The sequence below is a fragment of the Ceratotherium simum genome, unplaced genomic scaffold, assembly GCF_057802395.1.
Source record: "Ceratotherium simum simum isolate JZ-2026a unplaced genomic scaffold, ASM5780239v1 HiC_scaffold_43, whole genome shotgun sequence".
Taxonomy (NCBI): domain Eukaryota; kingdom Metazoa; phylum Chordata; class Mammalia; order Perissodactyla; family Rhinocerotidae; genus Ceratotherium; species Ceratotherium simum.
This window is the reverse complement of record NW_028261259.1, coordinates 3,531,074-3,674,121: the sequence shown is the minus strand read 5'-3', so window position 1 is coordinate 3,674,121 and position 143,048 is coordinate 3,531,074. Positions and strand designations below refer to the sequence as shown.

The window sequence follows — 143,048 nt, the reverse complement described above, 5'->3', positions numbered from 1 at the left end:
ATTGTATATATATACCACATCTTCTTTATCCAGTCATCTGTCGACGGACACTTGGGTTGCTTCTACTTCTTAGCTATAGTGAATAATGCTGCGATGAACATAGGGGTGCATAAGCCTCTTTGGATTGTTGATTTGAGGTTTGTTGGGTAGATACTCAGTAGTGGGATAGCTGAATCATAAGGTATTCCTGTTTTTAATTTTTTCTGTGTGTGAGGAAGATCAGCCCTGAGCTAACATCCATGACTATCATCCTCCACTTTATGTGGGACGCCGCCACAGCATGGCCTGACAAACAGTGTGTCAGTGCGCGCCCGGGATCCAGACCTGGGCTGCCAGCGACAGAGTAAGCGCACTTAACTGCTACACCATGGGGCCAGCCCTGTTTATAATTTTTTGAGGAATCTCCATACTGTTTTCCATAGAGGCTGCACCAATTTGCATTCCCACCAGTAGTGGATTAGGGTTCCCATTTCTCCACAGCCCCTCCAAAATTTGTTGCTTTTTGTCTTGGTGATTATAGCCATTCTAACGGGTGTAAGATGATACCTTGGTGTGGTTTTAATTTGAATTTCCCTGATGATTAGTGATGTTGAACATCCTTTCATGTGCCTGTTGGTCATCTGTATATCTTCTTTGGTGAAGTGTCTGTTCATTTCCTGTGCCCATTTTTGGATTGGGTTGTTTGTTTTTTTGTTATTCAGTTGTGTGATTTCTTTATATATTATGGAGATTAATCCCTTGTCAGATTTATGGTTTGCAAGTATTTTTTCCCAGCTGGTGGTTTCCCTATTCATTTTGATCCTGGTTTCATTTGCCTTGTAGAAGCTCTTTAATCTGATGAAGTCCCACTTTTTAATTTTTTCTTTTGTTTCTCTTGTCTGAGTAGACATGGAATTCAAAAATATCCCTTTATGGCTGATGGCGAGTAGTGTACTACCTATATTTTCCTCCAGGAGTTTTATAAACATGTTTTAATAACATGTCTTGTTGAGGATGTGGAGAAAAGGGAACCCTTGTGCACCATTGGTGGAAATGTAAATTGGTGTGGCCACTGCGGAAACCAGTATGCAGGTTCCTCAAAAAATTAGCAATAGTATCAATAGAACACCTTGGTATGATTGATAGAACCAATCATTGTACATAAAACAGATCTGCAAATATATGATAAATAAAAGAACGTAAGGGAAAAAATTAACAGTAGAACTACCACGTGATCCAACAATCCCACTCCTGGGATATATCCAAAGGAAATGCAATCAGTATTTCCAAGAGATATCTGCACCCCCATGTTCACTGCAGCATTAATCACAGTAGCCGAGATATGGAAACAACCCAAGTGTCCGTTGACAGATGAATGGATAAAGAAGATGTGGTACATATACACAACAGAATATTATTCAATCAGGAGAAAGAAGGAAATCCCGCCATTTGTGACAACACGGACGAGCCTGGAGGACATTATGCTAAACGAAACAAGCCAGACAGAGAAAGACAAATATGGTATAATCTCACTTATACATGGAATCTTAAAAAACAAAAAAACACGTGGAACTCATAGAAGCAGAGATTAGAACCCCAGGGGCTGGGGTTGGGGGGGGAGATGGTGGTCAGGGGTACAAAGCTGCAGTGACGTGGGTTGAATAAGTCCAGAGATCTAACGTACAGCACGATGACCACAGTTAATACTACTGTGCTGGATACTTGAGATCCGCTAAAAGAGTAGCTGGGTGCTCTCATCACAAAAAAATGGTAACTGTGTGAGGAGATGAGGTGTCAATTAGCTTGATGGCAGTAGTTATTTCACTACGTATATGTACATCAAATCAGCATTGGATACTTTAAAATATATAATTTTTATTAAAAATATATAAAATTAAAAATAAATAGCTATTGGCATAGTTTTGGGTCTGTAATTTTATTTCTTTTTTCTATTCGTTTCCTCCAGTTTTTTCCCCTTTATTTGTCTTTTTAAAACTTTCCTACTGGTTTTTTCAAAGGAAGTAATGGAGGCATGATTCACATGCCATAAAAGTCAAGTTTTTTTATTTTACAGTACTATTTGTTATGAACACATACATTCATAAACCACCACAGAAATCAAGACAGAAAACAGCTCTGCTGCTCCCAAAATTCCCTGTCTGCCCCTTGTGGCAGCCCCTCCTCCCCACTAGCCAACACTGATCTGCTCCCTGTCAGTAGTTCTGCTTCTTCCTGAATCTCACAGGGATGGGATCACACACTGTGTAACAACTTTTTGAGCTTTACCTTCTTTACTTAGCAGATTGTATTTGATATTCATCCATTTCGTCTCACATATAAAATGCTTATTCCTTTTCATTACTGAATAATATTCCATTGGGTGGATGTGCCACTTATTTAGTAGCTGAAGAACGTTTATAACTACAGTTTGTCTGTTTGGGTTGTTTCCAGTTTTTGGAAATTGTGAATAAGTCTGCTATAAACATCAACATACAGATTTTTGTGTGAACGTAACTTTTTGATTCTCTTTGACATATATCCAAGAATAAGATTACTGGATCAGAAAGATTACATGGTCAACATTTCTTTAACTTTACAAGCAACTCTCAAAATGTTTTCCAATATGGCTGAAACATTCTGCTTTCCCAGCAGGTGTGTATGAGCATTCTGGTTGCTCTGCATCCTTGCCAGCACTTGATATTGTTGCTAATTTTTTAAGCCATTCTGAAAGGTGCACACATGTATCTCATTGTGGTTTTAATTTGAATTTCTCTGAGGACTGATGATGTTGAGCATTTTTTCCTGTACTTTCATTCCATTTGTGTATCATTTTTGCTGAAGTATCTCTTCAAATCTTTTGCCAATATTTTACGAGGTTGTTTGTTTTGTTATTCAGATTGAAGAGTTCTTCATATACACCGAATAAAAAGCCTTCACAGATACGTGTTGCAGAAATGGTTTCTCCCAGTTTTTGACTTGTTTTCCTTCTCTCCACAGTGTCTTTTGAAGAGAAGAAGTTCTTAGTTTTGATAAAGTTTAACTAAACACAATTGGTTATGGGTGTGCTTTTGGTTTCACACCTGAGAGATCTTTGCCTAATCCAAGGTCATGAGTATTTTCTCCTGGAAGATTTATAGTTTTAGATTTTACACTTACTGCTATGATTCACTTTGAGTTAATTTTTGTATGTGGTGTGAGACATGGGTCCAAGGATTCGGGGGTTTTGTTTTCTTTTGAGTTATACTTTATGGTGGATATTTTTGCATATGAATATTCAGTTTTTCCAGTGCCTCTTTTTGAAAATACCATTCTTTCTCCATTAAGTTATTTTTCCAACTAAGTCAAATATCAATTGCTCATACATGTGTGGTTCTGTTTCTGGATTCTCTCCTGTGTTCCACTGATCTGTGTGTTTATTCGTTCACCAGCACACTATTGATTATCGTAATGTTATAATACGCCGGAAAGCAGGTAGTTTAAGGCCTCCAACTTTGTTCTTCTTTTTCAAAATTGTTTTGGCTATTCTAATTACTTTGCCTACTCAAATAAATTGTAGAATCAACTTCATAGTTTCTACCAAAAATATGCTGGAATTGTAATTGGTATAGATCAACTTAAGGAGAATTAATATTTAAAATACTGAGTCTTGCAATCCACAAACACTGTATATTTCTGCTGGGGTCTGAATGCTTATGTCCTCCCAAAATTCACATGTTGAAATCCTAACCCCCAAGGTTGAGAGTGTTAGAAGGTGGGGCCTCTGGGAGGTGCTTGTGTCATGTGGGTCCAGCCCTCATGAACAAGATTAGTGCCTTTATAACAAAAGAGGCTTCAGAGAGAGCCCTTGTCCCCTCCACCATGTGAGGACACAGCAAGAAGGCACCAGCTATGAACCAGGAAGCGGGCTGTCACCAGAACGTGACCATGCTGGCGCCTTGGTCTTGGACTCTCAGCCTCCAGAACTGTGGGAAATAAATGTCTGTTGTTTATAAGCTATCCAGTCTGTGGGTTTTGTTATAGCAGCCCGAATAGACTGAGACCATTTCCCTGCTTATTGAAGTTTTCTTTTACTTCTTCCATCAGTGTTTTGTAGTTTTCAGCATAGAGATTCTACAGGCATATTATAGGATTTATTCCTAAATATGTTATGATTTTTGTTGCTATTGTAAGTTGCACTTTAAAAATGTCAATTTCTGGGGGCCGGCCTGGTAGCGCAGTTGTTAAGCTCGCATACTTCACTTCCACGGCCCTGGGTTCTTGGGTTCAGATCCTGGGCATGGATCTACACACTGCTCATCAAGCCATGCTGTGGCAGCATCCCATACAAAGTAGAAGAAGATTGGCACAGGTGTGAGCTCAGGGACCATCTTCCTCAAGCAAAAGAAAAAACATGTCAATTTCCAATCATTTATTGCCACTGTATAGAAATACAAATGATTTTCGTATGTTGACTTTGTATCCTATGACCTTGTTACACTCATTTATGAATTCCAGTAGCCTTTTTGTTTTTGTTATATTCTTAAGGATTTTTTATGTAGACAGTCATGTCATCTGTGAAAAAAGACAGTTTTAATTCTTCCTTTCCAATCTGTATGCCTTTTATTTGATTTTCTTGCTATTTCACACCAACTAAGAATCCAGTGTGGTGTTGACTGGGGACAATGAGAGTGGATGTCTCTGCCTTGATCCTGACTTACAGGGGAAGCCTTTAGTCTTACTGTCTGTGATAACTGCAGGTTCTCATGGATGCCTTGTATCAAGTTAGAGAAGTTCCCTCTACTTCTACTTTCCTGGACTTTTATAAATGGATGTAGAATTTCTTCAAATGCATTTTCTGCATGTCACATGATTTTCTTCTTTGATCTGGTCATGTGGTGGATTACATTGTTTTAATTTTGTCCTATTGGCTATTTTTTTTCAGTCATTTATCCAGGGTTCACAATCTCCATCTCTAACTTTTCCTGTTCCACTTACAATGAACATTTTAGTACTTCAGGTAAAATATGGAAATATTGCAGCCATATTAGGCCACCCCGCCCATCCTTTATGCTGTAGTAACTGTATGTACTGCATCTACATATCTTATGAACCTCAGAAGAAAATATTATCATTTTTTAAAGACTTTATTTTTTTAGAGCAGTTTTTGTTTCACAACAAAATTGAGTGTTTGGTACATATCTGCCCTGCTCCCATATGCACAGCCCCCCCACTATCAACATTGCCCATCTGATGGTGTATTTGTTACAGATGACGAACCTGCACTGACATGTCATCATCACCCAAAGTCCACAGTTTACACCAGGTTCACTCTCGCTGTTGTGCATTCTGTGGGTTTGGACAGATGTCTAATGACATGTACCCACCATTACTGTGTCATACAGAATAGTTTCACTGCCCTAAAATCCCTCTATGCTCACCTATTCATCCTTCTACCCTCCCCATAATATTCCAGTTTTTACTTTAAGTTGTGTGTATTATACAAAAGTTAGAAGGAGAAAGCAGAAAAAATGAGTAGCCTTTGACATTTACCTAGATATTTACCATTTCTGAAGCTACTTATTCCATTCTGAGGATCTGAGATTCCTTTTCTGGTATAATTTCCCTTCTCCTAAAGAATTTCCTTTAGCATCTTCTATTGTAGAGATTTGCTGGTAATAATTTCTCTTAGTTTCTCTAAATCTGAAAATGCTGTCTGTCAACAGTGATTTTCGAAGGATATTTTTGCTGGATATACGATTCTGGATTGACAGGTCTTTTTTTCTCTCTCCCTCAACACTTTAAATCTCTCTTCTCATCCTCTTCTGGTCCCCATAGTTTCTGATGAGAAGTCAGCTATTAGTCAAATCATTATTCCCCTCTGTGTGAAGTGTCATTTTTCTCTGTTGCTTCCAACATTTGCTTTTTGGCCTTGGTATCCAGCTGCTTGATCTGATGTGTCTCTATGTGGGACTGTCTTCATTCTGCTTGGTGTTAGTTGAGCATCATATTTGCAAATGTCTATCTTCCATCACTTGGATAATTCCAGCCACTATTTCTTCAAGTATTTTTGTCTGCACATTCTCTCTCTCCATTCCTTCTTTGAAGCTGACCACATGTATATTAAAGTTTGATCTTACCTAAGAGTGACTGAGGCTCTGTTATTTTTCCACCCTTTTTTCTTTCTATTTTCCATGTTAATTTCTATTGCTCTACTTAAATTCCATGTAAAGAATTTGTTATTTCTAATATTGTATTTTTCAATTCTAAAATTTTCTTTTTTAAATTTTGCTGCTGAGATTTCCTACTCTTTCATTTGCTACAAGTATGTTTGTTTACCTTCACGGAGGATAGTTATGACAATCACTTTAAAATCTTTGTTTAATACTTATGCTTTCAGCCAAGATGAAATAACAGGGAACTAATTTACCCTTCTTCCCACAACAACTGAAAATTTGGGGAACATATATGAAACAGTAGTTTTCACACTGTGGGTCTCAGGCAGTAGAGTTCAGTGAACCCTGAGAGACCTGGAACTGACAAGGTGGGCCCTGTGATGGCCCTGCTGCCTGGAGAGAGAATTCCAGGCTCCAGCACAGGGATGGAGAACACAGGTGGACCCCTGAGCTCTCCCTGAGTTGAAGAGGTGGCACTGGGTGTCCTGGGAGGCTGAGGTGACTAGAGCACATACGGAAGACCACCCAAGAAGTGAGAACTGCAGCAAGAGAGAACTTCACAGATTCTCCGTGGGCCCACTGCATCTTCCACTGAGTAATGACCAGTGCACCCATGTAAGGAAACTACCCAACACTACAGAATCAAACACCAAAAAATTAGAGGAAATAATTCTTGGAGCTCACACAGACAGGAATGGTTTTGGTTCAACCAGTCCACACATGGCTTAGGAAAGCCCCATAACTCACAGGAGATTGTGTCCAGTATTCAGAGTGGCCTCAGTGGTGGAACACAGTCAGCCTTGGACTAAAGGTTACTCAGATCCCACCTAACAAAGCTTAGAATCAGCCTGAATGTTTCCAATTGTTTCAAAGTAACACAACTCTGTCCCAGGAAACAGCTCAAGAATATTTTTAGGAGTACAAACTATCCAGGTTCCAACAAGGAAAAATACTCAATGTCTACCAGCCAACCAAAAATTACCTGGTATGCAAAAAAGCAGGAAAACACATCGTGCAATGAGGAGACAAATCACTCAATTGATACTGACCACAAATAGCACAGATGACGTAATTCATAGACAAAGATGGGATGTTATTACTGTCATCATATTCCACATGTTCAAGAAGTTAGAGACAAGACTGACAATGTAGGGGGTCGGGGGTGGGTGAAATAGGTGAGGGGATAAGAGGTACAAACTTCCAGTCATAAAATGAATAAGTCATGGGGATGGGATTACGTCATGGGGAACAAAGTCAACAATATTGTCATAACTTTGTATGGTGACAGATGGAACTAGATTTATCATGGTGATCACTTTATAATGTATATAAATGTCAAATCACTATGTTGTGCACCTGAAACTATCATAAAATTGTATGTCAATACTTCATTAAAAAAAAGAAAAGGCTGATGATGTTAAGTAGAAATATGGAAGATATGAAAAAGACCCAAAAACTTTTAGAGATGAAATGTCTGCAATTAAACATGTGTAATGAAAAACTTACTAGATGAGATTAAGAACAAATCAGTCAAAAGATTAATGAACTTGAAGACATATCATAGAAACCATTCAAAATAAAATACAGAGAGAAAATAGACCAAAGAAAATGAACAGAAAGTTAACTGCAGGACAACTTCAAATGGCCTAAAATATATGTAATCAGAGTCCCAGAAAGAGAAAGAGAATAAAACAGAAAAAACAATTTGAGGAAATAATGACTGAAAATTTTCCATATTTTATTAAAAAAAAAAACTATAAACCCACATATCCAAGATACTTAATGAACCCCAAGTCTAAGAAGTATGAAGAAGGCACGTCATAATTAAATTGCTTAAATAGGCTGATAACAAGATAACCATGAAATCAGACAGGAGATAAAAAGACCTGCTGAGTGCAGAGGAACAAAGGTTAGAATGAAGGCAGATCTCTTACTGGAACTGAGGCCAGAGCAGAGTGGAGCAAGGTCTTCAGAGTATTGAGGAAAAAAGCTGCTAATTTATGATTCTATGCCTGGCAGCAAAGGGTACAAATAAGATAAAATATCAACTTTCTCAGACACACAAGAGCTGAGATAATTCACGGTCACCAGCGGATCAGCGCTGAGAGATGCTGAAGGAAAATGACACAATATGGAAACCTTATGTGAAGAAAGGGATACAGAGCTCTTTCTGTGGGGTATGTAACATGTCGAATAAAACGTGTGACAACATGGACACGGAGGCTGCAGTGTGGGTGGGAGAGTACTGTTGTGAGGTTGCGCAGGCGTCATGAAGTGGTCTGATATTATTGGAAGATAAACTGTGATAAGTTAAAGATGTGTACTGTAAACCCTAAGGCATGCACACACACGCACACACACAGCAAAGACTTATCCAGAATAAGCCAAAAAAGCTGATTAAATGGAATCATAAAAAATACTTAAATTATCCAAAAAAAAGCAGTCTAAGAGGAAAAAGCAAACAAAAAACAGATTGGTCAAATAAGAAACAAATCGCAGGTTAGATTGAAATCTAACTATTATCAGCAGTAACATTAGATGACAGTGGTCTAAAAACCCCATTTAAAAGGCATAATTTGTCAGATTGAATAAGAAAGCAAACTCAACTATATGCTGCCTACCCCAAACCCACTTTAAATATAAAAACACAAATAAATTAAAAATAAAGAGATTGAAAAAACATGCCATGCTAACACTAGTTGAAAGAAAGCTGGAGAAGATATACTAATACTAGACAAAGCAGATTTCAGGCGCAGTGAATATGACCGGGAATAAAGGAGGTCGTTGTGAAATCCAAAAGGATCCATTATCAAGAAGACATAATATAGACGGTTTATGCTCCTAATAACCGAGCTTTATGGCACATGAAGAAAAATCCTTATCTGCCAGTTCCAACACCTGGGTCATCTTGGGATCTATCTCAGTTGATCCTCTTTTCTCTTCATAATGTGTCCCATTTACTTGATTTTTGGATGTTGGGTGATTTTGCACTGTGTCCTGGACATTATGAATGTGGTGTGGTGGAAATTCTGGATTCTGTTATTTTCCACCAATGACTGTGTCTCTTGGTTCAGCAGGTAGTGATCTCAGCTGGTCTTGAACCGCAAACTGGCTCCTGGCTGCAGCTCCAGCCTCAGTTCAGATCTTCTGTTGTTAGCGGGTGGCTTGCGCACGGGTGGTTCAGTCCGTCAGAAAGGTGGGGGCAGAGTCTGAAGTTTCCCCTGCACATTTCTTCCCCTCCTGCAATCCCCCTCCCTCTTCAGTGACTATGTCCGGGACTAGGTGCCAGGAGAAACTCAAAGGTGGGTTTGGAAGCAATTAACTGTTTTTCCAAGTTGTAGGTTAAGGAGATGTAACCACCAGCCATCCTGAAACTGACCAAATGAGGCACTCAAGGGAGATGTAACCACCAGCCATCCTGAAACTGAACAAGCCACATCACAAGAGCTATGCCCATGACCTTTGCTTTATTTTTAATGCAAAGATCTCTCCAGGAGGAGCTTAGGCCTCATTATGTGGAAGCATGTTCTCCAACTGAGCCTGTGCAAGTGAATACCCACCTCTCCCTTTTGAATATTATTCCCCAACTGAAATAAAAGTTCCTGCTTCCCTTAGTTCTGGGACGCCATGACTTTGGAAATGATTCCTCACGGCCTCCTATTTGCTGCAAATACAGTTTACTTTGTGAGACAACTTCCACTGGTATAGTCTTATTTAACTCACCAGGAGGCGAGCCCACTTGGTTCGGTAACAAGCCCACATGGTTCGGTAACAACCACAGCCCCCCAGTTTCATTTTTCTTGTTCTTGGGCTGTGAAGACTGTGGTTTTCCAAGAGCCACTGCCTCTCATGCCCTGCTCTGACTGCACATGGCCCCAGACTGGAAGCCACAGGAATTCACTTCAAACCACTCCCCCGCAATCTGTCTGCTGCTGTTCACTCCCCAATGCCGTCAAGCGGCTCCTGGTTGCGTTATGTACAGATTTTCTAGTTGTTCTCCGTGGGGGAGGCAGTGTGGCGTGATCTTACAAAATCATTACAGGAAGCAGAACCAGCAATTACCTGTCCACTTTTAGAACTGCCTTGTGCGCGAACCTCACATCCTTTGAGTCACATTTGGAAAAAGTGTACGTTTCATCTGTTTCAAAGGTCGAGATAGCTTCACTGCAGGGGACTTGAATAGATTACCATCTTCCAGAGGACATGAGGGCAGCATAGTGAATGGAACCCCTAAATAGCCACTGGTGCACTAGACGAGGGTTGGGGCCGGCTACCACAGGAGAGCGGAGGAGAGGACAGCTGGAGCCTATTCTGTTTTCAGAGTCCCGTCTCAGCACAGCTGTCTGCTCCTGCCCAGAAGCCACCTCCCCTCCTTCTTTCTATGTCCTTAGGGAAAAACAAAGCCAACCTCCTTTTCTTCCCCCTCATCCCCACCAACCCGCCAGTCGTTCAGTGTCAGCCTGACACCACGCCCACCAGTCATTCAGTGTCAGCCTGACACCATGCCCACTGGTCAGAGTGGGCCCAGGATCCAAGGACACACCACTGAGCAGTCTGGTCTCTGCCTCACAGCTCAGCAGAGATAGTCATGCTAACAGATGCCAGGTGACAGGGAGATGGCTGAGGGTCAGGACAGAGGAGGTTACCCCTGAGGGAAGTTGGGGGGCCCCCTTGTGCCACGGAAGGAGGGTGGTCCTCACTCTGCAGGCAGCAGGAGCTGGGGCACCGAGGAGTGTTGTGCTAGGAGCGTTGTGATCCGACTGCGTTTCACTCAGCATTAACAAGCTCCCCTCCAGCCTCCGCCCCTGGCACGCCCAGTGCGTCTCCAGAGAGGGGCAGACAGGAGCCAGAAGGATCCTGGCAGCAGTATTTCCCCACCAAGTGCAGGGGGAAGGGCTGTGGTCCTGGGTTTGGAGCTGAGAGGAGGTGGAGAGCTCCAGCACGGGAGGGCGGGGGTAAGCAGGGAATTGACGGGGAGCCCAGCCAGGGACATTGCCGGGACAGGAAAGCGGGTGCAGGTCGGTCCTGGGGGGCTCAGTGTTCAGGTGACGGTCTAAGGGCTGGAGCTCTCACCTGCACACTCATTTCCTGTGGATGGGGCGGCAGGGCCCCAGAACCCGGACACACTGTTGTTAAGACAGTAAATCTTGTCACAGCAGCCACCGTGCATCGAGCACACGCTCCTGCCGTGCTTCACCTGCACCACCTCCCCTTCTGACCACCTCCCGGAAGTGGGGATTCCTCTCCGTTTTTGGTGTGGGGCAGCCATCAGGGTCCAGCTTGAAATGAACACATGGGGCCCACGGGAGGCCTGGATGCAGAGCCACCTCCGCCATCCCCGACCTCAGAGGGTCAGCTTCCCCGTCTCCAACAAAGGGTTGACAGTACTGTGACCTGTAGACCCCATGGGGTTGTCTGATGGTCCTGGTGAGCTGACAGGGTGACGCGGTGGGAGGAGATGAGGGGGATGCTGCTGGCTCTGCTGGCCACGCCACAGCCGGGACTCAGGGCCAGGACACGAGCTTCGTGGGGGTGCTTGCCCCCCATACAGACGCGATGCCGTGACTGGAGCCGCTCAAGGACTTGGTCCGGCCATGTGGCTCCTGAGTGGGGAGCAGCCAGGCTGGCCACACTCGGGCGCTCCTGGAACATGCGTGCGGAGCCTCTGCTCCAACTGCCTGCATCCTGGTCCCCTAAGGAGCAGCTATGGGACCCAAGCGCTCTCTTCTTCTTGACGGTTGACTGCACTTGTCTGAAGCTGGCAGACACAGTCAAGGCGGTGGGAAACGCTGGGCATAGTGAGGGGGACTGGGTCCACCCTCAGAATGAGCACGTGTGTGTGTTGTGTGCCACTGCTGGCTTAGGCATGCTTATAAGTGACATACATGTGCGCACATGCACACACACACACGCACGCACACTCACAGCTCCCTTTCACCGGAAGTGTTCCCCAGGGAATGCCAGCCCAGCCCTGGCCTGTGTCCAGATCTCTGACACCCAGGACATGCAGCTGGAGGGCGTGATCTGAGACAAGGAGAGAGAAGAGGACAGAACCAGGAGAGGAGAAACTGCCTGTTCCAGGAGGTGTCAAGGAGAACAGTGCCCCATCTCTGAGGCAGAAGATGGGGCACTCTTGGGTCCCCTGAGGGCTTGGCCAAGTCACTTTCTAACAGAGGACTTGGGGTCCCCACAGCCTGTCCAGGGCCCTCTCCCTGGCTCTACTGAGAAAATACAGACCACTCTGGATGGCACCCACAAGGACCATGGTAAGACATATCTGTGGGGCAACAGCCTGGAGCAGGCCCTGTTCAGAGGGGCCGGGAGACGTCACCAGGCTGGTAGGGGGGTGGTCTGGGAGGATCAGAGCAGGATGTCAGAGGCGGTCCATGCCGTGCTGACCGTGTGACTCACGGGGTGCTGGAAAAAAACGGAACTAACCAGAATGCTGAAGCAGCTCTCTCCTGGCCTGAACAGACTCCTCTGTGCTTCTCCCACCCAGACGAAGAGGACAGGAGTGTCCCCATAGCTTCATTCACCTGCCCACACCTGCTGGCCAGGACTCAGGGAAGAAGCCAGGCCTGCTGGTGCCCTGGGCACTGGCTTCCGTACAGGACACTGACTCACACCTGACAGACAGACGCAGCCCCACCCCCTGCCCCTCTGCCCCCCTGCCCCCTCACCCCCTCACCCCTGACCCCTCTGCACCCCTGACCCCTGACCCCCGACCCCTGCTCCCCTTGGGCCGGGCTCCAGCAGCACCACAGCAGCTGATGCCTGGCTAGATTTTCAGGCTGTGGCTTTGACTCATCGCATCTCTGCTCCTTGACTCATCGCCCTGTGACCCGCTCAGAAACCACCCTCTGGTCCTGGGTTGGCTCTCATCCCCGCCTTCTCCCTGGAGTCTCACCCTAAGAGCCCAGATGTCTCTGCCCATCTTTCCTTTAAACATTTTTTGAGCAGAGCAGAGCTGATCTTAAAAACATAAATCATGTCTGTTTTGGCCAAATGCAGTGATTTCTCCCAGATTGAGAAATAAATTTGTTTATTAAAAATAATTCTGTTGCAACGAAGCAGGACTGGGGCAGATTTGAGCCGTGATCAGCGTGAGCCGCAGAGAGCAGAACGTACAGCCTTCGTCCCTAAATGTCAGGCCCAGATTATGGGGCTGAGAAAAAACAAAAGATAAGAATGGACGAGGAGAATGGGATTTGGACAAGGATGTTCCTGCAGACGCCTGTGGAGACAGGAGGGAGGAGGGACGACCAGGGCCTGGGACAGATGCCCTTCCAGGTCCTGTTGAGGAACAGCCAATCTTGCAAGGCCGGCCTGTGTCAGGGCCACACCAGACACCAGGGGCCCCAGGGATGCTCTCGCTGCGGTGACTTGACAGCAGGAACATCAGAGGGAGGTACAAACTTCATGAGCACTGTCCAGGGATCCTCACTCCAGGCCAGACCCCAGGCTCTGCCTGTAGGTACCACCCGGGGCCACGTCCACAGGGGCTGCCACAGGCCTGTCACCAGAACGACAGTGCGGCGGGTGATGATAGCATCTGTCTTTCATTAAACATGACGCCGCCTTTCTGCAAAGCCGTCAGCCCTCCTGGGGCCCAGCTAAGAAATGGCCTATAAAACCCTGACTCATGACCTCAAAGCACATTTGCCAACATAAAGAGCCTTCTCGGCAACTGTGTCCAGGGTTTATCCGTGTGCAGTAATTTCACACCCCTGACCTTCAACACGTCCACGGTCTGACACCTCCCCCCAGAAGCTCTCCCCATCAGCAGCACTGAAGCGTCCAGAACATGCTCGACAGTCGTGGGAGCCCAGGGCCCTGTCCCTCTGGGTGACAAGTGGCAGCTCTCTGCCCTTTGCCAGTGGACATGTCGGCACACACGGGCCACTGCCTTCGTGGTGGTCTCCAAGCTGCCAGGGAGGAGGAGCTCAGCCCTGTCCCCTTTCTGTTTGTTTCCATGGTAACCTTGAGACTCGGGGGCAGGCCTCCTCACCGGCGAGAGCTGTCAGGCCCTCCTCTGGCCACGTCACCCGGGGCAGAGCGTGGGATGTGCAGAGGACAGACAGTTGCGGGTGGGGACCCTGTGCAGGGCTCACCTGGAGCTCACCTGGGGCTTCACCTGAAGGTCAAGAGGCCACAGGGATGGTGATGACTGAGCTTGAACTCCACCCCAGATGGTCTCATTCCCAGGCCAGTTGTCTTCCCAGAGAACCCAAGGCTTCCTGAGTAACTGTCAGCCCAGGAAGGGTGGTCCTACACCTCAGGCACCACTGTGAACCAGAAGGTGGTGGAGCCTGGTGGCCTGGTGCCTCATAAAGACCCAGGGAAGTGCTTTCTTCCCTCTCCCTCCTCCCACATCCTTCCTCCCTCCTTTCCTGCCTTCCAGAGGCACTAGGCCTGGACTGGGAACAAGCCCACACCTCACTGAGCCCCAGGTTGGATGAGGGACGCCCTCGGAGACGTCCCTTGAGTGAAGCTCTGTGACCCCGGCTGCCATTGGAACGCCCACCCGTTCTGGGAGCCGGCTCTGCCTCCGCCCTGGGGCCTGGAGGACTTTTCCAGAGCTTGATTAGAAGCTCCCAGGCCCCTGAGCACACTTTGCTCTCCAGCTCGCAAGAATCTCCCCCAGATTCCTGGGCCCTGTCCCAGCCAGACCCCTCGCGCCTGCCAGGCCTGGGAGCCAGGCCATCGGCTCCTCTCGGGTGAAAGTCAGCAATCCTGGGACGCTCCGGGTTGCAACTCAGAGAGATAGGTGCGTGCATCTGGGGAGAAGAGACTCGGGTTCCTGCCAGGTGAAGTGACCGACGATGCAGGGAGGCTCCTCCCAGTCACAGAATCGGCCTTCACAGCTCCCTCCACTCTTTACATTTCTGGAGGCCACCTGGGAAGTGACGGGTCACCAGGGACTGGTAACATGATGGACAGCAAGTAATTAGGGGTGGATTCTCCCTGTTTGCAGTGTCTGGGGCCGCTGTGTGCACAGCAGATCAGGTGAGGAGGGAAAGGGGTGCTCAGGGCTGTGGGGAATGGGTGGGCATGGAGATTGGACCTCTGCCCACCCTGCCCCATGGGCCCCCACCCGCCCAAGCCCAGCGGTCTCTCTGCACCTTCACTCCCTCCCAGCCAGGGCCCCTGGATGAAGGAGAGGAGATGGCTCTGCAGCCGTAAGTCCCGCACCCCCAAATCCAGACCCAGCACCAGGCCCTGCAGTCTGTCGGTCTGTTGAGGGCGTGACTCTGGGAAGGAGTGAGCGGGGTGCACGGGCCTGCAGCTTCACTCAGGGGGCAGAGAAACAGCGGTGAGCACAGTGGGAGACGCCCGAGAGCTGAAGGCGCATGGCTGCAGGAGTCAGCCCTGCACAGAGCCAGCGAGCCAGACCCGCAGCAGCAACACGTGCAACCCGGGCCACGTGGACTCATCTGAGGGTGTGGCCTGTGGGGTCCATGCTGGGTCAGGTGTCCCTGCCACTGGGGGACATTTTAGGGCAGTGTGCATGACCTTGGGGATCGAGGTGAATTCCAGTAGGTGAGGAGAGGCCACCTGTCTGCTCCTATTTTATATCCGTGTTTTCAGTAACTCCATCAGGTCGGTCTGGGCCACTTTAAGGAAGCCCCTGTCCCACTCCTGCCCCAAGTGGCCAGTCTGTAAGAAGAGCTGGGCAGGCCTGGAAGACACAGCACAGAGCCGCAGCAGAGGCAGGGGCAGCTCAGGGCCCGGGGGCATCAGCAAGCCGAGCCAGAGGTGACTGTCGCTGGACATCGCAAACTACACCAACTGTTATGGTCAAACCGACTGTTGGGGGACAGTTAGCTAAAGTTCCAGGTTTCTCTTTGTGGTGATGAAAATGCCCCGAGACTGACCGTGGTGATGGTTGCATGTATCTATGAATAAACCAAAACCATCAAAGGGCACCCTTTCAATGGTGAATGTGTGGTGTGTGAATTACAACTCAATAAAGCTGTTTAAAATGAATGAATGAACAAATAAATAAATACAATGAAAACGGAAAAAGAAAAGGATCTGTGAGCACCTCTAGGTGTTGGGTGTTGGAGATTTCGGGAGGTTCCAGGTCCCCTCTCTGAGGCCGAGCACCTCACCTCAGCCAGCAGGACCTCAGTTTACTCGTGTGTAATTAAGAGATTATCACACACACACGCACCCTGCCATGGGGCCGTTTGGAAGGTGAAGGAGATAACAGAGTCTTCAGCACAGCCTGACACACAGAGGACATTAAAAGCCATTGCTGCTTTCATTATCTGAGTGTTAATATATTACTGAGAGGGGTCCTGAACCATTGGCATAGCGAGTCTCTGCAGAGGTCAGAGGCTCCTCAAGGCCAGGGAGCTGCCCTAAGGGGATGGGACTGAGGGCGCAGATGTCCTGCAGGAGGGTCAGGTGGGGCAGCTAATGGGGCAGGTGGATGGCCTCACCCAAAAGCCACCCGCCCAGCAGTGGGGACTCACTTGGAGGCTCTGCTCCCACCCTGCTCCCTCCAGGTGGAGAAAGTGAGGTCAGCCCGGCAGAGCCCTGCCCCCTCCAGACAAGCTGAAGGAGGTGGGAAGGCCACTGAAGACTCTCTATGAGTCACCTGGCGATTTCCCAACCCTGAGTCATGCGGCTGAGGGTCCCGGGAGCCCCAAGGTCAAGGTCATTGTGATGGTGCCTGCAGACAGATGCTGAATCTTCTTCCAACTGCTCACTGGCCAGATGGAAGTGGACACAGGGTAGAAACGCTGCTGTGTACACACACACGAGCCCGAGAGGGTCTTGACCCTCCAAGGGAGCCCTGGCAAGAGCAGACCTTATTCCTGGGGGCGTCCCTCTGACACAGTTCCCCTCGCCTTGCACAAAACGAGGAAAATTGAAGGTTGAGATGATACTGACGAGAAGAGATTTCTGCAAGACTGGTGGTGTGGGAAGCTTCCCATGTGACCAGAGCGTGGAGGAAACCAGGCCACGCTGTTCTCCAGGTGTGACGCTCATTGTCTGTGCAGAACTGGCTTTCACGTTAACACCCTCAGGCCAGAGCCTGGAGGCCCCCGTCCCTGATGCCTGCCTCCCCGGCTCCTCCACCACGTACTGGCATCCACCAGGATCTCCCATTACCCAGGTGGGCTGTGGTCCCAGGTGAGGGGCGAAGAGGCCCTGCTCTTGCCAGTTTCCTGGGAGAGTGTGTGTTGATCGGTCATCTTACAGAAACACTGGTGAATGGGGGCCACCTCACTGCACCAGGTTAGACGGAAAAGTCTATGTGGCCTCCTCGGCAGCACCTAGCCCCTCACTTTGTAGTTGTGAAACCTGAGGCCCAGAGCGAGAAGGGGCCATTCAAGGTCGCACGGGGCCTGGAGCAGACGGGGACTGCAGCCCCTCTACAAGGGGCCTTGAGCAGACTGGGACTGCTGCCCTCTGTCAGCATGTTTCCATTTTCTTTTCTCTAAATGCACATTTTGGGTGACGTGTAGATCCATAGAGAAAAGTGCAGATACGATCGGTGTGGAAATTTATAAGCTGAAAGCGCCTGTGTAATCCACGCTCGGATACAGAAATAAAAAGATCCTAGCACCTTAGAAGGCCCTCAAACGCCTCTTTTAGTCACTGGTCCCCAAAGAAGGACAACCGTCCTCACTTCTGATGTCCTGGGCGTCATTTGCGAGTTTTTCAGGGAACGGCGCTGTTTGCAGTACGTGTCTGGCTCCTTCACTCAACGTTGAGTTACTGAGATGTGTTCATAGCGCTCGTGCCCCGTTGTGCGGGGCTGTGTGACCAGACGCAATTTGTCCATCGGATGCTGATGGACGTCTGTGTTCTGTCCTGTCGGGAGCTGTCACGACGTGTCACTCTGAGCGTCCCTGCATGTCTTCTGGTGAATGTGTGTATGGATTTCTTTCTTGGGTACACACCTTCGTGCTGGCCGTTGGGTAGGTGTACACTCTGCTTTAATAGATATGATAAACAGTCTCCCAAAACAGTTCCAGGAACTCACGAATGGCCACTCTCACCGACCGTGCTGAGTTCCAGGCGCCCCGCAGCCCTGTCAGTGCTTGGTGTTGTCGATCTTTGCATTTTAGCCATTTGGTTCGTTGTGTATTGGTGTTACATTAAAGCTTTAATTTTCATTTCCCTGACGCATTCCCACAGTTGGGTTTTCTCATGTTGGAGCCTCTGCACTGAAGGTTAAAGAGTCCCTGCAGCTACGGCCTTGCCATCCCAGACTCTGAGTGCTCGGCTCCACCCGGGAAAGCTGCCCGGGTGCACGGAGGGCCCGGTCCCGTGGAGCCTGGGTCTGAGATCTGATGAGGAAGCATGTCCATCCTGGGTCCCGCTTACACTGTGTCCACTCAGTGACACTCTTGTGGGGAGGAGCAGGGGCTCCCGGCCCTGGCTTTCTCGTGGGAGCCCAGAGATCCCTCACATTTGCCACCATCAAGGGACACAACCCAACTCCACTGCTCGAGTCCACGGAAGGGGAAACAATCGTGTTGTGAGGACCGTGGGTCCACCCTGTCCTCGTTCCCAGACTAGGGTTCAGGGACAGCCACTGAGGGGAGCTGCCGAGGGTCTGGGCCCCAGCTCTGCTCCTCAACTAGTCAGCCCTCCCTGGGCACGTCCATCGTCCACCCTCAGCCGCAGAAACTCGGTAACCTCCCAGCTCCCTTATCTCCCGGGGACGGGGTTGATTAGATCCAACAACAGGGCAGCTGGTGCACCAGGGCAGGTGGTGCCATCTGAGTCCACGGGGGCTGACCCCGGACACTGCTAACCGTCTGTCCTTTAGGAAGTGACCAGTCGAAGGGTGGCTGTGTCATTGATGGACAGTGACACACCTCCAGCCCCAAAGCCTTCACCTGCCTGCACTGAGTGCCTGGGGCCACACGCCTGGTCCTGCTTCTGTCATCAGAACAAAAGGCCGGTCTTTATAGCCAGCTGACGTTTTGGGTCTTGCCTTCATGCCACCCACTGTTCTAGGTGTTTCTACACATTTTAGTTGCTAAAGTCTCATAATAGGTCTATGAAGTAGGTACTGTTATTATATCCATTTTAGAGATGGGGAAACTGAGTCACAGAGAGCTTAAGTGACTGCCAGCCTCTGAACCCTGGCAGCCTGACCCCAGGCCCTCTGGGTGGCCCTGCTATGGCCCTGACACTTGGGGCTGTGGAAGGCCAGGTACTCCGTGGGGCTGTGTCTCTTGCACCTGAAATTGTCTGTCCAGTCCCCCCACACACTGAACCCAGAGACCCAAGAGGAAGCAGCACAGCCCCCAGAGCTTGGGTTGATTTCCAGATAAATTAGGTTTCGATTACAATCTGCGTCAAGAGATCCTGGTGTTAGAGCGTAACGGAGCTTGACAACTGCCTTCTCATTACAGTCTCCACATCTCCTGTTCCTGGCAAGTGACAGGCTGGGGCGCACAGGGCCCAAGACACACAGGGCTGTGACCCAAATATTAATCAGGGTGGACGTGCCCAGCGATGCGGACCTGTCCACGTGCTGTCAGCAGGGCCCTGCGCCGGCTGCTGGCTGGCCCTGGCTGTCCGTGTACGTTCCCTCTCAGACAGAGCCCTCTGCCGCCGGGGGGGCCCCGAGGCCCAGCCTGCCTGAGGCTGCTCTCCTGCAAGGACCTCCCTTCCGGGGCGGACGGGGTCCACTCTGAGGACAAGAGAGCAGTGGAGGGAGTCTGGGGAGAACAACTGTTCTTTCAAGAGTGGCTGCATGGGGGAGGAGCAGGTGCGGAGGGAGGGTGGGTGGAGCCTGTGGCCTGGCCTGGGTGATGTGCTCTGAGAGCCCCCTGCAGCCCGGCCCACCCCTGGGAAGGCTCACTTCCCTTCACTCTGCCCTGGAAGTCAGCCAAGCTGGGGCGGCTCATGGGGTCCAAAGGCTACTGGGCTCCTGAATTTGAACCAATCCTGGGCTGGTGTCCTGAGGGAAGAAGGCCCAGCCCCTGGACAATAAGGTCAGAAAAAAGTTGCAAAGGGTCCTCGAGGGTCCCTGTGGCCTTGCTTCCTGAATCTTCTCTCCTCACTGTGCTCTAGTCCCTCCTGCTCCCATTCCTTCTCCTCCTCTGCCTGCCCCACTTTCGACAGAGTCGGCCTGCTGTCCTGAACCCTGACGTCCAGGTTCACTGTGCTTCTTTTTGAACTGGAGTATTCTCGCTATACTCTTCCGTGCGCTTGTCCCCATGAACGTGGCCTTGGACGTATTCCACTGTCATTAAATATTCTTCACCATCACAACTCAAGGACAGAATGAGATCTCCCCAGACGGCCGTCTCCTGATCTGCCTCTTCACTGGCAGGTACTCGTGTTGTCTCGGATGTTTTGCTATAATGAGTTAAACATCTTTCTGCGTACGGCTTGGGCAGGGACTCTAGTTGTTTCCAGGATGGATTCCTCAAGTGGAATTGCTGGGCCACGGAGCATGAGTGTTTACCCCAAAGGCCGTGTGTGTCAGGAGGGGGACAATCTCAAACCGATGGAGAAGCAGACAGTGCAGAGCAAGGATTGTTTTCTGCCTGCTTTGAAAAGAAGCTGCTGACTGGAAGGCTCCATTTTCCCCTACAAACCAGGACACTGCGCTGTACGAGGACAGTCAACCACCAGCATTAAATCAGGGAACGGACGCTGATGTGTTGCAATCCTAACCCTCAGCTCCGCCCGGGGTTCTGCCGTGTGCCCCGACTCCGCCTGTGACGGCACAAGGATCCGGCTCAGAACCACGTGCCCACCGGTCTGTCGGCTGCTTTGCCTCCTGCTTCTGAGTCAGGAGCAGTTCTTAGTCTGGTCCTGAGGCTCACGATCCTGGTACATTTGGAGATTACAGGTCAGGCATTTTGAGGAAGACCCCTCCACGTGGGTTTATCTGATGCCCCCTCAGGGTTAGATGGCCCTTTGGCAGGAACGTTGCAGAAAGGACTGTGTCCTTATCCCTCCCCACCAGGTGGCAACTTGTCCCATTACGGATGGCGTCCCTTTGCATCACTCCATTAAGCTGGTGTCCACCAGCTTCTCGACTTATTTCCTTTGCAGGTAATAATTGTTTTGAGAGGAGGTATATTGAGCCCATTTAAATGTTCTATTTCTCATCGAACTTTGAATTTATTCACGTATTTCTTTCCATTGGTTCAATGCATGACTTCTATTACATTCAGCATGTTACTACTTTGACTTTTGTTGATGCTCAAATTGTCCTAGATTTGGCTAGTGGGATCCGTTTCATGCTGGCTTCTGTGACAATCTTCATGTGTCCATTTTTTGAGGAGTTCCTTGCTGTCTCGAACAGTCAGATGTGCCATACACATCTTTCCCTGATCCAGAACTCAAATAAGCTATTGGTCCAGAAAGTCCTGGTTTCTTTTAGTTAAAATGGTATTTATGCCAATCTTCAGGGGCAAGTGTGCTCATAGCTATGGGGCTGGTCCTGCCCGGAGGGCCCTCAGTGCACAGAGCCAGAGAGAGGGCGCCCGATTCACCCTCTGCAGCTCTGACCTCTGACTCAATGTGCGGGCCTAAGTTCCTATATGAGTGGCCCAGGCTTCCACGTGGGTGGCCCAGACTCCTCTGTGGGTGGTCCAGGCTCCCACATGAGTGGTCAAGGCTCGCACGTGCATGGCCCAGGCTCCCACGCAGACGCCCTCGTCCTGCTCAGGCTCTAACATCCAGCTCCTCTGGCCACTGCAGCTCCTGCTCTGGTTCCTGGGCAGGTACTGACCCTGCACGGCCCACCTAAGAGGTTGGCCCTGAATTGTTTAGGAGGAGAATGAAGTGACAGAGGAAGCAGAAGAGGAGCCATCTCGCCCTCTTTCATTAATCAGCACCTGGAGAAAATCTGGCCATGTGTCCACCACCCAAAGAACTTGGAAATGCCCATTACCAAGATCACATATAATCCTTAAAAACATCTGTAACGATTTCCTGTCTAAATTTGCTTTATTTGATCAATGATGACGTAAACATTTTCCATGTTTATTGACTATCTTTTTTGTGTTTATCCTCCCATGTCATGCCCATTTCTCAATTGATATGATGATCATTATTTCTAAGATATTCTCATATATAAGGGGAGTAGGTCTGTGGTAAATGTTTATAATACCCTCCTACTTGGTGTTTCATCTCTATTTTTGCGGTTATCTTAAATTATAACTTCCATGTCAACTCAAATCTATTTTTCTTACATATTTTTCTAAAAACGTCATTTTTACGTTAGAGCCAATGAACATTGTCCTGTTTTGTTTTGTCTTCTTGTTTTTTGTGGGTTTATTTTAAAATCAAATCTGCCTAGAATTTATCATATTCTAAGGGGGTATGGGAAGGTCTAATTTTATTGTATGTAGTTTATTTCTTGATCCCATATCATTGACTGAATAAGTCTGTCTTTATTAATTAATGATGATACTATTAGCATTTAATAAACTATTTTGTGAACACATACAGTTATTACATAACTTCTGATTCTCTCTGCAGTGATCTGTGCTTTTCTGCTGACACAGATGACAGTTCTGGCTGCACCAGATCTTTGCAGGATCACAGCTTCCCTCTGTGGTCGAATATCTGATAAAGAACCTCCATCCTCAATAGTCTTCTCTCAAAATGCTTGTGGTTCTTCACGTTCGCTTAGTCTTCCAGATAAGCTCTGAATCACATCAGCAGGTTTAAGAAGAGCCAGAAATGATTTTTCTTTGACTTGTATTAAATCTTTAAAACCCAAGAGTTCGTCTGTCTCTGTTCTGTCTCTGCCTCCAGAGTGAAGTGTCTCCATCCCTCAGTGATTGGCCTCTGCCATTCCAGGTAAGTTTGATACCAGGTCAACACAAGGCTGACATAAGGGAAGCCACATTGTAGAAAAGAAACCCTGTTGTAACTTTGAATGACCTCTGACTAACTAACCCAGCTGGATATGTACCCTCCAGGAGATCTAACTGCTCTGTAGATTTTATGACCCCTGCTTGTGCATGTACCTCCCAGCTGCAATAAGACGATACTTTGCTCTTTTGAGTTCCTTAGGAATGTGATGACCCCCAGACAGAGAGTCTATCTGGTCTGGCCACTCCCAGTCTGTAACACCAGAAGGTCAACATTCCTAACCTCCTCACCTGTAACCCACGGGCCTATGTAACTGCTTCGAGATTCTGTGCCCAGTTAAGATGGTTCTTTTGGACATTAGTCGGCCATCTTCCCTCTTGCTAGCAAGCTGTAATAAACTGCCCTTTCTCTGCCACTATCTTGCCTTTAGACAACTGGCTTTTGTCTCGTGGCAAGCAGATCGTGCCCTTTGTGCAGTAACAAGTTTATTCCTGGGTTGTTACTGTTGGGATCAGGTCTCGGTTTGTCCCTATGACATTTTCAAAATTACTGCTGATTTTCTACAGGAAACTCTCTCACTTCTACCACTTATTTCCCACCACTCTCTCTATGTCCCAGAACCTTTGTTCCCATCTGCCAACACCTGCCATGCCGCACGTGGGGGTGGATCCGGCAGGAGAGGTCTCAATGGGAAGGGCCACCAAGGCGCCCTTGGGAGAGAGCTCCCTGGATGATGTCCGGCAGCCCTGCCCCTGAGTTTCCCCGGGGGGCAGGAATCCTCTTCCTCGTCCTGCCCGCACCCATGCCCCCACCTACACTCCTGCTCTTTGCTCACCGGACATGCCCCTGTGGTCTCATGATTCCTCACCCACGTCCCAGCTTCCTGTGCTGTGGGTGATTTCTGTCTCTTTCTTTGGACTTTATTTGTTTGTTCTTTATATATTTTTTAACTTTCCAGTGTTTCTGTGAGAAGGAAGGGCAGGGAACAGCACTGAACACCACCAGCCCTGGTTGTCTCGCACAGGGGAGTCTTAAAAACAGCTGAGACCCCCATGCACTGTGTCTCGGTGGCGTTCGCTCCCTTAAGGAGCCAGTGAAGGCCAAGCCCAGTCCTTCCCTCCTTCCTTGGAGAACCAGCTCAGCAAAGGCTGAGCCTGACTTTGGCCTCTTGCTCATCTCTCAGGAGCACAGAGGCTGGGCTCTCTTACAGTCAGCCATAGCCGTGGGACAACGCCTCCCCCTGCACAGGGAATAGGCATGCAGAGACCCTGGGCAGGTCCCTTCTCCCCTGGCCTGGGCTGAGAAGTCCCGGGGCCCCTCGAGAGCTGGCTCTGCTCCTGCGTCCCCAGTGACGCGTATCTGGGCAGCCTTCCGCAAGTCCCTGCCTCGGCCATGTGTGCTGGGGAAGGTTTCTGTCTCTGTACACCACGTCTGATCCAGGAGTTATTTCCTGAAGATCTGGGTTACAAACTGAGCGACCTCCATGAAATCCACACTGTGCCTTTTCCTCCAAGGACATTTGTTAAATACATGTGGAAAAAATTCAAGTTTTCAAAAATAGTAAATGTTATGCAATAAATGGCACATTTCCTCTTTTCTGTATAAAACAGAAAACATGGTTATTTTTAGCTCCGGAGGTCCACAGGGAATGGGGTGGCTGTGTGTGCCAACGTGCACACAGAAAGGTCCTCTTTACATCACGTTCGAGCCCTCCAGGGGTGGAGCGCATGTTAAAGCACGGGGCTGGCACAGCGGTGCTGTCCACGACATGGATGCAGGTCTGAGCGGGAACCACCAGAGATGAGGAAGGAACACGCCGTCCTGGATGCCCCTTCTTCAGCCGAACCAACTCAGCTGAGGTCCCGGAACCCCCAGACCCAGTTCCCTCGCGTACAAAATCAGGACAGTGAAACTAAGACCTTAGGGTTATATAAAGCGAGATTTAATGAGAAACGTGCCCAATGTGCTTAGTGCACCACATGATAGACTCAGTAAATGGTAATCGTTGCTGTTACTATTATCATCGGTGTTTATCTTTCGATTTTGGCGTCTATGCCATAAACCACCTCTCCAGGGGCCAGAATCTGGATAATGCCCTCTTCCTTGTGGACACTGACCCCATGTCTCCCTCGCCCACGGGACGTCCAGGAAGAAGGGTGGCTCTGAGGATTTCACAGAGTAAATATCAAGGAGTCTGAAAGGGCTCCCAGTGGCCAAAGTTGGAGTGACTTGAGGAAACAATAAATAATGACACTTTTGGCTCATCACCCAGAGACCAGAATGTCTGAGTCCATATTGATATAAATAAATATTCAAATAAATAAATAAACGTGGGAGAAGGAACAGTGTTTTCTTACAGAAAAATTCTTATTCATAAACGTAGGAGTGAGGGAAACAATATCCCCACTGGGCAAACAGCATGGTAATAATTGTTTCTGGCAGCTGAGAAAATCGGAGGAGAAACAGGATATTGGCCTCTCCCCAGATTGTATTAATTACCCGGGGAGGTGGTAAGAAACCGTCCTCTGGATATATTTTTAGATCAGAGCTTCTCAAAAGCACTGTCCCTGCACCCCCAGCCCCCAACCTAGGTTTTCCTTTTGAGTCGGGCTGCCTATTAACGTCAGGGGAATTCTGATTTACAACTCACCTGAATTCTTGAAACAAATAATTGCAAAATCTATAGGCTTGAAATTAGGTGAAAGGAAAATATAAAGCGAACACATGCAATTAAACATTTTGACACGTTTATTTTGCACAGATGCCCTCAGTCTTTCTCACCCTTCTGACTCAGGCCCCACTGCTGCCCGGGGCCCAGGAAGAACTCAGATCTGGGCCCTTTCTCCTGATGAACCACCCGTGGTTGACTGGAGAAGGGGAAGAGGTCAGAGAGGCTGAACCCACAGCGAAAATGAGCCAGACACCTGAACTCACTGAGGAGCCAGGAGAAGAGGGAAGTGAGGGATAGCCTCCGTGCCTGCCGGACAGACACAGAAGGAGACAGGGACGGAGACTGCAGAGTGAAGGGCACAGAAGAAATGTAAGAAGTTCCGGGAATGGAGTTCCCCTCGGGCTGAAAGGCCGTAGCCAGGGCTAGAGTTGCTTTTCTCTTATTTTGGATGAGAGTTGATGTTCCTCTGCGTGACTCTGCAAGACAAGGGTCCAGACCCATGCAGGTGACGGCCTTTGAGGTCTGGTGCAGACAGGACGCTCACTCGTAAATCTTCCAGGCCCTCCTGCCAGCAGGGCGAGCATGATCCTTTTAATCTCTACCCCTCTGATGGGAGAAGAGGAACTTGTTTTAATTTGTATTTATTTGATGGCTTGTGCACTGAGCGTTCTTTCCCCAGGTCGAGAGGTCGTTTAATTTCCTCGTTTGTGACACTCACGTCCAAGCACTTTGGTCCATTTTGTTGTTTGTCTATTGACGCTCTGTACTCATTGAGGGTACTAGACTTCTTATGTGAATGTTGACTAGATGGTCCTATCAGTCATTACTCTGCGTTCTGCTCATTGCTCGTGCACTATTTTTACTGTGAGGTTAGATTTATGAATCCTTCCTGTTTTCTCCTTTGGGTCCCATTCTGAGGTGAAGGCCACATTCAGGGACCCGTGAGTGCGGGTGTGTTGAGAACCCAAACTGTGGACTGAATGACACAAACGAGCAGAACTGGCCCACGAGGAGAAGGGAAGACTCGCAGGCCCCCCGGGGTTGGGCTGACTAGGGGACAAGATGGAGCCGAGGGCACTGACTGTTCACTCAGCTGAGACACTCTGAGTCCCCGCCAGGTCCCAACTGTTCCGGGGCTGAGACAGCGGAAGGCAGGACAGACGGGATCCTGCTCTGGTCGGGCTCAGAACCTGGTGTAGGGGAGGAAAACCTTCATCTCCACCCTCTAGGGTCCTGGCTGGGCCTGAGAATTAAACTGACACAGAGAGTAACAGGACAAAAGTGTGCACATTCATTTAATGTAAGATTTAGTGTCGTGTGAGTCCTCATAAGGATAATGAAGACCTGGAGAAGTGGCAAAACCAAAACGCTTTCTACTGGCTGGATGAAGAGAGCAAATTGTGGGAAAGTAACCAAATCCCTGGGGAGGGAAAGGAGGATGAGAGTTATCCTAACAAGGGCTGTGTGCACAGAATTATGTCGGTCGACTTCTCTCTGGTGGTAGGAACGCCTCCTTCCTCCTTGCGCAGGGACGCACCTTCCACATGGGGTTCATCTCCTGCTCGCAGGAAGAAAGGGGAGGTCAGGACGCTCTTCTTGTACCTGCTGTTTTTCAAGTGCCTTTAGCTCAAGTAATCTTATGCCCAAGTGGCATTTTTGGGGTGGCACATCCTGCCACCCTTTGCCAGAGGACAAGTCAGAAGACGAGGCCACAGTTGAAATGTGCTGCCTTCTGGGTGAAAGAGGAATAAGCCAAGAGGAGCCTTCCAAACCTTCTCAGGAGCGACTCCAGGCACAGGTTGTGGGGCTGAAAAAGCATGATTTCTTTTCAAAGTAAAATCATGACTTACACAAATATAAAAAGAACACGCAACATATTTTGTTTAACTCACGACTTAATGAGGGAACCAGTAAGATGGTATGACCAGTTCAAAGCAGAATTCAGATACATTCACATATAGACAATCAGAAATGCTGAAATAAATTTACAAATAGATGCAAAATTGACCCATGCCTACAGGGCATCAATCAATTGCATTCCAACAGACAAAATTTATTTGCATTTCTATGGACAAGAATTATCTGCATAATTTTAAGTTTTCTACAACCTAAGAGTTGTAAAATAGCTCAAAGACAGTGAAAGGCACAGGCCCCAATAGAATCCCAAACCGGGGGCAGCTAGACACAGCGACAGTGGTTTTTTGTTTTCCCCATTTTCATCTTTCACAGTTTTTCTAACAGGTTGCTCACAGCAAACACTAAGTTATGTCTGAGTGTGGCCAGCACTCTGCACGAGGTGACCTGGGGTCCTGGCTGGGGTCCTTTAGAAAACTGAGCAGAGATCAATTATTGGGCGTGGGGTGGCGGTTGCAATCCAGGGGAGCAGGGGCGAGGGGGTTGACACCAAGAAGAAAGGAGAATAAATGCAAAGTGGTGCCTTTCATTTTGTTTTGAGCTGGCTACAGATTAGGAGGAAAGCAGGGGATGGCAGCTCAGGAAGGTCTCCAAGGAGGCCACAGGGAACCACTGCATCGAGATGTCTGTGGGTGGGAGGGAGGGATGGCACCCACTTTATCTGCCGGTCCTTTTCCGTTGGTCGAGACCCCTCCAAGCAGCCACTGGCCTTTGCCCAAAGCAGGGTAAAGGGTCTGACTCACTGGGGGAGTCAGACGATGGAAGCAGGCTTCTCAAACCAGAAATGAGAAAGGAGGAGGGAACCACCCAGATGAGGTGGAGCAGATGGGCAGGCATTCCTGCAGTCGGCAGTCATTTTGTCACTGTCCCCAGGCTCTGGGGGCAAGTCCGAGCTTGTGTGGCATCTGAGGAGAGGAAACACTTGCCCCATCCCTGCCCGGGTGGTGGTGACACCGAGTGAATGCAGTCCGGAGTGGGGGTGATGGCGGGGGGCTGCTGAGCCTCTGCTCCTGGTCTAGTGCTGACCCCATGGGACATGAGGTCAGGGAATTCCACCAGGATCCTTCACTTATTTGAGGAGAAGACCATTACGGCCCTTCTGGGTGCTGGGTCTGGGGACCATAACTGCAGCGGATGCCATCAGTGCTCTGCCAAGGCGTCCTTGTCTCCACCCACCATCCTCACGCCCTGAGCTCCAGGTCTCTCACTCCCAACATCGGGGATTATCTGACCCTCTGACAGACGGCTGCCCTCTGGCCACAGGAATCCCCTTTCCCTGAGCTCCTGGGCGGTTGGGACTGTTGGGACTTACAACACTTAACCAGGGACTGATGGGCAGGGGTACGAACACCCCAAGCCCCTCGCCTCCAGACAAGGACTCCTGTGAGCTGTGACCTGCAGCGTCCAGACTTCTTCCTGGGATGGAGCCCGGGTCACTTTCCACGGACCTGCACACAGCTTCCTCCCCGTCCTTGTCTATCTCCCCAATCCCAGGCCAGGTTTCCTGGGAGCACGTCCTTTATATGCCGTCTACACAAATCTTCATCTCAGAGTCTGCTTCTGGAACCCCAGATGGAGAACCAACCCCCATCCACATGCCAGTATCCGAGTTCCATCCCAGTGAGTTGCCTGTGGGGTGACCACACGTGGATGCCGGGAAGAAGGGGGGCTCCGCGTTTGGGGACTCGGACTCTGCCCAGATGCCTCTCCTGGGCTGGTTTTCATCTGCGTCCCTTCACTCTACTGAACCACAGCCCTGAGTATGTTGGCTCTGTGAGCTCTGAGGTCCTTCTAGAGAGCTGTCAAATGGAGGGTGGTCTTGAGGACCCCGAGCCTGCAGTTGGTGGTGTAACCATGGGCCCTCCAGGACCAGTTCAACTGACCCCATCTCTTCTCAACACAGTGATTAAGAATTGCATTTCAGGACATGTGCAAAGTCACGTAGCCAGAGCGTGCGCAGAAGAAATCTTGACCTGAAATGACCACAGAACCAAAGAACCTCCTTCCCGTGGAACCCAAGGATGGGGACACGACTGGAACTTGATAGTCGGACTCTTACCAGAAGTGAGGGGTCCCTCATTCAGCAAGATCCGATGTTAAAATTTCTTCCCTACCTCAAAAATGTTTAGAACCCCACCATAAATGTTTAGAACTTTACCATAAATGTTTAGAACTTTACCATAAACGCTTGAAGCCCACCAATCAAAACTTGTCCTGTCAGTGTTTCCGTGTGCCAGCCTGTTCTCCTTAACTTCTTAAATTTTGCTCCAAATCCTGAACTGGGGAGACAGATGAGGGCACACGTCCCATTCTCCCTGCAGATCGATGTTGCAGAGTAAAGCTGATCTCTTTTCCCAAAGGCTGATGCTGTATTTAATCAGCTGTTCATGAGCATCAGGCAGAGAACCCCAATTTTGTGCGGTAACAGCGTCAGAAGTGGGGGCAGTTCTGTGGACGTGCACTGCTCCCTCCAACCCTGCAGCGATGCTAACTTTATGTACATACGAGCATTTGTGAGACCAGAGAACTACGTGGCAAATGTCTTAAAGAGATGCCTCTGGGGTGTAGGACCATGTACGTGTGTGTTCTCATCTATTTTTATTTATTTGTGTGTGAGAACCTATCACACACCAACCTCTGCTCCACTAGCTCACGTGATTTTGGTCTCGGGGGCTCAGCGCCTCAGTAAAACGCAGGCTACTCTCCACCTCTGTGACTCCGTCAGCAGAGGTGACGCCAACCAGACAGTCAGGTGTGCTCCCACACCTGTCCACGCCACTCGCTCTTGTTCTCTTTACTGTGTAACTTAACTAAACCTTACCTAAACCAACTATTCATCAGTGTAAAATGAGAGAGTCGTTTCTGTGATAAATGGTTTGGGAAATCAAGATGAAGGCAAACTGAAGTCGCTTTAAAAATTGCTTCTGAATTAGGTGCAGACAAGAAACTTCAAAAAGCAGAAAGTAATTTGTGATTGTTTGGAAGAATGCTGGTCTTAGATTGCTTCACAAACGTATTCAAGTCTCAGTCTGCTTTAAAAAAATACTGAAAGTGGGTATCTTCAGAAGATGAATTAAGGGTGTGGTTTACACCAAAAATGAAGACTAAGAACTCCAGTCCCCGACCGGGGCTGACTAGTCTCCGTTCTACATGGAAATATCCAGAGTCAAGACTGGGTGTGCAGTGGCCCTGGGTGGGATATTGACCAGAGGGGTGAGGAGTCACGAAAACGTCATGCATCTTGATCGATTGTATACATTTGTCAAAATTTATCAACATGTACAGTTAGAACTTGAAGATTTCATTGTATGAAAAGTAGACCTGATAAACTTATTAAAAATTAATGCATATTTATATGTTTTAAGTTAAAAATATATGCAAACTATGTCTGCTTCCTTATTTTTTTATTATCATTTTCACCAGCTCTTAAAATTAACCAACAGATCATGTTGGCTTCAGAAATGTTTCTTCTATCTGTTACTTTCATAATGAAGGAATAAATGTATTTTAAATAAAATAAAATTTAATTATTTTCATCATCACCTGGGGGGCCCGGGATCCTGTATGAAAGGAAGACGCTGTCCATGTTAGAGTAAGAACTTTTCTGATTAGAAATTTAACTGCAGTTGACAGCCCATGAATGTCCTGGAGCCTAAGGCACAGAAAATGCCCCGTCCTTTGGAATTCTAACAGGGCAGAGAAAGCCAGGCCAGGAACCCACCGTCTCCAGCCCCTCCCTTCTCGGTGGGCGGTGGGTGCTGGGGACCCCAGGAGGAGGAGGAGCCTGCCCAGCTCCAGCTCTCCCACAGGACACCCAGGGCCATGCCCCTGGAAGGGGGTCGCCCAGGCGGGTCCCCTCGCTGGGCAGGGAGGTGGCTGCCATGCTAAATATACATGTGAAAATGTTATTAAACACTGTTCATTTGAGAGAGAAGTCCACCCCTGCACGTGCTCCCATCAGACGTGCGCCCTGATTACAGCATCTGCAGGCTGATCATCGATGCAAATGGGCAGACTGGGATCTCTGTTCCTCTCTCATCTGCCTCCTACTTCACTTCTCATCCTCCCCTGGGCTCAGAAACCACCTCCCGGGACCCCAGTGGGTCGGAGAGACCCAACCTGCGTTCCTTTTCTGAGACACGATACCAGCTGATGGAGGGGCTGCAGCTCTTACTGAGGGCGCCAGAGGCCCTGCTGTGCTTTCACGGCTTCCCTGGGATACAGTCAAGCTCAAGGGCGTGGTGCTGCGTTCTGGAAGGAGGCGTGTGCACACATGGAGATGGTCACTGTCTTCCCTGCACGCCCAGGTGCGACGCACAGGGTGAGACCAGCCGCAAGGGAAGCAACGAGGCGAGGGGCAGACGGCTGCTGCTCCGGGGGCGGGTTGGCCCTCCTGTCTGGAACCTTGTTCATCTCAGGCCGGACGCTGGCCTGCAGCTGGGCCTGCAGTCCCAGGCTGAGCCCAAGGTACAGGGAGCAGTGGACAGAGCCGGCTGGTGTCCCGGGCAGCTGGAGCCAACGCTCTCCCCGGGGCTCTTCCCGGAGACGGGGTTTCTGGCCAGTGTGAGGCTCTGCCCACCCTGGGGTTTAGACACCATTGGAGATCTGGGAGATCTGATGGGACCGGCCCTCTTTGTGTGAGCTGAGGCAAGAGGACCCCTGAAGGAGGCTCCCCAAGGGAGAGACTGAGCAACTGATTTTGGTTTAAGAGGCCGGCCCTGTCTGCTGGAGTGATTCTGAGCCCTCGCTGTGGCCGCGCCCCAGACTCAGGGGTACCTGGAGGAAACATCCCCCGGAACCACAGAGAGAAGCCTTCACCAAACCCAGTGCACAGATACTTTACTGAGGGTGGGATAAAGGAGTGACTTGCTGAGAGGTGCTGGAGCAGGCCCACGCCCTTTAGGAGTGGGGGTCCCTTGGGCTGGTGTAGGACCCCCTCCCTCTCTGGGTCAGGGCTCAGTGTAGACCCAGCATAGCTCTGCCTGCTCCTGAGCCTCTGCTGATCCCTCCAGGCTCAGCTCTCAGGCCTGCAGTCCTGTGCCTCTGCATCTGCTCTGTGCCCAGGGCTCACACTGCGTTCATCTCCACACATCCAGGATCCAGGGGTCAAGGGTCAGGGAAAGCATGGAGGTGAGTATGCACTGAGACACCAGGAGACAGCAAGACCCACTGTGCCATGAGAGGGGCCACAGGGAGCTGACCCCAGAAGCCCCCTTGGAGATTCAGATCAGGGTGTGCTGGTAAGGTGGGGGGGAGATGGAGGTAAAACACAGACACTCAGACTAAAGGGCGTCTTCTCATGCTAATGCCTTATGGGTGGTGACTTGGCACAAGCCCCACATCTGCCATGCAGGGACTCCCCTGCCCAGGGGCCATCCCAGAGGAGAGCAGCTACCACGAGCACCTCATCTTGGGGTGACTGCCTCCCTTCCTTGGGGTTCTCTTTGCACTTGCACAGCTGGGACCACTGTTGGAGGACATCATATGGCAGAGGCCACTGTCATCCTCGTTCCAGCACCTGCCGTAACGCACTCCTCCCACCAGGGAGGGGGCTGTGCACCGTGGACATCCGAGGGACGGCAGCCACTCCATCCCACCAGGTCCTCTATCGCTGGCATCTCCGAACACGGGAAGCATGTGAGGACCCCAGGGCCGCAGCCTTTCAGACGGGCCTCTGTCTAGTTGATGTCAGAATCAAGTGGATCCGTGGGGAGAGAAGAAGGGAGAGAGGAAAGGAGAGAGAAAGAGAATGAGAGACAGAGAGGAGAAGGGGGAGGGAGGAAGGAGAACAGAGGTGACAGGCCAGGATGTATGGAGAGTCGCTGCTACAGTCTAACCCCAATATATCGGCCTCTGAATGTGCTCTGAGCTTTCCTCTCTCCAGGATTTTGTTCATACTTTTTTTTCTACCTAAAGTGGCCTCCTTCTTTCCACTCAGTCTGCTAATTCTCACTTTTCTTTCTGGGGAGCACTGTGCCTCCAGTGTTAAAAAAGGCCAAACACGCAGCAAATGTTGAATGAGTGAAACCACCTTTAAAAATGCGAAACAGTCCCTGTGCTGCTAAAAGTCTCTGCTGCTGGCTTCTCCAACCCACCTGGATTTAAATCCACAGGCCTACAAAGACCTGTATGATCTAGTATTGTCTACTTCTAGACTATTAATGCCTTACTTTGTTGATAGCACACTAGCCTTCTGTTTATTCCTAGAACCTGGCCAAGCTCATTTCTGACTCAGGGCCTTTGCACTTGCTGCTCCCCTTCCCTAGGAGACTTGAGAATACTCTTTCCCTTGATGACCTTTTCTACAGACCTTTTCATCATTTGGATATCATCTCAAATGTCATCTGAGAGGCCCTGACCTTCCTATTCAAAATAATCTTACTAACAAGTCACATAAATATTTTTATGGTGCTTATAATGATCTTTTACTTTTTTACTTGTTAATTATACCTCTCCACTAGAATGTGAATTCCTTGTGAAATCAGGGACATTTTCTGTTTTGTTCACTGCTGTGTCTAGTGCCTAGGACACTGCTGGTTCATAATAAATACTCAGTAAATAAGTATTTGTGGAATAATGAATGAATACCAGCTAAGTAATATGTCAAAATTGACTATAATGGGGCTATTTTAAATGGAGTCAGAGCTGCCTTTCCAGAGAAAATGGCTTGCTGTCTTGAACTTTGGACTGGGCCAAAATGGCAATTATTTTACAAGCAATTGTTTGAGACGTCAGCAGGAGAACGGATATCCTGATCACAAAGACTGAGGATTGTGGACTTTCTGATGATAGAATCAATGGTCAATCAACGTTTAGCTGACTAGCTCTCTACCTCCAATTAAAGTTCTTTGTAATACAACCTCCCTTCTTTGCCTTTAAAAGCCCCTGACTTTTACTCCCTAGTGGGACACTATTTGGATTTCTACCTGAATCTGTGCTCCCAGATTTGCAATTCTTGAGCCCCCAAACAAACTTTTTGCCTCACTTGCAGTTTATGTCTCTTATTCATTGACAATTACATGCTTATTTTGTACAAGTCACTGTCCTAAATACTTCATATATACCAAGCCATTTAATACTCATAACACTCTATGAAGTAGGTGCTATTATTGTCATTTTACAGCTTGAGGAGACTGAATCACAGAGAGGGTAGGAATTTACCTAAATTCACACACTAGTAAGTGGCGGTGCTGGGATTTGAATCCAAAGTCTGATTCCAAGTTCGCTCTAAGCCTAGCTCCAAAACCTTGCAGGTCATCAGCATCACGTGGGCATTTTACAAAAGTAAACTCCCGGCCCTGTGATTCTGATTCCGCAGGTGAGGGGTGAGGCTGCCTGCCTAGGAGTAAGGAAACACGACTACAACGCGCAGTCGGATGGGGGAATCTGGAAGCACCGTCCTTCCCGCCAAGGTTACATCAGGCCCGGCCCCTTCCGCGTGGCGCGAAGGCCCCTGGGAGCTGTAGTCGCCCAGTCTGCGCGTCAGCGCTTCCTGGAAGTGACGCATGGGTCCCGCCTTCTCCTCTCTCCACGTTCCCGCTGTTTCGGTTACGCGGAGCGACTCGCGAGCTCTGCTGGTGTGTGTTTCTTGGGCCTCGCGCTCCGAGAGGGGGTTCCGGGTCGGGTACGTGCGGGGTCGGTGCGGTGTAGCGGTCGAGGGGTGGCGGCCCGCGACCCTGCTCGTGGCCCGTGACTCCGGCTTTCCCGCAGGTCCGGCCGCGCCCGCCGCAGCCCCTCGGCGTCGTCGCCATGTCGCGGTTTTTCACCACCGGTTCGGACAGCGAGTCCGAGTCGTCCCTGTCGGGGGAGGAGCTCGTCACCAAGCCTGTCGGGGGCAACTACGGCAAACAGTGAGTGGAGGGCCTGGCCGCGGTGCCCGCTCGGGGCGTGCGGGGCTCGGCGGGCTGTGGCCGGCGTGTATGTGGGAGGGGAATGAGGTGCGGGCGGCGAGAGCCGGCCCTGAGCGTGTTGAGAGTCTAAGGGGCCGGAGCAGGGTTGGAGGGACAGCCTTCACGCTTTGGGTGCGGTGGATTTGGGAGTCTGCCCACCAGATACAAGGGATTTCCCACTGGCTGGGTCTGCTGCATCAGTTTCCTAACTGGGCTCCATGTCCCCAGTCTCCGTACCTCCCCTCCCTTCCCTCCTCCGCTCGGCGTCGGACTCCAAAAGTCGTAGTTGTACTTACTTTTACCACCAGGAAATCCTCAGTGGCTTCTCACTGCTCACAAAAAAAAAATCCGCAATGCTCCCTTGGTATCTGGGAGCTCCTGGAGGTGGCTCTCAAGCCCAGTCGCCTGGTGCTGCCGGCAGGGTCTTAAACATCTACTGTTTCCTGTTGTTTACCTCCACTCAAATCTCTTTCCCCCACCTTTTCAAATTAAAATTCTTTTCATCCTTTGAAGCAGTGGAATGTTGTTTTTCAAATTTTTACCATACACACGCCACCTTCGTTATTTTTGTCATATGCTTGTGCCACTGTTTAAAAATATATGTATACCCGTATATGTGTGTACCCATATGAATTCATATCATATGATTTCATATCACTGCCACAAGTGGAAGACCATCGCTTGCTGTAACATAAAATGATTGGAAAAATTAATAAAGTGGAAAGAAAAGAAAGATTGTTGCCAGTGAGTGCTGTCTGTGCTCTGGTCTCTCATTATTAAAGGAAAATACTAGCAGGGGAGGTGTTAAAGCCACAGAGACTTTTTCCTTGTCCTTGGCCTCTCACACTCTGAGTAAGATTGCTTTCTAGGACCTAGTTCAGGTACCAGCTTCTTGAAGCCTTTTCCATTTATTCTAGCTGAAGTATCCTGTTTCTTAACTGTTTTCAGTAGTTCTTAGTAACTTCTGTTTGTATGTAATTAGTTTTCTGGCACAGTAAATAAGCACCTTCATTTGTTAATTTTTGAGAGGATGGAGACAGTCGTCTGTGTGTGCGCTACCTGCCCCATCTGAGAAGACAAATAGAATAGCTTGGAAAGGCTGAACTAGGGAGGAAGGTTAATGGTCTCTGTTCCCTCCAAACAGGCCGTTGTTGCTGAGGATGAAGAAGATACGAAGAGAGTTGTCCGAAGTGCCAAGGACAAGAGGTGAGACCATGGGGAGGCTGCGTGGTGGGGCATCTCTGGAGTAGTGGTGGATTTTCTGGTTGGTGATGGTGGGCATGTCCAATGTGGTGTTGGGCTCCCCACCCAGGTTTGAGGAGCTTACCAACCTTATCCGGACCATCTGTAATGCCATGGAGATTCGGGATGTCACCAAGTGCCTGGAAGAGTTTGAGCTCCTGGGAAAAGCATATGGGAAGGCTAAGAGCATTGTGGACAAGGAAGGTGTCCCGAGGTTCTATATCCGCATCCTGGCTGACCTAGAGGACTATCTTAATGAGGTGTGATTCCTATGGGTGAGGGGGGATCCAGAGAGGGATTGTGGACCTGGGGCCTGCTCCTAACCCACTTCCAAGATCATGTCTCCTCTGGGTTGTTTGCTGTTTATACAGTGTTTCCTAGAATACAAGAAATAGGATAAAGCAAGGAGAGGGACCTTTTTTGGCTAAGAATTTTAATTGTGTCTTATTTTTGTATTACCTCTTATTTGTAGTTTTGTACTTTTAGTGGCGATATATAAAGGATCTTTAAAAAGTAAGTTAACAGATGTAGTTAGTAAGTAGTACAGATGGTGTACAGATAGCAAGACTTATAAAAGTGGTGGTGAAGCCTGAATTTTAGGAAATAGCACTTAGTCTCAGATCCTTGTTTTCCCTTTCTTCCCTCGCCTTTCCTTTAGCTATGGGAAGATAAGGAAGGGAAGAAGAAGATGAACAAGAACAATGCCAAGGCCCTGAGCACCCTGCGCCAGAAGATCCGAAAATACAACCAAGATTTTGAGTCCCATATTACAAATTACAAGCAGGTGGGATGCTAGAGGCAGACTTTTTGAACGGTGGGGGACAGTGACCCCATGACTGAGAGAGAAAAGCATTTGCAAATGGGAGGTGTGACTAGAGAAGGAATCATGACAAAACTCTGGGGCCGAGGGGTAGGATGGGGTGGTGGTTGTCAGGCATCCTTTATTTTTCTCTCGTTTTCCTCTGTCAAGAACCCTGAGCAGTCTGCAGATGAGGATGCTGAGAAGAATGAGGAGGATTCAGAAGGTGAGAGAGGAGACCCTAAGGGCAAATGGTTAGGGGTTCCCTTAGTGTGGTTTCTTGGTTCCCTTCAGCCTTGCTCTTCATCATTCTAGCTCTTTTCTCTCCTCTTTGCCACCAGGCTCTTCAGATGAGGATGAGGACGAGGACAGAGTCAGTGCTGCAGCTTTCCTGAAGAAGAAATCAGAAGCTCCTTCTGGGGAGAGTCGAAAGTTCCTCAAAAAGATGGAGGTAGGAGCTAGGAGGGGTGATCTGCGTGCCGTAGACCATCCTTGGGTCCCTGGGGAGAGAAAAATCTCACAGAACCCTAGGGTGAGGAGGGCTTGGGTTTAGCAGAGCCTGGTTTGGGGACAGCCTTCCTCTTGGATTAGAGCACTGAGTGGACTGGAATCTGGGGAACTAGATTCTGGGCCCAGCTCTGCCCCGGGGGAGCCGTGTGTCCTTGGCGCAAGTCACCACTTCTCTCTGGGTCTTGCTGGTCCAGTTCAGCTCTTGATAGCCTGACTCCATGAATAACCACGCTCGTTCTGCTCCTGAAAATCCCTGAACATGTGTCAGCAGGGAGAGCAGAGAGACCAGTCAGTCTTCCCATCTTCTTTCTGCTGATCCTCTTTTTTCCTCTAAGGATGAAGATGAGGACTCAGAAGATTCAGAAGATGATGAAGACTGGGACACAGGTTCCACATCTTCTGATTCAGACTCGGAGGAGGAAGAAGGGAAACAGACTGTGCTGGCCTCAAGATTCCTTAAAAAGTAAGAAAAGTAGTGGTACCTTGAGCTACAGTGGGAAGGGTAGGACGCCCTTAATCATCTTGAAGGTTTTGGTTCTCACACGGAATCCGTTTAGGTCGTAGACGCCTTCTGCTCCCTTTTCGCGGAGGGATCTCAGAGTCAAGTATGTTAGTTGGCTATGGTTGCAAAGCTAATGTGTCACGTCAAAGGGATTTGAAGGCTCCAGAGTCCAAGTATTTAACCATGACCTTACTCACTGCATGTGGACTGGGTGTAAATCTCAGTTTGGCGTCAATTAGCTGTGTGATAGTGGACGGATACTTAAGCTTTCCAATCTTCAGTTTTCTTGTCTGTAAAATATACTTGACCCTACCTCTGAGGATAACTGCAAGAATACAGGGAGGTGATACAGGGAAGTGGTTCAGCCCACCAGTGGCATGTGGTGAGCCCTCAGTGATAGTTGCTACTCTTGTCACCCTTCCGAGAACTTCTTAGTGTATAGCATATAGACTGCAAGCCTTCCTGAACTTTACTGAGACAGTCACTGAATGGGGAAGGATTCTGATTTGGATTTTGGTCTTAGCCCTTAGTCTTTTAGTAGCTGTCAACTTTGGGCAAGTTACTATAGCTTCTTAGGCCTCAGTTTCCTCTTTTGGAGTCAGAGTGATACCTGCCCCTGTGTATTGCACAGGAGTCAAATAAAAAACTCTGATAAACAGTGCTCTTTTAATAGGAGAACCATTGCTGCTTTTTTGCTTTTTGGGTTACTTTCCTGCTTTCAAAAGTTGAGTTATGCTGCTTCAGGAGGTAGGGAGTTCCCTGACACTCCAGAGGTTTAGGCGTAGACATTTTGTTGAGAAGCGTTTTTCACTGTGTTCCAGGGAACAGTGTGCTCAAGTCTGGGGAGCATTGCATATCTGATTTGTTTTTACTCAGAACGCTTCTCACACTATCTATGTGTGGATTTTTTTCCTCACACCAATCGCTTCTCCAACTCTCTCAACACCAACTGGATCTTCAACAATTCAGTTCAGTTCTGACACTACGCAGGGTTAGTGCAGACCCCACAGGTTAAGGGCTCAGTCCCACAAGACTGCCCCCACCTCAGACGCCAGTTGCAAGTCCCAAGTTTGGCACCTGTGCTCCCGACCAACCAGCTATAAACTTAGAGTTCCCACAACCACCTCCTCAGGGTCAGTAATTTGTTAGAGTGACTCAGAACTCAGGAAAGCACTTTACATACCATTACCAGTTTATTATAAAGGATACAACTCAGGAACAGCTAAATGGAAAAGATGCATAGGGCAGGGTATGGGAGAAGGGGCACCAAGCTTCCAAGCCCTCTCTGGGTGCACCACCCTCCCAGCACCTTGATGCTTTCACCAACCCAGAAGTTCTCCAAACCTTGTCATTTAGGGATTTTTATGAAGTTTTCATTACTTAGCATGATTGATTGAATCATTGGCCATTGATGATTAATTCAATCTCCAGCCGCTCTTCCCTTCCCCAGTGGTCAGGGGGTGGGGCTGAAAGTTGTAACCCTGTAATTATGCCTTAGTCTTTCTGGCAACCAGCCCCCATCCTGAAAGCTATGTAGGGACCTGCCAAGAATCTTCTCATTAGAACAAAAGAGGATCCTATCATTCAGGAGATTAATCCTGTCTTCTGTTTCATTTCTCACCCTCTTTCTTTTTTTCCCATTTCTAGATTGTATTCTTTTTTCCTCTTACTCAGTTTGTTTCTCTCTACTGGTTTAGGAGTTACATGCTATTCTTTTAGAGAGTACCCTTGATATTTTTTTTTTCCCCCCAAAGCCCCAGTAGATAGTTGTATGTCATAGATGCACATCCTTCTAGTTGCTGTACGTGGGACGCGGCCTCAGCATGGCCGAAGAAGCGGTGCGTCGGTGCGCGCCCGGGACCCGAACCCGGGCCGCCAGCAGCGGAGCGCGCACACCCAACCGCCAAGCCACGGGGCCGGCCCTTGATATTTTTTTTAACCTGTGAGGTTTTACTTTGTACACTTAGCCAAAAAAACCCACTAAAATTAGATTTAGTTAAAATTTCAAGTATCAGAGGTTTGGTTAACCACCGAGTCCTCAGAGGCCTTTTTGGCATTGAGAGTTTGTGGCTTTGTAATGTCAAAGAATAATTCAGAGATACTATTTTACGTGTATAAGGCAGACCATTGTTTAGGATTGATTTCCAACCGAGACAAAATAAGAATTTATATAAGAGGAAGAAGAATGAGGAGAGAAGGAAAAACCCAGACTGTGAGAATGATGGATTTTGTTTGCACATTTTTTGTGTAAACTCATTAGCTATCTAAGCCAACCAAGGTTAGTTTTGGTGGTTAATGAATTTTCTAGAAACATGATAGGCTGTGTCTATAATACTTGCCAGTGTCCTTTTTCATTATCTCCATATTAAGCCAGTCTGTACCCCTTCCCTCATCAGAATTTCTCAGCTTTCGTCTTTTGGTCAAAACAAGCATGTAAAGGAGTGGGATTAGTCGCGAGCTTCAGGCTCTTTGATGTGGGATAAGGCTGCTTAGCAACATTAAAGCACCTGGGTATTAGAGAGTGGGTTTGGGCAGAAAATATGAGGACAGTCACAGATGTTATTAGAAACATTTAGAACCTGCATTCTAAGAATCAGTTTAGTGAATTTTTAATCAAGCAGCTTTTTTCTTGATTTGCTTTTTCCACATATTTATTTGGGTACAATAAGGTGTTATTTATTGCTTAGCCTTAGTCTTGACTGACCAGTACTTGGGATCAGTTTTATTTAGGGTTAATTTTTAGCTAAGGAATTTATGTTAGTTTGGAGCTAAAATATTTAAATTATTTTGCATGTTTTTTGGACCACATTCAAAGTAATTTACAGATCATTGTTATGAGAGGTTCGGGGATTTGATCGGAGACGTAAAAGACACTTTCCACTCTAAACAAATGGACTGAAGGTATATTTTATTATATAGAGGATAGTAAAGGCGACAGTCTGCAAACAGATCAAATAGGTCAAATATTAAGAGGAAAAAACATCAGCCCGACTGGAAAGGGAAAACACCCACATCGGCTGAAGAGAAATGACACAAATCAACCAGAAAGAGAAACACCAGGTTGACCGAAAAGAGAACACATTAAATCAATTACTTCATATCAAATCAATTACTTCACATCAAATCAGTTACTCACAACATCCACGCCCCGCTGCCGGGAGAGTCCTGTCAATCGACACGGCTGGGCAAGGATCACACGTCCTGGGCAAGGTGTCCCCTCCACAGGTGGAACTCTCACTAGGGCTCAGTTTCTAGCAGTTTTTATACCATCAGTAATTTTCAGAGTAAGCAATTACAGAGGTTGCAGAGCAAGCATTTAGTGTTCCCATGCACAAAATGGTTATCAGTGGCGTACGTGCACTGAGCCCCTTGGCTAACGTCCCAGCCCAGTAGTTGTGTACGTGCACTGTTCTCTTTGGTTATCGTCCCAGCCCGGCACAGATGGCCAGTCCATCCCGCGCTACGACGCTCTAAGAGCCTTGAAATGTTACAACTTGCAACTCCCTCCGTGAGAGAAGGGCCAGTTCCCACCACGCAGAAAGCAGCTTTTATATTTCTTTTTGTGCTGGTGGCTGTAGGTCAATGGAGCGGCCAAACATGGCTGTACTCCTGTCAAGACAATCATACATTCATGTTTCTGAATTTGTAGTGGGAGTAGAAATTCTTAAGTACAAACTGATGAAATCTAGTGTCTTGGGCCCCTTCTAAGTTACCATGTCAGACTTGTAATCAAAATGTGAGCAAGCAAGATTCTTGTTTTGAAACTTGGATGCTGTTTAACTGTTGAAAAGATTAGCAGTGAAGAAAAACGCAAAAATGATTCACTTGACAGAAGTAAAACAGGTGGAAGACAGTTATAAGTCTGTTGTCTCACAGGTTTTTGGAGGAAGTTGTCTACATCTGATCTGATTGACTGATGAAATCTCACAGAGATGCTATCCACTTCTAAGAGTTATCTACTTCTGGGGCCCTTTTTTATATAAGTGAACCTCAGGATAGATCTCTGGTGGGATTGGATGTCCAAGTTGTTAGGATCCTAAGAAGAGTGTGTGTCTAGGGGGCTAGATAAGTAGTTGTGGTTAAGAGAGTGAAGTGGTCCTTTTTTAGTGTAGTTATAGGGCTAACTTCTCTTGGTGTCTCTTAGTATCCTCAGTCTCTTAGCTATGTATTAAGTAGAGGGGTATCTGGTGATGTCCTTTTAGAAAAGTAGCTTGCATCTGTTGGATATATAACTGAGAGCATAAACATTAGTTTTCTGATAATTTCCAACAAGATGTGAATATATCAAGGTATAATCTGTCATAGAGGGGAGGTCAAGCCAAGTGTTAGGTCATTCAGTTAGTTTCATAGGGTGAGAGTTCATTGTGCTTTTGAGGTATGAATCACAATATCCTTAGGACTAGGAGTAAAACTTTAAGCCTAAGAAGATTAAGTTGTTTTGAAGTTTAGACAGCATTGATTTTAAAATAGCATTAGGTCGTTTGATCTTCTCAGAGCTTTGGGGATGATGTACACCAAGCAGTTTCAGTTTAATGAGCATGCTTTGCATGTTTGTAAAGTGAGTTTTATCATTAGAGAGTGTCCTAGTAGTATTGGGGGAGGGGCATATGCTTTTATTAGGAGTTACAGCATAAATCTTTTGGCAAGGGAAAATTTTAATCCCATAGGCAAATTTATAAACGATTAATAAAATATATTCGAACCTTTTAAGCCATTAAAGTGAAATTTATTTGTAAATGTCTAAATGGTGGTTTATGATAATTATAGATAATTTGAATGTCTCTTGTATCTTTGTGTGTGTGTGTGTGTGTGTGTGTGTGTGAGGAAGATCAGCCCTGAGCTAACGTCTGCCAATCCTCCTCTTTTTGCTGAGGAAGACTGGCCGTGGGCTAACATACATGCCCATCTTCCTCCACTTTATATGGGACGCCACCACAGCGTGGCTTCCCAAGCGGTGCATCAGTGTGCGCCCGGGATCCAAACCGGCGAACCCCGGGCCGCCGCAGCGGAGCACGCGCACCCAACCGCTTGCACCACCGGGCCGGCCCCTGTTGAATCTTTCTAGAAAGATTTTTTTCATCAGTATCTATGTAAAGTTTGAAGTAATTTGTCTCTGTCATTTGGTTTATATTTTGTTATGTTAAGTGTTAAATTGTGGAGATGATTTCAGATGTCATGTGGCCTAAGACTGCTTTGAGATAGTCAATGATCTTTTTCTTTTTTGTGGGGGCATTTTGTTGTGTTGAACAGTTGCTTTTTTTAATTCAGAATTTAGATTAGGGGCTGGCCCAGTGGTGTAGTGGTTGAGTTCATGCGCTCCACTTCTGCAGTCCAGGGTTCACAGGTTCGGATCCTGGGTGCCGACCTACACACTGCTCATCAAGCCATGCTGTGACGGCATCCCACATACAAAATGGAGGAAGACTGGCACAGATCTTAGCTCAGGGACAATCTTCCTCACCAAAAAGAAAAAAGAGTTTAGATTAATCAGTTGTAAGAGAGGAGAGAATAGAAGGTGGAATGCAGAGAGTCTGGGAACAGTAATTTTTTTTGCACTTTTTTTCTTTTCCTTTTTTTGTTTTTAAGCTGATTAGTTGGTGGCTGGTAAAAAGATCAGTCTGGACAGAGCAGCTAGTAACAGAGAACAACTGTGTTGCTTATGGATTCTCTGGAGAACCTTAGAGGTTGGCTGTGTCTATGCCTACAGTGGCCTGGTTAGCACCTCTACCTTATTAGACCACACCATACTCTTCTCTTCTTAAGAGTTTCTTGATGTAGTATGGTGACAGACCTTGGTAAGTAGTGTGGCAAATTCAAATGCTTAGTGGTCCTTGCTTTGGTTATGGTTATGGTTAACTCTAGGTCATTCTTGTAGAGTGTAACTTGGACCCAGTGCTTGGTGGAGGAAAAGAGAAAGTTCATGGGAGGAAAAAGCCTCAGAAGTGGAGAGGGAGCTAGTCTTTCATCTTCTCCCGTGTCTCCTGGCAGGGCCCCCACCACAGAGGAGGACAAGAAGGCAGCTGAGAAGAAACGGGAAGACAAAGCCAAGAAGAAGCACGATAGGAGATCTAAGCGCCTGGATGAGGAGGAGGAAGACAATGAAGGCGGGGAGTGGGAAAGGGTCCGGGGTGGAGTGCCCCTTGTTAAGGTGAGGCTTTTAGAATTAAAAGGAATTGGGAAACAGTTTGGGAGAGCATACAAGTGCCTTCCTGGTTGGGTTGGGAGAAAAGTTAAGGCAAGAACGGGTTCCTATTGGCCTGCACGTGACAGGATGTGTGTTGCTTAGGAGAAGCCAAAAATGTTTGCCAAGGGAACTGAGATCACCCATGCTGTTGTCATCAAGAAACTGAATGAGATCCTACAGGCACGAGGCAAGAAGGGCACTGACCGGTAAGATTCGTGAGCCTGGGCTGTGGGATTACAGGGTGAAAGCTCTTTTTCTCTAAGATACAGGGTGGAGGTTGGTGGGGAAATAGTGCTGTTTTGGGAAGATCTGTGTGTGACTACAGTAGAAGAAATGGTATACTTGGAACATACTAGTCCATTTTCTGATGTTTATTCTCCCTTTGACGTTAAACTGATCACTTAACCTTTTGGGCCTGTTGTCCCATCTGTAAAATGGGAATAATGCTCACCACCTTTATTTACTCAGTGACTGAAGAGGATGGTAGATTGTTAGCGCTATTACTGTTTCTGTTTGGAACTTATAAAGGAGAAGCAAGTATATAGGCGGTGAGGATAGGAGTGTTGGGAGCAAGGCTTCCTTGCTTGTCTGAAGAGGGCATGACAGGATGAGGCTTTGTGATTTGTCACCGATGCCTCACCCAGTTCTGTACCCCTCCAGTGCAGCCCAGATTGAGCTGCTGCAGCTGCTGGTTCAGATGGCTTCTGAAAACAACCTAGGGGAGGGTGTCATCGTCAAGATCAAGTTTAATATCATTGCCTCTCTCTATGATTACAACCCCAGGCTGGCCACATACATGAAGATAAGGGCAATGAAGAGGAACATCCCAGGGCTGAGCTGGGGGGTCAGGGGAAGGTGCTTAGTGTCTTAAAACTAAACAGCTGTGGAAACAGTCTTGGGAGTTGAAGGCCCTGTGGATTCCTGGTGAAGGGGCTCCTGGGAGGCATCTGCTGATTCCACCTCACACCTCTCACCACTGTCTGATCTGTTGACAGCCCGAGATGTGGCAGAAGTGCCTGGACTGCATCAATGAGCTGATGGACATCCTGTTTGCAAACCCCAACATCTTTGTTGGAGAGAACATTTTGGAAGAGAGTGAGAACCTGCATAACGTTGACCAGGTAAAGAGAGAAATTAGCAGCTAATTGGTAGTGTTTGTTGTCTGCTTTGGGAAGACTCGGTGGAGACAGAAGGGTTGAAGTTTGGACTGAGATCTGGGCTAATTCATTTACTCCTTCTTTGCCTCCCTCTTTAGCCACTGCGTGTCCGTGGCTGTATCCTAACTCTGGTGGAACGAATGGGTGAAGAATTTACCAAAATAATGCAGAATACTGATCCTCACTCCCAAGGTAAGCCTAGCAAATGTGGGAGTCAGTGAGAGGAAAAGCTCAGGGAATAATACTGAAGATTATACTACATGAGCATGTTTGGAAAGCCTGCCCTTCCTTACGCCAGCATTCACACTAGAGGGATTGTTATGATGCTGTGCCCCACTCCCATAGCTTCTGATTCAATAGGTCTAGGTGGGGCCTGCAAATGTGCATTTCTAATATGTTCTCAGGTGATGCTGCTGTCTGGGGACTGTACTCTGAGAACTATTGGTATAGCCTCTGTCCACTTGGCTTGTTTAGTTTGGATCAGAGGCACTGGGATGGGGAAAATACAGGACATTTACTCTAAAATGTGAATGCCCACATGTGCCCACCGAGTTGAGGGCATAGTGATGGACAAGGCAGCTGGAGGCCTTCGTGCTCTTGGAGCTAACATTTCGGTGCTGGAGAAAGGTAGTTCAACAAACAAACAAATGAGGTGATTGTAGATCATGTGAAGTGTAAATTAGAAATTTAGATGGGGACCTGTGATAAAGAGTGACTGGAGGGGTGGCTGCTTTCCATAGTGGTTGAAGAAAGCATCTTTAGGTAGGGGCCATTTGAGATAAGATTTAAACGAGGAGGAACAGTACCATAGGGGAGCAGTTAGCATAAGACAGCGCCTGACAGGAGGAAGGGAAAGTGAGCTTGGCATGTCCCAAGAGAGGATGGTGTTCTGAGGGCACAGCGAGTAAACTTTTCTGATGGGTGCAGAAAACAGGTAACTGGATTGATTGGGGAAGCCTGGGTGCCAGGCTTAGATGAGGGTGGGTGCTCTTCCTGCCAGAGTACGTGGAGCACCTGAAGGATTCCAGGTGTGCGCCATCATTGAGCGTGTGCAGCGCTACCTGGAGGAGAAGGGCACCACTGAGGAGATCTGTCGCGTCTACTTGAGGCGCATTCTCCACACCTACTGCAAGTTTGATTACAAGGCCCATCAGCGGCAGCTTAGGCCCCCTGAGGGCTCCTCAAAGGTGAGTGCTTTGCAGCTGTGTCAGAGGGGAGAAGGATTTGTCAGTCTGTCCTGCTTGTCTGTCAGGACTAGATGACAAATCTCCTCTTCCCTGGGGACTCTCTGAGATGGGGCAGGGAGGGAAACTTGGAGGGACTAGACTGAGGCTGAATGGAGTCTCATCTTTGGTTGCTGAAGCCTAAGCCATTTAGAACCATTGTCTTTGCTGTTATCTCCTCCTCCGACACCACCCCCTCCCAGTCTGAGTAAGACCAGGCAGAAAATGAGGGCGAGGACTCAGCTGTGTTGATGGAGAGACTATGCAAGTACATCTATGCCAAGGGCCGCACAGACCGTATCCGCACGTGTGCCATCCTCTGCCATATCTACCATCATGCTCTGCACTCCCGCTGGTACCAGGCCCGAGACCTCATGCTCATGAGCCACCTACAAGACAACATTCAGCACGCGGACCCACCAGTACAGGTAGGATGGGAAGGAGGCGCTCTGGCCCTGTTGGCAAAGGGAAGACCGGGCCAGTCCCCTGCCCTCTATTTGGGCAAAGTGGCTCAGCCGGGTTAGCCACCTATCTGGCTAGTGCAGATACAAGTAGACACTTGGTCCTTCCCAGATGCCAGCATTCTTTGATCCTCCTGCATGTTAACATATTTTATACTGTTCCAACAGCGTTACAGTCCTCTGGGATATAGATTTGGGTTCAGCTAACATTTGTTGTACCTACTACGTATGTATCTGGTTCAGAACATTAGAAGGTCATCTAATTTTAAAAGGTGAAGGGGCCGGCCTGGTGGCGTAGCAGTTAAGTGCACGTGCTGCGCTTCGGGGGCCGCAGGGTTCGCAGGTTTGGATCCCGGGCGCACTCCGATGCACCCTGGTCAAGCCATGCTGTGGTGGCGTCCCATATAAAGTAGAGGAAGATGGGCACAGATGTTAGCCCAGGGCCAATCTTCCTCAGCAAAAAGAGGATGATTGACATCGGATGTTAGCTCAGGGCTGCTCTTCCTCATACACACACACACACAAAAGGTGAAAAAACCCTTAAGAAGTTGTTAAACTGAGAGGAAAGACAGGGAGCCAAATGCATAATGATGTGCTAGGACATAACAGTGGAACATCTAATTTTGTGTGTGGCAGTATTGTGGGGACATTTCATATAGAAGGAGTTTTAAAGCTGTGTCTAAGTATAGATCCTGCAAATGTGTGTTTAAAACAATTAAATATTTATGTGTAGAGTATTTGGTGAATCTGTCTGGTGGTGGTTTTAAATAGGACTCCTTTTTTATTCCATTATATGAATTTATCACAAGTTCTTGATCTGTTTTCCTCTTTATTATATACCTGGGCTATTATAAATATAAGCTGCTGTGAATACTTATAAGTGTTTGTGTAGATGTATGTTTTCTCTTGGGTAAATACTTAAGAGTGGAATTGCTGCATCATAGTGTAGGTGTATGTTCAATTTTATAAGAAACTTAAAAGTGGTTATGCCATTTTACACTCCTACCAATAACGTGTGAGTGTTCTTGTCAATATTTGGTGTTGTCAGTCTTTTTAACTTTAGCCATATTGGTGGTTGTGTAATGGTATCTCATTGTGGTGTTAATTTGTATTTCCCTGATAACTATGAAAATTGACTACTTTCTTATGTATTTATTGGCCCTTGATATATCTGCTTTCACAAAATGTCTAGTCAACTTTTGCCCAGTTTTTTTTTTTTTTAAAGATTTGATTATTCATCTTTTTATTACTGAGTTGTAGGAATTCTTTATATAACTTGGATACCAGTCCTTTGTCAGATAAATGTTTTCCAAATATTTTCTTGTAGTCTGTGGTTTGCCTATTCATTTTCTTAACCATGCGTTTTGGTGTAGTCTAATGTATCAGTTTTTTTTATGGTTAGTATTTCCTGGGTTCTGTCTAAAAAAAAAAAAAACCTTTGCCTACTTGCAATTCATGAGGATATTCCATTTTTATTTTTTTAAAAGTTCTTATGGTTGTAGCTTTCATATGTAGATCTATGATTTTTGCGTGTTGGGTGAAGTCAGAGTTAAAGACATTCTTTCCCCATTGCATTGCTTTGATGCCTTTATGGAAAATTTCGTGGAAAACCACATGACCCTATAAATGTGAGTGTATTTCTGGGCTCTCTGTTCTGTTCCGTTCATTAATCTTTTTGTCTATCCTTATGCCAGTCCCACACTGTCTTGGTTGCTGTGCTTTTAGAATAAGTCTCAAAGTCAGGTAGTGTGAGTCCTCTAATTTTGTTCTTTTTTTGAGAATGCTTTGGATATTCTGTGACCTTTGCATTTCCACATAAATTTTAGAACCAGTTTGTCAGTTTCTACAAAAACACCCGCTGAGATGATATTGAATCTGTAAATCAATTTTGGGAGAATTAACATCTCTACAGTGAACCTTTCGATCTTACACATTATCTCTTCATTTAATATCTTCAATTTCTCTCTGCCGTTGAGAGAGAAATTCTCTTATAGTTTGCACTGTCAAGGTGTTTCACATCTTTTAAAAAATTAATCCTGAATATTATACAATTTTTGATGCTATTGTAAATGCAATTGTTTTTTAAATTTCATTTTCCAGTTAACTACCAGTATCTGAAAGTACAGTTAATTTTTGTATATTGGCCTTGTATCCTGCTATTTTGGTAAATTCACTTATTAGGTCTAGTAGTTATTTTATAGATTCCTTAAGATTTTCTGCTGAAATAGTCATGTCATCTGCATATGCAGTTTTATTACTATATCAATCTGTATGACTTTTCTTTCTTTTTTATTTCCTTCCTGCTTCATTGCAGTGACTCGAATCTCCTATACTTAGTGCTGAATAGAAGTAGAGAGAGCAGACATCTTGCCGTGTTCCTAGTCTTAGCAGGGAGGCAGTCAACATTTCACCATTCAGTATAACGTTAGCTGTAGTATTTTTGTAGATACCCTTTCCCAAATAGAGGAAGGTCTCTTCTGATCCTGGTTGGCTGAGAATTTTTGTCCTAAATAGATGTTGAATTTTGTAAAAAGCTTTTCTGCATCTATGGAAATGATGCATGGTTATCTCTCCTTTATTCTGTTCATATGGTGAATAACCATGATTTTAGATTCTTATACCAGCCTGTCATTCCTGAGATACATCCTTACTTGGTTATGATATATTGTCTTTTATATATTGCTGGAGTCTGCTAACATTTTTTAAGGCTCTTGCATCTATGTTCATGACTGATATTGACCTCTATATTTTTGTTGTTGTCAATACTTAGTCTTTTTCCCCCTCAAAATCTGTACTACCTATAATCTTCCCTATCTTAATTAGCAGCAAGTCTATGTTTTCAGTTGCTTAGGCCAGAAACCTTGGAATCATCTCTAATTCTTATTTTTCTCTCCTGTACCACAACTGATTCCTCAGCCATTTCTGTTCAGAATCCATATCTGAACTTACTGTCACTTCCACTACTACCTTCTCGGCTAAGCCACCGTCATCTTCCTGGTCTGTCTCTGCTTCTGCCCTTATATCCCTTCAGGCTGTGCTTAATACAGCAGCCCGGAGTATCCATGTTAAGTCAAGTCCGATTATATCACAGATTTGTTCAGAACCTTCCCGTGGGTTCCCATCCTCAGGTCATAGTAGGGCTTACACGGCATGTGCCTGCCCACCCTCCAGTGTATGAGCACGTCCTTCACCAGCTCTAGCCACGTCACACTCCTTGTTCCTGGACTACACCGGGCATGGTTCATCCAAGGGCCTTTGAATTTACTTTTCCTTTTCTCTAGAAGCCTCTTCCCTCAGATATGTGCACGACTTGCTCTCTTTCTATTAGGTCTTTATTTAAATATTCCCTTCCAAATGAGGCCTTCGCTAGTTATCCTTTGTAAAATTACGACCTCCTCCCTCTACCACAACCACACAAACCTTCCTCCTAACTCCCTCCCCAGCTTTATTTTTCTCCTAGCGTGAGTCACCACCTGCGTATTTTGGTTATTTTGTCCTCAACACCCGGATTCCTAGAATGTGAGCTCCATGGGAGGGCAGGGACTTGTCTGTTTTGTTCTCTGTCCCAGCCCATAGCCTAGTGCTCAGCACATAGTAGGTGCTTGATGTATATTTGTTGAATAAATGAAAGAATTGCCTTGTGGCTGTCACCTCTGAGTGCATTGTCCTTTGCTCCCAGATCCTCTACAACTGCACCATGGTGCAGCTGGGCATCTGTGCCTTCCGCCAAGGCTTGACCAAGGATGCTCATAATGCCCTGCTGGACATCCAGTCAAGTGGCCAGGCCAAGGAGCTTCTGGGCCAGGGTCTGCTGCTGTGCAGCCTGCAGGAGCGCAACCAGGAGCAGGAGAAGGTGGAGCGGAGCCGGCAGGTGCCCTTCCACCTGCACATCAACCTGGAGCTGCTGGAGTGTGTTTATCTGGTGTCTGCCATGCTCCTGGAGATCCCCTACATGGCCGCCCATGAGAGTGATGCCCGCCGGCGCATGATCAGCAAGCAGTTCCATCACCAGCTGCGGGTGGGCGAGCGACAGCCCTTGCTGGGTGAGTGTGGGGCTCGGTAGTGCAGCAAACTTTGTTCGTTCTTTGATTGCTTTTAATCATAAGGGTTTAGAGAAACTAAAGGGAATAACCTTCTTACAAGATGATTCCGTTTGATTTCATGACATCTCTGTGTAGAACCTAAAGGCATCCTTTCTCTGTAGCCTCTTACGGTAGGATGCATTCTCTTACCCTACAAGTTAAGTTCCCTGCTTCCTGTCACTCTCCCCTTCAGTCTGTATGTGTCAGCATTTTCTTTCTGCCAAATCTGTGATGTTATACACCCCCAGCACCTTTAGAAGTTCTTCATTGCCTGCAGAATAAAGTCCAGCCTCCTTAGTCACTAAGTTAGACTCTCCATGACCTGACTCCAATATTTTTTAATGTAAACTTACATAGTACTTTTTTCCTGCCTAGCACTGTTTTAAGTGTTTTATAAATAATAATTCATTTAATTTTCATTAGTAATAATCCTCTGATGTAGGTACTATTATTACTCCCTTTTTCCTGATTAGGAAACTGAGGCACAGAAGTTAAGTGACTTATCCAAGTTTAACACAGCTAATATGTGCCTTTCTAACCTTTTATCCTATTTTTCTCCTTCATGCACATTATTTTCCAGCCAAACCAACTAGATCCTTGGCATTCGAGAATCTAACATTGGTTCCTTTGATCACTTCTGAAAGATCAGGTCATTAAGTCCAGAGTTGAGTGAGTTGTGATTTCACTGTGAAAAGAATTTAAATTGTGCCCTTCCTGTGAGGTTGGTGCATGGAAGGACTTGGTGAGTGAGCCAAGCTTACTGTCCACAGCCACATCCCCTTACAGATTTGTCCTCTGCTGGTTGTGTGTATGGTCATGCTAGAGGGCGGGTGCCCCTTAGGCAAATTTTATTTGGCTTAGGTAGTAATACTTGATTTTGTTTTAATTGGAAAACTTCCAATGAAAATCCTCATTTCCAGCATCTCTTAGGGCTCTGTGTTTCAGTCTGCAGTCCCTGCCTCTGTTACTGCCTGCAGTAGAGCCAAAAGCCAATTTCTGTTTCAGCTCTGCACTACTGTTTGGTTTGTAGAGAAGTAGTCTTTGAACCTCTAACCTTGCATCTTTCAAAGGTGACAGAATGGAAGCTGATCCAAAAGGGCTGTGTGCTTTTCTTTATTCTTAGCCCTATTCGTACATTTCTCCCTGGACCTGATCTCTGTACACATTTGAGCTCGCTGTCCCTGTCCTAGGATCTGCCGTGTTCGTGTTTCCCTCCACTTACCATCCATTTCTAGTGTTAGAGCGTTTGCACTTTATTGTCTACCTTGAATTCCAGTTACTCTTGTTTGCCATGTCTTACCTTCCTGGCTTGTCTCAGGGTGGTATTTGGGGAACCAAGTCCATAATCAGCACGTCAAATCTGTGGTTTCACAGAGGTAAAGGGAAGCTAAATTTTTTAAGGAAAAGGAGTGAGCTGCTTTAAAGAAAAATAAGCTGAGGGGCCGGCCCGGTGGCGCAAGCAGTCAAGCGTGCGCGCTCCGCTGCGGCGGCCCGGGGTTCGCCGGTTCGGATCCCGGGTGCGCATCGACGCACCGCTTGGCAAGCCATGCTGTGGTGGCGTCCCATATAAAGTGGAGGGAGATGGGCATGGATGTTAGCACAGGGCTGATCTTCCTCACAAAAAAAGAAAAAAGAAAGAAAAATAAGCTGATAACAGTGTGATATATAGATATGGCAAAAATCATGAAAGTGGTATAAGAAGGAATGAAGTTGGGTAAATAATGTTCCAGTTGAGATGTTGGGCTTTTTTTTTAGGTCAAGGAACCTTTACGAATCAGATGAAAGCTATGGACCCTTTTTCTAGGAAAATGTACATAAGGATACACACAGTAGTTTGTCATCATTTTTAAGGGGTTCACCAATCCCCTGAAGCACATCTATGGACTGAGTCTAAATCTAAATATATATTCCAATATTAAGCGACTTATACAATATGTGGCTATTTAGTGGAGAGCTGGGAGGGTCCCCAGCCTGGTTGTTTGCTTTCCTGGCCTATGTTTCTCCTTAAACAGTGCTCACGGGGCCAGGAACCTTGGTCCCAAGTTTCCCTAGGCCCTGGCTCATTCTCAACCTTTCAGGTCCCCCTGAGTCAATGAGGGAACATGTGGTTGCTGCCTCCAGGGCCATGAAGATGGGTGACTGGAAGACCTGCCACAGTTTTATCATCAATGAGAAGATGAATGGCAAAGTGTGGGACCTTTTCCCTGAGGCTGACAAAGTCCGAACCATGCTGGTTAGGTGAGCAGAGAGGGAGGCCCTGGTGGGTGGAGAAGAAAAGACTGGTTGGCCACCTTTCCTGAAGCTCTCCCCCGTTTCTCTCTTCTCCCACAGGAAGATTCAGGAAGAGTCATTGCAGACCTACCTCTTCACCTACAGCAGTGTCTATGATTCCATCAGGTAGGATGAGCCCTGAGGAGGCAGAGGGGCTGCAGCTTTGTGGTTGAGGGTCCTGACTGCTCCCTGCTCTCTGCTTTATTTCTCCCTAGCATGGAGACACTGTCTGACATGTTTGAGCTGGACCTGCCCACTGTGCACTCCATCATCAGCAAGATGATCATTAATGAAGAGTTGATGGTGAGGGCCAGGGATGGTAAATGGGCAGGTGGAGTCGTGGTGAGTTTGGAGTGGAGAGGTCTGACCTGTGTCGTGTCGCATCCTCTGCCTCCCTCTTGTCAGGCCTCCCTGGACCAGCCGACGCAGACGGTAGTGATGCACCGCACTGAGCCCACTGCCCAACAGAACCTGGCTCTTCAGCTAGCCGAGAAGCTGGGTAGCCTGGTGGAAAATAATGAGCGAGTGTTTGACCACAAGCAGGGTACCTACGGTGGCTACTTCTGAGGTGAGTGGTTCTATCCCCTCTGCTCTCCCAGGATCCTGGCCCACTCACTGCCTCTCCCCTGGCATTTACTCCCTCCCTTTCCCATCTCTGTCTTGCAGACCAGAAGGATGGCTACCGCAAAAACGAGGGGTACATGTGCCGGGGTGGCTACCGCCAGCAACAGTCTCAGACAGCCTACTGATCGCTTCACTTCTGTCCCCATGGCCTAGACCACTCAACTTTTAAGTTCTAAACTGCACCCCAGTCATTAAAGGTCTATTTAGAGTTGTTACAGTTCCTGCTTGTCTGCATGTCACCACAGAGGTGTGTTGGACACGTTCATTTGCGAATTATATTTCTGAGCTTCTACCACATGACAGGCCCAAGGCTCAGGGTGCAGAATGACTTGTACACATCTCTGACTTCAGAGAGCTTGCTGCTCTTTGACGTTTGAGAGAAAACTGTAATAATGTGATAAATTATGACACGGATATGAAAAAAAGGTGGATATATTGAACAGGGTGTGACTATGGGGCATAAATATCAGGGGAAGCATATGGGAGGCAGTAGTAGTGGTTGGCCCTTGCAGGTGGATGGGTGGTGGTTCATCGGGCAGGTATAGGGGAGAGTTCGACTAGACCTGTGTGAGGTGTGGTTATTGGACCATTGTGGGTCCACAGTTTACCTGTCCGTGACAAAACAGCCACCATAATTATGAGTAGCACTGAGAACCTTGACCACTAATGTGACATGGAAGCATGTGATCATTTTTCTCATTTGTGTAATTTGTGTGTATTGTGTTTTTAAAAGTATTGATCCACGGTAGGTTGGAATTTTTTTTAAATGGTCCTCCACGTTGGAGAAGCATTGATACAGGCAACAGAAAATGAGCAAGTGCAGAGGGTTGGAGGAGCTAAAGAATAGTGTGTTTGGTGTAAAGGGTATGTGAGGGTGTGTGCGGGAGATAGACTAGAGACTTCACCTGGGGCCATCTCGTGAGGGCTTTAAATGCTTTGGACTTTGGGAAACAAAATACATGAATGAATCCAGTTTGAAGAAGGGTAATGGAGCAGTGTTATAGAGTATGGAATTGGAAGAGAGCCTCACTGGGCTTGGCCTGTGACTTGGGACATGAATTTGGCCTATTTTTCAAACCCCCTTCCCACCCCTTCTCCAACTTGCTGGACCCTCGTCAGGGACGAGCCCCAGTAGGCGAGGGGGCACCAGCACCCACAACCTCTCCCGGTGAACAGTATCCACAGGACTGGATGCTTCTGAAGAGCCGGCTCAGCAGGTCTTGCCCCTTTGGGCTGCATGGACTGCCAGGCCTCGCAGAGCACAGCAGAGCCCCTGCTGGGGACACCGCTGCCCCCTCCACAGAGCAGATTTACACAGTCAAGTAGGCTGGGGAAGTCCTGCATGCAAGGCCTGCCACACTACCATCAACTCCACATGTCGGCCCCTGGTAAGAGTGCTACCGGGGCCTCAAAATACTGGATGAGCCAGTCCCTCAGCTAGGATTTGGGCTCTGCACATGTGTGCTCACACACACACTAATGTGGATGACACGGCACATGCTCACACCTAACATGTGTGTGTTAACACACATGTGGCTGTCCACAAAACACTGTCCTGACCCGAGGGCCGGGGCCACCTGCACTCCTGACTCTCTCAGCCTCCCACCCTCTTGAAGCAAGAGCCACAAACTCCCTCATCACCATGCTGCCCACTGACACCAGGGGCCGGGCCGCAGGCTCCTACCTCCACTCCAGCCACTCCTGGTGCCGCCTGCCTCAAAGCCAGAGGCTGCCTCAGCCACCAGCCCCTGCCTTTACCTTCCCGAGAGAGCAGGCTTCATAGGAGGGGTGGACATCAAAGCTGAAGGTATGGAAAGGGGATGAGAGACAGTTAAGCTTGTCCTTTTGCTGCCTCTAATTTGAAAATGAAAGAAAGAAAAGAGCCAGATGAGCTCTGAGAGGTAGGAAGAGGTCTCTCCTTCAGCAGGGCTCCACTCCCCTCAGGACAGCCCCACCGCTCTTCCCAAACCTGCCCTCTGCTGGGCCGACCACCGTCCACCACCCTGGTTTCTCCCATCCCAGGAGGCCTCTGTGAATGGAGGGCTGCTGCCCCTCCCTCAGCACAGTATCCAGGAACCTGAAAGGCCAAAGGTCATGTCTTTCCACTGCTGGGAGACTCCATCATCCTCCCCCAGGCTCCACTCACGAAGCCACACCAACTTCATTTCTCTGTGGATGTGACAGCAGTGACTGGCTGCTCCCTGCCCTGGCATACAGTAGGCACAGATATATTGGGGGTATTTTCTTCCTACCCCTGCCCAGTGTCCACTGAGAGAGTGGCATCAAAAATTCCTCAGTCACGGGGCTGGAGTGCTCTGCTCTCATGTGGGTGCTCCCCAAGGCTCCTCTCTTCGCTGGGGCCGGCAAGGGCCCTAGTTGTCCCCACCTCCAGATCCAGAGGCTCAGATAGGCGGCGCAGCGTGGCCCTGGGACTCCTAAAGTTCTTTCAGGGAAATGCTGCCAGGTGGGTGGGCCGGTTCATCTTTGATTATCAGGCAAATTGTGCTTTGGCTTGGGGTAGGGGCCTGGCCCTTCCTATCTCCCCAGAGCCTTCTCTCCTGACCTCCATGGCCTCCTCTATCCCCTCAGAGGGGACAAGCCCCAGAAGACCAGTCATCTTCTGGACACTACACTGGTCCCCGAGGCCGTGTTGCCTGTTGTGGGAGGCCACAGTGGGCGGCTCTGGGTCACCAGGCTCCCTCCTTCTCCTTAAGGGGCCTGTGGCCTGGAGTTGGTGGGAGGGGGAGAATGCTCGTTCTTGAGGGGCTCTGGACACCCTGAATCTTGGGGAGGAGAGTTCTACATGCCTTTCCAGCTCAGATGTGTGCCCTGGGCTGAGGGCAGTGGCATGGGTAACACCTGCTGGGCGGCTTTGGAGACCCCCGTGGAGGAAGGAGGTGCAGAGGTGGCACTGCCCGTCTCTAATGGATTAGCGTTGGGGGCTGAGGGAGAAAGGGGTTTCTTGGGAACCAGGGGAGGCCATGCTGACGGTTGAGCCAGAGCACATTTTTGTAATTGGGGGTGAGGGACAAGGGGTGGTCAGGGCTCCCTCGTCCCTCACTCTCCCCTCCTTGAGCTCTCACCACTCTGGAATGGGCAGGGATGGGGCAGGGAGGGGCGAGGCGTGAGGGTGGTGCAGAGGGTCTGAGCTTTTCTCACCAGGGAGAGGCACAGAGGCAAAGACACACCCGGGAGCCCAGGTGGGGGCTCCAGTCACTGACTCACCCTGCCTCTCGGCAGCCGGGCACAGGAACACCATTGCCCTCCAGGGCACGTGTCTGTCCAGCCAGGGCCCAGAGATGCTCAACACCAACAGGACGCACTCCTCAGGCCTCCCTGAGCCATTGGCTGCCCTCAGTGCCTTTGCCTTCAGCCAGTAGGAAACGTGGCCATGGGCTCTTCCACTGGGGAGTGAGGGCAAAGGTCATGCAAGATGGCGGTGCCCAGGAGAGCTGAGGCGTGAAGCAGAGAATGGCACTGGCAGCCATGGCATTTTGCTGATGTGGGGTTTCCACCCCTGCGCAGATGGCTGAGCTTGCCAGATGCAGGTGCCCTTGTCAGCCCAGCAGAGTGAAGGAGAACAACCTCAGATCACTGATGGTCCAGCTCAGGGCTGCCCCAGGTGTCCTGCACGAAGCACAGAGCAGAAGGGAGCGGGGACCTCCCTAACCACCACCCAGATGAGAAATCTCCGGGAAAACCTTGGCCCTGAGTCCCAGAACTCCCTTGCCATCCTTAACTCTTTGGGCTGGGGAGCTGGTGGACGATGGCCTGTGGCGGAGGGAGGAGCAGGATGGGGATCCAGTCAAGACACATGCTCCAGGTGAGGGTGAGGGGACAGAGCAGAGCTGATGCTGAGGTGCAGGAGGAAGGGTCAAAGGCCTGGGGCTCCTCCTTCCTTCCCCATCTCAGTTCCTGCCCCTCTATAAATACAGGAGGTTAACTAACCGGGTGATCTCTAGCTGGTTAGTCCTTCCAGCGAGGACATTGGAGAGTCTGGAGGGTGATGGAAATGCCATGAAAAGCCAAAAACGAATTTCCCAGTTTGATCCACTCTCAAATCCAAAGGACCAGACCTGGGAGTTAGGGGAGGTGGATATAGTGGTGGGATTATGGGTCCTGTCTATATTCTTCATTGTACTTTTTTCTATTTGGGACAGGAGCCACCTGAGCCAAGGAGCCGCCTGGGAGGCCCCTGGGGTGGTCCCCTTATTGGAAGACTCCACATGAAAGGGGGGCCCTTGGCCCAGGAGAGCAGAGACTTGCCCTCTGTGGATGGGATGGTGTGGAACTCCCTGGGCTCAGGGGTTGCTCTGTCCACCCTGCTACAGCCCCTCCATGAGGGACATCCCTGCATTTGATGGCTTGCAGGGGGTCCACACCAAGAGGAGGGGGCTCAGGCTGTCAATGCCCGGCCTCCAGGAGCCAGTGACCTTACACTCTCTTCCCCCTCACCTGAATCAGCCCCCAGCCCCTCCTGAGTGGAGTCCCATCTTCCCAGCCTGGCCCATTAGAACCTGAAGCCCCCTGAGATGTTCATCCTGGAGAGGGGACAGTCCCTTGGTGTGGCCCTTGTCCCTTCCAGGGTGTCTGCCCCTCCCAGTTGCCTGGGCCTGACCTCTCCCTGGGGGAGTCTGAGTCTCGGAAGCTGCACCTCAGCCCTCTCCCAGCTGGCAACATGTGTGCACACCACACCCACAACCTGCTCCACCGAGCCCTGCACACTGCAGTGTGCACAGTCCGTGCACTCAGCCTTGTTTGTGGTAAAGGTTTGTCCTGCACAGGGAAGCAGGGGTGGATGGTGAGGAGAGAAGGGACATGTGAAATGCACCTAGAGCGGGGAGGAGTGAGGTGACCTGGGGACACTGGGAGGGGTGTGGGCAGTACCGAGGGGCCTTGTGGTCTGCCGTCATGATGTGACGGTGGGACCAGCCCTCGCTCTGCACCAGCCTCTGCCCCTCTCACAGCTGGGGCAGGTGCAGAGAAGGTGCAGAGCTGGGTCCCAGGGTGGATTTCACCTGGCCAGGACCATGGAAGGAACAGGACAGAGCTGCAGGACAGGAGCGTGGGGCTGTCCTGGAGCTCAGTGTGTGCAGAGGAAGGAAGGACGTGACGTAGGGGAAGGAAAGCGAACGTGGAGCAAGGTTGGCAGACGGAGACCCAGTGGGCTGAGGACTCATCAGCGGAGGGAACCCCCAGTGGGTGGGCTGGAGAGACACTGGTGGGTACTGGCTAGAATGGGCTGGCCATAAATGGGGGTGTCGGTCATGGTGGAGATGGTTAAATGCGCAGAGTGATGCCAGGGCAGTGGGTGGTGGGAGTTGAGAGAAGATGGGCAGAGGACAGGGCCTGAGGGTCCAGGATGTCAGAAGGATCATCTGGGTGGATGCAGAGTGACCAAAAGGGGTCGATTCACAGTGGTGGTAGAGAGACAGACAGTGCGGGCTTACACACACACCTCAAAGTGCACACACACATGAATACACACACACACTTCCCCATCAGTGCACAGGGCACAGTTTGGCCCAAAGGCTCAGTGCAGCTGCTAGATGTGCTGGCCCAGGTAGGCAGCCCACTCTGTGTGGCCACACCACTGCCTCTAAGGCCCCTCCTGCCCTGTGGAGACCCCCACTGAAGAGTTCATCATCTGCATGTCCTGGTTATTCATCTTGTCTTGGAAGTAAGCACGCCATGGTCCCTCTCCAGGATGAACCAGGTGTTGATGAAGGGTCTCCACCCTGGAAGCGACATGGGTTAGGGCCATGTTGGACTTGTTGGGGTTCATGCAGTTGGGGAGGGTCTTAATGCCTGAAGGAGGGAGAACAGGGTGGGGGAGGCCCCAGTGCGGGGAGCTGCGAGGTCAGGAGGGATGCAGGCTCAGATCCCCAGCAGTACAGAGTAGACGTGTCTGGTGGCTGGCAGGGATGCTGTCCACCCCAGGTCTCTCTGCAGGCCTCAGATCACTGCCATCAGCCAAGGCTCCCTGAGGCTTGTTTGGACAAGTACTCCCATATGCTGCAGGGAGCTTAGGAGCAGCTGACCTGAACCCCAAATTTCTTTACTGGGTCTCTGGATGGAATAAGAGAAGATGATGGAACTGTATCAGCATGGTGTCGTGTCCCCTGAGGGTGATGACCCTGTGAGGTAGGGGAAGCACAGGTGTCCTGTCCCTGGGCATGGGGCCAGTTTCAGTGAGAAAGGCTCACAGGTGGAGGGGTGTCCAGCAAAGAGTGTGTCTGGGCTCTGGGAAACTGGAGAAAGTCGGTTCGTGGATATGGTGTGGAAAGAACACAAGCTGTGTGTGGGGACCAGCTGGGATGACTGATGGCTCTGAGCAGTAGAGGGAAAACTGTCTCCCTAGGTGATGATCTGAGGTTTTCAAGGGACAGGGGAGGGGGGCTCTATCACATGAGTCCTCATCCAAATTCACAGTCTAGGTGGTCACCTGGCACATTCCTGCAGAAATGCTGCCCCCTGGAAGCCCAGGCCCTCCATGCAGCTGAGCCAGTGGCCACTTACAGGTTTTGAATTTCGAGGTGATGATTCCACAAAGGGCACTTTAAATACTTTGCATCCGCTGGGCTTCCTGGACAACAGAAGCCACCTTGGAGCCCTGTTCTGGTGATGGAAGCATCCCAAGGTCTCCAGGGGCTGAGCCCCGACTGTTGAAACCAAAAGGCACCCTCCTCATTCTTCACTCAACGCCCATCCCGCCTCTCCCAACCCAGGGAAGCGCCACTAGCCTATCCATTTGGCCCAGCCCCTGCCTGGCCTGGGGTTCTGCACCATCTTTACTCAAACAAAATTAAAAGATAGGGTCAATCCTGTAGCCCCTTCCATCACCTCTAATCATCCTCCACTGCCATGATCTTCTGAGCTCACGGACCCCCATGACCTCCCCCACCAATGTCCCCAGGAAGTACCAATGTGGCCACATAGAATGAATGGTCAGGAGATTGTCCAATGAATCTTGCAAACTCCTCCTCCCCCAATCTCAGCCAGGAACACACTCCTTGGTGAAGTCCTCCCATCTCAAGCATGATGAGGCTGCGGGCTGCAGGTGGCAGGACTGTCATTCCTCTTGGGACAAGCTTGTCCATCTGCTGCTCAAGGAGACGGTGAAGGTTGGGCTGAAGACTCCATCTGATTTCTCTTTGTGTCTCCAGAGACCAGGATGTTATAAAACAACACCCAGCAAGTGTGGTGGGCGGAGAGAATGAGCTACGGAACATTCAACCTCCTGACTACATCCTCTTGCCCCTGAAGGATGGGAATTTTGGCCTCTCATTAACAGACTTTCAGAATTGCCCCCTCAGGCCTATTCTAAGGACTCATAAAGCTCATCTTGCTGACAGCGCCCAACAGGATCCTGAAGAGGCTGTCAGCCTACTGTGGGGAATATCCCGACCATCGCCCCCGCCCATCCCACTTACAGTGCTGAGCCGACAGGTGAGCCTACCTGGGCCCCACCGGCTCCAGCAGGATGACAGTGGTACTGTCTGCCCCTTGCCCATTTGCCCACCTGTCCTGTAGACAAGAGACCTCTGTTCCTTGTCTCAACAGAAGCCAATCCAAAGCTTATATTCCAGGCTCAGAGATCACCAATACCTATCAATCTATTGAATTTCTAGCTCACATGAGAAGTACAAAGACTCCCCTTCCTCAAGCACCCACAGCACAGGGCTTTTGCAAGATGTGAATGAGGTAAGGTGGGTAAAGGATTTTTCAGAGAACCACCCCAGAATTAGTTCTCAGTACACGATGGTGACTCACCGTTATGTTCGTTACCATCACCACCATCTTTATCGTGTTGAGTCTGCTAGAAAAACCAGCACATTAATAATGTAGAAGATGTTGGATCAACTTGGCAGGCTGCGGCCTGGCTGCAGAGCACAGGTGGGGGGTGAGGCCTGTTTCCAGGACCCCAGGCTCAGGATTGGGGAGCTTGGAAGTGGGAGGGGAGGGAAGAACACCCCCATGATGTGCATCTTGAACTCCAAATGACCATGAAGTTCATTGTGAAGCTGAAGGGCAGCAGGGCTGATGCCACTTTTCCTCGAGGTTATTGGTCTAGCCCAGGGCTTTCTATACCATTTTCCTCAAAGCTGGAATAAAGGGATGTCTGTAATAAGGGCTTTAGGGAGAAAAATGTAAAAGACTGAAAGAACTGAGCCCAGATGTCTCTAAAATCACTAACATCGGAGCAGATGTCCATAGCTCAAGGAATATGGACTGTGAAGTTGGATGAAATAGGGAAAGAGAGATCAAATGGTTGAGGGAGTTGTGGGAGGCAAACAGCCATGTGTCCCCACACTTGGGTTCACCCTCCCATCTGATCAGCAGAGGAAGCTGACACTAATAGGAAACGTCCTGTAAGATTTCCATAGGAGCTGCCATGGCCCTAAGATCCTGAAGGGGAGGGGCAGTTAATGGGCCCTTTGAGAGGAGAACTCCAAAAGGAATTGGATCCCTCTCAGAACTGGACATGCCCCCAATCCAGATCAAGGAAGGTGTGAGCAAGCAAGAGGAGAGGATGGAGCAAATGTGCATGGAGCTCACAGTGATGGTCAAGTGGATTTAGACCCTATTACCTTAGAGGTGTCCATGTGTGCTTTATTAATCCTGGCCTCATAGGTATCCATCGATCCATCTATCCATCCATCTATCATGCATCCACCCACAATCCATCCATCCACCATTCATTCATCCATTCATCTATCCCTCATCCATCCATCCAACTGTAAACAACACATCCACCCACCCATCCATCCATCCATTCACCCATCACACTCACTATCCTTGCATCAACTACCCTTTCATCCATCCATTCATCATCCATCCATCCAGCATCCATCCGACCATTCATTTAATTGAGGAACATGGGATGAAAATTATTATGATTATGTGTCCAGACCTTCCTTTGTCCTGACACTGGTGAAGGCCTCAGGTCCTCTAACCATTACTATTGCCAAAACGTTTCCCCTGAAATCAAGTACAGTTTCATTCTGATGATGAGCACACATTGCATGATATTCCCCAGGTTTTGGGTGTGACCAACCACCAGGATCTGGTTTCCCAGCACCAGCTCCCACCTCACTCCTGGGTCTGCTGGGAATCACTTTCCTTGAGAGGCTGAGGACAACTCTCAGGACTGAATGAGACCAGTCTTTTCAGGGGTAGGAGAGAGGGAGGACCTAGACATGGGCATTTAACAAGGAAAAGGCAAAGAGAGGGGAACTTGTGTCCTGAGGCCCGGGTGGACAAGACTGAGGCTGGCAAGTTGACCAGCTCCCAGAGAGGGACAGTGGGCATAGGGACGCAAGTGGGCAGACAGTGGGCAGGAACCTTGTACTGTACAGTTGGGGATGCCTGGAGCCCAGGCCAGAGTGTCAGGGATGTCCAGGTCACATAAGTACCAACAAGAGGCACAGAGGGGTCCCAAGGAGGTGAGGATGTGACGGCCCCTGTGGGAGGGTAGTGACTAGGGACTGGGTGGCATCTAGACATTTGCAGACCTCAAATATTGTTCCAACAGCACCATGGATTTTTGAAGTTGATAACACGTTTTGTAACAATGTGTTTGATTTTTAATGGCAACCCCAGCGCAGTAGTCTTGCAAAACATAAACACATAATAGGGACAGCTTTTCTCACATTTCTAGATGGGCTTAAAATATGCAAAGTTTCTTCCAAACCATGACTTTGGCCTCTGAGGAAACTATGTGTTAGAAAGGCTACCTGACTTGGCTATAACTTCACCAGGAGTAAGGGGTTAGCAGGGACCCATTGTGGATGGAAATCTGTCCAAGGCCTCACTGAGTCCCCCTCTCCCCTGCTGGGCAGGAAGGTGTCCTGCTCTGCCTGGGAGACACCATCAAAGACACAAGAGAGCAAATTCTGGCCCAAGTCCACCTGGGCTTCTGAGCAACAGGACTGAGACCCTAACCCAGTGCAGGTGGCTGACCTGGGACACACACATGCCCACTGCCCAGCCCTCCCAGAGACTCTCAAATGACCTCCACAGTGTGGGTAGGAATAAACTGGGTCCCTCAGCTCACAGCACGAAGAGCAGACTCAGTCCAGCAGTCACAAGGGACAGCTGCATGGCTGGGTGGGGGACCCTACACCTGCTCCCTGCTCACCTGTCTGGCCCTGGGCTGACCTGGGGACAGGATCCTGCCCCTCCCTCATCTTCATAAAGGCCCCTCATTTTGCCATGTAGGTGGTGATTAAATCATTTTTGGGGGGGATCCTGTGAATTTATGTTCTTAATTTTGCATAATTAGCCATCATTACTCTTGGGTTTGATTTCTTCTGAGAAAGCTTATCTGGAAGGGAGAATGTTATCAGAATGGGAAGCAGTACACCTCTGCATTAAGAGCTAGCAAGATAAAGCAATGGCTTCCTCGTATGTACCCCCTACTCCCATGGTCTTTGCTGCCCCAGCCCCAGGGATCCTGGACCAGCCCCCGGCTCTCCAAGCTCCCCTGAGAGAGCTGGTCCTAGTCCAGGCTCCAGCTCCAGCCTTGGAGCTGATGTCTCCACCCCGCCCTTTCCTACCAGACCTCTTGAACTACAAGCAAAGTGTCCATCCAGCCTGCTCTAAATGCCCCCACCAGGATGCCCATGGCTCCCATTGCAGCCCCCTCACCCCTTGCAGGCTGAATTGATCTCCTTTCCCTCAAATGTACCCTGGCTCCTGTGTTCTGTATTCCCATCAGTGCCCCCAGTGACCCTGGGAGACCACATTGACCTTCATGTCTGCTACCCATACCACCAGGGCTGCTGGCCCCACACACGCCCCTAATCCACCTCCTCCCTCTATTACTGCTGCCCTTCCCCCATTCCAGACTTGTGAGTACTGGGGTGACTGCACTGACTGACACACCCTGAGTGGTCTCTGCTTTCCCTGCCCCTCGTTCCTCCTCCATTCTGCTCCCAGAACTTTCTACCAAATGCAAATGGCATCATCTTGCTCCTGTGCATGTGTGTGTGCATTTGTGTGTTTGTGTGCATGTGGGTATGCCTGTGTACACATGTCTCTCTGTGCATATGTGTCTTTCTATTTGTATGCATGTGTACACGTGCATATATGTCTTTTGTGCCCACACATATCCGTGTGTATGTGCGTAGACGCATGTGTGCATGTGCAGAGTTGTGTATGTGTCTCTGTGTGTGCATATTGTGCTGCATATGTGTCTGTGTGTGAGTGCATATGTATGTGTGTGTGCCAGTGCATGGCAGGGGGGAGGCTCCAGAACATTGCCACTGCTACCAAGTTCTTGCTCCAAGGGGTGAGTGAATCCACCTTTACCAGGTCCCATAACCTTCTGTGAACCCTCCAGCCCCAACCATGCTGTTCCCCTGCTGGGGTGCATCACGCATATGGTAACCACCAAGCTCAGGGCTAACTCTTTTTTTTTTTTATAATTTTACTTATTTATTTATTTTTCCCCCAAAGCCCCAGTAGATAGTTGTATGTCATAGTTGCATATCCTTCTAGTTGCTGTATGTGGGACGCGGCCTCAGCATGGCCGGACAAGCGGTGCGTCGGTGCATGCCTGGGATCCGAACCCGGGCCGCCAGCAGCAGAGTGTGCGCACTTAACCACTAAGCCACGGGGCCGGCCCAGGGCTCTCTTTTTTGAGACATCTTCCAGCTGCTCCTGAGGAGGGTCAGACATCCTGTTGTGTCCCCCTTTCATGGCTCCTCACACACCAATGACTCCGTCCAGGACTGCTGTGGGCAGGAAGGAATATTTGCATTCTGTGTGCACTGCACCACCCAGAGGCCCTTGGAATTGTTCATGTCAGAGAGACGGATCCTCACTGATTCTCTAACAACACTGCATGCAATGCACTTCCCATCCAGTCAAGGGCCAGAACCTGTGAATATGTTAGGTTTCAAGGCAAAGAGACATGAAGGTGCATATGGATTAAGGGGGCTGGTCAGCTCACCTTGAGATGGGAGCCATCCTCGATTGTCCAGGTGGGCCCAGAGTAATCATATTTCTTACAAGTGGAAGAGGGAGGCAGGAGGGTCAGAGTAGAGAAGACGTGAGGACGGAGGCAGAGTCAGAGTGATGTGATGTGAGGACTCTGCTGGACACTGCTGGCCTTGAAGTTGAAGGAAGAGCCCAGGAGCTAAGGGATGCAGTGACCTCTAGAGGCTGGAAAAGGTGAGAAAATGGATCCTCCCCAGAGCCTCCAGAGGGAACCTGCATGAATTAGAAAAACAACACTGGTCTGTTGACATCGGTGATTTGAGCAGCACCACTTCAGCTGAGTCAAGAAGGCGTCCCGTTGTCCAGCAGACAAGGAGGCAGGGCTGGTCTGCACAGAAAAGGTACAGGAGGTGTGTCTATGTGAAGATACCTGGCCCAGCCCCTGCAGGACCACGGGCAGGAGTTGTTCACCAGTCTTCAAGTGGGCGTTTCAATGGGTTGTGATTCAACCTGAGGTGGAGAGCACTGCCCCTGGGCATGAGAGTGGCCTGTGTGAGTGTGTGTGAGTGTGTGTGTGTGTGTTTCTTAGGACTGTTGTAACAAATCACCACAATGTTGGTGGTTTAAAATAACAGAAACATTCTCTCATGGTTCTGAGACCAGGTGTCTGAAATCAAAGTGTTATCAGGGAGCTAACACAGTGCAGATCCCAATGAATGATACCTGTGGCCTCAGCCCCATGTCTGAAGGCCCAGGGTGGCCTACTGACTGGGCTCTTCCTAGGGTGGGGCTGGGGTGTCCCACTGCCCCCTGCTTCCTGCACATTCTCCAGGCCGATTGTCCAGATATTTGTGAATTCTGTGAACTACGGGATCATCTCCTTGTAGTTTATTTATGCTTAAATTAGCTAGAGTTTCCTCTGGTATTTGTAGTCAATTACCTTCATTGGTCCAGATGCTTCTAAAGAAAAAATTCACCCCTGTGACCCTTGCACCCTGAGGTCAATGACAAAACTAGCTTCCCAGTGTCCTTGGTGCATATGTATTAAGGGGGCTGGTCAGCTCACCTTGAGATGGGACAGTAGGACAATGAAAAGTACAGCTTGTGAAGGGAAACAGAAAACTCATGGAAGGTGCATTGAGAGCCTACAAAACTTGTGTGATCCAAAGAACTGCGACCCTCATGCCACACACACTCTGGGAAAAGAGGGGGTGTGCAATAGGAACAACCCTGCTACTTGTTCTAAAACTGATCAAATCTCAGAAAGCACTTACTGAAGACTAACTAACTGCTCTAAGATTTCTGATGGATTTTACTTTATAGTTTCAATCTTTTGTGAAAAAATTCCTGATTTCATTGAATTGTCTGTTTTCTTATATTTCATTGAGCTTTTTTATGATGGCTATTTTGAATTCTCTGTCATTAAGGTTATACATTTCTGTGCTTTCAGGGTTGATTTCTGGGTGCTTGTCGTTTTCCTTTTGTTCTGGAGATTTAATATATTTCTTGGAAATCTTTTCATGTCAGTACATGTGGATCTACCTTATTGTTTTTAATTGCTCTATAATATTCCATAACATAGAAGTACTATAATAGTTTTAGTGTAAAACTGTCATAGAAATAGTGATATTTTTGAAATTTAATTTTTTCTCTTTTTATAATATAGTTTTTTTAATAACGTTTGAGTGTGGGTTTCTTTGTTTCCTTGAAGTTGGAATTTTCTTTTTCTTTCTTTGTTATGGTTGGTTTCAAGGAGGAACATGAACCTTCTTTGGTCATCTTCAGCCAGGTGTCTTCATTTATTTACTCGTATCTTTGCATAATCGACTTCCAAAGAAATTATGTTGTATTTGGCAGCATTTGGGAACTGTTTTTTTTTTTTTTTTAAAGATTTTATTTATTTTATTTTTTCCCCCCAAAGCCCCAGTGGATAGTTGTGTGTCGTAGCTGCACATCCTTCTAGTTGCTGCATGTGGGACTCAGCCTCAGGATGAACGGAGAAGTGGTGCCTCGATGCGCACCCGGGATCCAAACCCGGGCCACCAGCATCGGAGCGCGTGCACTTAACCACCAAGCCACAGGGCCGGCCCTGGGAACTGTTTTATTGAAGAGATTATGAAATGTAGATTAATTTGTACTATTGTAAGCAGTCACTTGTATGACTGTTTTGGGAAAGTCTTTTTTTGTGAGGATGATCAGATGTGAGCTAACATCCATGCCAATCCTCCTCTTTTTGCTGAGGAAGACTGGCCCTAAGCTAACATCATGCCCATCTTCCTCCACTTTATGTGGGACGCTGCCACAGCAGGGCCTGACAAGTGGTGCCTCAGTGTGCACCCGGGATCCGAACCCAGGCCGCCAGCAGCGGAGCACACGCACTTAACCGCTATGCTGCGGTGCCGGCCCTGGGATAGTCTTCACTGTACCTATACTTGTGCATTTAGATTTTTGAACTTTAAAATTATACCACTTTTGATTGTTACAGTGTCTTTTCAAAGAGAAACATCGATTTTAAGCAGTTTCTAAGAGAAAGGAAACAGATACCATCCCTACTGGGACTAAGCACTGGTATGATTTGATTTAAGTTGCATGAGAAGTTGATGATTGTATCTAAAGTACCATTGTTGCTACTAATATTATTACTACTACACTTACAACTCTGATGATGATACTAGTAGTATAGTAACAAAAATATTTATTAAGTATTTATGTGCCAAGCACTTAGCATAGTGGTATCTCATATATCTAAATAGGCATTTTCACAATATCATCATTTCCTTTCTCATTATTGATATTACACAATAATAGTCATGAATAGTCAAACCATGGTATAAGCAAAAGGTTAGAAACAAGCATTTGATTTACAAAAAGGAAGCTTTCCCATTCCTTTGGAGCTTCCTTAACCCTTCTTGAAGGAAGACAAATGCATCCTCTTGTGGGTATCACCAGTACTGCTTCGACTGGTTGACATACTTAGCTGTGTGACTTTGGGATATTAATAAATGTCTTTCAGCCTGTTTCCTTACAGTAGAATGGAGACAATATTGCTTACCTTGTAGGAATGTTAGGGTGAAATGAGAAAATATACATCAAGTGCCTGAGACATTTTAGGCATTTAAAGTGAGCAACTTGAATTTTACCCATATATAGCAATGATTGTCAATTGGGTTGGAGGAGAGGACATGTTCTCCTATAGAAGCCTATCAGAATTTCTTTTATTTTTTTATTTTTTATGTTTTTGGTGAGGAAGACCGGCCATGAGCTAACATCCTTTGCCAACCTTCCTCTCTTTTTTTTGCTTGAGGAAAATTGGCCCTGAGCTAAATCTGTGCCCATCTTCCTCTATTTTGTATGTGGAATGCTGCCACAGCATGGCTTGATGAGTGGCGTGTAGGTCTGTGCCCGGGATCCGAACCTGCAGACCCCGGGCCACTGCAGCAGAGTATGCAAACCGCTACACCACTAGTCATCAGAATTTCTGAGTGAGGCCTTTTTAAAATCATATATGATCTCCCCCAAATGGACATTCTTTTCTCCTCTTTTTCTTTCCTCCCCCTCTCAACTCCAGAACTATGGTTATGTCAAACAACTTTTCCTGATGAAAGACTTTCATGTTGGGATAGAGTGGAAGAAAGCTTGAGAACTTTTGATAAAAGTAGTAGTTTCCAACTTCCCTGTATCAGATCACTTGGGGATCTTGATCTAAGCAGATTCCCTGGCTGAACTACCTAACAGAAGTTCTCAAACTGTAGTATGCATGCACACGAAGTGCAACTTCCTTTGGATTGCTGATAGTGAAAGGGAGAAGGGAGGGGCAGAGAGGAGAGAGATGAGTTTTGTGTTTAAGAATGAAGAATCCAGTTGACTTTCTGTACATTTTTAAGGGTCGCATTCTGCTTTACTATGTCTCCTTGTAACTAACTACCCGCATTTATGCATTGTGAAAGATGGGTCTGTAAAGAAAACATCACAGGGGCCGGCCCCGTGGCTTAGCGGTTAAGTGCGCGCGCTCTGCTGCTGGCGGGCCGGGTTCGGATCCCCGGCGTGCACCGGCGCACCGCTTCTCCGGCCGTGCTGAGGCCGCGTCCCACATACAACAACTAGAAGGATGTGCACCTATGACATACAACTATCTACTGGGGCTTTGGGGGGAAAATAAATAAATAAAATCTTTAAAAAAAAAAAAAAAAAGAAAACATCACAGGGACTGACGCCCTGTGAAGGGAAATGCTCCTGACGAATAATGCCAAAAACCACTCTCCTAAACAACTCCAAGAAGGTATAGTAGATTGATACTCCTTTTTCCCCTTTAGTAGTGCAAAGAGATGTTAGGCTCATTGAAATCTTAAAATCATGCAGAATTTCCCTAGGGATATAATAAGGTTTTGGTGAATATAATTTTAATCATTCTCTTTGAGTTTAAGGAGTTTTAACCATTTCTTTCTGATATGCTTGTATCTGTTTCCTCCTAGGTCCTACGTTATATCACTAAACAGGTTGTGTGAAAGGTCGATAGAAAGAAGTCAGAAATAAGTGCCGTGGAATAGAGCAACGTACTTGTGGTTACTGGATAGTGTTCTAGATCACCACTGTCAAATAGAAATAAGACGCAAGCCACACATATAATTTTAACATATAATTTTAAACTTTCTATAGCCACATTAAAGTAAAAAGAAAGGCAAAATTAATTTTAATAACTATTTTATTTAACCCAATATATCTAATATATTATTCCATCAGGTGCTCGATATAAAAAACGATTAATGAGATATTTTACTGTTGTTCCATACTAAGTCTTAGGAATCCAGTGTATATTTTATACTTACTGCACATCTCATTTTGGACTAGCTACATTTCAAGTGCTCAACAGCCAGATGTGGTTAGTGTCTGTTCTATTGAAGAGCACAGGATTGATATTATTGAATAACAGCAATCTGCTGGGTGCTTATAACCTATAAAGGGGGCCACCCTTATAGGTATCAACAAATTCCAATCTTTCAAATGAATGTGACTACCAAAGGCAATACTTAGGTATATTTTCATATTTCAATCAATTTTTAAAATCAGTCTGAATCACCAAGGAAATGACCCTTGTCTTTGGGTCATTAATGTGATTTCTTAAATGAGATATGTTTTGTTCTTTGTGAAATAACTACACCTAAATGAATTTTTCTTAAGGTCCTTATTTTAAGTATGGCCAAAACTATGGCTAGGATTGAAAGTTTTACGTTTAGAGCAACATTGTTTTCTTGATTTGTTTGGCCTGTAGTCTGATAGAGCAATGTTACTTCTTATTTGCTAAGCTGTATAGAATTTAGATTATGACTGCTAAGTTTCCCCTTTAGCATTTTCAGCTGTCCCAGTAAGACATATGGAAACGATACAGATTCTAGAACGCTTGACTCTACTCTCTGCCAGTGAACTTATACCATATGCAGAAGTATTAACATCCAATATGAACCAGCTATTGAATTCAGGGGTTCTGTGGAGAATGCTTCAAACAGTCAATAAACTATGGATGGTTCTTAATACTGTGATGCCTAGAAGGTAATTTCAGTGTATTGTTACACGTAATAGATAAGTGTATAGCAGTGATTATATACAATAACCTAAACTTAATGGGTGAAAAAAATTGTTGAGTGTTTAACAATATAAATCCCCTCTGAAGACTACTAATTAAAGAGTCATTATAACTTTAAGAAAAAGCATAAATTTGATCTTAAGAAACAGAGAGAAACTATAAAGTATTTCCAACTTGAGAAACTTCTTTAAAAGTGAGTTCTCCTCTATAGGCATCTGTCATTTGTGGCTAATTGTGATTTAGATCACTATTGTGTCTTGCATCATTGTGGTGGCTCCACATTTTGCTGCACATTAAAATCACCTGGAGAGCTGTTAAAACTCTTGATCCCCAATTGTAACCCATGCCAATTAAATCAGAATGTCTGCGGTTGGGAGTCAGGCATTAGCATTTTTTTTTAAGATTCCCCAGTTGATTCCATTATGCAGCAATGTTTAGAGAACACTTGACTAATTATTTCTTCTTGAGTCAAATGGGTCTCTGCTGGTCCATAGATTGCATCAGAAACACCTGGTCAGCTCTGAAAAACAGGATACTGGGCTGGCTTTCCCTGAGATATCAGATGCTTAATGTTCAATTAAGTAATTTCGATGCGAAAAAGAAAAGCATACACTTAAAAAATACTGTAAGAATTTTCATATTTTTAAACAAGGCAGTTTTGTAGTCTTCTAAGATTAAATACAGCGGCTCCTGTTTTGTTTTGTTTTAAACTGAGGCTTTGGAATATTTTATGTGAGTAGGAAACCTCTAGGAGTTCAGAAAAGGTTGAAATAAATGGTTTCTAACTAAATGCAGCGCACATTCTTGGATCAGTTTTCAAAGACTGGTCAAAACCTGCTGTGTTTAAATAATAACATGCTGTTTTTCATCACATTCATTGATGATGTAAACAAAATGTGTAACTATATTAGTAAATGTTAATATTCATGTATTTTAAGTTAAGGTTACAAAATTTGTCACAATGTGATTTTTTTATTCAAGTGAAAACAGATGTGTGCAGCTATTTTGAATATTGGTTTATAAACATTCCTATTCTTTATCAAATGAACTTGTAGTTTTTTGTGTTTTCTTTCACTACTGTTCACCTGAAAGGAACAGTTCAAGGGACTGGAATCCAGGACTGTCCGGCTCCAGAGCCTACGTGTATCCATTTCTGTTAACGCCCCACACATGTCAAATGGCCATAAAGGCTAGAGTCGGGTGAGAGCCTTAGGAATTGAGCGGAGGAAAATCGTAGTAGTTTCCCTGGAGCAGTTACTTAAACGATTTGATATTTAAAAAAATTGTAAAAGCAGAATAAAAATTTGAAGCTATTTTTAAGTATTGATAAATTATCCTTCATTCCACTGTTTTAACAGCAAGTTACATTTTTTATACTTTCCCTCCATCTTTGCTTATGCATATATATTTTCACATAATGGAATTCATAATACCCAGTAGGGAGTCTGCTTTCTTTCATTTAACTTTATATGAAATTTTTTTGCAAGTTGTTTAGTTTTGATAATTATTTTATTGGCTTCAGAATGATCAAACTGATATATCATAACCGTATAGGGTGCTATTACTAGACCGGGAGGTTGATGACTTTTTTCAGGATTACAGTAGGCACTGTTATCAACTGAGGTATTTTTACTTTTTCTTTCTTTTGGATTACTCTTTTAGGATAAATTTTTGAGCCAGAGATTACTAAATTAAAAGGTAGAATTTATCTTTAGCACTGTACATTTTGCAATTTGGGAAGATGCAGTAAAACTGAAAGGGAGGCAAACAAATCCACTCTCCTCCCGCTGCTCCCCCTGCAGCAAACCTCTCCCCAAACTAGTTGCTCAAACTTGAGAAACTGTCTCACGTTTTGCTTTTTTGAGACACTAGTCCTGGAGCCAAGCTTAAGCTATTCAGAAATTGACAAAATCACAATTTGGAGAGATCATGATTAACTCCCTACCTTCGAGGAAGCTGAAGTGTACTTCGTGGCAAAGAATAACAACCCGGTTTGAGGAGGGACAGAAGGCGGATGAGCCTTGATGGAGCAGAAGTGACCGGGGCGGGAGCGCTCTAGAGCGTTGCTCTGGTTGAACTCGCTATCCGGGGAAGCCTCGAACATCCTGAGGTTCTGGGGCCAGTCGTCAACCAGCCTTCTCGCCTGGCCGGGCTCAGGCGTCTGGCAGTTCCCGCCTCCGTCTGTGCCACACCCGGGCCGCCGTGAAGTTCGGAAACGTGAGCTGAGCGGCACTGACGGGCGCTCTGGGAAGAACCCGGCAAGGCTTCAATGGGTTTCCTTTCAGTTGGTCTACAGACCTGAAGAATGAGACTGCGAGTTTCCAAGGAAACGGATGCACGGGTTAAGGCGCCGGTTTCAAAATCTCAAAACGGAGAAGACTTTTCCTTTAAACCCTGTGGTCTGCGAGAGTCCTTCGCTTTTCAGGCGTTCCCCTCTGGGCCACCAAATACTTTGTGTCGGTTTTTATTGCGGGGGCTTCCCTCGGGGGCCAGGGTTCGCGCCCCTTAACCTCGCGCCGGGATTGGTTGCTTGGTTTCTGCTCTGGCGGGTGATTGGGTGCTGGGAGTCGAGGGGGCGGGAGGCGGGAATTCGTCCGGGAGAGCGCGGGCGCGCGGCCTGGAGAGAGCGGAGGAGGGAGCGGGCGAGGCGCCGGAGTCCGCGCTCGGCCAGGGAGTGGCAGCCCGGTGAGGAGGCGAGAGGTTTGGGGCCTCTCCTCTCTGCCAGGCTCCGCCGTGTGTGCTCGCGGATACCGTTTCCTTTTCTCCCGGGACTCGGAGCCCAGGCAGCGCTGCCTCGGTTTTCCTCAGAACAGGCCAGCCTGTCTCTCGTGGGGCGGCGCGCAGCCTGCCCGAAGGGAGCCTTCTGCTCTCGCCTGGCCGCCGTGCGGGCCGTCGGGGTGACCGCGTCCCCGGGCCTCGGGGGTCTGAGCACGCGGAGGCCGGAGGGAGCCTGTCCCGACCCCCGGGGAGAGGGCCCGGGCCCCCTCGGGCCCCGCTGACTCATGGCGGCGGGGGCGACGGCGGGAGGCGGATCGGGGCTCGTCCTTTATCCCCTGGGGGACTGCGGCGACTGCGGGCGGGATGCATTTCTAGGCTGTATCTGAGGAACTAGCCGGCGTTGCGTTATTGGCTGGGGTGAAGGGGTTAGAGTCCACCAAATCTCTTCTCAAGAGTTGCACAGATAGAATCACAGAATATTAGAACTGGGAAATACCTTAGAATAGTGGTTCTTAGCTTGTTTTGGAACACATAGGCTAGGGGTCAGGGTATAATTGGCTTCATAAGCTGTTGAATTGCTCTTTTAACCATCCCTCCATCCCCAGGTCGAATTCGCCGTTTTTTTTCACTATTGCAAGGAAGTCCTCAGTTGATAACAGTGCATATCAGTCTCCCCTCTGTTTTCAGTTATTTTATTAGGATATAGTTCTGGGAATGAGAAATCCACGGACTTTCTCTTCAGAGAAACGCAGTCATGTACCAAGACTTCTGCACGCAATAGCAAGAGATCACAGTCTCTGACTTCCGTCTCTGGATCCTAGATTAAGCATAGGTGGTTTAGAAGAGGTGGGGATTAAAGTAGATCACCTCCTCTGTGTCAAATACTGGAGTTTAGGCACGTTCTATCCATTACCTTACTTAATTCTTAACTCAATGCCTGGCTAATTTTCGTCAAAACTCTATCGGGTAGATAATCTTATCTCCATTGCACAGATGAAGAAACAGACTGAGGTTCAGTGATTCACACAGTGGGACTCACACTTAGGCTTGCTTTACTCCAAAGCCCATCTGCTTTTCATTATCCCCTTCTGACCTTTAAATCAGAATTATCAAGCACCTACTGTGTGCCAAGGCATTTTCTCCCTTACAACAGTTTTTCAATTAGGGATTATTACAGATAAGGATCTTAGTCTAGAGAAGTGAAGACATGATCAAGGAAACACATCTGAGTTGTGGGAACCTGATCTACAACTCGTACTTCTCCTCCTGGTCCACAGCTTTGGCAGAGTAGGGATACAAATCCGGATTTGTCAGATTCCGAGTCATGTTCTCAAGCACTGTGATGGTTAAGACTAGGAAATTCTTTTACTTGCATTTGTTTTGTTTATACATTTAGGAATCCCCTTTTTATTTCTAGACTTCTGTCCTAGTCTAGTTGGGTATCTGGTTTTCTTTGAATGGCATTGTTTCAGTCTTGATTTTCGTTTCTGCTGCAGTTAGGAATCTAAGTAAACAAGAAAGCATGACTCTTCAATATGGTCTGAATGTACAGTTGGTGGGGTGAAGATGAACTTTCCTTGTAAAGCTTGTCCATCATAGCTTGCTATAATGAATTCTGCAAGTATTTTTCAGCAGTTAAGTCTTCATTAAGATAAAGATGCTGATAATTCATAACGTATACTGAATCTGTGACTACATTCATTTTCTCAGATAGTAAATGGATTGAAAATATTTGCTGGGTTCATGGAAGAACATGTAACCTTTCGAAAAATAATCCTGATCGCTATAAACTGTATATGGTTAGGAGGCAAAGGAGAATATTCTGAAAACTATTCTCAGCTCATTTGGAACTTCTATTTACTTTACGGAATTACTACTTTCTACAAAGTATTTACTGTCTTTTACACAGAATACTATATTTCTCACCATATTTTTTGAGATGTTTCAATCATATAGAAAATTAATAGACAAATGAGTAAGCCAACTTTCCAGAGTTGTTCCATCTTAATATTTTGCCATATTTACTTTATACCTTGTTTGCAAGTAACATTACTAGTATGCTGAATTTATTCTTTTTCTTTCCTAGACGTGTTGTTATACTTTTGTTACATATGTATGTATCTGTAAACAATATAGAGCATTACTCTACCTGTTTTTAAACTTTGTACAATGATATGATACTGTACCTATATTTGTTCAGAAGTGTTTTTAGTTGCTTAACATTATTTTTAAGAAGTAGCCTTATTGATTGTTAATCTATTTTAATTGCTGTGTAGTATTCCATTGTATGAATGTACCAGAATTTTTTTATCCAGTTTCCTTCTGACAGACATTTAAGTTGTTTACATTCTTTTGCAATTCTAAACGATGCTGCTATGAACTTTCTTATGCATGTTTCCTTATGTTCCTGTGGGAAAGGTTTTGGATATATACATAGAACTGGACTTCCTGGTGTTGGGTATCTTCAGCTTTGCTAGAAATTGTTAATTTCTGTCCAAAGTGGTTGTAGTGATTTACACTCTCCCCAGCAGTATCCTCCATTAAGTTGTCTTCAAAGGTATCAGTGTACTCTAGTTTTACAGAAATGACGGTGCTTGCATCCTTAAGGCACAAATTGCTTTGTTCATTTCTTTTATGCCTATATGCTGTTAAGTCCAGCATAATTTTAGGGAGAAAGATAAAGGAATAAGGTCGAGATTGAACGAAATACTAATTCTCCCTTCTGCTATTGCTATGTTCCCTCAAGTACAACTTTACTGCTTGTTGTGTTTGTACTTGTGATGCAGACAGACCCTAATGAAGTAAATTGTTTACTGATTTTTTTTATTGTTTTTGTGTCAATAGATTGTCCGAGGATTAAAAAGTAAGCAGCGTTGTTTGTTGGAGAGCCCTACAGGAAGTGGGAACAGCTTAGTCTTACTTTGTGCTGCTGTAGCGTGGCCACAGGCTCTTCTTCGTGGTAAGTATGTGGTTGATATATTCAGCTTGATTATTGGGACTTGAAAAAAATGTAATAAAGTACTTTTTATCCAGAATGATTCATTTAAGGAAATAGCAGTAACTAAGAATATACTTTTGGTCTTTGTTTTAATCCTCCCTGCTTGATATTTTAATGAATCTCAATATAAACGAATACTCAAGTGGTTGTGCCTTTATTACATTATTAATCTTTGACTATTATCTTTTTGTAAATTATGTAAATTGATGATAATTTCTCTATAAATGTCTCTGACATCATAAGTGTTTCTCTCCTGTCCTAATTTGATGCTACAGATAGGGTGACCAACTTGTCCAGATTTGCCAGGTACTTTCCCAGGTTTAGCCCTGAAAATCTTACAGCCTGGGAAACCTCCCAATCCTGGGCAAATTCGAGTGGTTGCTCACTCTAGCTGCAGAGGATGATTAATGTTTGTTTAATTAGAAATATTATAAATAGAGGTTCTTTCACTTTTAGGGAAGCCAGCGGATGAAAGCTTAAGCGAAAACGCTGAAGTACCGTTGTCACGTCGTTGTACGTGCCACTCAAAGAATTTTACAAATGATGGCGAGGACCGAGGAACTTCACGTCATTTCAACAGTCCAAGTACACCACCTTCTGAAAGAAATGGCACTTCATCAACTTGTCAAGGTAGGTTATATTTTTGCCTGGGTCTGTTGGTATCTGTAATAGGAACCTTCATTACTGTTGTTATGAGACCTAATTTGATAAATTTGATGAGCATAATTCATTAGGTACCTCCATCTAATTTCTCTGGAATTATTTTTAGATAACACAAGAGTGGTCAGAAATCCTTGGACTACTTTATTCTTGGCTTGGCTTTTAATTGATTTGGACATTTTGCTAGCTTAAATCATTTTTTGAAGCAGGCAAGGCAAAATAAATGATATTCAGAAATTGATGTTATTTGTAGGCAGGATTGTTAATTATAGGTTAGAATTTTAGAAAACATTGATTTGTATTGTAAGACAAAATCTAGTTAGCCTCATTCATTCTTGATAAGTTTGCATGAACTTCTGAAGCCAGTATCCTGCATGAGGATGAGATATGTTTTAGGTATGATCCTTGAATAGTTGTAATTAGATTTATTTAATGAAATATATTAAGAATAACATAAGACTCTTAATTTTTAAAAAATATTTCTCTGGCTTTGACTATATGGAAAAGATTGATCGTTATTTGCCTAAGCCAGAAACCTAGGAGACATCCTGTACACGTTGCTCTCCCTTATTTCTCCGTGCAAATCTCTATCTCCATTGACAACTCCCTGGTCCAAACTACCATCTCTTGTTTAGAGCACGCAATAACTTCTTTTCCTGCTTTCACTCATGCCATTCTTTAACTAATCACTGGCAGGGAGAAAAGAGGTGGCCATGACTGACTTAAGTCTCAACGTATCCACTTCCTAAAATCAAGAATGGAGTCATCTTCCTCTAAAGCACATGACTATGTGTGGAGGAGGGTGGCTGCTGGAACCCAAGTGTGATTCTGTTAGGAGTGAGGAAGAGGAGATGGAATAGTTACTGGAGAGGTGACCAATAGTGTTGTCTACACTGTTTTGACCCTTAGCCCTTTTGACTTTCTTTCCATTCCTTCAAAGGGTCATGCTTTCTTCTGCCTCAGAGCCTTTGCTTGTGTTAGTGTCTCTTCTGAGGAAAGTTACATCTTCAACTTGTTATCCTCCTCTTCCATTAGGTATCGCTTAAATTTCACTTCCTTGAGGGAGCCATGCTGACCTTTCCGTTAGATCAGATTTGGTTTCCCTGTTATTTTGTGTCATCTCACTGTGTTTGTCTCCTTCACAGCACTTGTCTGTGAAGTGTTTATTATCCATGTGTCTGTGTGCATCTTTTATTGATCTCTGCTTCCCCTAGCAGACTGTGTTCTCCATGAGGTCAGGAGCCATGTCAGTTTGCTTACCATTGTAACCCTGGAACCTAGCAGAGTGCTTGGCGTATAGTAGGTGCTAGATAACTATTTGTTGTGTGAATGAATGGAGTTGATTTTGAGCTAATTATAGAAACTCTGGTTTATAATATTTATGTACAACCTGTATTTTTTTTAGAAAAGCTTTATTGAAATATACTTGACAAAACAAACTGCATTTATTTAAATGGTATGCTTTGGGGTCCTCGCGTCAGGGCCTGTGCAGGGCCCTCCTGGGGAATCGCGGCGCGCGCTGCTGCGGCTGCCCCCTTCGCGCGGGGAGGGGCGGGGGCCGGGGGCGAGCGCGCCTGCGCGCTGGGTGGGTGCCTTGTCCCAAGTTCACGTGTCTCGAGGGTGGGACTGCGGGTCTCTGCTTGCAACGGCGGCGCTAGAGCGGAGCGTGGGCTGCAGCGGCCGGAGTCATGGCAGCACAGGCATTTAGAAAGTTTCTTCCCCTCTTTGACCGAGTTTTGGTTGAAAGGAGTGCAGCCGATACTGTAACCAAAGGAGGCATTATGCTTCCAGAAAAATCTCAAGGAAAAGTATTGCAAGCAACAGTAGTAGCTGTTGGATCGGGCTCTAAAGGAAAGAGTGGAGAGATTCAACCAGTTAGTGTGAAAGTGGGAGATAAAGTTCTTCTCCCAGAGTACGGAGGCACCAAAGTAGCTCTAGACGACAAGGATTATTTCTTATTTAGAGATGGTGACATTCTTGGAAAGTATGTAGACTGAAATGAATCACTATTGAAATGGCATCACGTGAAGCTGCCCATTCCACTGAAGTACTGAAATCTTTCATCATGTAAATAATTTCCATGTCTCTCTTTTATAATAAACTAATGATATCCAAACTAATGACATCCCGTGTCTCTAAAATTTAGTTTCACTGTACTGATATAAACATTTCCAAATAAAAATATATAAATGAAAAAATAAAAAATAAAATAAATGGTACGCTTTGATAAGTTATGGCCTCCACCATAAGGTGTACCTCCATGAAACTTTCAGTCAGCGTCAAGATAGTGAACATATCCATTACCTTCAAAAGTTTTCTCATGCACCTTTGTTATCCCTCCTTCCCACCCCTCTCTGACTTACTCTCCCCAAACAACCACTGATTTGCTTTCTATCACTATAGATTAGTTTGCATTTTCTAGAGTTTATATAAATGGAATCAGACAATTCGTACACCAGTTTTGTCTAGCTTCTGTCACTTAACATAATTCTTTTGAAATTCATCCATGTTGTGTGTGTCAACAGTTTGTTCCTTTGTGTTGCTGAGTAAGGTTCTGTTCTATGGATATACTACAAATTGTTTATCCAGTCACGTGTTGATGTATATGTGAGTTGTTTCTAGTTTTGGGCTATTACAAATAAAGCTGCTATGAACATTTGTATGTAAGTCTTTGTTATGGACATGTGCTTTCCTTTTTATGGGCAAATACATAAGAGTAGAATGAGTGGATCACTTATGTTTAACTCTTTAAGAAACTTCCAAACTGTTACCCAAAGTGTTTATACATTATACCATTTTACATTCCCACCAGCAGTGTCGGAGAGTTCCCATTTCTCTACATCTTTGCTTACACTTGGTATGGTCAGTCTTGTCTGCCATTCTAATAGGCATGTAGTGTGGTATCTCATTGTGGTTTTAATTTGCATTTCCCTGATGACTTATGATGTTGAGCGTCTTTTCATGTGCTTATTAGCCATCTGTCTATCTTCTCTGATAAAATGTCTGTTCGAAACTTTTGCCTGTTTTTTTTTTCTTATTGTTAAGTTTTGAGAGTTCTTTATATATTTTGAATACAAGTGTTTTTCTATCAAATATAGTTTTAGGTTTTACTGTTAGGTCTAAAATCCATTTCGAGTTATTTTTGGTATATGGTGTGAGGTATGGATCCAAGTTCATTTATTTTGCCTATGGATATCTCATTGTTCAGCACCATTTATTGAAAAGGCTATCCTTTATCCACTGCATTGCCTTTGTTCCTTGGTAAAAAATCAGTTGTCAATATATAGACAACTTGCATTTTAGCATCATTGTGAGTTTGGGCTGTTTAGAATAGTCTCTTGAAGCATCAGATGCGATAAATCAGGGTTGTATTCTTTATATTTTTAAGCAAATTCTTTAGTAAGATATAAGCTAAATACAGAAAAGCATACAAATCCTAAGTGTACAGCTTGATGAATTTTCACAAAGTAAACACACTCGTGTATCTACCACCTAGATAAAAATAGGACATTACCAACACCCTACAGCCCCTTCTTATGCTCTTTTCTAGTCACTATCCTTTCTCTCCACAGGTATTGGCTATCCTCCCTTCTGTCACCATTGATGAGTTTTGCCTCTTTATAGAAATGGAGTGATATCTGTACTCTTGAGTCTGCGTACTTTTGCTTAACATTGTATTTTGGGGATTCATTTGTGTTGTTGCATATAGTAGTAGTTCTTGTTGTGGTATATTATTTACTTCTATGAACATATCACAGTTTATTAATCCGTTCTGCAGTTATTAGACATTTGGATGGTTTCTACATTAGGCTTTTAATGCTTTTATGACCATTCTTGTTCATTCTTTTGCAAATAGGTAAGTATTTTCTGTTGGATATATACCTAGGAATGGCATTGCTGGTCATAGTGTATGGATATGTTCAGCTATAGTAGAGACTGCCAACATTTTCCAAAGTGGTTGAACCAGTTTATGCAACCCCTTCCCTACATCCAGTAGTATATGGGAATTACGTTGTTCAGCATTCTTGTTAACACTTGATATGTCCAGTCTTCTAAAATTTTAGCCATTCTGGTGCATGGATGGTGTTCTCGTGAGTTTGAATTGGTATTTCTCTGGTGACTAATGAGGTTGAGCATCTTTTTATATGTTTATTGGTCATTTGAATATTCCTTTTAGTGAATTGCCTATTTAGATTGCCCATATTTCTATTGGGTTGTTTCTTACTGATTTCTTTGAGGTTTTTTTTTTTTTAATATCTTCTGGCTATGTCTTGTTTCTTTATAATTTTGTATTTTAAAGACTTAACCCCTCCAATAAGCTTCCTGCAAATGTCCCTGCTATAGAGAACAGGAAGATAAGCCTATTGGTCTATGCAAATAATAAGATTTTTTTTTAATGAATTGGGGTAAATCTCATTTGGCACATGGCAGTTCAGTTTTTCTAAAACTAAATTATTGTTTTTGGTAGACGTTCCCTGGCCTTTAATGGGCCCATGCAAATTTGCCCCTTGATTTATTTGGGACAGGGTTTCTCAAAAGTGGCACTATTAAAATTTGAATGGGATAATTCTTTGTTGTGGCAGCTGTCCTGTGCACTGTGGGATGCTTAGCAGCATCTCCCAGGCCTCAACCCACTAGAGGCCAGTAGTACCTACCCCCCACTTTGTGACAACCAAAAATGTTTCCAGACGTTGCTGAATGTCCCTGGGGTGGGAGGTGGGGTGTTAAAATTGCCCCGGTCGAGAACCACTGATCTAGATTCGTTTTGTGGGTATTTTACCAGTTTGCCAGGAAATTACAGAGCTCAAAATTACGTGTCTTTTCTAAAATACATATGGAAATACAAAGGACTAAGAATAGCCAAGATATTTTTTAAGCAGCAGGTCAAGGTGAGAAGACTTGATCTATGAGATATCCTGATTTATTATATATAAAGCTATAGTAACTAAAGCACTTTGGTATTAGCACAGTGTTAGACCAGTGGAAAACAGTAGAGAACCCAAATCCAGTTCCACGTGTATCCAGAAACTTGATTTCTTTTAATAGAAGTGCTCTTACAGAGCAGAGGGCAAAGGAGGGGCGTTTCTTTAAGTGGTCCTGGGACTATTAGATATCAGTATGGAAAAAATTCAAATTGGAACCCTACTTTACTCCGTACACAAAAATCCATTCCAGGTAGATTAAAGACCTAGGCATGAAAGGCAAAACTATTAAGATGTTAGAATATAGTGGTTTTCAAACGATGTTCTTAAGAGTCTTAGAAAAAACATGGCTTGTAGTGGGAAGGGGACAGTGGATCAGGGAAGTTCTAGGTCTTGCGTGCTCTTTTGGAAATTTTAAACGCTATTTCTTAAAAAACTGTAGTCCTCCTCAGAAAAGGCTTGAAAACCCGTGCTGTGTGGCATAGATAGCCTTCTGTGTTTGTGCAGACTCAAACTTGTTTTTTTTTTTTGAAAATAGTATTGGACTTGCTTATAGGGCTTTCTCCCCTAGTAGTCTGTAAATCCTTCAAGGCCAGGGACTGGTTTTTTTTCATTGTTTTTCCATGGGGTCTGGAATTGTATGGACTCAATAAAATAAATGCTTGTTAAATGAATTCAAGAACTGGGAGTGGAGGGAATGTATAGAGAAGAGCAGAGAGGAAGGAAGGTACTTTGAAGAACACTCTCATTTACAGAAAGGGAGAAACCACTGTATTGGAATAGTTAAGAACCGTGTTACAGACATTAAGGAAAAAGCAAATGCATTTATTCTGTTGCAAGAATACAGAGTGTTATGTTTGGCTGTATACCTAGAGGTTATGCTTATGGATTTTAGAATCAGACAGCAGGAGTCAGTCATATCTAGGCTCTGCCTCTTACTAGCTAAACAATATTGGGCATGAACTTGACTTCTTTAAAACCTAGTATTCGCACTTATAAAATGGGAATAATATTATTCGGTGATTTAAGAGGTCATTGATGACCTTGAGATAGAGCTTTCCGGATTGTGGGATTAAAAGCTAGATTATAGGAGCTTGATTCTACTATATTGTTAAGCCTAAAGAACATTGAGAAGCTTAGTAGGAAACAAACATTGAGACACTGTAAAGAACGATTTTTATAGAAATGAAATACATTTTCTTGAGAGAATCTTACAGTTATATTTTTTAAGCCACGTTATTGGGAGTGGTCTACAAAAGCATAAAGCTACAATTGGACTTTCCTGTTGAAAGTATATTTCTCAAAATGTTTGCTATATCTTTGTTAAGGTAAACTGAGTGGTAAAGTGCTTTTAAACATGTTGAGCATTTCATGTTTTAAAGTATGTTATGAAATTTTTAGAAATAAATCATACATCTTGATTCCAATATTTTTCTAGAAAAATTTCCTGGAGCAACCCCTGATGGCCTAGCGGTTAAAGTTTGGCACGCTCCGCTTCGGAGTCCCAGGTTCAGTTCCCAGGCGCGAACCACACCACTCGTCTCTCATTGACTATGCTGTGGCAGTGGCTCATGTAGAAGAACTAGAAGGATTTACACGTAGAATATAGAACTATGTAGTGGGGCTTTGGGAAGGGAGAAAGAAGAGAGGCAGATTGGCAACAGATGTTAGCTCAGGGCAAATCTTTCCAAGCAGGGAAAAAAAAAGAAAAAGAAAAATTGCCTAAGTGTAAGTTATTTATACTCATATTTTATGACTTCTTATATAAGACTCTCCTGAAAAAAAACTATACTGGCTGCAAAGCTATCTGCCAATAAACAGGTATCCATATGGAGAGATGAAAATGGTGATTTTCAAGTAGAGAAGAATTCAACCCTTATAAACTACACAGTAGGTAAACAGAATTTGTTGGCAGTGAAATATTCCCGTTAGTTCTAGTAGAACAAGGTAGCCAAGCATCAATCAAGATTTCAGTGGTGCTTGTAGAGAGTAGTTGGGTCATGTCACAGACGTAAATTGTAAATTATTGTAACTTCATTTTATATAGTTACTCATTACAAAGGAGTTTATTATTATACTAGATTATTGAGGCTAACATCATTAAAATGAAACTGCATGGTGCTTTCTTATATAAGAGGAATTTGACAGTAAACTATTTACTTAAGGCATATACTGATAGTATAGCTACTTTGTACTTTTAATTCTTCTGTTGTTTTGATCTAATAATGGCATTTTGGGGGGTCAAAATACCTTTTTTTAGAAACCTTGATACAAGCATATGCTGTCTTCAAAATCTTACTTCAAATAAAGCAATAGAGGCAAGTTGGAAGTAAAAGCATGGAATACATAAACAAAATAATAAGGGAATTATGGTGCCAGTTATCAATGGATTGCCCCTGTGTAACAACATCAGAGTGTTGCCCTCTATTGTCTGTTCTGCAATAATGGAGCTGCACCCAGTAGACATTTCTCTTTTGCACCTGGCAGGGGTTAAGCTTTTGTCAGAGAAGGTTTAGGACAAAGGGCCTTCCATCCTAATTCCAGGGTGCTTCCATTCTTTTCTTTTTCTTTCTCCTGCAGTACAACCAGCAGTGGCACAATTCAGGGGTGTCTACAGGACTCACCCACAGTGGGTGATCCACAGTGGATTCAGTGGATCCCCTTGGATGGCTTAATAAGGAGAATGAGTGGCACCGCTGCAAGTGGAATCCCAGTGAATCCAGTAGGCATCCCAGCCTCAGCCTACCTGCCCCTGGGAGGGGACAGGGCTTTCCTGTTTGCCAGTCTCAGCCTGCTGTTCCCTACCTGCTGAGCTCTGCCCTGACCAGGGACTGGTACTGGCCTTGGGAAACATGACAATCTTCTCCACCATCCCTGTGCTGCAATCATTCCTTCTCCAACAAGGCCTGAAGGCAGCCTTGGCGAGGGGGTCCTCTCCCAAATTTGTTTCTTTCTTAACTACTCTACTGTAATTCTGGGCTATTCTCTATAGTTCCCTTTAAAGGTTTATGGTTAATTGTTCATTATATAAACTGTCCCTGCTCAATCTATTGGTTGGTTTCCGTGTCCTGATTGAACACTGATTCTTATCATTATATATTATTTTATAGTGTGTTAGTGCTAAGGGGAAAAATGAAAGGGGAACAAGTTGGATAGGGAGTGTCAGGACAAGAGGATAGTTTATATTTTAAATGACATGGTCAATACAGCCTCACCAAGATGACATTTGAACACAGAATTAAAGATAGTGAAGAAGATGAGGCATGAAATCATCATGTGGAAGAGGATTCCAAGTGGAAGGAACATAGAGTACAAGTCTACAGGTGGGAGAGTGCCTGGCATGTACCAGGAGCATAATGGAGGGCAGAGGGACTGGAGCAAATGGTACAGGGGATGACTGGCCAAAGATGATGTCAGAGAGAGTGTGGGACCAACTGTATTGGGCTTGAGGTCCATCATAAGGACTTGAACTTTCCCCCTGAGAGAAATGGAGAGCCCCTTGAGAGATTTCACAATGTCAGGGTGTGACATCTGGTTTTAAAGGGTCACTCCAATTGGTGCATTGAGGATAGATTGCGGGTCAAATATAGAGGCAGAGAAACCAGTTAGAAGGATACAGCGATAATCCAGGCCAGAACAATGGTGCAATGTGGTCCACCCAGCCATCAGGGAGTAACAGGGTGTGGACTTACATACCCACCGCAAGCAAAGAAAAAACTAGTCCAAATACCTGATATGATTATTTTGCTAATGATCAGTCTACATATGCAGTGGGTGAAAGTCCACAAGGCCAGAGAAAAGCAACCTTCATGTAAAGAAAAATTCTAAGGAACTGTAAGTCACACCACCTGCAACAACCACAGATTCTAGAATTATTTGAGATGCCAAGACAATGAGGAGGGAATAATCTTTTCAACAAGTAGTGCTGGGACAGGTGGATATCCACATGTGAAAGAATAAAGGTGAACCCCTACCTCACACCATATACAAAAATGTTACATCTTCTTACCATCAAAGATGTAAATGTAAGACCTAAAACTATAAAACTCTTGGAAGAAAACATGGCCCTGGATTAGGCAATGTTTTTGTAATTGTGGCACCCAACACATAAGCAACCAAAGGGAAAACAGATCAATTAAACTTCATGAAAAGTAAAACTTGAGTGCATTGAAAGACACGATCAAGAAAGCGAAAAGACGACTCACAGAAGGGGAGAATATGTTTACAGATCTTTACATATCTGATAAAGGTCTACTATTGAGAATATATAATACATTCTCCCCTCTCAACAATAAAATACAAATAGCACAATGAAAAATGGGCAATGCGTTTGGATAGGCATTTCTCCACAAGAAATACATGCCTGCCTGGTGCTGTGCTGTCCCTGCCTGAGGCTGCAGTTCCTGTGCTGGCCATCAGGTGGCAGCCTCCTGTGTCAGTGGTGCCCACTGAGCTGTGCTGGAGCAACTGGGGAAAGGAGGATTCACGCAGAAGTCATGCTGACCCTCCCCCTGCCTCAGGACCCACTTGCACTTCCTATTACTAGTGTTCCTCTTCACCGACTGAGTGGAGCAAAAGCAGGAAGGAGGGATCCAAGATGCCCCTATTTGTTCATTCGGCAGCTATGTGCCAAGCCATCACCCTGGGCCGGGAGCCCTGGTGGGCCCAAGGGTGGTGCTGAAATCTACCCAGTGGTCCCTGCCCACCAGGAGTTCAGTCTGGAGGCAGATGGACAAAAGCACAAAATCAGAGACACGTGAAAGAGAAGAGCATGAACTGGAATGAAAATAAAGAGAGTCCTGCAGGGAGGGCTGGGGTCTCACTGGGTAGGAGGGTCTGAAAGGCCTGACTGAGGTGACATTTGCTGTGACCAGAATGACATGAGGACCCAGCGCTGCACTCACCTGTGATCAGCGTGCCAGGGAGAAGGCACTGCTGGTGTGGAGACACCCAGGCAGAAGTGTGTTTGGCCAGAGGAGGTTAGAGAGGTGGGCACTGTGGCTGCAGAGAACCTGGAGGGGAGAGGAGGGAGAAGGGCAGGCCAGACCTGGGAACTGGGAGATGGTGTGAGGTGTCTCCTCCTCTCTGACAACACTGCTCCCCACCCTGCATCTGTAAACCGCAAATATTCACTCTCTCTCCATCTCTGTGGACCAGGAATCCTGCACAACTGAGCTGGAGCCTCTGCTCATGACGACTTCCAGGTTGGGGCTGTGGCCTCCACTGAGGCTGGACCAGGGTGAGATGTGCTGTCAAGCTTACTCCTGTGGGCTCGGTCAGGATCAGCTTCACTGAGAGCCTGGCTCCTTTCTGTCTGTTGGCCAGGGCACTCCCTTGGTTTTCTTCTGCGTGGGCCTCTGCATAGGGGAGCTCAGGACGTCCATGTATGTCCCCAGGTCCAGGGGTTAGACAGACTGAGAGAGGGGAACAAGGGGAGAGGGAAGAGGGAACACAAGAGAGCGAGTGAGAGAGAATGACAGCCTCGGTGATGGAATCTGGGAAGGGTCGTCCTGTCACTTGTGCTGGGTCTGCTGGTCAGAAGCCAGTCCCTAAGCAGTCAGTGGTCCACAGGGATGTATAGAACAGGCAGGGAGATCATCCCTGCAGGGGCACGCTGACCTTGACTCGAGTGTCCTGGTGGCGAAAGGCTCCCTTCCTACCTGGGCTGATCCTGCGTTGAGCTCAGATCCTCCTCCTTGGGAGTGTTGCTCATCGCGGCCCGGGTGTGCTCTCCCGGGTTCCCTGGGCTCCTGTCCCCTCCAGGAGGGAGATGTACACTGAGGGGGCTGAGGCCAGAGCAAGCAGGGACCACTCCACCCTCCCAGCTCATTTGCTTCCTTCCCCAGGAGGGCCGACTCCTCAGGAGCCTCTCCTCACTGCTCACCATCTTCTCTGCTCTGAGAGCACCTCGTTTCAGCCTCTGAAGAAGACCTGGGGAGAAGTTTCCAGGTGGGAAGGCCTCTCTGCATGGGAGCCCCAGAGTGGACAGGGACCTTCGACAGGGCTGGGCATTGTCCCCTCAGTCAACTTGGACTTCCTGGGAGGCAGCAACACCTGGGGGCAGGGCCCAGGCTGGTGGCAGGTCTCTAAGCATCCCCACAATGCCCATCTTCCTGGTCTCACCTGATTGAGCACAGGCCTGCACAAGCACACAACCTTTCAGACCCCCTGGGGTTATGTGCAGCCCATCAAGGCCGCTGTGTCTGTCTCATTGTGTGGTTGTCCGTCTCACCTTCCTGGCTGATTCGCTGCTCTGTTCTAGATCCAACCTCAGGCGGCTGCAAAGTTGACCTTCCACGTCAGCTTGCCACTGAGATGGCTACTGTTTCCAGAAATGCTTAGGGGCCGGGCTTTGCCCACGCATGGCGACATCAAGTGGGCAACCTGTGACAGTGAAGCCACCCCCATTCAGGCTTGCGCCGCTCACAGGGCCGTCACACTGAGGGGGTGGGGACGGGACCTGCCCTGGGCAAAATCACCACGACTCTCACTGTTCTTCCCTCAGCTTCAAATGCTCCTCAGTTGGTTGTATGTCTTTGGTCTCTTACCAGAGGTTGTTTTCTGACAGCACGTCCGGTGTGATCATGGCTTTCCGGGAAGAGGATTGGCTGAATTCCTCACTCAACCATTCGGTGTGTCCTGCCGACCCACGCCGATCACTTTCTGAAGGCGCATCCTTTCAGCAATCTGAGGACCCAAGATTGTGAGTCTGTGTCCTGGAGGGATTTTGAGAAGAGCTGGTGGGATGGCAGTATTGCAAAGCATAAAGTCTTGCTTCCAGAAAGCTCTCTGGGATCCTCATCATCTTGCTGTTTTGGAGTCAAAGCCCTGAGATCTTTAAAAAGCCAGCAGTGTTAGAACATGGGCAGGACAAACAAAAGTCTCTGGGCTCCAACACCAACTAAAATATTCTGAATTTCTAGTAACCTGAGACGAGTGGAAAGGAGTTGGGAGTGTGGAGTGGAGGGGCGGTTTGGGCCAACTACGCATCTGGGAGGAGAAATGCCATGCAGAGCAGCCTTTCTGGGGGCATAAGTGTGGGACATGTGTGCAGACCCCCGCTGCAGACATTGCTGCTGCTGCCCTTCAGTTCCCTCAGCCCACTTGAGTCCCTGCAGTCCCTGGGAGCCAGTCCCCAGCAGGCCCACAGTGTCCCCCTGGAGCACCTGCATCCACTCTCTGCCTGAGGGCTCTCTCCTGCACCGGGAGCTTCCTCTCCTGCAAGCCTGTGCCAGCCTGTAGCACAGAAGCCTTCATGACCCGGGGTAAACCCTCCACCCACGGGGACAGAGCCAGTCCGGGTGGGATCTCATCTCCCAACAGGACTAGGATGGATGCTCACCTCAATGCTCCCTCGTCAGGCCCCGCACTGGCTCTCCACCTCCAGGCTCCCTTCCCCATGGCCTCCCTCGGGCCTCCTCCATCACCTGCAAACAAACCACTTGCCCTACATCCTAGTCTGCTTTGGGGCCCAAACTCTGCTGAGGCTCCACGCTGGCTGTGACTTGGAGCAGGTTGTCCAGCCTTCTGGACTTGAGCTTCCTCACCTGTAAGATGGGGACAAAAGGCCTGCTTCCCGGAGTCGTCAGAGGAGACACAGCGTGGGAAGATGCAAACCGCTGCAAAGAAGGATGCCCGGTGATCACCCAGTGAAAACACCAACCTTGCCAAAGAAACAGGAGCTCGTGAGGCTGAGGGAGGAATGCGGGCAGCCTGTCCAAACAACGTGGAGAGTCACTGACGAGTGTGGCCGTGCAGGGTAGGCCCCCGAACAGTGGAAGAGCCATTCGACAAGGAGGGTGACAGGACAGAGGCTTCCAAGGAGAAAGATTTAAGTGTTGGAGGATCACAGAGGCCTTAGGAAAATCATGAGGCCCTGGAACATGTTTACTGAAATGCTATTATTGGCCAGAAGAATATGTTACAAATACCCAGTCCACTCTGGATTACTTCTCATTGGTTGTAGGAATGAGTGCACACTTGTGATTAGAACCCACATTTTGTTAAATGTAGGATATCTTTATTTTTCTTAACTTTTAATTATTTTTTTTTGTCGATGAAGTGCCAAGCATGGGTTTTCTCCGTTCTTTTCTTTGCATGGGTGGCCTCTACTTTCAGAAGTGGATTCCTGGTGCTCATCACCCCTGCTAACCCGAGGGACAGCCCTCTTTCAGGTCACACAGTGGATGTGAGCTCCAGGTGGGCAGGGACCACGTGGGGTCATACTCACTGGTGAAGTTACAGTGCTCGGCCCATGGCAGGGACCAGAACGTATTGGCTGAATGAGTGAGTGAAACAATGAACGAATGCATGAATGAGTACATGAGTGCAGGAGTGAGTGAGTGAAGGAATGAGTGAAGGAATGACTGGGTGAATGAAGCAATAAGTGAGTAAACCACAGAAGCTGGATCCACACAGGAGGAGCCTTTATCTGTGGCAGGCTCACAGGGGGTCACAGCACAAGCCCTGGACGGTGGCATGGAGCATGTCCAGCTGTCCTCCCAGCGCTGAGCCTCCGTCACCTGCAACACAGTGTGGTCCTGGATCTTCTTCAGCTCCTCCTCAAACAATGCTGAATGTTCCCGGGAGCAGGGCAGCAGGAAGGGAACCTGAGGAGGGACTTCCCAGACCCTGCGCCCTGGAGGACCACTGTGACAGCCTGGCAGGGGGCTCTTAACACGCTCCGGGCACCAGGCTAGAGATGCTCAAGCCATTCCTCAGGGAAGTCTCCCAACAGCCCATCAGGAGGCCAAGTTATTTCCTCATTGTACAGATGGGGAAACAGGCTGAGAGCCTCACCTGCATCACCAGCTAGAAAGAGGCTGAGCAGGGACTAGGACCCCTGTTTCTCTGACTTTGGATCATTGCAAACCACTGTCCTGCACTGTGGCCTCCTCGGGCTCAGGGGTCCTGGCCTCCCTGGGGCCTGCACCCTTCTGGCCTCCAGCCATCACTGAACTAAAGGGACAGGGCCACTCCGTCTGCCTGGGGCTGGGTATGGTGGCCGGGGAATGGCCAGCTGTGGGCGCTGTGGGCTCTCCCAGTACCAAGGACCAGCCTATCCCCCCGCAGAGTGAGGTCTCTCTGGGCATCAGGACCAAAAGTTCTCAGAACTTTAGGGAAAAGAGGTCCCTCTCTCAGCATGGGGGAGCCCTTCTCAGGCAGGCCCAAGGGGTCTAAGAGGCACTGGGTTCAAATCCCGGCTCTGCCACTCTGCAGGGCACAGAGGGGGCAAGTCTCTTTGAGCCTCAGTTTCCTCATCAGTGAAATGAAGACAATAATTGCTCCTCCCCCAAGGAGTTGTGGGGAGGATTCAAGGAGATAGCTCAAGAGGAGAACAGAGGCCCCGGTAAGTGCTCATCACCGTGAGCTGTTCCTGCTGATGTCACCCCACTCAGAGCCCCCTGGGGCCCTTCGCCTCTGCCCACTCTGATCTCCCCCCAGGCATGCCCTACTCGCTCTGACTCCGCTGTTCCTCTGGAATGCCTTTCTCCACCCCATCTCGTCCCACGGCAGTCAGCCAGCCAGGTGGGGATCCAGGACCCAGCCCCATCTCTCCTCTCTTGATTCCTCTTCATTAGAGCTAGCAGCTGTTGAGATCTGAGAAGGTGCAGGGCACTCCAGGTGCAGCCTCAGCGAACTTGTCTGACACCACCATGAAAGGTCGGCTGCCACCCCACTTCACAGGTGAGGAAACCGAGGCTCCAATGGCAATGCCTCTCCGAGGTCACCAGGGCTCTCTCCCTCATCCCCACTGAGCAGGGCCCCTCCATCGCAGAGGCTGAATGTGCTGGATATGTGGGCTGGGGCTGGCACAGTGCCTGAGGCAGCCATCACTCCTGGAAAACCCTGAGGTATGCTTTGGGCACGATGACCTTCTCCAAAGCCTCTAGCCCCGTGCTCTGACCTTCTGGCACCTTCTATGACACCTCCGCTCTGTCTTGTAAAAGTCACTTCTGCTCACACAAGCTCAAGTGGGTCCTGCTGTTGCAACTGAGAACTCCCCCTGGAGGGAGCATGTTCAAGGAGGTCCCTGTGACTCACTGCACTGACCTAGATGTACTTTCCTGACTGAGGATGGGGTTCTCTGCTTGGAGGGAGAGGGAGCAGGCAGGAGTGTCCAGACCCTCGTCATCATCTGTCCTGGATGGCAGGCCAGGCTGCTCAGCTCAGGTGAGTTAGGGAGCAGGAGGGGCATGGACAAGGCCAAAGCGGGGTTAGGTGTGTTAGGGGCGGGGCCAGGGGTGAGGGGAGTGGTAGGGACAGAAGCAACAGGAGCGAGGCCTTCCAGCTGGGCAGGTCACCCCAGGTACCTTCATCCCCTGCATCCTAGCTGCTCCTCCTTCTCCCTCCCTCCCTCAGGTCTCTGCTTCAGGGTCTCTGGACTCCCTGTTCCCAAACAAGATCACAGGGTAGAAGGAGACCTTGGGTGTCAGAGACTGTGACCAACACCTTAACATCACGTTTACATTATGAGCCAGAATCTCCGCCTCTAGGGATCGGTCCTAAAGAAGTAGAGATTTATGGATGCAGGTGTTCCTTTCAGCACGATGACGGGAGTGAAAAATCAGAAATGATCCGTGTTGCCCAGCAGAGGCTCTTAGGCAATTCTGAGGCCGACGCAGAGGAGGAAGAGGATTGACTGGCCAGGGTCCAGCCCTGGGGAAATCAGGTTCCAGAAGAGCACACTCCCTGCAGTCCTTCCCACACGATAGCCGCAAGTGCACACCCACACACACTTGCACATAGACATACCCATGTGCATACAGATGCACACAGCTGAATGGGCACATGCACACACGTGCACACACACGTGCATACAAAGGCAAAGGACTGAAACGGTGAACACTGCCTGTTAAGGGCACTCCTCAGTTTCCACTTAATTCTTAATTCCCTTAGCATTCAGGGCCGGCCCCGTGGCTTAGCGGTTAAGTGCGCACGCTCCGCTGCTGGCGGCCCGGCTTCGGATCCCGGGCGCGCCCCGATGCACCGCTTCTCCAGCCACGCTGAGGCCGCGTCCCACATACAGCAACTAGAAGGATGTGCAGCTATGACATACAACTATCTACTGGGGCTTTGGGGGGAGAATAAATAAATAAAATCTTTAAAAAAAAAGAATTCATTCTTTTACTGTAATTAACGTACATTGTCTTTGTAATAAAAACCTTTACAAAGAAAAACTAAATAATGTACTTCAGTCCAAAGATGAATGATAAATGGATAACATTAACATGTGATTTTAATCTTGTTAGAATTATAAGAGGAATAGAGGCACATTCTATCAAGTTGAAACATCACGCAGGCCTCTAAAGGAGAAGAGAAGCGAGTGGCAATTCCCATCCCCAGAGGTGAACCCCATGGATGATTTGGTGCGTATCTCTCTGGCTCTGTCTCTCTCTTTCTCTGTCTGTCTCTGTCTCTCTCTCACACACAGATTCATGTTCCTAGATGCATGTCTCCCGGCTGATATCACATATTAGTGGTCTTACAGATGGGACGGATGGATCCCATCGCCTCGCCATGGACAGTAGCGTTCCTTCCAATTGCTTGCTATTGCAACCAGTGCTGTGATGAATAGTCTGGAAAATACATCTTTGAAAAGTTAGGCAGGAATTTCTGTGGGATGAAGTCCTGGGATCAGTACCGCCAGCACAGGCGTGCCCCTGGGGACTGCGATGGGTCCTGCAGGTTGGTCTCCAGAGAGGAGTGTCCTTTCACACTTGTCTCGAGGGGTCTACTGGGGCCTCTGCTTCCTCACATTGTCACCAGGTCTGGTCGTCACCACACTGGAACCCAGCCCGTCTGATGGGGCCCAGTGCCCTCTCCACAGTGTCTCCATGTGCGCCTCTCCTCCTCGGGGAGCTCGCGCATCTCTGACACATGCTGCCCCTGTGTATCACCTCTCGTTGGCGTTGAATGTGTTTGCTCTTTATCTCTTTTTAAAACTCTGACTTTCGAGCGTTTTTTTGGACCACAAGGATGCGTAACCTTTCCCTGGCCTTGTGTGATGAGGAATACACTCCAGTTTGTGGTTTGTCTTTCCAGCTTTCTACCCTTTCTTGTTCTTGTTTTGGCCGCAGGAAGAGCAACGCGTTTCATGTGTGGCTTCTGGCTCTGGTGTTCCACTTAGAACAGCAGTCTGTACCCCAAGATTATGCACATATTTACCAGAAGGGCTTTTTTTGATACATCAAGTCTAGACTCCATCTGGGATTTTCCTATCAAATTAGAGAAATTCTATTTCAAATAAAAACAGAAAAGGAAAACCTATCAGGCCGTTTGAAAATAAATGGGCAGACACACATGGCCACCTATGGCATGATTTCACTTATAAGAAACATGCAGAACAGATAAAAAAAAAAAAAAAACAGTGACAGAAAACAGATGAGGGGTTGCCAGGGCCTGAGGGAGAAAGTGGGAGTGAGTGCTTTTAGAACAGGGTGTTCTTTTGGAGAATGAAATATTCTAAACCCATACAGTGGTGATGGCTGCACAGCATTGTGAATGTACTTAATGCTCATGAAGTGTACAATTTAAAATGAAAAACATTAAACTGTTAAAAGATGAAAGTGAAATTTATTTTAAATAATCAAGATATAAACAATAAAAAAAAATCAATGAAAGAAACCAAGAAATAGAGAAACACAATTAGGAGGATGGGGAAGGAAATTTGTGGTAAGGGAGTAGGTGGAATAGGTGGGACTGGAGGTGCTGATGAGGGAGGGTCTCGAGCCAGCTCTCCCAGGCCGCAGAGATTGGCCTCAGCTACCTCCCTGTCTCCTGCAGGCGCCTGTGCAAGGGATGGCTCTCCCTGCACAGAGGCTGGGCCCTCAGCTGCCTCCTGTTCTCCTGCTGGAGGCTGTGCAGGGGATGGCTCTCCCTGCACAGAGGCTGGGGCCTCAGCTGCCTCCCTGTCTCCTTCAGGCGCCTGTGCAAGGGATGGCTCTCCCTGCACGGAGGCTGGGGCCTCAGCTGCCTCTCGTTCTCCTCCATGAGCCTGTGCAGGGCTTGGCTCTCCCTGCACAGAGGCTGGGCCCTCAGCTGCCTCCTGTTCTCCTGCTGGAGGCTGTGCAGGGGATGGCTCTCCCTGCACAGAGGCTGGGGCCTCAGCTGCCTCCCTGTCTCCTGCAGGAGACTGTGCAGGGGATGGCTCTCCCTGCACAGAGGCTGGGGCCTCAGCTGCCTCCTGTTCTCCTGCAGGAGCCTGTGCAGGGGATGGCTCTCCCTGCACAGAGGCTGGGGCCTCAGCTGCCTCCTGTTCTCCTGCAGGAGCCTGTGCAGGGGATGGCTCTCCCTGCACAGAGGCTGAGGCCTCAGCTGCCTCTTGGAGTCCTGCAGGAGTCTGTGCAGGAGATGTCTGTCCCAGCACGGAGGCAGGGATCTCAGCTGCCTCCTCGTCTCCTGCAGGAGGCTGTGCAGGGGATGGCTCTCCCTGCACAGAGGTTTGGGCCTCTTCTGCCTCCTGGTATCCTACAGGAGACTGTGCAGGGGATGGCGCTCCCTGCATGGATGCTGGGGCCTCAGCTGCCTCCTGGGCTGCTGCAGGACATGGTGGATATGATGGTTCTCCCGGGATTGAAGCTGGGTCTTCTGGTGGCTCTGAGGGTTTTATCACTGTCACTGCAGACCATCTCCCGGTAGCTGCTGATCCAGTCCTGTGGGACACCGGCGCCTCCATCGGGGAGATGGATGGAATATCCCCTTCCGCCAGCTCCACGCTGATCTTCTTCGTGGAGCTCTGCAAAGACAGTGACTGGCTCCGTCCCAGAGGCATCAGAGCCCTGCCCAGCTGTCCTTGCTGCTGCTTCTGCCCTCTGGACTTAATTCTCCCAGATCAGGCACACACCTGTGTCTGCACATTATTCCACCCCTGAGGAAAGACCTACACCTCAGGGGCTTGGGATAAACCTCAGGCAGAAGGGCACCACCCCGCACTCCACATCCCACCCAGCCGGCCTTGACCTGGGCTTTGAACCTGACCGACCCCCCCAAGGCTTCTAACACCTCTCCAACTGCTCCTGCTCACGGTGGTCTACCCACATGAACCCGCCCTTCCAGGCACACATGGGGAGGGGATGTAGGGCTGCCCAGATGGGACCACAGTGGTAGCCTGGTTTGGAATGGCCTTCCCTGGGCCTCCCGGTGTTACCTTTCCGTCCCTCCGGGTAAACGACCAGAGCCGTCGGCCGTGAGAGGGGCACCAGCATCTGCATCGGTCTTTGGGGGCTTTCCTGGGGCTCCGGCCCCTGGTCATCGGGAAGCAGCAACTGAACATGTTGCTCCTTCTAGACAAGTGCTGGAGAAGTGAGCTCGCTTGGGGGCTGTGTTTAGGATGTGGGTGCCTAGTTACCAGGGTTCCAAGTTCTGTTGGGCTCTGTGAGGTCACTTCCTGGGATCCCCTTACCTAAGCTTCCTCCTCACACAAGACCTTCCTAAGGGCCCCCCGGGCTGCTGACTGCTCACTCTCCATCTCCATACCCTGTCCAGACACAGTCACACCGACACAGTCCACCCCACAGCCTCTGGGGAGGTCTGGACGCAACCAGGGCCCCAGCTTTGAGGACACAGAGTTGAATTCAGTCCCGCTCCTGCTTCTTGCCAGTGATGTCACCCTGGACAACCCTGCGCCTCTCAGGGCCTCCCCTCTCAGGGTCTCTCCTGTGTTCATGTCCCTCTCTGTGTAGTGGGGGTCATTCTAGCATCTACTTCCTAGGGATGTCATCAGGTGTATAGACCTAGAGATCCCTTCAGGGGCTGTGAATCCCGTGGGCTGCTCCCACACATAGCTCCTGCACAGACTTGGCAGTGCAAGGATTACAGGAAGGGCTGGCTGTGGCAGAGAATACGACGCAAAGAGGCTTGGGTCTGCTGGGCGTCTGGGAGAGGCACTTCCCCTCTTGCCTGTTTCCCAGTGTTCCTAGGGAGGGTTGAAATGAAATGACTTTCAGACATCATCTCCTTCTGGCTCGCAACCCTCCAGGGCCTCCTGTTATGTTTAGACTCAGGTCCAAGTGCCTGAGTGGTGGTCATCTCAGCCTATGTGGTGGGCAGCCCCCACAACGGCTCCCAGCGTTCCCACTTCCTAGGCACACATCCTATGTAATCCCCGCTCCTCTATGAGAATGGACTTTGCGGCTGGCTTCTAACCAATAGAATAGGGCCGAGTGATGGGATGTCACTTCCACGGTCAGCTTAATGAAAAGTCTGTGACTTCTGTGTGGTTCTGTCTCTCCTGTGTTCATTCTAACTCTCTGTCTCTGTCTCTCTCTCTCTTTGTCTCTCTCTGTCTCTGTGTCTCTGGCTGTCTGTATCTTTCTTGGTCTCTCCCTGTCTCTCTGTCTCTCTCTTTGTCTCCCTGTCTCTGTCTGTGTCTACTCTCTTTGTCTCTCCTCCCCATCTTTCTATCTCTGTGTGTCTCTGTCTCTCTTTCTCTCCCTCTTTCTGTCTCTCTGATCCACTATTCAGGAGAAGCCATATCAGATATTATGAGCTTCCTTCCCTATGACACCCCCTAATGCAAAGAACTGGCAGAGGGTCCCGGCCCACAGACAGAAAAGGCCTGAAACCCCCCATCCAAACTGAATCCTACCACTGCCCCGATGCTTGTGAATGATCTCCGAGATGGCTCCTGCCTCTATCGAGCTTCAGTTGAGAACACAGCCCCAGCCTCCTGCTAGACCTTGACGGGGAGCCTCCCAGCTGACCTGAGCCTGGACCCTGGTACAGACACTGTCAGATGCTCAATGATAGGTCTCATAAGTGCTAAGTGAGGCTAATGCTGTCACCCAGCATAGACAGCTAGTACCTCCTTCCAGGCCTGGGTCTGGCCCTGCCATCCTCTCTCCCTCACTTCTCTCCTCCCCAGCTCACTCTAGCCACACTGGCTCTTTTCTCACCTCCTCTCTCGTCAAATCCTCTTCTGCCTCCAAGTCTCTGTGCCTTTGAGCTTCCCCCCAGCACGCTGTTTGCAGACAGATGCAGGGCTGGCTCCTCTTGTCCTTCTGCTCAGGGCACAAATGTCCCCAGGGAGGCCCTTTACACCCACCTAGGGGCTCCAGGCCCTCCCTCCTCCAGCACCCTGCTTCATTGCTCTGTAGCACCTTCTCTTCTTTTTCACATGGATTTGTTCATGATTTTGTCCTTTCCACCTCCAGGCTGTGAGCTCCTGGAGGACAGGGACCATGTGGGTGCTTTCAGCACTGCCCTCAGGACTAACATGGGCCCTGCTCAGGGTGAGTGCTGGGGCCACAGTAGCTGAAAGAATCATGAAAGGATCTCAGAGTCCCCTCCCGCCTCTGAGCAGCTCCCATTGTGGACGTGGATGCCAGTAATCAAAGGTGCCTGTTGCTTTGGACAGGGGAACACCCAGAACGAGCCCTGGGCGTCCCTTCCCTGCTCCACTTGCTGCATTGAGCATGAGTGGACACAGGACACCCCTGGTGGTCAGCCCTAGCCTTGCAGCCCCAGGCAGGAAAGCAGAAAGCAAAACACACACCTTTCTTTGTTTGGGGTCCTCAAGGCAGTGGTTCCACCAGGGCCGAGGGCGCAAAGGAGCAGGACCTGTGGGCTCCAGGAGGGACGTGAGGGACCTCAGAAGCCTCTCTTGCTCCCCGCTTTCCCTCCACTGGCCCTGGCGTGTCCCTTTGACTCACAAGGCCTCCTCGCCCCAGCCAGGGCAATGACTCCACCTCACTTCCAAAGGAGGACCCCGAGGCTCCGACAAGGATGGCCTTGTCCCTGGTCCCCAGACAAGTCGACCAGTGCTCTGCCATGTTCTGCACTGCCCGGGGCCCCAGTCCCCAAGCTCTCAGGCTGCCTTCTGCTCAGCAAGACCTCGAGGGAATGGAATGCATTTTACAAGGACTCAGAGAACAGTGGGTCATGGATGGAGAACGAAGGTCAATAGACTCTTCTACAAGCCTGTGGGACCCTTAGAGTCACCCCATCTATGCACCCCAATTTACAGAGGCGTAAGATCTGGCCTTCTCTGCTGTATCCCCTCCCCCATAGGGGGTCACATCCTAGTTGCCGGTGCCCAGAGTGGTGGCCACAGGACGCCAGACCTGGTTCTCTACAGGCTGCTCTAGGGATGGCCCCAACCCCTGCATCCCGCTGTGTACCTTGGGGACCCCCTGCCCACCAGTCTCACATCTCTCCCCTTCATGCTATGGGCCTGGGCATGTTGTTAGGGGACCGAATGCCCATGCCCCATGGCAGAGCTGCCTCCAACCTCTTTCTTCCTTCCTCCTGTCACCTCCTCAGTGAGCACTTCCCTTCTGAGACCGGGCTGGGCAGTCAGAGTGTGTGTGTATGCTTGTGTGTGTGAGTGTGTCCACGTGGGGATGTGTATAGCAAAGGGCCCTACATGGGAGGGCGTTGGCAGGGGTCCCCCAGGATCTTAGGGGCTCTCGTTCCCAAAGCAAACCCCTTGGAAGTGCTGAGGCTGGCCTAAGAGCTTGGAATGCTCTCTTCTCCTCTGGACTCTGCCCACCTCGTGGCCCCAGGGCCTGTCCCTGCTTCTCCTGGCCTCAGTTTCCCAACTGTCCTGTGAGGGTTGGACACGGAGCAACATCAGCCCCGATGAGCATGGACATGGCCCGGGATCTCCGCCCACATGAGTGTGGCAGGGATACCCTCACGGTCTCACAGGCCTCTCTCCTGTGCAGCAACCAGGCCTCCTGTCCATGGTCAGGCACACAGAGGGGCCCTGCAGACAGCACTTCTGGGTGACACAGCTCGCAGCACACACGTGTAACACAACGGTCCCTTGACATGGCTGCTTTCGTCTGTCCCCTCCCCAGCCAACTGCTCGGTGACCCTCACATCCCCTACGTCGCAGGAACACGCCACAGAAGCCAGGTGGGCCACACGGTGCACAGTTGGGTAGGTTGGACATCTGGGGACGTGAGGGTCACTGAATATACACCGACCTCACTGTCCTGGTCCACAGACTCCATCCCAGGGTCCAGCTCCATGCATGGCTGGTCCTGCGGACACGAAGACAGTGGTGGACACAGACCCTGGGCAGGGAGAAGGCCAGGCTGCCCTTTTCCCTCCTCCTCTACACCCCCTCCCTGCCACATGAGGTCCAGCCAGTCCCTGCCTGCAGCCCTGGCGGGTGTAGGAGGAGCTGAAGGGAGCCCAGCTGGGCAACTATTGGAGGGAGTTACTGTTATTAGGGAGCCCACTGGGTGCTGAGTGATTGCACCCCATTTTACAGATGACCAGTGGTCCCAGCATTCAAGGTCACTCTGCTCTAAGTGACCAAGTCCAGACGTGAACAGGGGACTAGAAATCCTTGATTTTCACCAGCATTGAGCCCAGCATTGACCATCGAGGCCTTGTCCTGCGTTGGGGCTCCCCCAGCCAGGCGACCTCCTGAGTCCAAGCACTTTGGGCAGCTTCATCTCCCTGCTTGAATCCCAACACACCCTCCTGAGGTCAGAGTCACTGACCCCATTTTTCATGGAGGAAACTGAGGCTCCGAGAAGACACCACATGACCTTGCCTGTCACAGGGCTGTGAGGTGACCCAGCTGTGGGTTTGACCCCAGGTCAATCTGACCCTAAAGGCTCTGCTAGCACAGGAGCCTGAGGAGGTGGCCTGTGAGCCCAGCACAGAGGTGAGTCCATCCTGGATGGGGGCTCGGGGGAGGGGCACTGCAGGCTAGGAGCTCTGAAGGGGGCAGGGGCTTGGCAGGGTCCTTGGGGAGGAAGGCTCTAGGGAGGGTGGGGTGCGGTGAGGGGTGCACTCTCGGGACGGTGTCTGGACCAGATCACACAGGGCCGTGACTCAGGCAAGGAGTCGGGCCTCACTACAGGTTGCTTGGACTTGAACGAGCAGTCTCATCAGAGCCTCGGGTGGTTAGATCCTAGATTTGGAGGGAGCTTGGTGGGCACCTTATCCACCTCCACTCAAGCCCAGATCCCCAAGAACCAACAGGATGAGAAGGCTGCCTCCATTTCCTCCCATGTACAGTGGGCACTGTGGCGGTCGCCTACCTCCTGCCTGGGCTGGGCATGCTGCCTGGAGGGCCCAGAGAGGGCTTCTTGTCAAAGTAGCCATTCAGGACAGGTCTGTGCTCAGAGAGCTCTGAGTGATGGGACCAAGGGCACGTCCCACCAGTGGGCTAAACAAGACGCTCCTGTCCACGTTGCTGTTGTTTATTCCAGGTGGACAGGGATGATGCAGCATCGCCCACCGTGTGGATGGAGAGGGCCAGCGAGGAGCTATGGTTGAAGAGCCTGAGACACAACGCTTGTGTGTGACCAAAGCTGCCACGGGTGTGGTGGAGGCTGAGGAGGAAGAGGTGCTGCTGGAGGCCAAGATGAAACCAGAGACCATCGGGGACCAGGGGGCGGTTGATTTCCATAACTGTGGGGGATGGCATGATCAGCAGAGTCTCTGGACCCGGCAGGACACCCCAGGCCGGCATCCAGCTCCTGGGCTTCTTGGCCCCTTTGTAGGTGTCGCTGGGGAACACTGGTCCCGGGCAAGAAGGGACTGGGAATGGGCTGTCAGGGAGAATGGGTAGGGCAGCCACCTTCTTTTCCTTGCCATCAGGGGACTCTGGGTCAAAACTCATGTTGCTCTCCTCCACCTTGGAGCTGGAGGAACCAGCCAAGTGCTCGCTGAGCATTGGACAATGTCCCTGCCACTGAGGTCCTGGCCCCACCTGAGGTGTCCCAGCACTTGGAGTGGGAGCTGTGCCTGGTCCTGAAGCCTGTGTTGGGGCCTGTTGGCTTGGAGGCTGGATGGAAGGGCTGCATTTGCAGAGGTCACGCCCCCTGGGTGAGTGGGGACTCTGGGACACCTGAAGTCACAGATGCAAGTGACCCGCACCTGGGAAGGTGTGAGGGAGGTGCACAGAGGGCAGTGCCTCAGTGGCAGGCAGGGCTTCATGCCCATGGGCAGCACTCCTTGGCAAAGGTCAGCTAGTCCTTTGGACCCTAGAGGGCAGAAGGCACCTAAGGCTCCCAGTGGTCCACGGGAGGCCAGGACAGCCTGCTGACTGGCAGGCATCAGGCCTGCAGCACGAGAGGTTCAGGGTGAAACTGCTCCTGGGTAGCCTGGGCCAGCTGGTTGGACAGAAAAGATGGCCACCTGGTTTTTGTCACTCTAGTCTGTACGTGCTCATCTCCCCAGCTAGCCAGACCCTGGGGAGGGTGGCCCTGTGGCTGAACAGCACTAGGGCCTGAGGAGAAGGTGCCCTTGGCAATATCGAGTCCCTCTTCTTCATGTGAAGCAGGGTTGAGCTGGCTCCATGCCTGACCTCACCCCCTTGGTGACGGTGGGCTTCTTCGTGTCAAAGTCATACTAGGCATCGGGTTCATGGCACTGAACACATTGGCATCCTCAGGGGTCTTCAGCATGGGGGGGAGGGGGCAAAGGAGGGTTGGCTGTGCTCAGGACAGCCACACCAGGGACAGGGAAATGCACAGAGACAGGAAGCAGATCAGTGCTTGTCAGGGGGTGGGGGAGTGGATATGGGGGCATGGCTGCTTCATGGGTACAGGGGTTCTGGTGGGGTGAAGCAATGATCTGGAACTAGATAACGGTGACGGTACACAGCATAGAGGATGTAGTTAATGGCCGGCCCTGAATTGTACAACTTTAAGTGATGAAAACATTAAACTTTATTGAATCTAAATTGGAACACATAAAACATAAGAAATCATAAAACATAGAAAAGGGAAAAGACATCTCTGGGTGGGGGCTGGAGCCGGCCGGGCCTTAGTTGCTGGCGATGTGGGTGGTGCTGCAGCTGCCCTAGTGCTGGAGCCACTGCTGTGGCTGATGCTGGAGATCCCACCAGCTCTGGCTGTGCAACTGGCTCAGGAGCTGGACCTGAGCTGGGGCTAGAGCTGGGTCTGTCTCAGGCGATGGTGCCTGACCTGCTTCTAGAATTGGCTCCGGTCCTGAGACTGACTCTAGCTCTGCATTGTTGACAGATTTGGTGCGGGAGCTAGTGATGGAAATGGCTGCTGCTCTGGAGCTGGTCAAGTGTGGGAGCTGGAGGGAGCTCTAGTTCTGGAGCTGGCCGCAACTGAGCTCTAGAGCTGGTGCCAGAGCTGTCACTAGTCCACAGCTGGAGCAGGATCTGGTGCTATGTGGCTCTAACTTTGTAGGTTGAGGTAACTCTGGCTCTGCTGCTGGTGACCGAGCCTTCTCTAGCTCCACAGCTGGTAAACAACGTGTCCTGACCTTTAGATGGGGTCAGTGACATCACCAACCCATCATGAGCTGTCCATCAGATGGTGGGAGCACTCCAGCAAATAGCATCTATTACATTAGTGTTATTTCATCTCAGTTCCAGTTACATATTTATTTTAAATATACTTAGAAGGAGAATAGGATAACAGAAACCATTTACTCTTTGCTGAGATTTAACAGAGCACACCTTATTGATGTCGTTTTTTAAGAAATATTACACAGTGGAAGACACCATTCTCCTTCCTCTCTCTTTCCTCCCCAAAGGTAACTACTGTCTTGAAGTTAATATATGTATTCTATACACATTTTCTCTTGCAAAAAACAGTTGTCCCCAATTTGCTGAGATTTGTTATGTGTCTATCAAAGATATGCTTCTGAGCAGATGCTGTTAAAAACTCTGTCCTTTCAAAGTAAAGATGACAAGTCAACCATTAGTTGAGAAAGTACCTGCTTTTTAGACATCATTTTTAAAAGAGAGGTTTGAAAATATCTCCATCATGTTACCATTGATCCTCCCTATTTGGAAGAGTTACATTCTATTAATTTTTAGCAAACACTGCATGAGCCAGACTGAACCAGTGCTCCTAGGGGAAGGACAGGGTTAGGTTTCTGCAGCCTTTGGTCGTGACATGTTTGGGAACCTATCAACGCATAGCCTTGTTTTATGTTTGTCTCTTTTGAAAAGACCTTATTTAGTATAGACTGTAGACACATTATTTGAACTCCCAGCCAATATCACTATCCATAACCCATGCCTGAAGGAAGCTCATCTAACACAAGTGTTTTCTACATAGGGCCCATCACAGGCTTCTTGTGCTTAGGAACACTACACAACACTTCAGCACTATGTTTGCGGATCATTACAAAGAGGAAAAACAGCAGCAAGAAGCAAAAAAGGTGAAAAACGTACCATTTAATAGACCAGGAAAAGGACACTTGTTGACCTGAGAGCTGAAACAAGAGTGTCACCTTGTTCTACCTCAGCTGGGAACGTGCGCCTCAGGCAACTCCCACTTTCTGCCACTCTGCACCCGTCCAGGAATTACCAGGGAAAACACAGTGTGTGTTGGGTTTGGATTCACCTGTAAATGTTAGTGACTAGGTGAATTCACGAATATCAAATTACTGAATAAGGAGGATTGACTCTGTTCTGTTGCCAAAAACAATGAGTGTATGAAACTCATACTTCAGAACTTAAACATGGAAGGCTTTCTAATCTGCTTTAAAATCTACATGAAGAGTTTCATGGTTTTGAGCCATTTGTTAAAAATGTCAAAAACATCTTCTGATTGGTTTAAAAGAACAACTGATTGACCTCAGGAATGGCTGTGTGTACTCACCATCTCTGATTTCTCTCATTCTCTCTTGAACCCATTCCAATGAACCCCCACCACCCCACGACAACTCTTTTCTCCAAGGTCACAAGTGACCACCACATTGCTAAATCCTACAGTCATTTGTCAGTCTGTGATTTACTTGATCTACCAGCACTTGACATAACTATTCACTATGTATGTTCATAAAGCCTGGTAATAGCCAATAAATTATTTTGGGACAATCAGATATTCATTTGACAAAATATTAATAAATATTCTATTTGGTCTCACACCACTCCTTAAAAATCAACTCCAAATCTGAATATAATAAACAATAAAAGTTTAATGAATATTAAAAGTATTAGATTGTTTTAAAAAGATTATAGAACATCTTTATATCTTGGATAATAGACAGTCTTGCTAAACGAGACTCAGAAAGCAGAACTCTAGTCGACAAGATTCATAAAACTAACTACAGCAAAATACAACTTTGTAAGACCAAAGGCACCGTAAATTAAGTAAAAAAAACAGAAGAAAACACTCCAACATGTAATCAAGGGTTTCTCTGCAGACTATATGAAGAACTCCTGTAAACTAATGAGAGACAAACCATCCAGTGGAAGTGTGGCAAAGGATACGAACAGCCAAACAATTCTCAGTGGAGGAAATATGAAATGCCAGTAACCAAGAAGTGTTCAACCTTCCCAGAGATGACAGAAATACAAAATAAATCAACAAAGAGACATGCCTTAGATATCAGATTGACAAACATTTACAAAGTTTGTTTCAGGTGTTGGTTACATGGAAAAATGAATCCACTCATACAGTACTGAAGCACAACTTTTGGAGAACAAATTGAAAATACCTGTTGAATTTTTCAAATGAGCATTTTCTATGACTCAGCAGTTCTGTTTATTAGTATCTGCCCAGGAGATACCTTCACACAGATGCAAAAAGAAACATGTATAAGAATATTCTTCATAATATTGTAATAGCAAAAAATGGGGACAACCCAAACGTGCACCAAAAGAAGAATGGTTCAACAAGACGTAGTTTATTCATAGTAACATGTCAGAGTGACAAAGAATGGAGTAGATCCAAGCAAATTGTTACAGAAGTATCTCCCATATAGTTTTGGGTGAAAAGAGGAGGCTGCAGAATGAGGTGCATATTATACCATTTTCTTTAAACACACAAAACAAAAAGAAAAGAATATTTTTTCTACAGCAACAGATATATGTGGGGCTGTGGTTAAAGGAGCCTTTAGCTTGATCCATATATAACTTTTAATTAATTAATGTTTTACAAAGGTACTGCTTCATATATTATTTGTATAATGAAAAATTAAAATACATAAGACTAATTAAGTTCATTCTTTCCTACTAGAGAATTTCAGCTACCCCAAAGTAACTAAGAAATCAGAACGTCCACAGGAAAATGTCAGCATAGGTGGGGGACAATTGAGCTTGGCTAACATGAGCAGACATTTTTCATACATTAGGGGAGCTGATATTTTGCTGTAGGACCATCTTTGCCATGCAAACCTTGGGACAAAAGTGCAAGTATTTGCCAGGATACAGCCAAGATATAAAACCAACCAGGTCTTGAAAATAAAACGGAAAAGCCCAGTTGTCACTCTAAATCTACCTCTTCATTGGCCAAAACCAGCTTTGAAGCTGTTTTAGCCTGTTTCTCCACGAACAAGAGCCACAAAATTGACGGGCCAGCATCACCACCTCATGGCTCTGCTTCTCATCACAGGGTCCATCACCATACCCTTTGGCCCCCAAATCTCAAACCAAGAGTTCTGTCTTTTGGATATCCCTTCAAAGTTAAATGTTTTAGAAATACAAGAGACCCAAGTAGGGTTATGGCTTTTTTAATTCTGACAAGTCAAGATTTTTTAAGAGACTACTATCTATCATCATTGCCAGTTTGTAAAAGAACAGCCATTTAAAACCAAGAAATCAGAAAGGCCATAAACTCATATCAGAAGACAGTCCTGCTTATCAAAGAACAGTTGAAAGTGGTATACACATTTCATAAATACGTAAATATCCCATAACTATATTAATAATTGTGATCATTAGTTAGGCTGTTAAATAGGTCAACTTGACCAGGCCATGAGGTGCCCAGATCGCTGGCTAAACGTTATTTCTGAGGGTGTCTGTAAAAGTGTTTCTGGAAGAGATTAGCAGTTGAACTAGTGGGCTGAGTAAAGCAGATTGCCCTCCCTGTTGTGTGTGGGCCTCATCCAACCCACTGAGGGCCTGAATAGAACAAAAATGCCGAGGAAAGTTGAATTCTCTGTCTCTCTCTCTCTCTCTCTCTCTGCCTGAAGGTTTGAGCTGGGACCTCAGTCTTCTCCCGCCCTTGAACTGGAACTTATACCATTGTTGTTCCTGATTCTCAGGCCTGTGGACTCAGACTGGAACTACACCGCCAGCCTTCCTGAGTCTCCAGCTTGCAGACGGAAGATCATGGCACTCCTATGTCTCCTAGTGGTTCTGTTTCTCTGGAGAACGCTGATTAACACAATCATATTTACATACTTCTCCTTTATCAATCTGTGTCTCAGCTTTATCAATAAAGGCAGAGCTGGAGACAAGGTCTTGTACATAGATACTTAATTTGGGAGGTACCAGGAGTGAGAGAGCAGGGAGAGGTCATGAGTAATACTGTCCTTCTCATGGAGAGGCAGCCTTCCTTTGATCCTCATTGATCAGACTGGCCAGACGGCTCTGTCAGGTTCCAGGCACCCCCAGGAAACCACTGCTTGTCTGTCCTCACTCCTCCTTGTACATGGCCTGAAAATTGGCTCAGAGAACTTATGCAATTCACCAGAGATATACTCAAGTTGGCCTGGCAGAAGAGGCATTGAAAAACAGGCTGACACATGTTCTGGTTCCTTTTACATCAGATTTTATTGTTCCCTTTACTCACTTATTCTTTCAATAAAAAATGTATCAATATCTACCATGTCTTAATAATGATAGCAACATTTATTGAGCGCTTACTATATGCCTGGTACTGTTACTGCTTTATAGGTATTATTTCATTTAATCCTCACAACAGTGTTATGAGGTAAGTGCTTTTAGTATCCCCCATTTTACAGATGAAGAACAAAACACAGAGAAGTTAAATAATGTGCTTGAGGCCACACAGTCAAGAAATGGTGGCGCTCAAATATGACTCGGGAGTTTGGGCTCCTTCCTAACTGCCAGATGTCAACTGTGTTTCAGCTGCTCTGCTTCCAGGTTTCAGGCTCGTGATGGGGCATAGAGAGAAAGAGAATGCACACCGGGAGACAGGTGGGTGCCATCCCAACCCAACACAGTAAGTCGGATGGAAGTGGGCACCCAGGTGCCATCGGAGCATGGAGGGGTACTCTCACCCCAGAAGTTGGGGCCACTGAGCTGACTCTTGAATGACAGAAAGTGGAGATGGGGCGATGTAAGTTGGGGAGGAGTCCAGGCAGCAGAAATAACAGAAGAATACCACTGGGAACACCACAGAAGTGTAATGGTTTCAAATTTCAGTGCACACGCTCAGGTGGCAAACCATGCCATTGCCTTTTTTCTTTGGGACCTTAAAGTCTATTAGGATCCCCCATTCTCTAGGTGTCAGAAATAATCTCCTTCAATTCAGAGGCTGAGTCCACCCTGGCCCTGGGACCGTGTCCTCAACTGGGGGCTTCTGTGGAGCCATGGTATGTATCTGCATGGAGGACAAAGGTGGAGAAACCATCGTTACTCATCATCAGTCCACATGTTTCTGCTGACACTGCCCACAAGGGGTCCTTGACACAGAATACCGACTTGCTTAGTAAGCCTGTCTTATCTCCTGCTTCCTTGACCTTCTGGCCTCCTTCAGTGATGGCTCTCTCTCTGCTCTCCTTCACTGACAAGCTTCTCCAAAGACTCTCATCACCATGTCTCCACTTCTTCCCCTCCCAGTCTTCATTCACTATTCAACACACAGTGATGTGTATTCTGTTCCTACAACACACCCAAAATGTTCTGCTAAGATCGCCACTGGGCTCCACGTTGCTAAATCCAATAGATGCTCTTCTCTTCATCTTAGCTGATTTCCTGGCTATATTCAACTTTCATGACCCGACACTTTCCTACTTTTCTTTCTACAACGTTGACCACCTCCAAAAGTCATCCCTGATTTTTCTCTCATCTCCTTGATTTTACCTCTCCCCAAACATTTAATCTATCAACAAGTTCTATCAATTGTATTGTCAAAAATTACACATCAAGTCTATCAACTTCTCTGCAGTTCCGCTGCTAACACAGTGGCATATGCTACAATTCTCTCTCCCCTGGATGAGTGAAACAGCCTCTTCACTCATCTCTCTGCTTCCACACTTGCCTCCAACAATCCAGTCTCTGCACAGTAGACGTGGCATCCTCAGTTCTGTGCAACATCTCATCATGTCTGGCTCCAGGAAAATTCAGTTCTGTTTTTCTTAGGAAAATCTTTGGTTTTGTAAGATATCCTTGATGTTTTCTGGCATATAGTTTTATTTATCTTCATTTTTACTGTCAAAAGACACATATAATCACACACACACACAGAAACTCTCATTAAGGGCCTATTACTTGTAAATCATTAGCTTGATATAGTGAGACATAAAAAGTAACCTCATTCTTTTAAAAAGTAACTTGATAACAGGGACTCTGGCTTAAGGAGCTCATGAATTGGTTGGAGAAAAAATAAAACAATGAAAATGTAAGCAAAGAGAAAAAGGTGTAAACAACAGTCCACCATAAAATATCATCACAAGATGGCACAAGATTAGTTGCCAAATTAAATATGAACAAATTATTTGCTACAGAAATTCACAGGAAGGAAAATACTGGAAGCTGGACTGGAAAGAAAAAACTTCAGGGAAGACAGAAAATAAATTTGAATTGGCCCCTGAAGAATGAGTAGGATTTATAAAAGCACAAAGAATTAAAAAGTCATAAAAGCTCAAGTAAACTAGTTTTGCTAAAGAAGAAAGTATGGTTTACTGAGTCATCAGAAAGAAGGCTCACAACAGAATGAGGTCAGCTCAGCGAGGACCATGAATGCCAGGGTGAGAAGTCTGACTGATTTTATAGGCAATGAGAGCCACTTAAGCATTTGATGTAGGGCTTCCCATGATCAATGTGGTACTTTAGGAAGATTATTCTGGCATGGTGTGAGACTGAAGGATGAGAGGAAGCTGTCACTAATCCACTCAGCCTCCCTATAGGGAGCTCTCATTTTTTTTTACATAAGCTTTGTGAACAGTTATCCTCCAACAACAGTTTCTGGATGAGCATCTCCAGGATGGTCATGGCTGCACATATCTTGTTTAATTGGAAGAGACCACAGATAACTAAATCACAGGCTGACACATTTATGATGAGACTGAAGAAGACAAGTCTTTACTCAGCCTGTGTCCACTGGGAAAGCAGGAGGTGCCCTCCACTCTGCTCCCTCCTCCCCTACATCCAGACAAAACACCAGCATCTCCAGGCCACCTCCCTTTGTTCCAGTCAGGTTCATCTGATGCTGTTCCTTACCTTCTCCTTATATCTGACGTCACTGCTCATGCTATTAGGTCCTAAGACTTTGGGACTTCAGCTCCTTTGGCCTTGCCTTTCTTTGGCTATGACAGCAATGGTCATCTCTTTACAGCTGAGACAAAGACCAATTATTTGCATCTTGGTCTCTCCTCTTTACCTTTTAGGGCTTCATCCTCTGGGGCAGATGCTACAGAAAGAAGAATGCCAAAATGCTTTTGCTGTGTGATGACAATAAGTTATTTCTACTCTTCAAAGCCCTGTAGATCTATGGGCAGGTCTGTGCACTCCGTAGAACAATATCTTGAAAATGAAGCTCAAAATGCACTCACTCCCATTCTGTGCCAGGCATAAAATATACCCGCCAGCAGAAAACTAGGGGATTGCAACTCCAACACTTCAGTCTCAGACTTACCTTTAGTTTATTAAACACTTTAAAGGATATAACAGTTAATGATGTATCTTCCTGCTCAAATATTATCAATATCTCCTAATATTTCCAAATAAAATCCTTTGGGAGGAAAGAAACTAATACTTTGGGGGATGTCTTAGGTACCAGGCCCTCTTCTAAGCAGTTTTCATACATTATTTATTTCATCTTCTAAACAACACTTTTAGGTGGGTACTATCCCCGTTTTACTGATGAGGAAACTAATGTTGAAGAAGGTTAAGTAATTTGGCCAAGGTAACACAGAATGTAAGGAGTGGATTCAACCTAGCTCCATCTTCACTGTACCACCCAGCCCACTCTGCCTTCACATGGCATTCAGGCTCCGAAGAGTGTGGCCCCAAACTGCCTCTCCAATCTAGTACACATTTTCCCATCTTTTATTTTGTTATATATAAATCACAGTTGTTTGTCCAATCTAATTTCATGATTTCAAAAACATAACATCATAGAAAACCAACCAGCAGCAGTTGCTAAGCTGAAATACACATACTTTACAACCTAGCAATTCTACTCCTAGGTAAATACCAAGAGAAACATGCACATATGTTCATCAAAGACAGGTACAGTACTCAGAGCAGCACTACTCACACGAGTCAAAAACAAAAACATGGGCATAACCCAAATATCTATCTACAACAGAAGGGACAAATATTTCTACAAGGAAAATATAAATAGCAATGAGAACAAACCGTAGCCATACACACGTATGAATCTCACAAACATAATGCTGTGTGAAAGAAGCCGGGCACGAAAAAGTATATGCTCTATGATTCCATTTATATGAAGTTCAGAAACAGGCAAAACTTATCTGTCCCACTGGAAGCTGGGACAGAGGTCATCTGCCCCCAGGTGGAGGGGAGCAGATATGACTGAAGAGAGATGACGCCTCAGCACAAATCAAGGTGGTGGCACCAAACTATATTAGAGTCATCGTAGTCTTCACAGGCATGACCTCACGCTGGGAAAAAAAAAAAAAAAAGCCAGTTTTACTAAAGAACATTGTTTTTTTTTGTGAGGAAGATCAGCCCTGGGCTAACACCCGTGCCCATCTTCCTCTACTTTATATGGGATGCTGCCACAGCATGGCTCGACAAGCAGTGCGTCGGTGCGTGCCAGGATCCAAACTGGCGAACCCCGGGCCGCCGCAGCGGAGCGCGCTCACTTAACCGCTTGCGCCCGGGGCCGGCCCCTAAAGAACGTTCTTGATGGAGCAGTAATATTATTTTTTTTTTAATTTTATTTATTTTTCCCCCAAAGCCCCAGTAGATAGTTGTATGTCATAGTTGCACATCCTTCTAGTTGCTGTATGTGGGACGCGGCCTCAGCATGGCGGGAGAAGCGGTGCCTCAGTGCGCGCCCGGGATCTGAACCCGGGCCGCCAGCAGCGGAGCACGCGCACTTAACCGCTATGCCACGGGGCCGGCCCGTATGTTATTAACTTTATTAAATCTTGACCTTGAATATACCTTTTTAAAATATTTTGATATAATACGTAGTATGTGATGAAATGGGAAGTAGGCGGGAAGCACTTCTGTTACGCACTGAAGGACAATGGCTGTCTTGAGGAGAAGCACTTGTGTGACAATCTGAGCTGACCTAGCCACTCTTGATAGAACGTCATTTTTACTTAAAAGAACGACTGACAAACTGAGGTTATTCAGTTTTGGGTATTTGGCACACATTTTCTCAAAAATTACCTCCAAGAGCCTATCACTTCAAGGAAAACAACTGACAGTATTTGTTGACAATGACAAAATTCAAGCTCTCAGCCAAAATTATGGAAAACTTACACTTGATACAAAGAGCTTGACAGCTTTCCACTATGTAAGACTTTTCTGATAGGTCGGGGGTAGTGTTAAGCACTGTATGGTATTTTGTTTTGTTTTGTTTTCGTATAATGAAATGTGTCAACACTTGGAAGATCTGCAGAACTCAATGAGCAGAGGTCTAGAATAGTAAATCCTTAGAGACGGAACAGTGGTTGCTTGGGGCTGGGTCAAGTGATGGAGCAGGAATGGGGAGAGATGCTAATGTGCTCGGGGTTTCATTTTGCGGTGTTGAAAATGTTCTAAAATTAGACTGTAGTGATGGTTATAAAACTGTAAATATACTAAAAACTACTGCACTGTGTACTTTAAGTGGGTGAATCGTATGGTATGTGACATATATCTCAAAAAAGTTATAAAATAAAAACTCTACCACCGTAATAACATTGTAACATCTGGAGTTTATTTTAAAAAAAACAGGTTGTCAACCCAAAGGCCATGGTTTGCTGACCCCTGTTTTATTGTACAATGTACCATCATCTTTGAGTTTATCATTCTAGAACATCTCTGGTGTCCAGTATTTCAAAGTCTATCTTTAATCTACTATTTTTTTATTCTCCCAACATGCCCTCCTTTTATCTGTGCATCAAAAAAATGTTCTTTAAAGTGAGAATTGCCTCTATTAGTAAAACGAGCTTACTTCTAACCAACACTCCACAATCAACACACACAACAACAACAATAAAAGATATCAGCTGAGGCTACAGTCATCTGAAGACTTGATTGAGGCTGAAGGATCTGCTTCTAAAATCACTCATGTGGCTGTTGGCACGAGGCCTCGGTTCTTCACCTCAAGGATTTCTCCATCTGTTGCCTGAGTTTCCTCATGACATGTCAGCTGACTTCCTCCTGAGCAAGAAATCCAAGAGAGAGCAAGGAAGACACCTCAGTGCCTTTTCTGACCCAGTTTCTGAAATGTACAACATCACTTTCACTTTCTTCTATTTGTTAGGAGTGAGTAGTCAAGTTTTGCCCACACTCAAGGAGAGGGGAATTAGGCTCCACCTTTTGAAGGGAAGAATATCAAAGAATTTGTGGACATATCTTAAAACCACCATAGCCACCTTGGCAGTATACAAACAGGCTCTCATCTCCTCTGTGGGAAGGCAGAGAAACTGGGGACCAGGCCCAAGACTCAATGGTCAGAACAGCCAAACTCCAAAGAAGGATAAATTCCCAACAAAGGTAGGTCTGCTGTACCAAGGTCAGGGCCCGGTTGGGAAAAAGATGGATGGAGTTATCTAGATTGATGTCCCTGAAGATCCTGAATCCCCAGATTCCCCTGAACCCTCTGAGCCTCCAGAGGTAGCCCACTCCTTTCCATTATGCACTAACCTCCTGTCTCCCACTTGCTTGGAGATGATGCAGAGGCTGCTTCCCCACAAGACAATGTTCACCCACCCACCTCCATCTCAGTGGGGTGTGGATATTCAGGATCTGCCCTTCCTGGCCACCAGGACTTTAATCCCTACAACTGTGATTTAATCTCAAAATTAGGATTAAGTCACAACATAACCCAGCTGCTGACACATTGAGGCTGACAAGGGAGCAAAGGGACTATGCCCCAGGGAGCTACAAAACCTACCCAGCATGGACCAGCATAAGTCAGGAGAGCGTGTGTGAGACTGGAGTCTAGGGTGCTTGATCAAGAGGACTGGAACATAAGTTGAATAAAGGAGAGTTGATCCATTTGCAAGCTCTTTCCTAGGATCCAGGATTCAACACTTACTCATCAAGAAAATGAATAGGCAAGCTACAGATTGGGGAAAATATTCTCAACACATGTATCTGACAAAAGACTTGTGTCAAGAATATATAAAGAACTTCTACAACTCAATAATAAACAGACAATCCAACTTTTTTAAAAGGACAAAAACCTTGAGTAGACAGTGAACAAAGAAGAAATGGCCAGTGAACACATGAAAAAGTTCTCAACATCATAAGTCATCAGTAAAATGCAAATTAACCCCATGAGATACTTCCACACACCCATTAGGATGGTTAAAATGAAAAAGACCGACAACACCAAGTGTTGGTGAAGATGAGAAACAACTGGAACTCTCATATTTTGGTGTGTAAAATGGTACAATCACTTTAAAAAACTGTTAGGCAGTTTCTTAACTGAAACCCAGCAATTCCACTCCTAGGTATACATCCAAGAGCAACAAAAATTTAGGTCCACAAAAAGCCTTGTACAAGAATGCTTGTAGGAGTTTCATTCACAATAGTGCCAAAATTGAAAACAGCTCAGGCGTCCATCAATAGAAGAGATAAACTGTGGTATGGTCATATAACAGAAAACTACTTTGCAATGAAATGGATTGAATTATTAATACACACAACAATATAGATTAATCTCAGCAGTATTACGCTGAATGAGGAAAGCCCGACACAGACTAGTACACGCTGCCATTAGTACATACTTCCATTCAGAAATTCTAACAGACAAAAGTAATCTATAGGGATAGAAATCAGAGTAATGGTTGCTTTTGGAGGAGGAACTGACTGGGAAGGGGTACAGGGGAACTCTCTGGGGCTGATGGACATGCTCTATATTTTGATAGGACTGTGAGTTACAAGGGTATATGCATTTGCCAAAATTGATTGAATTGTACACTTAAGATCCATGCATTTCACTATATGCAAATTATACTCTGATTAGGATAAGGAATAAAACTCATCATTTTTCCTTCCAAACCTCTTCCTCTTACCATTTATCTTAGTTAACACATCACCACCTATTTAGTATTCTTCAAGCCCAATTCATCCTAGACTTCTCTCTCCCTCTTCCTGCCACTGTCTCTCCCTCTATCGCCAAACCCTTTGGAATCCTTCTCCTAGAGAACTCTCAAATCTGTCACCTCATTTCCATTACTAATGACCCGGGCTTAGTTCACACCCCTAGACTAATGAAATAGACTTATAGCTGGACTTACCTTTTCCTAATTGACTCCTTACAATGCCAATAAAGTGATCTTCCTAAAATTCCTAATTTATTGTCATTCTCTCACTAAAAAATTCTTCAATAGATTTACACTACCTGTGAAAGACTATCTAAATTCCTGGCAGAACAACACGGCAACAGCTACCTAGTCTAGTCTGTGAGCATGCCCAACAGATTTCATGTCCGAAGTAGTCTGGTCCCCAAGTAGAGGCCTGGCAGTCTCATCTTCTGTCTGATGAACTATGCATTTATGTGTCAGGTTCAAGCATATAGCCTGGATTTCATAATCATCTCAGTTCAGTGACAAATTCTCATCCTCCTCCTTTAATGCCTCATTGAAAGGAGTCCAACTCCAGCCACCAAGACTCAAACCCTGGAGGCACCAGTTCTCCTCACCCCTCATCAGCCACACCAGATGAGACACAAAAGTCCTTCCCATTTAGCCTCATCAGCATCCATCGAGCTGACTGGCTGCCTTGTTCTAACGTCAGGACTGTAGCACCCCTCTTTAATTACGGCCGTTGCCTCTCAACCGGTTTTCTCCACTGTAAATGCAACTTAGAGGACTTACGCCCGACACATTAACATCTTGCGTGGTTCAGATTTCAGCATCCCGGAGACTCCCACTTTCCCTGGGTAGCACTATAACTGTTGCTTTACTTGGAGTTTTGTATTACAAATTTCAAAAAGATTAGCTTAAAAATGAGGACTCCCAGTGATCAAATCAACTCTCCATTTTTATGACTCACTTTATCTCAAAGTTAACGTCAGAGGCTGGTCTAACATCCCAGCAAAGGCTTACTTTCATGTCATTGAAAATGTCTCAGCAAAAATTGAACTGCCTTTGTTGGGGCTGCTATTTATAAAAGAAATGTCCAGAGCATGGCAGGTGAGAAGATATTACCTCTGAGATGCCTTCTAACACAGATGTTTTTCTAATATTCAAGGTGGCAGATTAAAGATGGCCATAAATTGACACTCCTCCCATTAGAGGTGGGGTCTATGTCGCCTCCCTTTAAATTTGGGCAGGTTCTATAACTGCTTTGACCAACAGAATACTTCAAGCGTGATGCTGTGCCAGCTTCCAGGCCCAGCCCTTAAGAGACAAGCAGCTTCCATTTCTTGTGTCTTGAAACAGTTGCTCTTGGAGCCCTCAGCCGCCATGTAAAAATTCCAACTGTCCTAAGGCCGCCGTGCTGGAGACACACGTAGGGAGGTCCTGAGACCACACGATAGAGAGAGATGCCCAGCCTGCCCCAGCTGAGGTCTCAGACATCACGGAGCATAAATGAATCTTCCTCACTGTCTTCTGTCTGAATTCCTGTCCTACAAAACTGCAAGGAATATTTATTTATCCAATGAATATTTACTGGATATCTACTATGTGTCAGGTTCCACTCTGCATGCTAGAGTTACACTGGTGAACAAAACTAACAGTTCCTGTCCTCTGGGAGCTGACAATGAATGATAAAATATAAAAAAAGAAAAGCCAATAAGCCACAGTTGGGCTCAAGAATTAAAAAATGGTCTCAGTGCACAAGGTACACATGTACGCAATGGTGGCAGGAGGGCAGCCCCACGCCTACTGGGACCTAGGCATGGAACCCAGCACTGGCAGCCATAGCTCAATTCCTATGGGGTAAAGGAGTCTTGCTCTCTGCAAGACAATAGTCTCAAGCCAAACTTGAGGCTCGAGGCCCTTCTTCTTAAAAAGAAGCTGAAAAAGACAGCTGCCAACTGGGGCTAGGTGCCCTGACCTCACAGGAAGCCGTGGGCTTGGGGAGGCGAAGAACACAGAATCCGAACTAAACTGGGTCTGAGATTCCCAAATATGATCACAGAACAGAGCATCAAAATATCATAAGATCTGGTTCTGGGCTGGAGGCGGAGGACAACACGTGAGGGCAACTATCAAACCATAAAACCGCTAGACAGGAGGGAAAGAGACAACTCATCCATAAAACTGTGCATCTGTTCCTGACAACATGTGAAACACACCCCACTGAAATGAAACACAGACAGAACCTCTCAAGTCCACCTAAAAGGCTTTGCCTACACAGAAGAAAAGCTGTAGTACTATTTTGTAAGCAAAGTTTGTGTTTTGGTGTGTCATCTATAGAGAGTTTTTATTCTTGTTCCTATAGTGTTTGATATTGCTATGGTGGGGAAATAAAACTCAGCAGCCTGCCAAGCATCAAGAGAGTCTGACAGTCACGGCCACTTATGAGTCTACTTAGCTGGCTGGCAGCCACCGTGCAGCCCTGGGGAGGACCGTGGGCCAGCTCGCAGTGAAGACGGGTCTCCTCTTTAAGGGAGCCACTGTAACTCTAAGGAATAGATAAAAGCTACTATAAAACTGCAAGTATTCTCACACACAGATTTGACTACCTTAAGACAAAAATGAAATAGATGAGTGTTTTCAATAGTAAGTTTTTCATAATGTGATCGCAAGTAAAATAATTTCCTAACATATGTCTTTTAAATTCAGGTATGAATGGAACACATCAGGTGACCCTGGGTGACTTTTGCCTCATCTATTAGTGACGCAAATTAGTATCCAGGATCCAGTCATTTTATTCTTTATGAAAAAAAAAAGCAATTGAAGTAAATAAATGTCTAACCACAGTTTGACAATAACGTAGCCTGGAGGCAATATTGAACAGGCAAGAAGCGCAGAGTTCTGAAGCTGGAATGTTGAGTTTCCGACCTTGACTCTGCCCGTAATACGTGGGAAATCTTTGGGAGGCGACTTTGCTTCTCTGTGCCTGTTCCCTCATGTGCTCACACACTATATTGGCATTCATATATTACATTTTACAGGGGTCTTCAGAAATGAAACTGAGTAGTAGAGCAATACTTTGATAAGAATGTATTTTATTTTGTTTTGCTTCAAGAAAAAATACAAGAACATACCTTTACTGTGGCAATCTAATGGAGGTGCCCCTAAGAAGTCATTTCTAGATGGGACTGGGGACTTTGTTTTAACTTTAAAATAGGTAATCTTTCACAAGCTCGGGAAGCAACAACTGTATTTAAAAGGAAAACTCTCCACCCGGGAAGAAGCAAACCACCCAGGGGCTGCATTGGTTTTGCAAGTGCCCCTGACGCCGGCGCAAGGATGCAGGAAGCACCTCCTGCGTCGTTGTTTCACTCCCGACAGGACTTGGGGGCTCGGTCCTAAGTGAGCGGAGGGACCCCGTCCCACTCAGCACCAGCAACGCCCCGCTTTCCCTTCCTGCAAACAAGCCGGTGCAAATAACCTGGGGCCCCTGCGACCGCCTCGCTGCACTCACCTGCTGCTGCACAGCATCTCGCAGCCCGGCCGCTTCGCCTCCCCCGGGCGGCCCTGACCAGGAGTCGGGGATAGGGGCGTGGCTTAGGGAGGGGCGGGTCTAGGGACCGGGGCTCTTCCCCCGCCCACCTCACTGCGCCTGCGCCCAAGGGTGCAGGGCAGGGTGGGAGGTGGTGCCCCCGTGGTGGTCGGTGCTGATGTGGGTCGACCGGGTGTTTGCCGCCCCTCCTGTTCCGATCCTCTGAGCTTTCCAGCTGTCACAGCGCCCAACTCTGGTCACTCCTGCCGCCCCTCCGCCCACCTGCGTCGGGTGCCAGCAACCAGCCGGAGTCTCCCCCGCGCGGTCAGCCTACCTCCACCTGCTCCTTCAGAGAACTCCGTGACGCCTCCTCGCCTGTGTCCCTGGCGCCTGGCTGGTTAGGTGTATCGTGTCGTTTAATCACCTCTGCAGCTGAGACAGTGAAACCAAGAAGTGAAGGAACTTGCTTCAAGTCACAGACCCAAAATGCGCTCCAGCTTGAAGTTGATTGCAGGCTGCCTGCCGCCGCCCTTCCACCTCGCGTGGCGCGCCCAAGTTGAGTGCCTAGCCAAGTGCCTTGGGCTTTACCTGAGTTTTCGCTGTTTCTTAAGCCCTGCGAGGGCGGTATTATCTCTACAGAGGAGTCTAAGTGACTTGTCAGTCCAGCTTTGTCTCATGGCAAAACCTGGGCCATTTAAAACACCGTATGTGGCCTCCGTGTTCCTCCACACCTTTTGTCTTAAATGGCTTTATTGAGGTGACTTACAAAAAGCCTGTACATATTTAAAGTGTACAATTTGATTTTTATGTATGTATGTATATGCCCCTGAAACCGTCACCACAATCAAGAGTGAACATAGCCACCACCCCCAAAAGTTTCCTTCTGCCCATTTGCAATTCCTCCTCCCAGTCACAGACTGCCATGACCACTCCTCAGATAACCATAGATCTTCTTTCCGTCACTATAGATTAGTTTGCATTTTATAGAATTGTATTATGAATGTTTACTGTGTGCTTTTTTGGGAGGAGGAGAGTCGGGCTTAATTATTTTGAGATTCAGCAGTGTTGCTGAGTGTATCAATAGTTCATTTCCTTTTTATCACTGAGTAGTAGTCCATTACATGGATATACCACAGTTTGTTTATCCATTCACACATTGTTGGACTTTTAGGTTGTTTCCAGTTTCTGGTTTTTTTTTTTTTTACAAACAAAGCTATCAACATGGTTCTTCATTTTCTTACTATTCAGTTTTGAAAGTTCTTTACATTATCGGGATATGTCTTTCCAGTTATATGACTCAATATTTTCTTCCAGTCTGTGGCTTAAAAGCATGTTTCAGAAGCAGACTTTTTAAATACTTCAAAAGCAAACTTTTTAAATTTTGATAAAGTTTAATTTATTAATTTTTATTTATAGATTGTGCTGTTGGTTCCATATCTAAGAAATTTTTTCCTAACCCAAGGCCCCAAAGATTCTGTCCACTTTTTCTCAAGAAGTTTTATAGTTCTAAATTTTAAATTTATGTCTGCAATCTATGCTGTATTAATTTTCATATATAGTGTGAGATATGGGTAGAAGTTAATTTCTTTGCATGTAGATACCCAGTTGTTTCAACCATTTGTTGAAAAGACTAGTTATTCTCTACCAAATTGCCTTTGCCACGTTTTTGAAAATCAATTGATCATATAAATGTGAGTTTATTTATGGAATCTCTATTCTGTTCATTGATTTATTTATCTGTATTAGCATTGATATCACATGGTCTTGATTACCATAGCTTTATAATAAGTCTTGAGATCAGGTCATTTAAATCTTTCAATTTTGTTCTTTTTTCTCGAAGTTGGCTTGGCTATCCTATACCCTTTGCATTTCAAAATGAATTTTAAAATCAGTTTGCCAGTTTTAACAAAAAAAATTGCACAGATTTTGATTGAGATTGCAATGAATCTATAGATAAACCTAGGGAAAATTGACACCTTAAAAATATTGAGTCTTCTGATCTGTGAAAATGGTATGTATCTGCATTTACTTATGTATTATGTAATTTCTCTCAGAAGTGTTTTGTAGTTTTCAGTGTACAGGGCTTGCACATCTTTTGTCAGATTTAACTCTAATTATTTCATACTTTTTATGCTATTGCAAATAGTATTACTTATAAATTTTTAATGGTTTATTGCTAATATATAGAAATAAAATTGATTTTTGTATATTGATCTTATATCCTGAAAACTTGCTAAACCCGCTCATTAGTTTGAGTATCTTTTTATACAATCTATAGGGTTTTATTCGTAGACAATCATGTCATCAGTGAATAAAGACCATTATCTTCTTCCTTTTCGATCTGGACCTTTTATTTCTTTTTCTTACCTTAATTGTACTAGCTAGAACCCCCAGCACAATTCAGTGGGGGGGCTGAGTCCAGAACAAGCAGTGACCACTCCACCCTCCCAGCTCATTTGCTTCCTTCCCCAGGAGGGCCGACTCCTCACGAGCCTCTCCACACTGCTCACCATCTTCTCTGCTCTGAGAGCACCTCGTTTCAGCCTCTGAAGAAGACCTGGGGAGAAGTTTGCAGGTGGGAAGGCCTCGCTCCATGGGAGCCCCAGAGTGGACAGGGACCTTCAACAGGGCTGGGCATTGTCCCCTCAGTCAACTTGGACTTCCTGGGAGGCAGCAACCCCTGGGGGCAGGGCCTAGGCTGGTGGTAGGTCTCTAAGCATCCCCACAATGCCCATCTTCCTGGTCTCACCTGATTGGGCACAGGCCTGCACAAGCACACAACCTTTCAGACCCCCTGGTGTTATTGCAGCCCACCAAGGCCGCTGTGTCTTTCTCATTGTGTGCTTGTCCGTCTCACCTTCCTGGCTGATTCGCTGCTCTGTTCTAGATCCAACCTCAGGCGGCTGCAAAGTTGACCTTCCACGTCAGCTTGCCACTGAGATGGCTACTGTTTCCAGAAATGCTTAGGGGCCGGGCTTTGCCCACCCATGGTGACATCAAGTGGGCAACCTCTGACAGTGAAGCCACCCCCCTTCAGGATTGCGCCGCTCACAGGGCTGTCACACTGAGGGGGTGGAGACGGGACCTGCCCTGGGCAAAAACACCACGACTCTCACTGTTCTTTCCTTAGCTTCAAATGCTCCTCAGTTGGTTGTATGTCTTTGGTCTCTTCCCAGAGGTTGTTTTCTGACAGCGCGTCCGGTGTGATCATGGCTTTCGGGAAGAGGATTGGCTGAATGTCTCACTCCACCATTCGGTGTGTCCTGCCACCCCACGCCGATCACTTTCTAAAGGCGCATACTTTCAGCAATCTGAGGACCCAAGATTGTGAGTCTGTGTCCTGGAGGGATTTTGAGAAGAGCTGGTGGGATGGCAGTATTGCAAAGCATAAAGTCTTGCTTCCAGAAAGCTGTCTGGGATCCTCAGCATCTTGCTGTTTTGGAGTCAAAGCCCTGAGGTCTTTAAAAAGCCAGCAATGTTAGAACATGGGCAGGACAAACAAAAGTCTCTGGGATCCAACACCAACTAAAATATTCTGAATTTCTAGAAACCTGAGATGAGTGGAAAGGAATTGGGAGTGTGGAGTGGAGGGGCGCTTTGGGCCAACTACGCATCTGGGAGGAGAAATGCCATGCAGAGCAGCCTTTCTGGGGACATAAGTGTGGGACATGTGTGCAGACCCCCGCTGCAGACATTGCTGCTGCTGCCCTTCAGTTCCCTCAGCCCACTTGAGTCCCTGCAGTCCCTGGGAGCCAGTCCCCAGCAGGCCCACAGTGTCCCCCTGGAGCACCTGCATCCACTCTCTGCCTGAGGGCTCTCTCCTGCACCGGGAGCTTCCTCTCCTGCAAGCCTGTGCCAGCCTGTAGCACAGAAGCCTTCATGACCCGGGGTAAACCCTCCACCCACGGGGACAGAGCCAGTCCGGGTGGGATCTCGTCTCCCAACAGGACTAGGATGGATGCTCACCTCAGTGCTCCCTTGTCAGGCCCCACACTGGCTCTCCTCCTCCATGCTCCCTTCCCCTTGGCCTCCCTCGAGCCTCCTCCATCACCTGCAAACAAACCACTTGCCATACATCCTTGTCTGCTTTCGGCCCAAACCCTGCCGAGGCTCCACGCTGGCTGTGACTTGGAGCAGGTCGTCCAGCCTTCAGGACTTGAGCTTCCTCACCTGTAAGATGGGGACAAAAGGCCTGCCTCCCGGAGTCGTCAGAGGAGACACAGCATGGGAAGATGCAAACCGCAGCAAAGAAGGATGCCAGGTGATCACCTAGTGAAAACACTAACCTTGCCAAAGAAACAGGATCTCGTGAGGCTGAGGGAGAAATGGGGGCAGCCTGTCCAAAAAACATGGAGAGACACTGACGAGTGTGGGCGTGCAGGGTAGGCCCCCGAACAGTGGAAGAGCCATTAACAAGGAGGGTGACAGGACAGAGGCTTCCAAGGAGAAAGATTTAAGTGTTGGAGGATCACAGAGGCCTTAGGAAAATCGTGAGGCCCTGGAACAGGTTTACTGAAATGCTATTATTGGCCAGAAAAATGTGTTACAAATACCCAGTCCAATCTGGATTACTTCTCATTGGTTGTAGGAATGAGCGCACACTTGTGATTAGAACCCACATTTTGTTAAATATAGGATATGTTTATTTTTCTTAACTTGTAATTATTTTTTTTGTCGCTGAAGTGCCAACCATGGGTTTTCTCCGTTCTTCTCTTTGCATGGGTGGCCTCTACTTTCAGAAGTGGATTCCTGGTGCTCATCACCCCTGCTAACCCGAGGGACAGCCCTCTTTCAGGTCACACAGTGGATGTGAGCTCCAGGTGGGCAGGGACCACGTCGGGTCATACTCACTGGTGAGGTTACAGTGCTCAGCCCATGGCAGGGATCAGATCGTATTGGCTGAATGAGTGAGTGAAACAATGAACGAATGCATGAATGAGTACATGAGTGCAGGAGTGAGTGAGTGAAGGAATGAGTGAAGGAATGACTGGGTGAATGAAGCAATAAGTGAATAAACCACAGAAGCTGGATCCACACAAGAGGAGCCTTTATCTGTGTCGGGCTCACAGGGTGTCACAGCACAAGCCCTGGGCGGTGGCATGGGTCATGTCCAGCTGTCCTTCCACCGCTGAGCGTCCGTCACCCTCAACACAGTGTGGTCCTGGATCTTCTTCAGCATCCCCCTCAAAAATTGCTGAATGTTCCCGGGAGCAGGGCAGCAGGAAGGGAACCTGAGGAGGGACTTCCCAGACCCTGTGCCCTGGAGGACCACTGTGACAGCCTGGCAGGGGGCTCTTAACACGCTCCAGGCACCAGGCTAGAGATGCTCAAGGCATTCCTCAGGGAAGTCTCCCAACAGCCTATCAGGACGCCAAGTTATTTCCTCATTGTACAGATGGGGAAACTGAGGCTGAGAGCCTCACCTGCATCACCTGCTAGAAAGAGGTTGAGCAGGGACTAGGACCCCTATTTCTCTGACTTTGGATCATTCCAAACCACTGTCCTGCACTGCGGCCTCCTCGGGCTCAGGGGTCCTGGCCTCCCTGGGGCCTGCACCCTTCTGGCCACCAGCCATCACTGAACTAAAGGGACAGGGCCAATCCATCTGCCTGGGGCTGGGAATGGTGGCCAGGGAATGACAGCCATGGACGCTGTGGGCTCTCCCAGTACCAAGAACCAGCCTATCCCCCCGCAGAGTGAGGTCTCTCTGGGCATCAGGACCAAAATTTCTCAGAACTTTAGGGAAAAGAGGTCCCTCCCTCAGCATGGGGGAGCCCTTCTCAGGCAGGCCCCATGGGGTCTAAGAGGCACTGGGTTCAAATCCCGGCTCTGCCACTCTGCAGGACACAGAGGGGGCAAGTCTCTTTGAGCCTCAGTTTCCTCATCAGTGAAATGAAGACAATAATTGCTCCTCCCCCAAGGAGTTGTGGGGAGGATTCAAGGAGATAGCTCAAGAGGAGAACAGAGGCCCCGGTAAGTGCTCATCACCGTGAGCTTATTAAAGTGTTAAAAGATGAAAGTTAAATTTATTTTAAATATTCAAGATATAAACAATAAAAACAAAGCAATGAAAGGAACCAGGAAGGAAACAAATACAATAAACATGGTAGGGAAGGAAATTTGTGGTAAGGGAGCAGGTGGAACAGGTGGGACTGGAGGTGCTAATGAGGGAGGTTCCCGAGCCAGCTCTCCCAGGCCGCAGAGATTGGCCTCAGCTGTCTCTCTGTCTCCTGCAGGCGCCTGTGCAGGGGATGGCTCTCCCTGTACGGAGGCTGGGCCCTCAGCTGCCTCCTGATCTCCTGCTGGAGCCTGTGCAGGGGATGGTTCTCCCTGCACAGAGGCTGATGCCTCAGCTGCCTCCTGGTGTCCTGCAGGAGCCCCTGCAGGGGATGGCTCTCCCTGCACGGAGTATGGGGCCTCAGCTGCCTCTCGTTCTCCTGCAGGAACCTGTGCAGGGCATGGCTCCCCCTGCACAGAGGCTGTGCCCTCAGCTGCCTCCTCTTCTCCTGCAGGAGCCTGTTCAGGGGATGGCTCTCCCTGCACAAAGGCAGGGGCCTCAGCAGCCTCCCTGTCTCCTGCAGGAGCCTGTGCAGGGGATGGCTCTCCCTGCACAGAGGCTGGGGCCTCAGCTGCCTCCTGGTCTCCTGCAGGAGACTGTGCAGGGGATGGCTCTCCCTGCACAGAGCCTGGGGCCTCAGCTGCCTCCCTGTATCCTACAGGAGACGGTGCAGGGGATGGCTCTCCCTGCACAGAAGCTGAGGCCTCAGCTGACTCCTGGTGTCCTGCAGGAGCCTGTGCAGGGGATGGCTCCCCCTGCACGGAGGCTGGGGCCTCAACTGCCTCTCGTTCTCCTGCAGGAGCCTGTGCAGGGCATGGCTCTCCCTGCTTGGATGCTGAGGCCTCAGCTGCCTCTTGGAGTCCTGCAGGAGGCTGTGCAGGACATGTCTGTCCCAGCAGGAAGGCAGGGGCCTGAGCAGCCTCCCTGTCTCCTGCAGGAGCCTGTGCAGGGGATGGCTCTCCCTGCACAGAGGCTGGGGCCTAAGCTGCCTCCTGGTCTCCTGCAGGAGACTGTGCAGGGGATGGTTCTTCCTGCACAGAGCTTGGGGTCTCAGCTGCCTCCCTGTCTCCTGCAGGAGCCTGTGCAGGGGATGGCTCTCCCTGCACAGAGGCTGCGGCCTCAGCTGCCTCTTGTTCTCCTCCAGAAGCCTGTGCAGGGCTTGGCTCTCCCTGCACAGTCTTGGGCCTCAGCTGCGTCCTGTTCTCCTGCAGGAGCCTGTGCAGGGGATGGCTCTCCCTGCACGGAGGCTGCGGCCTCAGCTGCCTCTTGTTCTCCTCCAGAAGCCTGTGCAGGGTTTGGGTCTCCCTGCACAGACGCTTGGGCCTCAGCTGCCTCCTGGTCTCCTGCAGGAGACTGTGCAGGGGATGGCTCTCCCTACACGGACGCTGGGGCCTCAGCTGCCTCCTGGTCTGCTGCAGGACATGGTGGATATAATTTTTCTCCCGAGATTGAAGCTGGGTCCTCTGGTGGCTCTGAAGGTTTTATCACTGTCACTGCTGACGCTCTCCCGGTAGCTGCTGATTCAGTCCTCTGGGACACCGGCGCCTCCATTGGGGAGATGGATGGAATATCCACTTCCACCAGCTCCACGCTGTCTCCTGTCTGGAGCTCTACAAAGACAGTGACTGGCTCCGTCCCAGAGGCATCAGAGCCCTGCCCAGCTGTCCTTGCTGCTGCTTCTGCCCTCTGGACCTAATTCTCCCAGATCAGGCACACACCTGTGCCTGCACAGGATTCCCCCCTGAGGAAAGACCTACACCTCAGGGTGTTGGGATAAACCTCAGGCAGAAGAGCGCCACCCCCACACTCCACGTCCCACCCAGCCGGCCTTGATCTGGGCTTTGAACCTGACCGACACCCCCAGGTTTCTAACACCACCCCGACGGCTCCTGCTCACGGTTGTCTACCCACATGAACCCCCCCTTCCAGGCACACATGGGGAGGGGATGTAGGGCTGCCCAGTTGGGACCACAGTGGTAGCCTGGTTTGGAATGGCCTTCCTTGGGCCTCCCGGTGTTACCTTTCCGTCCCTCCGGGGAAACGGCAAGAGCTGTCGGCCATGAGAGGGGCATCAACATCTGCATTGGTCTTTGGGAGCTTTCCTGGGGCTCCGGCCCTGGTCATTGGGAAGCAGCAACTAAACATATTGCTCCTTCTAGACAAGTGCTAGACAAGTGAGCTCGCTTGGGGGCTGTGTTTAGGATGTGGGTGCCTAGTTACCAGGGTTCCAAGTTCTGTTGGGCTCTGTGAGGTCACTTCCTGGGATCCCCTTACCTAAGCTTCCTCCTCACACAAGACCTTCCTAAGGGCCCCCCAGGCTGCTGACTGCTCACTCTCCATCTCCATACCCTGTCCAGACACAGTCACACCAACACAGTCCACCCCACAGCCTCTGGGGAGGTCTGGACGCAACCGGGGCCCCAGCTTTGAGGACACAGAGTTGAATTCAGTCCCGCTCCTGCTTCTTGCCAGTGATGTCACCCTGGACAACACTGCGCCTCTCAGGGCCTCCCCCGTGTCCCTGTCTGTGTAATGGGGGTCATTCTAGCATCTACTTCCTAGGGATGTCTTCATGTGTATAGACATAGAGATCCCTTCAGAGCCTGTGAAACCATGGGCTGCTCCCACACATAGCTCCTGCACAGACTTGGCAGTGCCAGGATTACAGAAAGGGCTGGCTGTAGCAGAGACTACAAGGCAAAGAGGCTTGGGTCTGCCTGGCGTCTGGGAAAGGCACTTCCCCTCTTGCCTGTTTCCCAGTGTCCCTAGGGAGGGTTGAAATGAAATGACGTTCAGACATCATCTCCTTCTGGCTCGCAACCCTCCAGGGCCTCCTGTTATGTTTAGACTCAGGTCCAAGTGCCTGAGTGGAGGTCATCTCAGCCTATGTGGAGGGCAGCCCACACAATGGCTCCCAGCGTTCCCACTTCCTAGGCACACATCCTTTGTAATCCCCGCTCCTCGAGGAGAATGGACTTTGCGGCTGGCTTCTAACCAACAGAATTGGGCCGAGTGATGGGATGTCACTTCCACGGTCGGTTTAATGAAAAGTCTGTGACTTCTGCCTGTTTCTGTCTTTCCTGTGTTCATTCTATCTCTCTGTCTCTATCTCTCTCCCTGTCTTTGTCTCTCTCTGTCTCTGTGTCTCTGGCTGTCTGTATCTCTCTTGGTCTCTCCCTGTCTCTCTGTCTCTCTCTTTGTCTCTCCTCTCTGTCTCACTGTCTCTGTCTGTCTCCACTCTTTGTCTCTCCTACCCAACTTTCTATCTCTGTGTGTCTCTGTCTCTCTTTCTCTCTCTCTTTCTGTCTCTCTGATCCACTATTCAGGAGAAGCCAGATCAGATATTATGAGCTTCCGTCCCTATGACACCCCTAAGTGCAAAGAACTGGCAGAGGGTCCCGGCCCACAGACAGAAAAGGCCTGAAACCCCCCATCCAAACTGAATCCTACCACTGCTCCGATACTTCTGAATGATCTCCGAGATGGCTCCTGCCTCTATCGAGCTTCAGTTGAGAACACAGCCCCAGCCTCCTGCTAGACCTTGACGGGGAGCCTCCCAGCTGACCTGAGCCTGGACCCTGGTAGAGACACTGTCAGATGCTCAATGATAGGTCTTGTAAGTGCTAAGTGTGGCTAATGCTGTCACCCAGCATAGACAGCTAGTACCTCCTTCCAGGCCTGGGTCTAGCCCTGCCATCCTCTTTCCCTCACTTCTCTCCTCCCCAGCTCACTCTAGCCACACTGGCTCTTTTCTCACCTCCTCTCTCGTCAAATTCTCTTCTGCCTCCAAGTCTCTGTGCCTTTGAGCTTCCCCCCAGCACGCTGCTGGCAGACAGATGCAGGGCTGGTTCCTCTTGTCCTTCTGCTCAGGGCACAAATGTCCCCAGGGAGGCCCTTTACACCCACCTAGGGGCTCCAGGCCCTCCCTCCTCCAGCACCCTGCTTCATTGCCCTGTAGCACATGCTCTTCTTTTTCGCATGGATTTGTTCATGATTTTGTCCCTTCCACCTCCAGGCTGTGAGCTCCTGGAGGACAGGGACCATGTGGGTGCTTTCAGCACTGCCCTCAGGACTAACATGGACCCTGCTCAGGGTGAGTGCTGGGGCCACAGTAGCTGAAAGAATCATGAGAGGATCTCAGAACCCTCCCACCTCTGAACAGCTCCCATTGTGGACGTGGATGCCAGTAATCAAAGGTTGCTTTGGACAGAGGAACACCCAGAACGAGCCCTCGGCATCCTTTCCCTGCTCCACTTGCTCCATTGAGCACGAGTGGACACAGGACTCCCCTTGTGGTCCGCCCTAGCCTTGTAGCCCCAGGCAGGAAAGCAGAAAGCAAAACACACACCTTTCTTTGTTTGGGGTCCTCAAGGCAGTGGTTCCACCAGGGCCCAGGAGCCAAAGGAGCAGGACCTGCGGGCTCCAGGAGGGACGTGAGGGACCTCCGAAGCCTCTCTTGCTCCCCGCTTTCCTTCCACTGGCCCTGGCGTGTCCCGTTGACTCACAAGGTCTCCTCACCCCAGCCAGGAAAATGACTCCACCTCACTTCCAAAGGAGGACCCCGAGGCTCCAACAAGAATGACCTTGTCCCTGGTCCCCAGACAAGTCGACCAGTGCTCTGCCATGTTCTGCACTGCCCGGGTCCCCAGTCCCCAAGCTCTCAGGCTGCCCTCTGCTCAGCAAGACCTCGAGGGAATGGAATGCATTTTACAACGACTCAGAGAACAGTGGGTCATGGATGGAGAACGAAGGTCAAGAGACTCTTCTACAAGCCTGTGGGACCCTTAGAGTCACCCCATCTATGCATCCCAATTTACAGAGGCCGAAGATCAGGCCTTCTCTCCTGTAGCCCCTCCCCCCTAGGGGGTCACATCCTAGTTCCCGGTGCCCAGAGTGGTGGACACAGGATGCCAGACCTGGTTCTCTGCAGGCTGCCCTAGGGATGGCCCCAACGCCTGCATCCCCCTGTGCACCTTGGGGACCCACTGCCCACCAGTCTGGCATCTCTCCCCTTCATGCTATGGGCCTGGGCATGTGGCTAGGGGACCGGATGCCCCTGCCCTATGGCAGAGCTGCCTCCAACCTCTTTCTTCCTTCCTCCTGTCACCTTCCCAGTGTGCACTTCCCTTCTGACACAGGGCTGGGCAGTCAGAGTGTGTGTGTATGTTTGTGTGTGTGAGTGCGTCCACGTGGGGATGCGTAGAGGAAAGGGCCCTACATGGGGGACGTTGGCAGGGGTCCCCCAGGATCTTAGGAGCTCTCATTCCCAAAGCAAACCCCTTGGAAGTGTTGAGGCTGGCCTAAGAGCTTGGAATGCTCTCTTCTCCTCTGGACTCTGCCCACCTCGTGGGCCCAGGGCCTGTCCCTGCTCCTCCTGGCCTCAGTTTCCCAACTGTCCTGTGAGGGTTGGACATGGAGCAACATCAGCCCCGATGAGCATGGACATGGCCCAGGATCTCTGCCTGCGTGAGTGTGGCAGGGATACCCTCACGGTCTCATAGGCCTCTCTCCTGTGGGGCAACCAGGCCTCCTGTCCACGGTCAGGCACACAGAGGGGCCCTGCAGACAGCACTTCTGGGTGACACAGCCCGCAGCACACACGTGTAACACAATGGCCCCCTGACATGGCTGCTTTCGTCTGTCCCCTCCCCAGCCAACTGCTCGGTGACCCTCACATCCCCTATGTACCGGGAACACGCCACACAAGCCAGGTGGGCCACACGGTGCACAGTTGAGTAGGTTGGACATCTGGGGACGTGAGAGTCACTGAATATACACCGACCCCACTGTCCTGGTCCAAAGACTGCATCCCAGGATCCAGCTCCATGCATGGCTGGTCCTGGGGACACGAAGACAGTGGTGAACACTGACCCTGGGCAGGGAGAAGGCCAGGCCGCCCTTTTCCCTCCTCCTCTACACCCCCTCCTGGCCACTTGAGGTCCAGCCAGTCCCTGCCTGCAGCCCTGGCGGATGTAGGAGGAGCTTAAGGGAGCCCAGCTGGGCAACTATTGGAGGGAGTTTCTGTTATTAGGGAGCCCCCTGGGTGCTGAGTGATTGCACCCCATTTTACAGATGACCAGTGGTCCCAGCGGTCAAGGTCACTCTGCTCTAAGTTACCAAGTCCAGACGTGAACAGGGGACTAGAAATCCTTGCTTTTCACCAACACTGAGCCCAGCTTAGACCATCGAGGTTTTGTCGTGTGTTGGGGCTCCCCCAGCCAGGCGACCTCCTGAGTCCAAGCACTTTAGTCACCTTCTTATTCCTGCTTGAATCCCAACACACCCTCCTGAGGTCAGAGTCACTGACCCCATTTTTCATGGAGGAAACTGAGTCTCCGAGAAGACACCACATGAACTTGCTTGTCACAGGGCTGTGAGGTGACCCAGCTGTGGGTTTGACCCCAGGTCAATCTGACGCTAAAGGCTCTGCTAGCACATGAGCCTGAGGAGGTGGCCTGTGAGGCCAGCACAGAGGTGAGTCCATCCTGGATGGGGGCTCGGGGGAGGGGCACTGCAGGCTAGGAGCTCTGAAGGGGGCAGGGGTTTGTCAGGGTCCTTGGGGAGGAAGGCTCTAGGGAGGGTGGGGTGCGGTGAGGGGTGCGCTCTGGGGATGGTGTCTGGAGCAGATCAGGGCCGTGACTCAGGCAAGGAGTCGGGCCTCACTACAGGTTGGGTGGACTTGAACGAGCAGTCTCATCAGAGCCTCAGGCTGTTAGAACCTAGATTTGGAGGGAGCTTGGTGGGCACCTTATCCACCTCCACTCAAGCCCAGCATCCCCAAGAACCAACAGGATGAGAAGGCTGCCTCCATTTCCTCCCATGTACAGTGGGCACTGTGGCAGTCGCCTACCTTCTGCCTGGGCTGGGGATGCTGCCTGGAGGGCCCAGAGAGGGCTTCTTGTCAAAGTAGCCATTCAGGACAGGTCTGGGCTCAGAGAGCTCTGAGTGATGGGACCAAGGGCACGTCCCACCAGTGGGCTAAACAAGACGCTCCTGTCCATGTTGCTGTTGTTTATTCCAGGTGGACAGGGATGATGCAGCATCACCCACTGGCTGGATGCAGAGGGCCAGTGAGGAGCTATGGTTGAAGAGCCTGAGACACAACGCTTGTCTGTGACCAAAGCTGCCACGGGTGTGGTGGAGGCAGAGGAGGAAGAGGTGCTGCTGGAGGCCAAGATGAAACCAGAGACCATCGGGTACCAGGGGGCGGGTGATTTCCATAACTGTGGGGGATGGCATGATCAGCAGAGTCTCTGGACCCGGCAGGACACCCCAGGCCGGCATCCAGCTCCTGGGCTTCTTGGCCCCTTTGTAGGTGTCGCTGGGGAACACTGGTCCCGGGCAAGAAGGGACTGGGAATGGGCTGTCAGGGAGAATGGGTAGGGCAGCTACCTTCTTTTCCTTGCCATAAGGGGACTCTGGGTCAAAACTCATGTTGCTCTCCTCCACCTTGGAGCTGGAGGAACCACCCAAGTGCTCGCTGAGCATTGGACAATGTCCCTGCCACTGATGTCATGACCCCACCTGAGGTGTCCCAGCACTTGGAGTGGGAGCTATCCCTGGTCCTGAAGCCTGTGTTGGGGCCTGGAGGCTTGGAGGCTGGATGGAAGGGTTGCATTTGCAGAGGTCACGCCCCCTGGGTGAGTGGGGACTCTGGGACACATGAAGTCACAGATACAAGTGACCCGCACCTGGCAAGGTGTGAGGGAGGTGCAGAGGGCAGTGCCTCAGTGGCAGGCAGGGCTTCATGCCCATGGGCAGCACTCCTTGGCAAAGGTCAGCTAGTCCTTTGGACCCTAGAGGGCAGAAGGCACCTAAGGCTGCCAGTGGTCCACGGGAGGCCAGGACAGCCTGCTGACTGGCAGGCATCAGGACTGCAGCAGGAGAGGTTCAGGGGGAAACTGCTCCTGGGTAGCCTGGGCCAGCGGGTTGGACAGAAAAGATGGCCACCTGGTTTTTGTCACTCTAATCTGTACGTGCTTGTCTCTCCAGCTAGCCAGACCCTGGGGAGGGTGGCCCTGTGGCTGAACAGCACTAGGGACTGAGGAGAAGGTGCCCTTGGCAATATCGAGTCCCTCTTCTTCATGTGAAGCAGGGTTGAGCTGGCTCCATGCCTGACCTCACCCCCTTGGTGACGGTGGGCTTCTTCAGGTCAAAGTCATACTAGGCATCGGGTTCATGGCACTGAACACATTGGCATCCTCAGGGGTCTTCAGCATGGAGGGGAGGGGCCAAAGGAGGGTTGGCTGTGCTCAGGACAGCCATACCACGGACAGGGAAATGCACAGAGACAGGAAGCAGATCAGTGCTTGTCAGGGGGTGGGGGAGTGGATATGGGGGCATGGCTGCTTCATGGGTACAGGGGTTCTGGTGGGGTGATGCAATGATCTGGAGCTAGATAACGGTGACGGTACACAGCATAGAAGATGTAGTTAATGGCCGGCCCTGAATTGTACAACTTTAAGTGATGAAAACACTAAACTTTATTGCATCTAAATTGGAACACACAAAACATATGAAATCATAAAACATAGAAAAGGGAAAAGACATCCTGCCCTCACAGGCAAGGTGAAGGACAGCTCTGGGGTGGGGCTGGAGCCGGCCGGGCCTTAGTTGCTGGCGATGAGGGTGGTGCTACAGCTGCCCTAGTGCTGGAGCCACTGCTGTGGCTGATGCTGGAGATCCCATCAGCTCTGGCTGTGCAACTGGCCCAGGAGCTGGACCTGATCTGGGGCTGGAGCTCGGTCTGTCTCAGGCGATGGTGCTAGACCTGCCTCTAGAATTGGCTCCAGTGCTGAGACCGACTCTAGCTCTGCATTGTTGACAGATTTGGTGCAGGAGCCAGTGATGGAAATGGCTGCTGCTCTGGAGCTGGTCAAGTGTGGGAGCTGGAGGGAGCTCTAATTCTGGAGCTGGCCGCAACTGAGCTCTAGAGCTGGTGCCAGAGCTGTCACTAGTCCACAGCTGGAGCAGGATCTGGTTCTATGTTGCTCTAACTTTGTAGGTCGAGTTAACTCTGGCTCTGCTGCTGGTGACCGAGCCTTCTCTAGCTCCACAGCTGGTAAACAGCGTGTTGTGACCTTTGGATGGGGTCAGTGACATCACCAACCCATCATGAGCTGTCCATCAGATGGTGGGAGAACTCCAGCAAATAACATATATTACATTAGTGTTATTTCATCTCAGTTCCAGTTACATATTTATTTTAAATATACTTAGAAGGAGAATAGGATAATAGAAACCATTTATTCTTTGCTCAGATTTAACAGAGCACACCTTATTGATGTCGTTTTTTAAGAAATATTACATACACAGTGGAAGGCACCATTCTTCTTCCTCTCTCTTTCCTCCCCAAAGGTAACTACTGTCTTGAAGTTAATATATGTATTCTATACACATTTTCTTTTGCAAAAAGACAGTTGTCCCCAATTTGCTGAGATTTTTTTATGTGTCTATCAAAGATATGTTTCTGAGCAGATGTGTTAAAAACTCTGTCCTTTCAAAGTAAAGATGACAAGTCAACCATTAGTTGAGAAAGTACCTGCTTTTTAGACATCATTTTTAAAAGAGAGGTTTGAAAATATCTCCATCATGTTACCATTGATCCTCCCTATTTGGAAGAGTTACATTCTATTAATTTTTAGCAAACACTGCATGAGCCAGACTGAACCAGTGCTCCTAGGGGAAGGACAAGGTTAGGTTTCTGCAGCCTTTGGTCGTGACATGTTTGGGAACCTATCAACACATAGCCTTGTTTTATGTTTGTCTCTTTTGAAAAGACCTTATTTAGTATAGACTGTAGACACATTATTTGAACTCCCAGCCAATATCACTATCCATAACCCATGCCTGAAGGAAGCTCATCTAACACAAGTGTTTTCTACATATGGCCCATCACAGGCTTCTTGTGCTTAGGAACACTACACAACACTTCAGCACTATGTTTGCGGATCATTACAAAGAGGAAAAACAGCAGCAAGAAGCAAAAAAGGTGAAAAACGTACCATTTAATAGACCAGGAAAAGGACACTTGTTGACCTGAGAGCTGAAACAAGAGTGTCACCTTGTTCTACCTCAGCTGGGAATGTGCGCCTCAGGCAATTCCAACTTTCTGCCACTCTGCACCCATCCAGGAATTACCAGGGAAAACACAGTGTGTGTTGGGTTTGGATTCATCTGTAGATTTTAGTGACTAGGTGAATTCAAGAATATCAAATTACTGAATAAGGAGTATTGACTCTGTTCTGTTGCCAAAAACAATGAGTGTATGAAACTCATACTTCAGAACTTAAACATGGAAAGCTTTCTAATCTGCTTTAAAATCTACATGAAGAGTTTCATTGTTTTGAGCCATTTGTTAAAAATGTCAAAAACATCTTCTGATTGGTTTAAAAGAACAACTGATTGACCTCAGGAATGGCTGTGTGTACTCACCATCTCTGATTTCTCTCATTCTCTCTTGAACCCATTCCAATGAACCCCCACCACTCCACTACAACTCTTTTTTCCAAGGTCACAGGTGACCACCACATTGCTAAATCCTACAGTCATTTGTCAGTCTGTGATTTACTTGATCTACCAGGACTTGACATAACTATTCACTATGTATGTTAATAAAGTCTGGTAATAGCCAATAAATTATTTTGGGACAATCAGACATATGACAAAATATTAATAAATAAATAAATAATATTTGACAAAATATTAATAAATATTCTATTTGGTCTCATACCACTCCTTAAAAATCAACTCCAAATCTGAATATAATAAACAATAAAAGTGTAATGAATATTAAAAGTATTAGATTGTTTTAAAAAGATTATAGAACATCTTTATATCTTGGATAATAGACAGTCTTGCTAAACGAGACTCAGAAAGCAGAACTCTAGTCGATAAGATTCATAAAACTAACTACAGCAAAATACAACTTAGTAAGACGAAAGGCACCGTAAATTAAGTAAAAAAACAGAAGAAAACACTCCAACATGTAATCAAGGGTTTCTCTGCAGACTATATGAAGAACTCCTGTAAACTAATGAGAGACAAACCATCCAGTGGAAGTGTGGCAAAGGATACGAACAGCCAAACAATTCTCAGTGGAGGAAATATGAAATGCCAGTAACCAAGAAGGGTTCAACCTTCCCAGAGATGACAGAAATACAAAATAAGTCAACAAAGAGACATGCCTTAGATATCAGATTGACAAACATTTACAAAGTTTGTTTCAGGTGTTGGTTACATTGAAAAATGAATCCACTCATACAGTACTGAAGCACAACTTTTGGAGAACAAATTGAAAATACCTGTTGAGTTTTTCAAATGAGCATTTTCTATCACTCAGCAGTTCTGTTTATTAGTATCTGCCCAGGAGATACCTTCACACAGATGCAAAAAGAAACATGTATAAGAATATTCTTCATAATATTGTAATAGCAAAAAATGGGGACAAACCAAACGTGCACCAAAAGAAGAATAGTTCAACAAGATGTAGTTTATTCATAGTAACGTGTCAGAGTGACAAAGAATGAAGTAGATCCAAGCAAATTATTACAGAAGTATCTCCCATATAGTTTTGGGTGAAAAGAGGAGGCTGCAGAATGAGGTGCATATTATACCATTTTCTTTAAACACACAAAACAAAAAGAAAAGAATATTTTTTCTACAGCAACAGATATATGTGGGGCTGTGATTAAAGGAGCCCTTAGCTTGATCCATATATAACTTTTAATTAATTAATGTTTTACAAAGGTACTGCTTCATGTATTATTTGTATAATGAAAAATTAAAATACATAAGACTAATTAAGTTCATTCTTTCCTACTAGAGAATTTCAGCAACCCCAAAGTAACTAAGAAATCAGAACAACCACAGGAAAATGTCAGCATAGGTGGGGGATAACTGAGCTTGGCTAACATGAGCAGACATTTTTCACACATTAGGGGAGCTGATATTTTGTTGTAGGACCATTTTTGTCATGCAAACCTTGGGACAAAAGTGCAAGTATTTGCCAGGATACAGCCAAGATATAAAACCAACCAGGTCTTGAAAATAAAACGGAAAAGCCCAGTTGTCACTCTAAATCTACCTCTTCATTGGCCAAAACCAGCTTTGAAGCTGTTTTAGCCTGTTTCTCCACGAATAAGAGCCACAAAATTGACGGGCCAACATCACCACCTCGTGGCTCTGCTTCCCACCGCAGGGTTCATCACCATACCCTTTGGCCCCCAAATCTCAAACGAAGAGTTCTGTCTTTTGTATATCCCTTCAAAGTTAAATGTTTTAGAAATACAAGAGACCCAAGTAAGGTTATGGATTTTTTAATTCTGACAAGTCAAGATTTTTTAAGAGACTACTATCTATCATCATTGCCAGTTTGTAAAAGAACAGCTATTTAAAACCAAGAAATCAGAAAGGCCATAAACTCGTATCAGAAGACAGTCCTGCTTATTAAAGAACAGTTGAAAGTGGTATACACATTTCATAAATATGTAAATATCCCATAACTATATTAATCATTGTGATCATTAGTTAGGCTGTTAAATAGGTCAACTTGACCAGGCCATGGGGTGCCCAGATCTCTGGCTAAACGTTATTTCTGAGGGTGTCTGTAAAAGTGTTTTTGGAAGAGATTAGCAGTTGAATTGGTGGGCTGAGTAAAGCAGATTGCCCTCCCTGTTGTGTGTGGACCTCATCCAACCTACTGAGGGCCTGAATAGAACAAAAATGCTGAGGAAAGTTGAATTTCTGTCTCTCTCTCTCTCTCTCTCTCTCTCTGCCTGAAGGTTTGAGCTGGGACATCAGTCTTCTCCCGCCCTTGAACTGGAACGTATACCATTTTTGTTCCTGATTCTCAGGCCTGTGGACTCAGACTGGAACTACACCTCCAGCCTTCCTGAGTCTCCAGCTTGCAGACGGAAGGTCATGGCACTCTTATGTCTCCTAGTGGTTCTGTTTCTCTGGAGAATGCTGATCAACACAATCATATTTACATACTTCTCCTTCATCAATCTGTGTCTCAGCTTTATCAATAAAGGCAGAGCTGGAGACAAGGTCTTGTACATAGATACTTAATTTGGGAGGTATCAGGAGTGAGAGAGCAGGGAGAGGTCATGAGTTATACTGTCCTTCTCATGGAGAGGCAGCCTTCCTTTGATCCTCATTGATCAGACTGGCCAGACGGCTCTGTCAGGTTCCAGGCACCCCCAGGAAACCACTGCTTGTCTGTCCTCACTCCTCCTTGTACATGGCCTGAAAATTGGCTCAGAGAACTTATGCAATTCACAAGAGATGTACTCAAGTCGGCCTGGCAGAAGAGGCATTGAAAAACAGGCTGACACATGTTCTGGTTCCTTTTACATCAGATTTTATTCTTCCCTTTACTCACTTATTCTTTCAATAAAAAATGTATCAATATCTACCATGTCTTAATAATGATAGCAACATTTATTGAGCGCTTACTATATGCCTGGTACTGTTACTGCTTTATAGGTATTATTTCATTTAATCCTCACAACAGTGTTATGAGGTAAGTGCTTTTAGTATCCCCCATTTTACAGATAAAGAACAAAACACAGAGAAGTTAAATAATGTGCTTGAGGCCACACAGTCAAGAAATGGTGGCGCTCAAATATGACTCGGGAGTTTGGGCTCCTTCCTAACTGCCAGATGTCAACTGTGTTTCAGCTGCTCTGCTTCCAGGTTTCAGGCTCATGATGGGGCATAGAGAGAAAGAGAATGCACACCGGGAGACAGGTGGGTGCCATCCCAACCCAACACAGTAAGTCGGATGGAAGTGTGCACCCAGGTGCCATCGGAGCATGGAGGGGTACTCTCACCCCAGAAGTTGGGGCCACTGAGCTGACACTTGAATGACAGAAAGTGGAGAAGGGGCGATGTAATTTGGGGAGGAGTCCAGGCAGAAGAAATAACAGAAGAATACCACTGGGAACACCACAGAAGTGTAATGGTTTCAAATTTCAGCACACACGCTCAGATGGCAAACCATGCCATTGCCTTTTTTCTTTGGGACCTTAAAGTCTATTAGGATCCCCCATTCTCTAGGTGTCAGAAATAATCTCCTTCAATTCAGAGGCTGAGTCCACCCTGGCCCTGGGACCGTGTCCTCAACTGGGGGCTTCTGTGGAGCCATGGTATGTATCTGCATGGAGGACAAAGGTGGAGAAACCATCGTTACTCATCATCAGTCCACATGTTTCTGCTGACACTGCCCACAAGAGGTCCTTGACACAGAATACCGACTTGCTTAGTAAGCCTGTCTTATCTCCTGCTTCCTTGACCTTCTGGCCTCCTTCAGTGATGGCTCTCTCTCTGCTCTCCTTCACTGACAAGCTTCTCCGAAGACTCTCATCACCATGTCTCCACTTCTTCCCCTCCCAGTCTTCATTCACTATTCAACACACAGTGATGTGTATTCTGTTCCTACAACACACCCAAAATGTTCTGCTAAGATCGCCACTGGGCTCCACGTTGCTAAATCCAATAGATGCTCTTCTCTTCATCTTAGCTGATTTCCCGGCTATATTCAATTTTCATGACCCAACACTTTCCTACTCTTCTTTCTACAACGTTGACCACCTCCAAAAGTCATCCCTGATTTTTCTCTCATCTCCTTGATTTTACCTCTCCCCAAACATTTAATCTATCAACAAGTTCTATCAATTGTATTGTCAAAAATTACACATCAAGTCTATCAACTTCTCTGCAGTTCCGCTGCTAACACAGTGGCATATGCTACAATTCTCTCTCCCCTGGATTAGTGAAACAGCCTCTTCACTCATCTCTCTGCTTCCACACTTGCCTCCAACAATCCAGTCTCTGCACAGTAGACGTGGCATCATCAGTTCTGTGCAACATCTCATCATGTATGGCTCCAGGAAAATTCAGTTCTGTTTTTCTTAGGAAAATCTTTGGTTGTGTAAGATATCCTTGATGTTTTCTGGCATATAGTTTTATTTATCTTCATTTTTACTGTCAAAAGACACATATAATCACACACACACAGAAACTCTCATTAAGGGCCTATTACTTGTAAATCATTAGCTTGATATAGTGAGACATAAAAAGTAACCTCATTCTTTTAAAAAGTAACTTGATAACAGGGACTCTGGCTTAAGGAGCTCATGAATTGGTTGGAGAAAAAAATAAAACAATGAAAATGTAAGCAAAGAGAAAAAGGTGTAAACAACAGTCCACCATAAAATATCATCACAAGATGGCACAAGATTAGTTGCCAAATTAAATATGAACAAATTATTTGCTACAGAAATTCACAGGAAGGAAAATACTGGAAGCTGGACTGGAAAGAAAAAACTTCAGGGAAGACAGAAAATAAATTTGAATTGGCCCCTGAAGAATGAGTAGGATTTATAAAAGCACAAAGAATTAAAAAGTCATAAAAGCTCAAGTAAACTAGTTTTGCTAAAGAAGAAAGTATGGTTTACTGAGTCATCAGAAAGAAGGCTCACAACAGAATGAGGTCAGCTCAGCGAGGACCACGAATGCCAGGGTGACAAGTCTGACTGATTTTATAGGCAATGAGAGCCACTTAAGCATTCGATGTAGGGCTTCCCATGATCAATGTGGTACTTTAGGAAGATTATTCTGGCATGGTGTGAGACTGAAGGATGAGAGGAAGCTGTCACTAATACACTCAGTCTCCCTATAGGGAGCTCTCATTTTTTTTTTACATAAGCTTTGTGAACAGTTATCCTCCAACAACAGTTTCTGGATGAGCATCTCCAGGATGGTCATGGCTGCACGTATCTTGTTTAATTGGAAGTGATCACAGATAACTAAATCACAGGCTGACACATTTATGATGAGACTGAAGAAGACAAGTCTTTACTCAGCCTGTGTCCACTGGGAAAGCAGGAGGTGCCCTCCACTCTGCTCCCTCCTCCCCTACATCCAGACAAAACACCAGCATCTCCAGGCCACCTCCCTTTGTTCCAGTCAGGTTCATCTGATGCTGTTCCTTACCTTCTCCTTATATCTGACGTCACTGCTCATGCTATTAGGTCCTAAGACTTTGGGACTTCAGCTCCTTTGGCCTTGCCTTTCTTTGGCTATGACAGCAATGGTCATCTCTTTACAGCTGAGACAAAGACCAATTACTTGCATCTTGGTCTCTCCTCTTTACCTTTTAGGCTTCATCCTCTGGGGCAGATGCTACAGAAAGAAGAATGCCGAAATGCTTTTGCTATGTGATGACAATAAGTTATTTCTACTCTTCAAAGCCTTGTAGATCTATGGGCAGGTCTGTGCATTCCGTAGAACAATATCTTGAGAATGAAGCTCAAAATGCACTAAATCCCATTCTGTGCCAGGCATAAAATATACCCGCCAGCAGAAAACTAGGGGATTGCAACTCCAACACTTCAGTCTCAGACTTACCTTTAGTTTATTAAACACTTTAAAGGATATAACAGTTAATGATGTATCTTCCTGCTCAAATATTATCAATATCTCCTAATATTTCCAAATAAAATCCTTTGAGAGGAAAGAAACTAATACTTTGGGGGATGTCTTAGGTACCAGGCCCTCTTCTAAGCAGTTTTCATACATTATTTATTTCATCTTCTAAACAACACTTTTACGTGGGTACTATCCCCGTTTTACTGATGAGGAAACTAATGTTGAAGAAGGTTAAGTAACTTGGCCAAGGTAACACAGAATGTAAGGAGTGGATTCAACCTAGCCCCATCTTCACTGTACCACCCGGCCCACTTTGCCTTCACATGGCATTCAGGCTCCGAAGAGTGTGGCCCCAAACTGCCGCTCCAATCTAGTACACATTTTCCCATCTTTTATTTTGTTATATATAAATCACAGTTGTTTGTCCAATCTAATTTCATGATTTCAAAAACATAACACCATAGAAAACCAACCAGCAGCAGTTGCTAAGCTGAAATAAACATACTTTACAACCTAGCAATTCTAATCCTAGGTAAATACCAAGAGAAACATGCACATATGTTCATCAAAGACAGGTACAGTACTCAGAGCAGCACTACTCACACGAGTCAAAAACAAAAACATGGGCATAACCCAAATACCT

The 143,048-nt window shown here is 47.6% G+C and overlaps 1 protein-coding gene, 6 long non-coding RNA genes and 1 pseudogene across 13 annotated transcripts; 5 read left to right on the top strand and 3 right to left on the bottom strand.

The window, feature by feature from the left end:
• Nucleotides 1-7,305: 7,305 nt before the first annotated feature.
• Nucleotides 7,306-9,825, top strand: LOC147911426 (uncharacterized). The gene is made up of 2 exons (XR_015551206.1): nucleotides 7,306-9,327; nucleotides 9,473-9,825. It is a non-coding gene; the product is annotated as an uncharacterized LOC147911426 (long non-coding RNA).
• A 25,228-nt stretch (nucleotides 9,826-35,053) lies between these two features.
• On the top strand, nucleotides 35,054-54,689 carry LOC147911425 (eukaryotic translation initiation factor 3 subunit C-like). The gene is given in 22 exon segments (XM_087428051.1): nucleotides 35,054-35,105; nucleotides 35,239-35,382; nucleotides 36,562-36,623; nucleotides 36,730-36,919; nucleotides 37,318-37,443; nucleotides 37,630-37,684; nucleotides 37,800-37,909; nucleotides 38,304-38,431; nucleotides 44,459-44,618; nucleotides 44,757-44,860; nucleotides 45,315-45,462; nucleotides 45,650-45,775; nucleotides 45,910-46,003; nucleotides 46,812-46,832; nucleotides 46,835-46,998; nucleotides 47,238-47,462; nucleotides 51,175-51,538; nucleotides 53,656-53,815; nucleotides 53,909-53,974; nucleotides 54,064-54,151; nucleotides 54,254-54,416; nucleotides 54,515-54,689. Coding segments are annotated over 21 exon segments (2,742 nt in total). The 5' UTR covers nucleotides 35,054-35,105; nucleotides 35,239-35,277; the 3' UTR covers nucleotides 54,598-54,689.
• Nucleotides 54,690-65,901: 11,212 nt separating this feature from the next.
• LOC147911424 (uncharacterized) lies at nucleotides 65,902-74,506 on the bottom strand. Its single transcript, XR_015550910.1, has 3 exons — nucleotides 73,942-74,506; nucleotides 66,429-66,688; nucleotides 65,902-66,210 (listed from the first exon to the last, which is right to left on the bottom strand). It is a non-coding gene; the product is annotated as an uncharacterized LOC147911424 (long non-coding RNA).
• Nucleotides 74,507-74,596: 90 nt separating this feature from the next.
• LOC147911422 (uncharacterized) lies at nucleotides 74,597-94,997 on the top strand. Of its 6 annotated transcripts, XR_015550904.1 has the most exons (10): nucleotides 74,597-74,681; nucleotides 77,559-77,673; nucleotides 78,169-78,342; nucleotides 86,504-88,254; nucleotides 88,452-88,533; nucleotides 89,141-89,243; nucleotides 89,846-92,643; nucleotides 92,876-93,966; nucleotides 94,547-94,663; nucleotides 94,743-94,997. It is a non-coding gene; the product is annotated as an uncharacterized LOC147911422 (long non-coding RNA). The 6 variants fall into 6 exon arrangements; XR_015550905.1 differs by having other exon boundaries at nucleotides 92,876-92,981; nucleotides 94,547-94,997; XR_015550908.1 differs by lacking the exon at nucleotides 92,876-93,966 and having other exon boundaries at nucleotides 89,846-91,493; nucleotides 94,547-94,997.
• LOC147911423 (10 kDa heat shock protein, mitochondrial pseudogene) lies at nucleotides 80,029-80,492 on the top strand (annotated as a pseudogene).
• Nucleotides 94,998-107,725: 12,728 nt separating the features above from the next.
• Nucleotides 107,726-112,787, bottom strand: LOC147911421 (uncharacterized). Its single transcript, XR_015551225.1, has 3 exons — nucleotides 111,382-112,787; nucleotides 110,201-110,370; nucleotides 107,726-109,540 (listed from the first exon to the last, which is right to left on the bottom strand). It is a non-coding gene; the product is annotated as an uncharacterized LOC147911421 (long non-coding RNA).
• A 1,252-nt stretch (nucleotides 112,788-114,039) lies between these two features.
• LOC147911420 (uncharacterized) lies at nucleotides 114,040-115,321 on the bottom strand. Its single transcript, XR_015551239.1, has 2 exons — nucleotides 115,244-115,321; nucleotides 114,040-114,507 (listed from the first exon to the last, which is right to left on the bottom strand). It is a non-coding gene; the product is annotated as an uncharacterized LOC147911420 (long non-coding RNA).
• Nucleotides 115,322-122,419: 7,098 nt separating this feature from the next.
• LOC147911419 (uncharacterized) lies at nucleotides 122,420-125,027 on the top strand. Of its 2 annotated transcripts, none has more exons than XR_015551194.1 (3): nucleotides 122,420-122,488; nucleotides 123,090-124,174; nucleotides 124,653-125,027. It is a non-coding gene; the product is annotated as an uncharacterized LOC147911419 (long non-coding RNA). The 2 variants fall into 2 exon arrangements; XR_015551193.1 differs by having other exon boundaries at nucleotides 122,801-124,174.
• Nucleotides 125,028-143,048: the final 18,021 nt, after the last annotated feature.